This window comes from Protopterus annectens, chromosome 3.part0 (genome assembly GCF_019279795.1).
Source record: "Protopterus annectens isolate FY-2018-M chromosome 3.part0, PAN1.0, whole genome shotgun sequence".
NCBI lineage: Eukaryota > Metazoa > Chordata > Ceratodontiformes > Protopteridae > Protopterus > Protopterus annectens.
The window spans coordinates 1346992643-1347136821 of NC_056731.1; the positions used below are offsets into that span (position 1 = coordinate 1346992643).

Sequence of the window (144179 nt, forward strand, 5' to 3'; positions counted from 1 at the left end):
TTGCTCAGCTGCTCTGAGTTCCAGATGAGTCTTTTCTAGTGCCAGTCTCTGTAATTTCAATTGGGTTTTGAGGTCCTCCAGTGATGGAATAGATATCCTTTATCTGCCTGCTGTGCACCCATAGCACCTGCTAGTTTTTCTCCAGAATTAGTGTGTTGCATTCCAAATGCACAAAAAGCTACCGCCATCTCTTCCGTGGACATAGTGGTATGTGGGATTCCTTTTGCTTTAAGCTCTTTATTTAAAGGGTATACTAATATCTCAGAAGACCTTATTTATACCTGCTCCTGCATAAATTTGACTAAAAAATAACTACTGTGCAAAATTAAATCTTTCTATATTTTACCTTGTGGCTATGAGGGTACATAGACACACCATTGTTGGCAATGCTTTTTTTAGGCTATATACATTCAATTCCAATATTGTCACCACTTGCCACCAATTTGTGGAGGCTAGTCTGTCATTGGTGGGGTTTGAAATCCCTAAATTGCCAACCAAAATGTGATGACTGTGCTTGCACTGGAAGGGTCTGAATCCTTTTACTGCTCTCTAAAGATTATGTCCCCCACATAATCAAAAAAGTGAAACAAATTTTGGAAAAAAATAGAATGAAAAAGTTAAAATTAAAAAAAGATAAATAATGTCAACAGCAGCCAGTCAAATTGGAAAATGTAATTATTTTAAATAGGTAAAATAGATTATATATGTCTTTATCTAGTTAAACTTAATCATAAGACTAACCTTACCGTACATCATTCTCACCGGACTACATGACCATGGATTGAATATAAAAAAGTAAGGGACAAATCTTGGATTCCTAATAGGGTGTGGGAATGGTTATGTGTAGACTTTCTCTATTCACTGCATGTGCATGACGAACCCTGAAGCTCATTAAAAATAAATATGTGGAGAAAAGAGTGTGAAGACAACAGCTTATTAAACATCGTGCTCACAAATACAGGGAAGAGTAGGGAGCAGTGTGGTGCAACCACAGGGAAATGCAAGCACAAGCAATGCTCATTAGTTGTGCTAATGCCTCAGTGGTGGCCTGTGTGATCCCACATGCACAGTAGTGGCAAGATGATATGTGTCAGCCTTATAGGGCAATGAAGCATGTGTGCTAATTTATTTTTTGACCCAATTAAAGTTTTAAAATGAGAAGATATGAAAGTAGTGAAAAGGTAGAAGCAAGAAGAGGGTAGAACACAAAGCAAACAATTACAAAGTGAGCAGGACTGAGGTAAAGAAAGTGGATAATTTGTTTTATTGGATCGGGCAACATTTTATATACATGAAGAGAAGGTAAGTTGGGGAGGTAATGTCCCATGTCTCTTGTATTCAGATGAGACACTGAGGCACTGTAATAGGTTCAAGTTGTTTATTGTACCTAAACACATCAGGAGCTGTAACTGGAACATATGTTTACGCTAACTGACAAACTCATTACTTCAAACACACTCACATGTGTATCTTCATTCATGCCTGCATTCACTCTGACTGACAATGCAAGATGGCACTGATCTTGCATGTGCTCAGTAATTTGTATGCACTTGCTGTCTAGCTACAGTGGCCTTCTAGGTACAGTACATACAATGATCTATATCCTCCCTCTTTGATTTGTTTGACATGCAATAGGAGAACAAGACTTTTTTTTACAAGATAGATATCACATCAACATTTAACAGCAAATGAATTCAAGTCCAAGTCATTGTGCATCTTACAATGGGTCTAGAAATTCTATCCAATCTGGTCACGTAAAAACTTTGACTGGGTTTAGCAACAGGGACAATCTGTGGGGATTCTTTTACAATTGGAACTTTGTGGATTATGTCAGGATTTTCTTGAAGAAGATACATTGTCCTCTGGAATTTGAATGCTGGGAAATAGTCTCCGGCACAGGCAATCTGCTGCCTCACTAGTTCAGAGACTGGTAATATGTGTCTTTGATTCCTTTTGAAATCCATCCCATCAAATTGTACGATGTAAGATCTCAGTTCTTCACAAATATTTTTGACAATTTCCATTTGGTCATATCCTTTAGATGTTTGCATTCTCATGATCTCACCTTGTCTTAATGGTCAGAGGAGTTTGCTAGATTTATCATAGTACAACTTTTGTGACTGGCATTTTTTCAAAAGTTGAGTCTTGACCATTCTGTTGTTCTTTGCATTTGGAATCAATAATTGTTTACTGATCAGAAGAGTTGTTCTAGTCTGTCTGGACATCAATCTATAAATAGGGGAACCAAGCAAATTATCTCGAGGAATGTTTCTGAGATTATAAGTACTTTTCACTTTGAACTGCACACTCAGCTAATCCATTGGACTGTGGATACTCAGGACTACTAGTAACATGGACAACGTCCCAAAATTCTTCAAAGGTCTTGAACTGCTGACTTGTAAACTGTCCACCATTGTCAGATATGACTTTGTGCAGACTACCATGAACAGAAAAATGTCTCTTCAATTTCATAATGACAGTGCTGGATGTTAAGTTAGGAAGAACGTCAATTTCAAACCAATTCGAGTAAGGGTCTACTAACACTAAGTAATGTTGACCATTTCATTCAAAAATATCAGTAACAACTGTCGACTGTGATAGTTCAAGTATCTGGTTTAGCTGAAGTGTTTTTTTTTTTTGTTGGTGGAATGTATTACTGTTGCAAATAGAACATGCTAGAGTTTCCTTCTCTATATCTTTTGACATAAAATGCCAAAATACTATGCCTCTTGCCCTTCTTTTAGTTGAATCAGTACCTGGGTGACTATGATGCAAATTTTTGATATATTCATGTTGTAATGCTGTAGAAAATTACCACTTCAGAACCTTTCATGATGATTCTGTCTTCCATCATGATGAGCTCATCTCTGTAGGGAAAATACTTCTGTATGTTAAGCTGTAAACTAGTTTGTTGTGCTGGCCATCCTTGACTAATAAAATGTTTCAACTTATGGAGAACTGGATCTGAAACTGTAGGATTTCTAAGTTCATCAAGATGTGATGAGGAAAAATTTCTGACTTCAAAGTTTGCTTTCTCGTTGTCATGCTGTTCTGTTGTTTGTCTGGGTGCTCTTGACAAAGCATCGGCAAGGTATAGATATTTGCCTTTTGTTTAAGCAATATTGAAATTGTACTTTTGCAACTTTAAGATCATGCATTGCTGGCATGCTGGGGCTGTATGTACTGGCTTTTTCAGAATTGTCACTAGAAGTTGGTAATCAGTTTCTATTTCAACAGGTTTGCCATAAATATAATCATTGAAATTTGAACATGCAAACACTACTGCCAAAATCTATTTTTCAATTTGTGCATACTACATTTCAGTCTGGGTTAAAGTTCTGGATGCATAGGATGTTCATCGTGTTTCACTGTTGCAGTCATTACAATTGGGTTATCCTGCTGGCAGGCTACCCTCAGTCGGCCCGAATTCCAAAGTCTAGGTCTGGCGTCGGTTGATATCGCCTCTTCCCTGATGTCAGTGTGCCAGGGGTATAAAAGATGCAGCTGACGCCATTTTCTTCAGTCTTTCTTGTCGCACGGTGCCCGAAGCAAAAGCAGTTCGCAAGTGCCTGTCGGCTGACGCCTGAGATTTTCAAATTCGAATTTCAGATCCGAAGTCTTCATTAAAGCTAAGTACCCCATTGGGGAAACTTTTTTCTTGCTCCAGACTGATGTCAGAAAAAGTTAATAATTGTATTTCTTGTGGGAAGCAAATACCTCATAAGGATTTTCATTCTTACTGTATTCCTTGCCTAGGCCCCGACCACGACGTTGCTAGTTGTCGGTTTTGTGCTAGATTTAACCAACGCACTATTAAGCGTCGATACTATTTTGCATTTCATTACTTTGGCCAAAGAATCAATTATATAATGCCGTTGGAACAGCTGACGACCGGAGTTTATAAAAAGTGCAAAGAAAAAGAAAAGGACAGACATCCGAGGTCCAAAACTGACGACGAGGCTTCTGCTAGGCCTGCCGCCGGTTCGCCGGTTCTCAGAGAGGCGCTTTCGCAGCCCCTGACGCCTGCTACCTCAGAGCCACAGGCCGCTTCCAACTCCCACGTGCAGCCAACTATGCCACTGGAAACTCAAGGTATTGGACACTCGGAAACTATTCCCTCAGATGGGTCTGGAGCCGCTGAGCAGGCATCGGCTTCTGAGGGTGTTTTCAGGCCTACACAGTTATATGTAAAACCAACTTCAGCTTTAAAGGCAAAGACTAAAGCAGCTCTAAAGACAAAGAAACAAGTACAGCATTCTCCTGGACAGGCTTCCATGCCTAAAAAACAGATGCTTAAAATGGCCGAAGACCTAATTACTTTGATCAGGGGTTCCCATCCCCCTCCTGATAAAAGGCCTAGGCAAGAGATAGAATATGAATCTTCTGATCAGGTTTCCATTTCCTCTGATTCCTCTTCTGAACATGAATATTCCCTTCCTCCCTATGAGGATTCTGATGCTGAAGAATCTATTCCTTCAGCCTCATCTCCTGAGGATTATTCTTTTGGGGAGACCCTGCATACTATGAGGGAGCATTTCCATTGGGAGAGCCAAGATTACTCTGAATCCAAGAAAAAGCTTAGAGACTTCCTTTTATTACCTCAGCACAGGCCCCTTGCTATTCCTCCTGTTTTAGACATTGTAGATGATATTTTTACAGAGTCCGGTCTATCTCCTGACTCTTTACCACCAGCTCCTGTTAAGCCAGACAGATACTACAGTGTTCCGGATTCTCATAAATTTCTTTACAAAAACCCTGCTGCTGATCCAGAAACTATTTCTCAGGGTCCCAAGGGGGTCAAGGCTTCCACTGCAAAAAAACTATTCCCTCTGATAGGGATTCAAGGGCCCTGGACAGATGGGGGGGGGGGATTTATACTTCTGCTACCTTGGCTGTAAGAGCTTTAAATTGTCAGTTTCATATGCTTAAATATCAGCAATATCTTATGTCACTGCTTAAACAGAAAATGTTGACAAATTCAGGATGTGCAGAAAACAATGAAATGTAGGATTTATTGCATGCAGCTGAACAAGTGGGAAAGCATACTTTGCAATGTGGTTTTGATTCTCTAGAGGCCTCCTGCAGGGACGCAGTTACAGGTTCTGTCATTAGGAGGCATGCTTGGTTAAAAGAACAGAATCTGCCTGATCATGTTAAAGCAAAACTATTAGATGCTCCATTACAACATGATACATTGTTTGGTGTTAAAGCAGAAGAAGTGTTGAAGAAAATGGAGGACAAAGCTAAATCTATGCTAACAGTGATGGATTTCTTACAGGGATAGCCTCCCAGATTTAGCAGGAACTGGCCTACAAAGAATTGGTCCTTTCCAGTGTCAGACAGGCCACAAAGAGGCAGATACAGACACCCAGAGGCAGATCACAGCCCAAAGGCTCATACAGGCCTAAGCAATGGGAGAGAGGAAAATAGAGAGGAAAAATTGCAGCCATACAGGAAACAGTCTCAATGACTTTCCCCTGCCAACACCAAGCACTTATCTTCTGGCAACTCCTTTGGGGGGAAAACTAGCACTTTTTACACAAAATTGGCACATAATCACCCAGTACAAATGGGTCTTAAATATCGTATCTCAAGGCTACAGGTTCCACTTTCACACACTGCCAAGGCCAAACGGTATGCCAGACCAGCCATGCAATCAATGGGCAGAGGCACAAAAACAAGTTTCATTCCTCATGGACATGAGAGCCATTCAACAAGTACCACAGCAAGAGCAGGGACTGGGATTTTACTCAAGGCTATTCTTGGTACCCAGAAAGGACAAAGCCTGGAGACCAATACTGGACCTGTCTATCCTAAACACATTCCTGGATATTCCAAAATTCAAAATGTTAACTCTGCAGCAGCTTCTGCCCATGCTGGGCAAGAAGGCTTGGCTTGTGACTTTAGACCTAAAAGAGGCATACCTGCATGTCCCAGTCAGACAATCATGCAGAAGATACCTCAGATTCAAGGCTGGCTCAATGCACTACCAATTCACTGCTCTGCCCTTTGGCTTATCTACTGTGCCCAGGGTCTTCACAAAATGCCTGGCACCAGTGATTGCATTTTGCAGACAAAGAGGAATACAAATATATCCTTACTTGGACGACTGCCTTATTCAAGCAGAGAACAAGGACACTCTACTACAGTATCTGGTGTTTGTAAAAAGGTTGCTAACAGGTCTAGGGTACACAGTAAACGAAAATAAATCAAAACTCATACCCTCTCAAGAGATAATATTCCTGGGTGCAAGCTTAAATACAACTGCCCAGATGGCTTATCTCATGCCAGACAAACACAGACAACTGACTACGTATTTAAAAATATTGACAACAAAGACCCAGTTATCTGCAAGAAAAATTCTGCAGGCTTTGGGCTTCATGGCATCCTGCATTCTACTAATTCCATATGCAAGACTGCATATGAGGAAACTTCAATGGTATCTAAAAAGTGTTTGGACTCAACATTGCAACAGCCTGGAAACAATAATTACTCTCATTCCCTGCCTGCAACAGGAGTTTTGATGGTGGGCAAAAGCCTGTCACCTCAACATGGGACAGCCATTCACCATACCCACAGCCAGGCAGACATTGACAACAGATGCATCAGATTATGCCTGGGGGGCCCATATGGCAGGTAGATGTATTCAGGGCACATGGTCCACAAGTCAAATGCATCTACATATCAATCAAAAAGGGATGCTAGCTGTACAGAATGCCCTGACAGCCTTCCCAAGGTACTCCTCAAGGTCAGACTAGAAAAGCCAAAAATGATACTGATTGCCCCAGACTGGCCCTGCCAGCACTGGTACCCAATCCTAAAGAGCTTGTCTCAAAGTCCAGCTTGGACATTGCCTCAAATTCCTCACTTATTGAACCAACAAGACAGTCAGATACTGCACAGCCAACTCAGGACCTTAAACCTGGCAGCATGGTGGATAATGTAGCCATTCAAGACACACTTCTCTCAAAAGCAGTGATGGATGTTATTTTGGAGGCCAGGAGGCTTAGCATCAGAAATGCTTATGCAGAAAAATGGAAGAGATTCTGTGCTTGGAACCAGGCACAAGGCATTGACACGATTGCTCCAAATATTCCTCAGATTTTGCAATACTTAACTGAGATGCTGGATAAAGGCCTTTCCTTTTCATCAATTAAAATTCATGCCTCTGCCGTTTCAGCTCATTACAATACAGAACCACCTATTTTTTCGCATCCATTACTAAGGCAGTATCTCAGAGGGGCCAAAAACATAAGACCTCCAAGGAGAGCCCCAATACCTGCATGGGACCTCAACTATGTCTTGGAAAAACTCACACTGCCTCTGTTTGAACCAGCCTCTGCAGCTGATATAAAATTCTTATCCTGGAAAACAGCTCTGCTCCTAGCAATAACCTCCGCTAGAGGAGTCTCAGAGTTACAGGCACTCATGGCTGTGGAACCTTTTATTATTTTCCATCATGACAGGGTTTCTCTGAGGACAAACCCTACATTTATGCCTAAGGTAGTGTCCAGTGTGGCCCTTAACCAAACAATTCATTTGCTTTCCTTTTACCCAAACCCACAAAATAAGGGTGAGAAACTTCTGCATTCTTTGGACATTCACAGGCAGCTGCGTTTCTACTTGGACAGAACCAAAGCTTTCAGAAAGACTGAACAACTTCTAGTGGCATATGCTGCAGGATCACAAGGAAAGCCTATCTCAAAACAGACTATTTCAAAGTGGATAGGCCACTGCATTAGTTTCTGCTATTCTCAGCATGGCAAATCAGTTCCTAAGGGTATTAGGCCACATTCCGCCAGAGCAGCAGCCACTTCAGCAGCCTTCCTTAGAGGAGTACCAAACAAAGACATCTTAGAGGCTGCAACTTGGAGTTCAGTGCATACATTTACGAAGCAGTATCACTTACCTCTCTACTCAAAATCTAGGGCAGGCTTTGCCACTGCAGTTCTGCAGGGCCTGATAGCCTCTCCTAATCCTATTTAGCACCAGCCTCCCAACCTTAGCTTTGGTATTCAACCCAATTGTAATGACTGCAACAGTGAAACACGATGAACATAGTACAGTTGTGTACCTACCATAAATGTAGATGTTCGAGCTGTTGCAGTCCAGGTTACCCTCCCACCATCCCCCTTTTCTTTGCTGGGACTTATCTGTACTTCTCTATTCTATACAACCTATTTGGTGTATTTGCTTGTAGATGAAGGAAAAGTTGTTTTTTCTGTATGCATGCTTATTGGCATAATTTAGCCTACCATTTTAGGGGCACCTGACATCTGGGGCAAGAAAAACTGAAGAAAATGGCGTCGGCTGCATCTTTTATACCCCTGGCGCACTGAAGTCAGGGAAGAGGCGACAGCAACTGACGCCGGACCTAGACTTTGGAAATCGGGCCAACTGAGGGTAGCCTGCCAGCAGGATAACCCAATTGTAATGACTGCAACAGTGAATACACTTGAACATCTACATTTATGGTTGGTACACAACTGTACTTTACTGGTATGCCTTCTTGAAAACATGCTGCACCAAGACCATATTTAGAAGCATCACGTGAAAGAGTTACAGGTTTGTGAACATCATAATATCTCAATGTGGGTTGTCTGTCAATTTTCTGTTTCAGAAGGTCAAATGCTTTTTGGTGTTGTTCCAACCAGGACCAGTTTACATTTTTATGTGTCAACCCACATAACAGTGCTGAAAGTTCATTCAGATCTGGGATGAACTTTCTTAAATAGTTGACTATACCAAGAAAATATTGTAAAGATGTGACATTTTCTGGAACTGGCATCTCAAGAATTGCTTCTTGTTTAGATGAATTTGGTTTAAAACCAGAAATGGTAAACAAATGACCCACATAAGTAACTTCTTTCAGTTTGAATTTACATTTCCGAGGATTCGGTTTAAGGTTTACTTCACGAACATGGTCTAGAACTTTCTTGAGGTTTCTGTCATGTTTGATTTCACCCCTGCCCCCTGCAATAATGTTGTCTACTATAGCGGCGATAACCTGGATAACCTGAAAAATTTGTTCCATTGCATGTTGAAATACTTCACTGGCAGAATGTATCCCAAATGGCATTCTCAAGAATCTGTATCTACCAGATAGTGTACTGAAAATGGTTAACGATGAAGACTTGTGATCCAGTGAAATTTGCCAAAATGAACTTTTTGCACCTGAGGCAGAAAAAACAGTGGCATTTGGCATGACAGTTTTCTACTGTGTGCATTGGATGATGAGGACATTTAAGTGCTTTGTTTAAATCTCTGGGATCAATACATATTCGAATATCATCTGAGCTTTTCTTATGAGCTACGACCATGGAGGATACCCATTCAATCAGTTCTTTTACTGGAGTAAGGACACCTAAATTCACCATTTTGTCAAGTTCTGCTTTTACTTTTCTCTGCATTCTTACTGGACCCTTCCTTGCTTGTCTGACAACTGGACTTACTTCATGGTTTAACTTCATGAAATATGTGACTGGAAGTTTACCAAGCTCATCTTTGAAAATATCAGCATATTCACTAAAAATATTCTGTGTAAAACTATCGCTGTTGTTCAGACTTATATGGTGGACCTCTTTATTAAATGAAATCAGTCCCATTCTCAAACTGTCTTTGAGGCCTAACAATGACTGCATGCATCTTTTGACTATGTAAAACTGCAAGTCATACCTGTTCCCAGCAGAATGGCATGTGAAAACTATGGCATTATCAGTCTGAATCTCTTCACTACCCTGAGTAACTAGTTTTGCACACTTTGCTGAATCAAGTTTCTCACCGGCTTTTACTTTGGCAAATATTTGTGCTGACATAACATTGCACTTGGATCAAATGTCTACTTTAAGCTCTACAGGTTTCTAATTCATCCGAACAGTACAAAATGTTTTACTCTGCTGCCAACTGATAATCTACTGTGTTAACTGTTTCATCAATCACAGAGACACCACCAACATAAAAAAGTTTGCTCACAGCTCTCTATCTGGTCTACCTGCTTCTTCAGATGCTCTCTTTTAATAAAAGTATGTGCCACTTTAGACTTGCAAAGCCTTTGGAAATGATTCCACTTTTTATATTTATGACACTGCTGACTGACCGAAAGCTAAGGACTTTTCTCATTTTGGTTTATGACTGCCTCCGCAATTATCAGCTAACAATAAGGTTGTTTGGTAAACCCTTTGGTTTATATTTCTTTTTCATCTTAGCTTTGTGTTGTACACTATCAACATTCACAGTGGCAGACACTAAATGCAGATTTTTTTCATTCGTAAGCATATTTTTATGCTTTTCTGTAAGTTGATATATTTGACAGATCTCAATGGCTCTGCTCAACATTACATCACTGTCTCGAAGCAAAATCTTTCTCACTGCATCATTAACACCACACACAAGCCTGTATTTTATCAGCTCATCTCTCAGATCACTAAATCTGTGTGTTTTAGCTTTATTTCTTAAGTTGGTGATATATGCTGCTATAGTTTCACCAGGCCTTTGATTTCTTGTGTAAAATATTTGCCTTTCCATTGTAATGTTCATTTGAGGGTTACACATTTCTCTAAATTTACATTTTAAACACTCTGGGTCTTCCCGCAAATCAGGTTGTATCACAATATAGTAGTTCTGCCCCTCCCCTGCATACACGGCAGGTGCATACGCAAATTAATATTCCCTCTCATTGGCTCCCAAGCCAGCTAAATTAAGAAGTATGAATGCCTTTGTATGTGCGTCTTTATCAGAAAATTCAGCCTGTATGAGAATATCATATTCATCATCTAACCATATCATATTCATCATCTAACAATCGCCAACTCTCAGCAATATTATTGTCAAATGCCAACAGTCCAGGTCTATGAAATCCAAGTAGAACAGAGCGACCAAGACCAGTGTTTCAAGAAGCACAAATTTAATAAACTCACAAACTCTCTAGCACTTCAGCAGGCAAGCGTTCCAGGTCTATGAAACCCCTCTGCCATAACAACAAAATTTGTTTAAATATAAGCATAGACCAGGTACTTGTAATTATGCTTAAATGCACAACAATCTCTCTGAAAAGGCTTCGCTTTAACACTGCAAACACTGCAAAGACTCCAGACACTTCGGATACTTTGCAAAGTTTTGGTTAGATGCGAAAAAGTAGTATATTGCAAAAAAATGCAGTCGTTTTAGCCTTTTTGTACGTTTTAACACTTTGGAAATTATTTTGAACACTTTTGTTTTTATTTGAATACTTTTATCATTATGTCACAATTTTGGACATTTTGTTTATCTCGGTAATTATTTTGAACATTTTGAATGCTTTGCATCTTATTCCGCAACTGAAAAATAATTTAAATGAGTTTAAGTATCTTCAAATAACTGCTGACCTGTTTGCGAGTTGGCTCCAGTTTATTCCTCTACTTCTAACTGTGCGCCTCATGGCTTACAAGTTGCTTCAACTTCAGTTCCCATTCTGACACCATGTCACATCTCTTGTATTCAAATGAGACACTGAGGCACTGTGATGGGTTCAACTTGTTTTCTGTATATAAACACATCAGGATCTATACCTGGGACATATATTTAAGCTGACTGACTGACTCATTACTTCAAGCACACTTGCATGTGCATCTACATTCATGCCTGCATTCACTCTTACTGACTATACAAAATGGCACTTATCTTGCACGTGCTCAGTAACTTAAATGCACGTGCTATCTAGCTACAGTGGTTGACTAAGTACAATACACACAATGATCTACTGGTAGTAAGGGAAATTAGAGGAAGGAAAGAGGGTTAGGGTAGGTTGCAGGGGAACACAAACATTGAAGAAAGACAAGACTGACAGAAGAACTGTTGACACAATCAGGGATGAGGTAAATGATGAAGAGGGAGGCATCAGACACACAGAAAAGACAGTGGTGTTGGGGAGGATTGGACAACAATCAGGGCAGACATAGATACAAAAGGAAAGGAAACACTGGGTCGGGATATAGAATGGAGTCGGCATCTGTACTCCCTTCCTGCTGCAACCCAGTTGTAGTTTATTCTCCACTGTGTGTTCCCTCACCACTGGGCCCTGACTCTGATGTTATTACCAGTGTGAGACTGGATTCAACTCCATGAGTCCCTGGGGCAGGGTCTCTAGCCAGCCAATGCAGTCATCCAGCTGTCTAACAAAAATGCCCCCCACCATTTCTTCCAGGTGCCAACAGGTGACATACGTGTCACTTCCACTCTTACTATCTTGGGCAGCTGTCATTGCAACAACTTTTTCAGAAAGGCTGGTGGCAGTGGCCACTGCGGTCACTGACAGGGGTATGATGATGTCACAATAGCAGTTGAGGACATAGCACTCAACTGTCAATATTTTTGCCTCATATTTTTGGTGTGTTCCTCATAAAATTTCTGTTTTTCTGACAAATCACTGGGAAGATCTGAGGATTGACCTCACTAAATAACATACATTTGAGTTTCAGACTTCATATCCTTCACAAAAATGAATGCTAAGACAACTCCTTTTATTCTATCAACTTTCTGAGTTTATAAGAGCAGCATTTAGAATTTGTCCCTTTTTTGGGTCTTTGATCACCTCATTGTGTCAGGCTTTGTTCAGATTTCTTGCACTAAGAGGTTGAGATATATAGCCGGGGACACAGATGATTGTCGTGTTGGTTGCATTGGTGCAGTAGCCACAGGTGGTGGGGCAACAGCCCTGAAGGGTGTCAGCAGTGCTGGTGTGGATGCTGTTGCATATAAATGTAAAAAAAAAATGGAGAGAAACAAAATTAAAAATGTATATAATAGAAAGGAAAGCAAGAAAGAGGGCGAGGAGAGAAAAGTGCAAATACAGTAACAAAATGAAGGCAAAACAAAAGCAGAGTCTGATTATTTTACATGTACTATAATGCAATAATCATGAAACGAGCACTCCACTGTAACAGTGATGTACCATAGGGGCCTTGATCCTGAAGTCTTAAGCACCTGAAAGGCAATGGATTTACATGCCACATCAGCAATCTAAGAATATCCAGCAGTGAACACATGCTATATGTCACATATTTGCAGAATATAAAGTCTTCCAAAAGGGAACTGAATCCGCTGCCAGCATAACAGAAGGACAGCAGCACCTTAACCTGTACAAGTCCATGGAAGTATGTAATCACTGACATACATGTAATCAAGTCCATAATGCTCCCATTCAGTATTAAACATGTGCCATAAGTGTCAATATTGTTTACAGAAGGTCTAATACCTTATCTTCCTTTATAATGAGCACTCACTACAGGGGCAGTTGTATTTTTTCAAATAACCGATAAAATCCAAAATGGCCCAAAGTAGTAGAGCAACAAATATTTCCTAACAAACCTGTTGCACTTGCAGTAAAATTTTAGCTTAGCATGTTAAACCTCATTATGCTATTGGGTTGATCCTTAACAGCTGATGGTGTACAACATAACTTGCTTGTGTGGTAACAGTTTATCTACAGTCTGTGGTAATTATGGCAAATCATATGTATCCAAAAGTAAAGCACTGCTCACTAGTGACATAGAGGGATAAAACTCTGCCTACAGGCTAGCCAATATGGGTTGATTAGTGGCTCGGGTGACTGACAGAGTGGCCTGAGATTTATGGACATTATCCTCCCGGGGAAGGTAGTTTAAAGGGCATTCCCCACGTAATCCATGATGGAGGCCAGAGACATTTAAAGAAGGGGTGTAGTCTTTAGAGGATTAGGATAAGGACACTGACTGAACTGATTCTGAGACAGGGCAATATGTCAGCATGGCTGTTTGCACATTTACCCACCAGACCAAACCAAAGAGACTGCAGGGGAGTGGGGAAAACCGAGTAGGGCGTAAATAAAAACAATCCTGGGAGATGGTGTAACAGCAGACCCCCAAGGATGTCTTTAAACTTTGCACTGGCCCCAGTCCTTATACAAAAACTCTGGGGGTGGGAAAAAGGCTGGTAAACCTGGTGATGGATGTGAGGCACAGGGAAAGGATGCCATAGGATGAAGTAGAGGAAACAAACAAAAAAAGTATTGCTTTGGGCATTTGATAATGTTGCAAACGTGAAAAAGTTCATACATACCCTAGTATGACAACTGACAGAATTTCTAACTTGTAAACCTACACTACCTATAACAGGTATACTCATCTCAGCCTCCTCCTGTTCAACTGTGAGCATTCTCTGCAATTTGTGCAGGGTCATGGAGAAAGAAATTAAGTGCAGCTTGCATGATGTGGGTGGGTAAAGTATGGTTTACTTACAATACCTAGTTCCTGGCTGCTCCCTTATCTCAGCTTTTCATCAACCTAAGAAGTATTGTAGTAGTGGCTGCATTGCACCACATTTCTTGGTATGTCAGTGGCATTTGTCAGCTTTCTACCAGTCTGCTCCAGGCCTCTGCCTTATTTCAAGGCCTTCAAAGTTTTCATCAATGAGCCTTGGCCTGTAATACTGGTGGAAGAAGATTTTGGACTCCTCTGGGCAGTACCTTTTGGCTCTAAACTCTTTGCCTGCATCCATGCTTGCCACTTTAACAGTTTGCAGTGAAACAATTGATGAAATTATGCAGTCATATCCTGCATGTGTCAACTGTCACACACTAGGGGTCATTTCATTTGCCCAACTGGTAGTAGAAAAGGCCAAAATAAGTGGTGTATGACAGTGATTGAGCTTAGTAACTTGAGGTGTGAAATGTGGTAGCACTGCTTCTTGGACTACAGTGGTAGAAAAATGTGCATTAGAGTAACTACATCCTCAGTAAGTGTTAAATGGAAACACAGATATCCCTCTACAGCCATGAACTTATCCCTACATGTGCACTGATGCACAGTTCAGTTCATGGCTGTAGGGGGATTAACTGAACCGCTTGTGCACTGCTGCCTGTAGGTGCCCAGCTGTGTGCACGACACTACGAGGAAGACAGTGGGAAATTTAGCCAGTGTACACAATGCGGAAATTGCCTTAGAGATTTGTGTTTATTGATCTCTCATTTGCATAATTATCTCACCCAGGCACCAAATTAGCATGAGAGAAAGCATTGATCCTAATCTCACTGTGAAATAAGCCGTGAAGCAGTAGTACCGTCAATGAGCTCAATAAATCTTTGACTTACAATGCCTGCTTAACTTCTATGTTGGTAATGCCAAACTTCTATAACTTAACATTTTTATTTATTCATTTACCCTTTGTTAACTGGGCTAGTCCAATTAGGCCAGTGGCCTCTTTTCAGGGGAGAACCAAGATGGTATTTCTACTATACGGGGAAGTTTGGCCAGAGCATCAATAAACCACCCCTTACTTTTTTCAATAGGTGGCGTGGGATCTCTTACATCCACCTAAGCTACCACCAAATCAAGCAGATGAGACCTCCGTTTACTGTTTTATACCCAACTACTGGGCTATAGGTTAATAGGTAAATACTAGGCTAATGATCACCAGAGCTTTGATAAGCCTAGCCATGCAACCCAACCCAACTGTGTCCTTATGTATCATCGCCACTTGTTAGGAGGGGGTATGCTAATTAGGAAGTTTCTAAAGGTTATTAATGTGGGGAAGTAAGTTAGTTTGGGCATAGTAACTGTCTGCTTCTGTTTATCAGTGACATGGGGGCCAGACTGGAGGTGAATTTTCAATTTCCCATCCATTTGTCAAGATTAAGCTTAAATAGGGTTATTGTTAGGGATGAACTCTGTTTCACATGGATGTGGAGCCTGTTCCAGAACTTGAGATCCTCTGAGACACACATCTGTCATACCAACATGTCTTATTTATGTCACAAGCAAAATTTAAATTCCTGGATTTAGTGGTTCTGATGAAGTTTGTTAAAGGTCCATCAGAAGGATGCCTTGTATGCCTTGTAGGAGACTGAGTATAGAGATAGAGCTTTAAGGCAATCCATTTAGGGAAATGTGTTCATACCCTGAATTCTCCTGATAAAGGATTTTTTTCCATCTGTTGCATATGTCTGGTCAGGTAAAGGGGGCATTGTATTAAATTATGGGTCTAATAAGGGCTGACGAAAGTGGCACTATGATAGTTCCCAATTTGTAGTCATCTGCAGACTTGGTCAGCTAAAGGCTCTTGACATTAGAATAACATTTTTTACTATTCCCACTGAGCAATCTCACAGAGGGGTTCCCAGTGGGAGTGGGTGTGCACCAGAGTCCAACTGGGCATTCATAGATTTGCAGAAAGCATATAACAAGGTCCCAAGGAAGATGATTTGGACAGTCCTGTGCTGATTCAGACTCTCAGAAATGTTGGTAGAATTATTGCAGGCTATGGACAAAGACCCAATGACTCAATTACAAACAGTGTTCAGTCTCATAGAAGGGTTCCTAATGGGAGTGGGTGTACACCAGCATTCAGCTCTCAGCTCACTGCTGTTCATGCTGGTGAAGGGCTATATTAGCAAACAGGTCAGAGGGGACAGATCAATAAAGTTGCTGAATGCAGATGATTTGGCATTACAGGCAGACTCTGAGCAAGAACTTTAGCAAAGAATTGGGAAATGGAATGCAAAACTGAAGGCATGTGGGATGAATCTTGGGTACTGATAAGACAGTTGCAATGGCAGCAAATGGTGGAGTTCAGAAAAAGCTGATAATTGAGATAGAAGGGAAAAGAGTGGAACAGGTTAACAGCTTCAAGTATCTGGGAGGGGTGGTTGAAGAGAAGGCAAGTCTGGATGAGGTCAAAGCTACACTCAAAGGGGCTGCAGGTGTAGTATATGACAAAAGAATGCCAAAAAAGCTGAAAAGTAAGTTTTATGAAACAGTGGTGTGATCAGTACAACTGTATGGTACAGAAACGTGGGCAGTAAAGGCAGAGCAGTTTAGGAAGCTAGTAGTGATGGAGATGAAGTGCTTGAGATGGGTGGTAGCATGCATGCTGTGGGACAAATAAAGAAATAAGGACATAAACTCCAATTGCAGAAAGGTCAAAGAGAACTGATTACAGTGGTTTGGGCACATGTGTAAAAAACAGAAGACAATCTGGTGAAGAAGATTTGAGACAGATAGGAAGGAGGCAAGAGAAAACAAGGGCATCCAGCAAATTGGTGGATGGATTGTGTGAGAAAAGACCTCCAGCAGTCAGGCATGAATGTTGAAGAAGGCAGTAGAGTGGCATTGAATAGAGTGAGATGGCGAAAGTTGACACCTTGTACAAAGAAATCAAGGATAACAGAATTACAAAATATATGCCTTATAGAGCTGTCCCCTATCTATAATGGACAGGAGAGAAGATAAAAAGGTCAAGGATTATAGCATTGCATTGTTGTTAAACAATTCTGTAGATGAAACAATTAGCAAAAAGTTGGTTATGAACAACTGGAGGTTCTTGATGAATTTCTCTGATATATCCAAACTGATAGGAGGAATTCCAGCTTTTTTAACTGAAAAGAGAAGACGTCTCAAGGATATTTCCCAGTCAAGGCTGAATTGTTTATCTAAAAATGAAAACAAAAGGCACATTATATGCATAAATGTCTAGCTTGTAATTACTGCAGGTATATTAAAGAAGTAGACATTGGACCTGTAACAAGTAGCAACATCTGTGCTCATATACAGGGCAGCTATAAGTGCAAGTTAAGATTTGTGGTTTATGTTGCAAGATGTGCAGACTGTCAGGCATTTTATGTAGGCAGGGCAACCAGGAAGTTGTACCACAGAATGCACAAATATTTTTATATTGTGGAGTCAGTAGGCTTCGTGCAAAGCTTGCACAATGTTTTCATGTTAGCACGATGAGCAGCAGCACTAATCTCATATGCATGCTGCACGTCACTCTAACACAAATACAAGCACATTTCCATGGCCAGAAACAATGGTAGTTAGGAAATGAGCACACACAGTAAACAAACAGGCATGTCTCTATAGTAAACAAGCAGGCTTGTCTATGGGCAGACTTGTAAACTGTGCTCATGCGAACGGCATGAAGAACTACATAAGGCAAATAATGCATGCTTTGCACAGGCAGGGAAAGTGTACTGAGTGCACTTTGCACATAAATGAAACGTATAAATACAGCAATAAGTAAGAGGGATGTGAAACAGCAAGGGGAACTACAATACATGGGTTACCAGACAGGAAAAGTGTACTGAGTACAGTGTGCATAGAAATCACAGAGATGCATACAGAAAGATGGAAGATGGAAGAGTAAATATTCAAATTCGAGTATGATAATTGATGTGCTTATGTCACAAAGATAACTTTGTAATAATAAAACTTTGCAATATGTATGTTAGAATATTTATTGGCGGTCACAGTTCCTGAGAAATACAGAAAAACAAAAGCAGACATGATATTATAGGATGATATAGTTACAGAAAATCATTAGAATTGCATGACATATGAAGGTTATTGACATGCTGAGCTGAGATAGCAGTTTGCAAGGACAGTACATACAAAATGGAATATCTGCAGAGTATGCAGTATGTCCATATAACATGCTGAAAAATAGGAATAGCACAGAAGCCACAATCTCCTTTTGTACGAATCAAATCCATGCCATCAATGTCAACACTGACCTTTGTATTAACTGTGTATGCCACATAAGTAGGCCTATCAAATGTCTGAGGAGAAGCACCCTTGAAGGGAATTATGCACCTCAATATTATAATAGTTATGCATCTCATATGTAAGTGTGTGTGGTGTTACAAATGTGGGATCATTGTGTGACATATGTAATAACCCTAATTAAGGCACTCCTGCCTGACACAGTTATTGTACTGGTAGATAAGAACAGGTGCAAACCCCACCCCCATGATGCAATCTATTCCCCAGAACTGCATTGTTGACATCTGCCACAGGTGGTAGCAATGGGTATTGTGACAAAGAAATGAAATTAATATGTGAATTAAAAACAGATTCCTGGGAATGAATGTCATATCAGCATGTCAGACTGATGGCAATTAAATGAGTATGCTTATGTGCACACAGATGTGATCAGGTCTAAATCAATGTTCCACGGTCAAGAATAGCTCTGTATGTCTGTACATGCACCTTCCAAGAACTGCAGCATACACACAGAAGTCATTCAATCTGCTGTACTTTATTTGCCCGTAACTTTTGTCTGCAAAAAGTGATGGGGAAGGCCTATATTACTCTATATGTACAAACTATAATTGAGGGGATGTCTTTCATGCAGAGCAGTTAAAGATACAAATGCCTACAGTCAGTCAGTGCTGGTTTGGAACAGTCGCTTAAGTGTTGAGAAAAGCAGCACCATAGTGGGATCAATGAATGTGTCATGGTATAAGTGCATTACCAATTGTCATATGTGAGGTCATAAGAAAGCATTACATCATGTCTGTGAATCAAGAAATATGTTTCCCTGTAATTACTCAGAAAGAATCTTGCTGTATGTCAGACAACATTGTCTTATGCTAGGTATACTCAAGCACACCTGTATCCCCCCTGCTGTTGTTACTGTGACGGTAGAACAATTATATCCAATGTGGATATAGTCCCATATTGGAACGCATACCTTAGTTAGGCAAAAACATACATTACATTGTCTCATGTCCTCAGTATTGAGGAAGTGTTTCACTGCAACTGTGATGGAGCGACAATCTAGTCAAATGACAGCATCAATCTTCAATACAGCCTTTCCAAAGGAAATATAAAATAAACTCTTGTAAAGGGAAACAACACCTGCACATAAATATTGCACATGTTAGTGACTTAACTGTTAACAACATGTACAGTGACTGCAAGCAGTGATGTCAGGAGTTTAACTATATAGCTAACATCACAGGCTAATGACGGTTTGCTGAAACACAAGGGCAACTATGGATGTTTTTGATGACTGTGACACTGCACATTTCAATGGATGACATCACCATAATGCATTACCTTCATATTTCTGCTAAAAAGTGGCTGCATAACACACTGTATAAATATACCTCATATAGGTACTGGTAGCTGTTCTGTACAGTAAGAAGAAGAAACATGCAACCACAGATTACAGTCATTCCTATATTCAAACTCCCTACCTTTGTACTTAACCTACACACAAATGTATTATATGCACATGCAACAAGAGAAATCTGCATGCATGTGAGTCATACTGCATCTTTGAAAGGATGACATCAACTGTGTCATGCAAAGGAGATGTGTGTGAAAAAATGACTTCTACAGCTATTTGGAATTCTAAATTTTGTCAATGCTACAAGGTCTAACACACTGCAGCATCCATTTACATTCACACAATCAGGAGAGCTTCACTGCTGTATTCAAACTCCCAACCTATCAACTAACACAATTCACACACAAGTACATTATATGCACATACCACAGGAGAGGGCTGACTTTAGTGGTGTGAGAGTGCATTATTGAAATGATGACCTCATCAGTGTGTTGAGGACAGTATATGTTTGTGCACAGAGTGAAAAGGGGATGTGGGATTGATCTGACCATGTAAATGTTTCTCATGAGTGGGAGTGAAATGACCACACTTGCTGAATTAATCCTTCAGTGATGCAATGGACCCACTATCACATATACAAGTTGATTATTTTGAAATTAGAACCCCCTACTTATCTATTTGACATGGTCCTTAACTCAAGCTCCATTGCAGAAGACTGACTTTCATAGTGTGAGAGTGCACTTTGTACAGGATGACATCAATATGGTTTTGCAGAGAAGATGATGTTTGCAGAAGGGTCTGACATTAATCTGGACTCACCCTGCTGTGTAAAATTTACTCCAGGCTACTATTTTATTAAGGTCAGAATTCGTTAATGTCATATTTATACAACTCCACACACACACACACACACACACACACACACACACACACACACACACACACACACACACACACACACACACACACACACACACACGTTCGCTACTCTGAGATTAGAACCCCCTATCTAGCTATGCAATCTAGAGTACACAGTGCTTAACACAAGTGCCACCACAGAAATGCGACTTTCACAGTGTGAGAATGCACTTTATACAGGATGACATCAGTGTGGTTTTGTAGAGAAAGCGTTGTTGTGAGAAGGGTCTGACATTGATGTGGACTCACCCTGCAGTTTAAAATTAACTCCAGGCTACTACTGTATTGTGGACATCAGTAGTTAAGGTCATATCTGCACAACTCCATACATGCACACAAGTTAGCTGCTGTGAGATTGGAACCCCCTACCTATCCAGCTATACAGCCTAGAGGACACAGAAGTTAATGCAAGTGCCACTGCAGAAATCTGACTTTATAGTCTGACAGTGTAGTGTAGATAGGATTAGCATCTCATTGTGGGTCAGAAAAAATGTAGTGATGTTAAAGGCTTTGTGAAAATCCATATTTGTTGATATGATGGAGTAAGATTAATGTTATGCTCAAGTAATACATACATACTGCTCACTTATGTCAGCTATGCTGTCATTAATGTAAACTGCAGAACTGAGAGTATCTTGTATACATGAGACACACATTTGTGATAGACATTGCATCATTCATGGATCATCAGGATTTGATGATGGTATGTAAATGAATGTTACTGATATTAGCTATGGTATGTGCTCATGCATGGGCAATAAGGCCTGTCAGTACCAAGCAATACTTAATGCTCCAATGCAGGAAGGATAAAATGTGATGATTTCTGTACATGAAGGATGTATGTGGTTGTACATCATTTGTAAGTGTCAGTGCTACAGTGAATAGCCGACTTTCCATAATGAAGTGGTCAATTAACCAAACAGTTCACTGCAGTACACAGTTTCCAAGTAATGAAGGAATATCATCCAGTAGCATTTTGATTTGTTCCAAATCACTTCTGAAAATGCATTGCTGAGAAATGTATTTGCGTGAAGGCTGGCAAAGTGATGATACTTTGATGTGTTTAGTGGTGCTCAGTGGTGCTCTGCGTGTAGTTTTATACCTTTCCATGTTAGCTCTAAAGCTCAATTCAAAATGGAAATGTTGTGTTCACCTTCCCCATTTGTGTGATGGTACACTGCAAGCAGAGTTCTCTGCAAAAAGAAACAGTGAAACACCACACTTGGTGTACCTTCTGCAATAAGACCTAAAGTGCCATTTAGTATGAAATACTACAGTTGCTCTTTGCCAGACTTCATACAACTGCTGAGTACTACTACTGATAAAACAGAAAGGGCTTAGAGAGTTACATAGGAAACTCATTAACAGGAAAGACACTTATAAAAACAGGCAGTCCAAATGCTGGATATTGTCAAGAAGAATAATTAAGTCTACAAACTTGATCATTATTTCTAAACTCCACCAAGGAGATCCTACTTCACACCTTTGAAGGGACAGTGATACTCTATATAGCCAATGAAAAATGTAGGTTTTATTCTTCAGCAAAGCAATGGCAGACAGAAAATGCCATAGCATTACATTTACAGACATCAGCCTAATGAATAGTCAACAGTCCAAAGGGGTGAGGGAGAAGGGGGTGGAGATAGACACAGATACACAGAATCATATAAAAGGGTACTGTTATGAGCCATTCATGTATATCTTATTGATGTGTCCTCAGTATTAATCATTCAGGCTGTGTATCAGTAAGTGATGGCTGTGGTAGAGAAGAAGCTGTAGGGTAGGCAAAACTGATGCTGACATGGTTGGAGTGATGGTGGTTTAACAGATTGTGCTCATGGGCATGTATGTGTTTGCAAATGCTTTTTTTTGCAACAGTATTCAAAATCTTTTTATGAAAGCTTGTTAATGGATAAAATTAAGATGTATGCCATTAAACATACTGTATCATAGAAGTATTTCTTCACAGTAAGAAATAATGGGACATAGAGTTGGACTTGAACCCTTGATGATAGAGCTAAAAGGCAATATTCAGGCAAGTGAGTTATGTCAACACTCCACAGATGAAATTGCATTTTGTTACATTCGGTAATTAAAGAACTGTTAGAGTAACTGTTGCAATTATTGCCTTTATTCTGCCTTTACTCTGTATTCCGATATCGTGGCACGTTTAAGTACCTTTGCATGAGGACAACTGGACTACGGACAGTGATGGCAACACTATATTCACTTCCACTTGACATTGATGCAAGATGCCACTGTCTGCACAAATGCTGTGGCTAAATAAGTAACGGCTTTCTTATGGGCCATTTCTGGCTATGTGTGCTGTGGGTGATTCTATTTTTTGACCAGATTAAACCTTTTAAAAATGGGTTGATAGGAAAGTGGTGAAATGGGGGGGGGGGCAGAGGGGAGGACACAGGGAAAAAGAAGTAAGGAATTTGCATGAAGGTTGTGGGAGACCACCATAGCTATCCACTTCTTCACAACATAAACATAAAAGTGTAGCCATAATTTGCTGACTGTCACCACACAAAGGGTAGGTGACAACAACAGAATAATGTTGTACATTCATTGTGCCAAATCAAGTGTGTTAAGAACACACACAAGTGGAGATATATGCATGGGTTGTTATTTCTTTGTGGGATAGGTGTTCATTTTATAGATTTTTTTTTTCTTTCAGAGAGAAAGGAATGTTGGGAAAGGTGTTAAGGAAGGTGAAAGTTGCATAGGGAGGTTAGGTGTGGAAGCAGATGCAGACATACAGGGCAAACAAGACATATAAGGGTGTTGATGGACACAAAATGGGGGACACCATGATTGGTGACAGCTAGGGATCATTGGAGGTGCACCCACATCAGGCCTGAGAACAGTGAGAATCTAGTCCACAACATCAGAACTGTCATCACTGTCTTGTGTCTCAGTTTCCTGTCTCAATGCCTGACATGGCATCATCTTTGCAATGTGAGGAAGCACCTTTTAGATACTCCTGACTTGGGTACTGAAGCCCCTTTCCATAATATCCTCCACATGCCCTGTCAGCTCTTGACAGGAGACAAAAATCACCATCTTCACTAATACTACTCCTGGAGTGTACCAGTGCACCAGCTGTTGGGCAGAGTGGATAGGTTAAGTAGGGTAGGCTTGTGGAGGCAGCTGTTATAGCTTAGGACTCTGAAGTGCTGGTTGTTGGTGCTGCAACCTGTGGAGAGATGGCAGGCCAATCAGCAGTGATCTGTCTACCTCTGTGCTGCATGTCAGGTTTTGTAAGCAGCAATGTATGACAGCAGAACATTTGTAGGACATATAAAATATCCCCACCACAAAAATAAATAAATAAATAAATAAATAAATAAATAAATAAATGAGAGAGAAGGGGTCAGGTGAGACAAAAAAGAGAGAGAATTAGAGGCCTGGCATATCACATGACTATAAAATTTCAGAAAATGAACAGCTATGATTATCCAGTCTATACACCTTTGCCACATCCAGGTATAATGGGAAGGTCTTATTCTGTTGTACCATTAATGAACTGCACTGCTATGATATCATAAATACCACAATTTATTACAATATTGCTATGCTGCATACAATTACAATGGTTATTAGGCTTACATTAAGACCTGATGCATATGTACCCCATGCTTCTCTGAGGGGAGTTAACCTGTCTTGGTGCACCTGATGGTTTGCTGCAATGTCTTCAGCATCTGTACAAAGCAAAACAGAAGAAGACAAGAAGAGGCATGAAAGCATATTGAATAACAATCTTGCTTGGGTACTGTATTCGGTATCATTTAACAAAGATAGGTCAGTATACTTACACAACTGTAGGATGTCAGCAGTCCTTATTTCATCCTCCCATTGGCTAGGGAGGTACGTCTTGCACTGTGTGAGGTCATTATAGTGGTGACAACATTTCTCTCCAGTGTGTAGGATGCCACTTGCACTGGAGACAGCCTTGGATACTCTCTTTCAAGCATCAGTCTTATACTGAGACCCATTGCAGTCCCCCTGCAGTAGCCTACAGCTGTAGCACTTCACAAGGAGTGCCATAAAAATCCTGGACTCCACACCTCACCTCTGTGCTCTAAATTTAGCACCATCATCTCCTGCACTAGCCATCCCTGCAGAAGTCAAACAGCAACTCTAAGGATGAGCTGACACCAAATTCCAATCTTGCATTTAACGGTTAGTGTGCAAAAATGCTCAAGCATGCCAACTGCATTTGTGTAATGGTAAGCACATAGAGGCACTTGTAAGCAAGGCAGAAGGCATTTTATCAAAGAGCAATGAAGATGAGATGCATGATAGTGCAATTTGTCATGTGTGGTGTTGAACATATTCCCAGTTTTTCAGATGGTTAATGCTGCCAGCCTTAATGGCTTGTCTTGTTATCCTTGGTATTTTGGTAGTTAAATAGGATGACTCTGTGTATAACTTTCTGGAATTACATCCTATAAAAAGTCAGCTGTACAATGTGGGAATCAAACCTAAGAAATAGATGACGCAGGAGAGCTCCCTTTTGACAATGCTTATTACAAACTGCATTGAATATGGATGGAGATTTACTTCAGATAGCTCTGTATGTGCTGACTTTCACAAGTCTTGTGAAATGCATTCCCATGATAGAGGCATTATTACTGTTTATAAATATATGTTGGATAGATAGAATTTCCATTAACTGACTAATATAGGTTGGGGTATGATGCATACATACTTCACTACACATACTATCCTAAATACAGAATGGGTTATGTGAGGAGAGAAGTTGATTTTAACTTTAGCATTCTGCCCATCATAGATATGCAAATGCATTTTTAATTCATTACCTTAATTATCCTGCTTAAACAACTAGACATGCATTCAACTGTGTTTCATAAGAAAATCATATATGAGATTTGCTACTTAGAAAAATTATCACAGTATTAATGAGACATTTCTTGTAAGAAGCATAATTATGATAGTCATTTGTTTGCAGTGTTACCTTCCTAAAGTGTTGTTAGAAATTGTATTCTGACATCTTACTTCAAAAAAAAACAAAAGTGTTAAATGAATTTGAACCCTGGATAACCTGTGTGATAGTTCTAAAGGCACTGCAGTTATACCCCTAGGATCTGCCACAGAGACAGCTAGGTTGACAGGTGAATTTTCTCCACTAAGTACTGTCCAGAGTTGTGATAGTCGTGCATTGCCACTAAGCCTGTTTGTGCTACAGAAGTCTGTCAAAGTAACATTTTTCACTTTTTTCCTTAAGCAAGTCAGCTTGATTGGGTGATGCTCAGCAGTGGGCAAGTAAGTGTACAAGGCAAGAAACAGTAATAAAAGCATAAAAAGTTATGATGACAGGGATTTATACATATGGAGTCATTATTTCCTCAGTCCCTTCATACTGTCTGGATTTGAACCCCAGAAAAAAACTGTGTCAAGGGGCCAAAGTCACTGCAATTACAGCTTCTTCCACAGAAAGAGGTATACAATGAGTGCACATCACTCACTCAGTAATAGTACCGTGCAGAGGTGACAAAAACTGTTTGTGCTACTGAATATTACAGCAATGAATTATTCAGTTTCATTCAAGTGTGGGTCCTGTTTGTAATCTGTAAGCAGTGCTGATATTACACAGGCAAAAGAACATATGTAACAATTTATATTCCACACAACAGTTTTGTCTTACTGCTGTTCAAAGTGCTGTAGCAAAGAGCACCTATGCAAATGTGAAATGCAACACTGATGGCAAGTCCAGAAACACTTCTCAGTTTATATCTTGGGCAGTAGACTCCTGCCGACTGTCTTGAAATGGTGGTAGTCGACCTGCCAAAAGTGAATCCTCAACTCAGTGCAATAAAAATGCACACACTGAGTTGTGTTTCTTATCCCTCTTTGCCACCAGCACAGGAGAATAATGTGGTACTTTCCCATCTGCTTGAACATGTCTAGATCAATGTTATATTCACCAATTCTTTACAGTAATAATGGTCCACACCATCTTAATGTCAGGTTGCCAACACTGCCAGCTACTTCTCTTTATTTTCTGAACATCTTCCCTTCTTCTCAGTTTTGCAATGTCACGGCCATTTATTTGCATCTTTGTTTCAATGTTTAATACAGCTGATCAGCATTTCAGACAGATTTTAAGCAGAGGTTGCACAGTGTTCTCTTACTACAACATTGTCAATGTTGTTAAGATTGTATTCTCATACCTCTCAAGGTACTTGCACGTTTTTATTTTGTTTACTTTGTGTGATACAAACACTTCAGGGAGAACAGCCACTTCAACATTGCTTGCCATTGTTGTCAGAGCTATCAGTAATACTTGAAATCCATTAGCCGCTAACAATTGTTATTGCTCCTCCCTGCAGTCCTAGGGTGTGTGCATGCAATCATGTAGCTACTTATACCATGTTTACATCCCCTACACCAAGTGATTTTTTTTTGGTATTCAGGAATGCTAATGATTTCTTTCACACCTTATTTGTATCTTCACAGTGCTCACATGACTGAATCTACACTATAGAAATGTAATGGTGTGGTTGTAGAAGTGGAAGGAGGCGAGTCTGGATACAGACAGTGCATTATTGCTAGTTACTTCAAGGAGTTTGTTCTACAAATCACTGCAGTATTTCATAAGTTATGCTTGTCCTCTACACACACTGCTTACAGGTTCATATTTTGAATGTATTTCAATATGCAATGGAAAAACGTTTGCGATGTATACAGTTTTAAAATTTCACTAATACTATAATGCACATATAACAATTCTTGCTGTGCTGACCATGTTATTATGGTTATATCACAGTATTGTGGTATCATTTGCTATTGTGTGACTGCCTCAACTGTGTGGGTGATTCACTGGATAACATGAGTAATACACTGGATCGGGCAGTGTCTGTGATGTCATGTCTGCTGGAGGAGGGCTGGCATCAATGTGTCTTTGGTGTCACCCTTGGCCTACTGCACCCTGCCACCCTGTGAGAATGATGATGACTGTGCCATGAGCTTTCTTCATTTCTGTTTGACTTAAGGTTACATGTGTGATGCATAGAATGGATAGGTACAAGACTGGCAACATGTAGGTAGCTTACCTTTTTACACATTTGTTCATGTACTACAGGTTCCACACTTACCTTGACATTATTCAGTTAGGAGTTATGTGCTTTGGGGCTGCCTCTGTCTGATGTTATCTGTACACAGATATTACAAGGGCAGGTAATGTTTGTGGACATCGGATGGCATCACGTTTTATATTTGTATGTGCTTATGTTATTACGTGTATTCCTTTTGAGTGTGTGTGATATTATTTTCCTCTTACTTGCTGGGTGGGTGTGCTGACCTTTGAGTAATGGTTGTAAGGGTGTGTGCTATACTTTACCTCTTAGCCAGGGCAAGGGCATATTGTGCATGCCTATGTCTGCTGGCTACCTCTGTGGCTGGTTGCTCTGTCCTCGTCTGTATGTGCGGGAGGTGCTGATCCTGCGTGTGGTCCAGGAATGTGTGGTATTGTCCCTTGCTGTCCCTGTTCCAGCTGTCTTTAAGGAATGTGATATTTGTCCAGTAGTTTTGTTTTATTTGACATGTCTATTGTGTTTACCCCAGACTGAAACTGAACTTTATCCAATGGGATTAGTGCCCTACCTCGGTTAACACATTTAAAATAAATAAATAAACACCAGAATGCTCATTTTAATAATATTCATCATTAGAATCTCATAACATGTACAGTGCCCAGCTTTACTGCTTCTCAGTTAAACCTTGCAGTATACTAGTCTCTGAATCACACACACCCTGCTTATGACTGCTCATCATACAAATTCACTTTACAACAATGCAGTAAAGGTTTCTGGTTCTGACCCAAAATCCCCCCTGGAAAAGCACTGTATTTTTTTTTTTTGAAACAATTTGCAACACCCCTACAGAAAGTGACAGTTTATATTTATGATGCCCGTGCCCTGGCCCAGCAATCAAGGAGCCTCAATGGCAATATCATCTAGGTACGCAAGGGCAAACCCTCCAGCTCCTTCTAGGATATGATCTACCAGCCTCTGGAAAGTCGCTGGGGCATCTTTGTGAACTCATACATGCCTAAAGGAGTCACAAAGGCTGACTTCTCTCTAGCACTGGGAGTCAAGGGCACCTGCCAGTAACCCCTGGTAAGATCAATGGTTGTAAGATAATTAGCCCCACATAGCTGCTCTAGGGCCTCATCTGTTCTAGGCATGGGGTAAGCATCCAACTCTGTGTGGCTATTTAATTTCCTTTAGTCTACACAGAACCTGGTGCTGCCATCCTTCTTTGGCACCAGCACCACTGGGGAGGCCCAGGGACTGTTGGACTCTTGAATCATCCCTAGTTCCAACATCTTCTGTACCTCCTCCCTCAGAGTCTGTTTGACTCTCTCAGGCACTCTATAAGGGGCCTGCCTAATAGGCCTTTGGGGTCCTGTATCCACCTGGTGCTGCACTAGGTGGGTGCACCCTGGTTTCCCAGTGAACATGCCCCCAAATATCTGCAACACTGCTCAGATTTCTCGAACCTGGGTAGGAGATAGCTGCTGGGACATTGCTACCCCTTCCACTGAGATGTCAGCCTGAGCCTCACTGAAGAGATCACTCTCCAGATCTCCCTTAGACTCCTCCTGCAATCCACTGCAAATGCTCAGCACAAGGGCCTCCCTATCATGGTAAGGTTTCATCATGTTAACATGGTACAATTTGTGCCTCTGCCTTCTGCCTTGCAGTTCCACCATGTAATCACTTACCTTTCTTACCACCTTGTAGGGTCCCTCCCAAGCTGCTTGATTTTGTTATGTCTGACAAGAATGAGAACCATTACCTGCTGCCCCACAGCATACTCTCTAGCTCAAGAATTCCTGTCATATCACACTTTTTCTGTTGTTGGTCTTCTGCCAGGTTGTCCTGGGCCAATCTCATGAGTTCCCTGAGCCTTGTCCTGAGGTTTAGGATGTATGCCACAACAGACTCCTTGTGAGACTTGCACTCACCTTCCCACTCATCTCGAATTAAATCTAGAGGTCCCCTCACCCTATGCCCATACAGCAACTCAAAAGGTGAAAAATCTGCGGATTCCTGGGGAACTTCTCTGTAAGCAAACAACAGATGGGGAAAATATTTTTCTCACTCCCTCTTAAACTGATCTGCAAATGCCCATAGCATGGACTTGATTGTAGAGTTTAACCTCTCAACAAGACCATTAGTCTGAGGATGGTAGGGGATAGTCTTCATGTGCTTCACCCCACAGGACTTCCACAGACAAGCCAGCAGGTCTGACATGAAATTGGCACCTCTGTCAGTCAGTGTTTCTTTTGGAAAACCTACCCTGCTGAAAATCTCTAACAAAGCATTTGCCACCTTTTCTGCCTCAATGGAGGACAAAGCCACTGCCTCAGGGTATCGTGTAGTATAATCCACTACCACTAGGATATGCTTTTTTCCTGTGGAACTTGGCATACTCAGAGGACTCACAATATCCATAGCTACCCTCTGAAATGGCTCCTCAATCACTGGCAAAGGCATCAAAGGAGCTCTTATCTTGTCTCCTGCCTTGCCTACCTTTTGGCACTGCTCACAGGTCCTGCAGTACCCTGTTACATCTCTGGAAATTCCAGGCCAATAGAAGTTCTGCGTAATATGCCTCTTTGTTCATTTTATGCCCATATGACCTGCAAAGGGAATATCATGGGCTATGGCTAGAAGTGCCAGATGGTAGACTCTAGGCACTACCAACTGCTGTACTCTCTCACCTTCTAGCCCTCCCTCAGAGGTCCACTCTCTGTATAGTAACCCTTTCTCCCAGTATACAGATCCCCTTTCCTTGAGAATCAGGTGCCTCCCTAGCTACCTGCCTCAGACCTTGCAATGTAGGGTCTGAGAGCTGAGCCTGTCTCAACTCTCTCCTTGTAACCCTTCCCATCTCCCCTTCCACAGGACGTTTGGCATCCTCTGACAGTGGTGCCTTACTGTCAGCTTGGGTACTACTACTTGCCTCTACCTTTGCAGTTACTCTGTCCAAGGGCCCATCAGTACCCACAAGCAGCTGTGGCTTACCTTCAGTCTCACTGCTACAGCGTAGCTCACTCCTTGAAGTAACCACCTCACCAGTCCTGGCTGCAAGCATGCAGTCTGTCTTGGTCTCTCTCAGGCTACCAGACCCACATGCTTGTCTCCTAGCCTTACTGCATGTAACTTCATAAGCACATGGTACTGCCTCATCCAAATTCTTCCCTCTCAGGACATCTGCAGGATGGTAGCTTAGTACTCCTGTTGTCTCAAGACAACCTACTATTGGCATTTTATCTTTCCTGCTTACTGGCTCCCTCACCTTTTTTTCCCCACCTTGCCTCCATGGACACCTGTATGCCACATGGCCCCACTGGTTGCATTCAAAACATTTAACCCTAACTCCTGGATGTGTGCCTGGACTATTGGCTTCCCCTGCTACTGGCAGATTCTGTTGTGGCAGTCTGTGCTGCCCACCATGGGTTCCTTTAGACCCATGAGCAGTACTGGGGGTCCACTTTCCCCTTCCTGTGCAGGGCTGCCCTGCTTGCCAGGTATAGGTCTCCCTTCTTCCCCAACTCATCTGAAGTAGCACATTGTCTATCAGCTAACCAGATCCTCATGTCCTCAGGCAAAGTGCTAAGGGCTTGTTCCCTCACCAAAAGGTCTGCCAGCCCTTTAAAAGTGGTGACCTGACATCTACTCACCCACCTATGGAAATAAGTGCTCAGTTCAGCAACATATTCACACACACTTTCAACTGCCTTGCATCTATGCTCACTGAACTCTTTCCGATACATTTCAGGTGTTAGCTTAAAAAACTCTAATAGGCAATTTTTTACAGCAGTATAATCAAAACATGCAATGTCAGACATTTTAGATAATACAGTTACAGCTTTATTATGGAGTAAAGGGGTCAGGAAATGTACCCAGAGCCCTTTGTCAACTTCATACTGTTTACATACCCTCTCAAACATATGAATGAAACTATCAAAATTATCCCCCTCTTTAAACTGCGGAAGAAATTTACTGACATTTTGTGCTTCAGGGGTCCAATTACTCCCTTCCCCATTACCTCCATGACTCTGGCGAAGAGTCAGCATCTCCTTCTCATGCTGTCTCTGCCTCTCTTTTTCCTCAGCTTCTATGCATAGCAGTTTCTCATTCTCCTCACTCTCTAGACGCCTCAGTCTCTCAGCTGCTTCTAATCCCACAGGCCTGGCCTCCAACTCAGTCTCTTTAGCTTCAGCTGGATTTTTAAGTCCACTGCAGAAAGGTTGAGCTGTCCATTCTCTGAGGATATTATATCTCCACTGCCAGTCTGATTGTCTTCCTGGTTGCTGTTTTCTGATGCAGCTGTAACCAAGGCTGCAATCAGGTCTGCCTTAGTCAGGTTTCCATGCACCAGTCCCCTAGTCTGGCAGATCTCTGCCAGCTGGCTTCTTGTCAGCTTTCCATACTCCTCTGCTGACATGCTGCCTGCTCACCCTGACTAACTAAGCTAACAAAATAAATAAAACAATTGTGATCTGAACTCTGAGTATTCACTGCATGGCTATTTTAGAGTACAAAACACCTTCCAAGCTCACTGTACACAAGCTACAGGGATTCACTCTACCCACACCACTACAAGCCAGTTAGTATTTGCCAACTAATTAATATGTGATGTGGATATCCCACCGCTGCCAAACACAAATGTGACGCTTGTGCCCTGGCCCAGCAATCAAGGAGCCTCAATCCTCACCATTAACACCAGAGAGGGCATCTCATATATGAGGAAAGGATAACAAATACACACAGTAAAGTGCAATTTCCCCTAACAGTACACAGAGATCACAGTCAGTCTGGGGCTGGTCACTCCCTTGCTCTCCAGGTCCCCACTAAGACTCCCCACTGGCACAGCTATAGGGTCCAGATCTCAGCCAGCTGGGTAAGCTAAAATATCCAGCACCCTCTCTGTCCAACCAGTGCTTTGTGTCCCTGCCCAAGTAGCTGACACACACACACTGAGATAAGAGTTTATACCCCCACACAGACCCTTCTGGGGAAGGCTGGCACAGGTTCTCCAGCTGTGCCCCTTTAACCTAGACTATATGGTAGAAATCACTGCCACCACCCAGATAATATTTATCCAATACTCAAAGGCCCTTAAAAGGGTGTCCAATTATTACTGTGCAATATTATGATCCAAATTGGTAGTATAACTAAACAGTCAAGGCCTATTAGAGCGACTTGGTACATGATCCTTATATACATGCAATGTACTCTTAGAGCTTAACTTATTTCTGCACAAAAAGCCACGGATTAAAGGTTTTAAAATATTTAATAATAAATAATAAAAACACAAGACAATACTTCTTACTACAGAGTGCTAGTCAAGAGTTCAGAGATCACAGAGAAATACTTAAAATAATTCAGTAGTACAGTTCTGACATCACAGAAAAAACACAGTCTAATCTTTCTAGTTTCTAGCTATTTCTAAAAGAAAACACAAGTCTAAGATAACTTACATATGAGCAAGACAGTGCTGTGAGTTGGATGGTCAAGACAAAAATGCCTTCTGATTCTCTCTGTTTAAATTGCTATTGCAGTCCTTGTTCCCATTGCACCATTTCACACTTTCCTGGTGTTCCCAGGCTAACAGATACTACATAATTGTTATTTTTCACCCACAGGAAACTACAGCCATAAAAGACATTCCACATGTAAACTCTAGTAATTATTCCTTAAGTTAAAACAATAGAAAGAATGTGCTAGCCCAGACGGAATGTCTCTAAATCTTTAACTTCAAAAACAGACATGAAATTCTTGTCTTAGCTTTCTTTACAGCAGAGGGCAATGGTGTTACATTTTTTTGAAGTTCAACATTTCTAAGCATATTCTTTCATTTAAGAAAACAAGTATGTAGTTCAACATTCATATTTACAAATGATAGAATTATCTGCACAATTCTGTCTGGCTAGTCTGGCAGCCTTCACAATATTCAGTACACTTCCAGTGCTATGTAGATATTTCAAGTCCAGGCACAGAGAACTACTGGTGCAGGAACTTCTGTAAATAACAAACATAATTCTGCCTCTGCAGGTTTTAACTCACAGTGATAAGGGATATTATTCTTGATCAATAAATTTACCAAACTTGACTTCCTAAGTGATTCATCAACACCTGATTCATCAGCCTGAAAACAGACAGATTTTTGTATGACTCTTCAGCAACATATTATGCTTAATAACAATACATTTCTGTTTTCATTTTCCATTAGAAGTAGTATAAAACAATAAAAGAAAAACAGAATACTGTTTGAACTTTTCTCTAACCATCAGTAATACACACATATAATATAATTATTTACAGAACAGCTGCCAAACGGTTTTAAGCAAAATTCATGTAATTTAACATTTTCCCTATCCTTCACAATTGGAACTCACCATTTACCACTATGCAAGATCAACTACTCCTCTGTTCTATATGTAACTGTTTGCATAACTTAGTTCTCAGCCCTCTTTTGTCTACATATTGATGTCATGGAAGTCATTTAGCTGAGAGATCACCTACTCTTCCATTCGACATATAACTGTTTATCTAACTTAGTTTTCAACCCTCTTTTAGCTACATGTTGATACCATGGAAGTCATTTAGCTAGCAATATATTCCACTACTGCTTTAGGCATGTCTCCTCCTCATTCATTGCTAAACTTGCTACTAGTCTTACCACTTCCTGTATCACTAGGGATTCTTGTTGCTTCCATCTCCATTTTGACTAGATGTATAATTATCCCCAAGAACTATTAGCTGTATTTTTCTAAACCTTGATGTCTGCCCAATTAATTTATTTCCTTGGTTAATAGAAGTTGAAAGGTACAGTATTTATTTCATTAAGCCCTGCAATTGGTCTCTAAAATCCTGTAGTTCCTTGCGTCGCCAAAGGTATGAATTCAGTCCCCCAAGTGGCCTTTTTTATACCTCCAACACTCTGCCTTCACTCTGGGGAACATATTTGCTAGCATATTAGGTGTGCAATGATATGTGAATTGAAATTTCAATGTGAATATTTTAAACTTCCAGGACTTTATTGCATATCTCATCAATTCACTTATCTGTTTCCATCTTGGAGTTATTGCTATTCCTAGAAACCCTTCCCATGACTCCTTCATCTTTCTTATTGTATCTTAAACAACATCAAAACTTAGTACTCCCTAGACAATGCTCTCCAAGTGCCTTTATCATATTCATTCAGCTTTATTGCCTGTCTAAGTACAGTCTAAAATGGTAACTAGCCATGTCTCTTAGGTGCTATTTATTCTTTGCCTTTCCCTGCTTCTTTACCTTGTTATTGTTTACTAACTGATCCCAAAACCTTACTCCTGTTCCTTGGGATCTCCATTGCCAAAATAAATGTTTATTTAGATAATCTTCTCTTGTCCTTCCTTTCAGTATTATGTCACTCAACCAACCATTCATCTCCCTCCCCCCAAATATCTGATGTAATAATTTTTGTAAGTCTCTTAGCAGTGGTTGCTTCCCACCACCTAGCCTCTTTGCTGAGAGGTCTCTCTACCAGGTCTTTTTCTCACAACGGGCTGGACCTTTGCCAAATCATTTCCTTCCATACAGTCCAGTAGTTTATATTTAAAAATCCCTTAAATAATGACAGTGAAGATGTTCTTGTGCACTCTTTTACATCTAGCATCCCTAGTATTCCCCATTCCATGAGCATTGTTACTAACTTCAAACCTGTTCAGGGTTTGTTGTCTTCTCACAGGAATTTTTCTCATTTCCTGTTTCATCCTTTTTTAATTAATATCACTGATACAATCTACAAAAGGGCTGCCCCATGAATGGCAGCTGTGGCAAAATGTATAATTGTGAAGAATATACCCTTTAGACAGGCTCCAGCCCTGTTCTTTTCATTTCTTATAATTCTCCACTTATCTTACCCTAATCCTATCATGTAATTTTTGTAGAAAGCTCTACTGTCTCTTTTAGTCAGATTCCCAAGTATTTAATTTTCTCTTACCCCCCCCCCCCCAGATTTCAGGATGACCTTCCTTCAATTTCCTTGCCATTTGTATACCTATTGCTGTTATGCCTCCTTAGTTTTTCAAGATTCCCCTTATAGTATGAACACTTCAGAAAATACTGCAGTATCTCTATAGTTTTGGCATGTCTCTATGAAGTTTTGCCATTGTAATCAAGATGTCATCTGCATATAGCATAATTTTAATTCCCAGTAATACCCCTTAATTTCTGAAAGACTTATTAATTTTGTCAGACCATCTAGATACAATGCAAATAAAAGGGGGAGCACCCTGGCCCTTATTACCCTACTCAGGCAAAATTCTTCTGAGAGTCTTGCCTGCATTTTTACTTTATCTATTGACCCCACATAGAGAAAGCTGATTCATTTTATAAACCTGTCCGAGAACCCCCTTCCTCAACATCTAGGCTTAATATTGGTGCTAGTGGTCAACCCTTCCACTGGGCATATAGTGGAAACATCAGTATTCAAAAATATTGTCAGCCATCCACAGGCCTCTCCAAAACTTACTCTAATCACTATGTATCAACATAGGTATTGTAGCCCCCAAGCCTTTTCACCATTATTCACATAAAAAAACACAAAGACCTGATAAATTACAAAAAATGGGTCTGTAGGAGGAGAGAAGACACTCTCTTTTCCCCTTCTTCAGAATAATGGTTATTATAGCAATAACCCATGCCTGGGTGTGGGTAATGCTGGATTTACCCACGGTTGGCATGGTTTGGTTATGAGGGCGAAGCCCGAGGGACAAAACAAAGCCAACCGTGGGTAAATCCAGCATTACCCACACCCAGAAGTGGGTTATTGCTATTATACAATGACATTATTTAAGAAAAAAAAGAATTACTTTTCTTAAATAATGACATTGTATAATGCCTCCTTACTGCCCTTCTGCAGCTGTCTGGTATTCTGTGGCAGTTCTGATGTACTTCACATGCGTATGCCTATGCAGTACATCAGAGCTGTGGGCAAAAGCAACAGAGAAAGCAAGATCTCCGTTGCTTTTTACAAACTGTTTCGCTATGTTAAATGGGTTTAACATAGCGAGACAGCTTTAAAAAAAGCAATGGAGTATCCGTTGCTTTTTTTAAAGCTGTCTCTCCATGTTAAACCCATTTAACATAGCGAGACAGTTTTGAAAAAAGCAACGGAGAAAGCAAGATCTCCGTTGCTTTTTACAAACTGTCTCGCTATGTTAAATGAGTTTAACATAGCGAGACAGCTTTAAAAAAAGCAATGGAGAATCTCCGTTGCTTTTTTTAAAGCTGACTCGCTAGGTTAAACCCATTTAACATAGCGAGACAGTTTTGAAAAAAAGCAACGGAGAAAGCAAGATCTCTGTTGCTTTTTAAAGTGTCTCGCTATGTTAAATGGGTTTAACATAGCGAGACAGCTTTAAAAAAAATCAACTGAGATGCTCCGTTGCTTTTTTTAAAAGCTGTCTTGCTATGTTAAACTCGTTTAACATAGTGAGACAGGTTGTAAACAGCAATGGAGATCTTGCATTCTCCGTTGCTGTAAAAAAAAAAAAGAGTTATACTAATGGAAAAAGTCCGGGAGACCGGACCTTTTTCCATTACTATAACTCTGATTTACAATGTGCACACTGGCCAATCAGCTTGCACGTTTTGGAATATTAATGGGGGGGGTCATGGTATAATAGTGTTTCTTTCCAATATTTGGGAGGTTTGTCCTCTCTAAAGAAAATATAGAAAATGGGTAGTCCCCTGCACTCCCACTTCTAACAAAATGATTAACTCTAAGTTTCCCGAATCTTTAAAAAGTACAGTGACAATAAGTGCTCAGTTCAGCAACATATTCACACACACTTTCAACTGCCTTGCATCTATGCTCACTGAACTCTTTCCGATACATTTCAGGTGTTAGCTTAAAAAACTCTAATAGGCAATTTTTTACAGCAGTATAATCAAAACATGCAATGTCAGACATTTTAGATAATACAGTTACAGCTTTATTATGGAGTAAAGGGGTCAGGAAATGTACCCAGAGCCCTTTGCCAACTTCATACTGTTTACATACCCTCTCAAACATATGAATGAAACTATCAAAATTACCCCCCTCTTTAAACTGCAGAAGAAATTTACTGACATTTTGTGCTTCAGGGGTCCAATTACTCCATTCCCCATTACCTCCATGACTCTGGCGAAGAGTCAGCATCTCCTTCTCATGCTGCCTCTGCCTCTCTTTTTCCTCAGCTTCTATGCATAGCAGTTTCTCATTCTCCTCACTCTCTAGACGCCTCAGTCTCTCAGCTGCTTCTAATCCCACAGGCCTGGCCTCCAACTCAGTCTCTTTAGCTTCAGCTGGATTTTTAAGTCCACTGCAGAAAGGTTGAGCTGTCCATTCTCCGAGGATATTATATCTCCACTGCCAGTCTGATTGTCTTCCTGGTTGCTGTTTTCTGATGCAGCTGTAACCAAGGCTGCAATCAGGTCTGCCTTAGTCAGGTTTCCATGCACCAGTCCCCTAGTCTGGCAGATCTCTGCCAGCTGGCTTCTTGTCAGCTTTCCATACTCCTCTGCTGACATGCTGCCTGCTCACCCTGACTAACTAAACTAACAAAATAAATAAAACAATTGTGATCTGAACTCTGAGTATTCACTGCGTGGCTATTTTAGAGTACAAAACACCTTCCAAGCTCACTGTACACAAGCTACAGGGATTCACTCTACCCACACCACTACAAGCCAGTTAGTATTTGCCAACTAATTAATATGTGATGTGGATATCCCACCGCTGCCAAACACAAATGTGACGCTTGTGCCCTGGCCCAGCAATCAAGGATCCTCAATCCTCACCACTAACACCAGTGAGGAGCATCTCATATAGGAGGAAAGGATAACAAATACACACAGTAAAGTGCAATTTCCCTTAAGAGCACACAGAGATCACAGTCAGTCTGGGGCTGGTCACTCCCTTGCTCTCCAGGTCCCCACTAAGACTCCCCACTGGCGCAGCTATAGGGTCCAGATCTCAGCCAGCTGGGTAAGCTAAAATATCCAGCACCCTCTCTGTCCAACCAGTGCTTTGTGTCCCTGCCCAAGTAGCTGACACACACACACTGAGATAAGAGTTTATACCCCCACACAGACCCTTCTGGGGAAGGCTGGCACAGGTTCTCCAGCTGTGCCCCTTTAACCTAGACTATATGGTAGAAATCACTGCCACCACCCAGATAATATTTATCCAATACTCAAAGGCCCTTAAAAGGGTGTCCAATTATTACTGTGCAATATTATGATCCAAATTGGTAGTATAACTAAACAGTCAAGGCCTATTAGAGCGACTTGGTACATGATCCTTATATACATGCAATGTACTCTTAGAGCTTAACTTATTTCTGCACAAAAAGCCAAGGATTAAATGTTTTAAAATATTTAATAATAAATAATAAAAACACAAGACAATACTTCTTACTACAGAGTGCTAGTCAAGAGTTCAGAGATCACCATTATTCACATAAAAGACCGGACCTTTTTCCATTACTATAACTCTGATTTACAATGTGCACACTGGCCAATCAGCGTGCACGTTTTGGAATATTAATGGGGGGTCATGGTATAATAGTGTTTCTTTCCAATATTTGGGAGGTTTGTCCTCTCTAAAGAAAATATAGAAAATGGGTAGTCCCCTGCACTCCCACTTCTAACAAAATGATTAACTCTAAGTTTCCCGAATCTTTAAAAAAAGTACAGTGACAATTGTTGACAAGTAGAGTGTTAATGAGCTGCAGATAATGAAGATATTTTTGCAGAATGAATGCCAAGAAATTAACTGTTTGCCAGTGGAACAAAAACTATCTGAGATATTCATAAACATTGTACAGAGTGGCATACATGCCTTATGGTTGCTGTAAACTGCATTTGGCCTGCACATTTCCATGATTCATATAGAAAGATTGTCTTAATGTCTGTAATGTACACATGACTCATATGGAAGTACTTGTGAAGCGATTTGTACAAGGAATGCACACATCACTGTGATGTGTATCTTCTTAAGTTAGATGCGGTCATGCTACAGATGTATAAACTAGAAAGCCATTGGGTCTGAGCTTTATACTGTTCTATAAAAGCACCCCTTATCTTTCGGCACAGTCCAGAGTCTTCTCCAGATTTCATTCTTTAATTCCTAGCTAACAGCTGGAGTTGGAGCATTGATATACATGTCCATCCATTGGAGTTTTGCCAAAAGAATCCTGTGTCAATTTTTGTCTAAAGCATGACTTAAACATATGACAGGCATATGTTTGCCAGTGACATCAAAGATGTTTCCCCACTCCCCCAAAAACTTACAGCCAATTTGAATTCACTGATTAATCACGGTATGCCCATAAGTGGATATCTGATGTTTTTTCATTTTTGATTTTCTTAACAGTAAACGCAGAATCAACTTTTCAGTGACATTGCATGGAAATGTACAGAGCTTGGGGGGAGTGTAACACTTGTGAACTGGCTGTATACATGAGATGGAATAATTCATGAAACTGCTTCATTACTCTTGCATGCTGAACAGTTCTGTGTTATAAAACATTAAAGTAAGTGATCCACTGCAGGAAGAAATGGATCTGATGGACAGGAAGCAGCATATGCATCGCCAGCCTGCAGTAGATTTAAGGGGTTGTGGTCAGGTTTGTCATGTGATGGTGGAGCCAGGGTGCTAGGAATATGCTGGGTCATAGTTCTTTTTTCCCTTAGATTATGTTGGGATTTGAATTATGTTGTTGCTCAGCCATGTGATGCTGAGAAACATGCCACATTTACAGTATGACTGATTGCTTCTTTCTAGTATTATGTGCTAGTCCACAGCTGTATGCACATACACAGGCTCTAGGGAAGCACTTACTTCTAACTCTAAGGCTTTGTCATGTATATTTGTTGTTGGCCACACTTATTTACATACCTTCTCTGTACAGGACCTATTGCAGGAACATAGTGAAACAGAGATGTTCTGAGATGTTTGGGAACTGCGATGGTGGTGCTGCGGTAGCATTGTCGCCTCACAGTAAGACATTGTCCTGTTTGATTCTCAGCTAAAGCGTCTTCTGTGTGGAGACATGCGTGAATGGGCATACCTTCGTTGAAGGTTGTGCGTCAGGGCTGGCAACTCGGCACGTAAAAATTTACTGCCAGTCATTAGCGGACCAGAGTTCCGCTGTGGTGACCCCTAACCAGGAAAAGCCGAAAGACACAACAAGTGAAACAGAGATGTTCATTAGTGGAATTTGAAGGGCAATTTTAGATAGTGATGTTGTGCTATAGCATGTGATTCCTACTGTGTAGCAGCCCTGTGCATTTTATAAAACTGGTTTATGAATACTTCAAAATCCTGCTGCTAGTAAGTAACACAAAACAGCCATCAGACTTCAAATTAAAAAAATGTATGTTGACTGAATTTTCTCTTTGTTGTTTTCAGGATAGCAACGTTAATGAAGAAGTTCATTTACAAGATGCAATTTTCCAATCTTTTCAGGACAGCCAAGTTGATGAAAATGTTCATTTATAAGATGAAATACTTTGTCTTTTCAATCAAACAGGATGAGACACTAAAATGAACTGATATTCTGAAATTAAATCTTTCATGAAGAAAATTGTAGTTTTTACTTTTACTTCTTTAAAGTGTCAAGGTTTGTTGATGATTCAGTGTGATAGATTACCTGCTCTATTGAGCTATTCTACTGCCTTTTTTCCTTGTTTAAATAAGGTGTTTTAACATGATGCTGCACTGCAATGTGTCCTGTACAGATGCAGGTGACCTGCCCTACATCTGTGCTCGTATTTTCAACTGCTCCCCAGTCTGTAGAAACTACAAGAACTCACAGCTGCTCATAGCTGTATAACATACCACAATATAATACAACTACTGGCTACAAACCAGCTTGCAGATGCATCTTGCTATTTATATCTTTGTAGATGCTGTTTGTAGCCAATAAGTGCCCTTAGTTTGCACAAAGCCGTGTTGCCATTACCCTCTGCACAATTTACACTTCTGTGTACTTACTGTTACCAATAGGGTAACCCGTGTATTCCTCCATAATTCATCTTTTCATTTCATATTGTTCATTGTACTAAATAGAGCTGTTTGTTACCCCATTTACTTAAATGTAGTTTTTTTGGTGTTAATCAATGGGTCACCTCATTAACTGACTCAGTTGGTTACATCCTGCCACAAACCAATTAATTCAGCCTGTATTCTCATAATTAACTTCCAAGTTACTGAACAACAATGGAAGATCAGCCTGCTTGTGTCCCTTCTGTTGCCAGCCTCTTAGCAATTGGTATACTCAATGCGGTCTTGGAACTGTCTTATACTCACAGATAATCTCATACTCAGTACAAATAACTTTTGTTTGTAAGAGGTGCAAATGTTTACTTACCTGGAAGCTTCCCTCTCACTAAAAACATAGCCTGTGAGCAACATTAACCTCTACCACAACCTAAGTAAAATCACATTAAAATGTCATATGCCGAGGCTGTAACAAATCTTTACCAAAACTTCCTAGAACACATTATCTCTTTCATGGACATCTACAGCACAGTCACCAAGAGTCAAATTACCTCAAATTTATAACTCCTAACCACTGTAAAAACAAAACTGTCTTAGTAATAGGTGACTCTGTAGTCAGCCACACAGATTCTGTACTTACAAGGCTGGACAAAGATAGGGTCATGGTAAGTTGTCTTTCAGATGATAGGAGCTTAGATGTCACAAGCTCTCTAAAGAACCTTTCTCCAGACAGATATGATCTTCACATGGTGATGGTTCATGTTAGAGGGAATAACTTATGATGCAAAACTCTAAGGGGCGTGCATGGAGACATGACAGAACTCTTCATGCATGTAACAAATGTAACCAGGACTCTGGTTTTGGGTGGAATCCTTCCATCTCAAATAATGATGCTTAGGTACAAAGAAAAGTTAATTGACATCAACAGCTGATTAAATAGTGTAATTCCAGGAGGATACGATGTGCAGTAGTCCAACTTGCTTCACCAAGGATGGCTTGCACCTCTTATTTCATGAATTCTGCACACTGGCTAAAGCCGTTGCTGCCCAACGGTGCTTTTTTTTAAGACAGAGGGCAACTAATGGACATTCAAACATAATAACTATATCTAATTCAAAATGGAATTACATTCTATTGTCTCGTCGCAATTACAGAAGTCTCACCAACCAGTTGTCAAATCTTGAGGGAGTCCTACATTTGGAATGCATCCACATTTGTGTAATTACTGAGACATGGTTTAAAAGTAAAGAAATACACTCTGTCCATATCTGGGATCTGCACTTACTATGTCTTCAGGACAATGGTCACTGTGACAGTGTCTCCATATATGCCATTCACCTTCATATTCCCACAAACTGAAGTCACAGAACTCCAGCATTCCTTAAATTATACAAACTATCAACTTAGAGGTGGTGGTGCTGCGGTAGCATTGTCGCCTCACAGTAAGACATTGTCCTGTTCGATTCTCAGCTAGACCATCTTCTGTGTGGAGACATGCGTGAATGGGTGTACCTTCACTGAAGGTTGTGCGTCAGAGCCGGCAACTCGGTACGTAAAAATCTTAATGCCAATCATTAGCGGACCGGAGTTCCGCTGTGGCGACCCCTAACTGGGAAAAGCCGAAAGACACAACAACATCAACTTAGAGGCTGCTACAAAATACTCAATGTCCCATGAGGATCATGTAATATTCCTAAACATAAAGTCCCTATTAACAAGAATGCCATTGTATTGTATGACTAGCTACCCATCAATAAAATACAGCATCCTTGTTTCCAGTGTAGGGCATTCCCAGAAGTTCTTGCACTTTAAATAAAGTCTCTCTAGAACAAATAGTTACCACCCAGTATAGTGTGTAACATCCTAGATTTGGTCCTTAGAAATATAGCCTCTTCATACTCTGTGCCCCTAGTGTCCCCTCCCCAAGCTAAGCTGGATCATAAACATGTGGCTTTCACTTTTTTAAATCCCTAAAGCCCTTACAGCAAATATCTCTGAATTCATCCTATTCCATGACAAGCATTCTAAATTCACTTATGGTAACAAAAGCTCCAGTGCTGATACAGCTACAAATTTCATCAAGGAGCTCTTTACCCATCCAGACAAATGCATAGAACTGGCAATCCTTACCAAATCTAAATATAATAGGGAATTAAAAAAAAAGAAAACTAACCACCCTGGTGGTCTACAAACATAAATAAACTTTACAAGAAATTAAAGAAACTCCTCAAACTGTACTGCAGATTCAAACCCACACATATTCGAGAAATGAGTCCACAGCTCTCAAGTGTCCAGATTTTTGCAGAATATCCAGATTTTTGCCTCATATTTTTGGTCGGATCCTTATAAAATTTCTGATTTTCTGACAAGTCATTGGGAAGATCTGAGGATTGAACTTACTAAATAACGACAGAAAAATGAATGCTAAGACAAATCCTTTTATTTTATCAACTTTCTGAGTTTATAAGAGCAATATTTAAAATCTTTCCCTATTTTTGGGCATTTGTCCCCCCATTATGTCAGGCTTTGTCCAGATTTCTTGCACTAAGAGTTTGAAATGTATATTGAGAATAGTATAAAAATAATATTAACAGTTTGAAAATTTGAAAATTATTGTTATGTCTACTAAAGCTGCACATAAACTTAGGTTAGCATCTGAAGCCAAGGACAACTATAAATCCTTCTTTAGTTACATCTGGAAATTAAAGAATTATACCCAACATTTTTCTGAACTTATTTAAAATTACACCCTCCCATTCAGACCCAAATGACATTGCTTACATTCTTACAAACAAATTTAGTGCTAACTTTACCCCAAGATGTCCTTCCAAACTCTACATAATCCAGAGTCTCTTACTCCCCCTTAATATCATAAAAGAACATGTCTAAGTACAGAATACTACTTCCATGGGGCCTGCAATATGCTTGCTTGCAGAAGTGCCCCTCAAACTCTTTAGTCTAGCTATAGGCTTTGCCCTGATGTTTGGTACACCATAGTATTAATGCCCCTCTACAGGAGTGGCCCTAAAACTTAGGTGGGTAATAATAGACTCATCAGCCTGATGAGGCACTTCTATAAAGCCATAGAATGTATTATAAGTTAACTCATAAACCACAATATCAAAATTCATATTAAACTTGTCCCCCAGCAGTTTGGCTTTATCAGGGGAAGATCCTGACTAAAGAATCTAGAAAAAAAAATTGACAGGGTCACTTAGGCTGCTGAAAGTGACACGCTATTTATTCACACAACATATTTTGACCTGGCCAAGGCATTCAATAATGTTCCATATATTGACATTGTAGGTAAGTTAAATGCCTTAAAATGGACCTCTATATGATTAGATGGATAGTAAATTGGCTAAAAGACAGAATCCACACAGTGAGATTTGTGGGTACCTCATCAGACAATATGAAAATAACACGTGGAATCTCTCAAGGCTCAGTGTTGGGAACAATCCTTTTTGGCAATAACTTTTCCAGTTTCCAGACCAGGAACTAATACCTTTGGCTAACTAAATTTGCAGATGACTGCAAACCATGAATTATTGTCAAGTCCCCCTCAGATACCATACCAACCCAGCAAGAACTCAAACTTTTAAATATTTGGTGTTCTGAAAATGGGCTGAGATTAAATATAAAAAGTGCAATATTGTCTCATTTTTGTAAGCAGCCTCTCTCTCCAATATACAGTATCATCAATACCCCTGTTAAAAATGAAAATGTAGTTAGGAGCCTTGGAACTTGATTTGATAGTACCCTCTCTTTCAATTCTCAAGTAACAACAGTAGCCCGAAAATCTTCTATTTAGCGCAGCTAACTGAAAAGGGACCATCATCTGTATCTAAAGAGGTCATCATTCTCTTATATAGGGCGTGAGTGAGGCCTGTTGTTGAGCACAACACCTCCTATGTGATATATCTCACAAGAAATATGAAACAACCAGAAAGGGCTCAGATGTTCCTGACAAGGAAGATCACTGGAATGAATATCCTCAGCTTCCAAGAGAGTTTGGAAATATTGTTTCTGTATTTGATGTCTTTACAGACTCTTGAGAGATGATCTATGCCTAGCTTTCTGTGCCATTAGAGACCCTGTATCTCTACAAGTCAAATAATTCCACTAATACCAGAACCAGGGACCTAAATCATCACCAGCAGATGAATAAAATACATTAGAGAGACAGATTCATCGTGTAACACCTCCTGCACCTCTGGAATAAACTGCTCTGCAGGTCAAATAGTGCAGTATATTATCAGCCTCCAGATGGAGTCAGGGTGATTACATAGGTACCCAAAAATTTACTCCATTGTTGACTGGCCTACTCCTGCTGCAGAAAGAAGGTATGGCTTGAGTGTTGGTACTGGCAAAGGGTATATGATCAGAAGAGTGAATTGCCTTGAAATTCCTATGGCTAGTAGGGAGTACCTCTTGACAGTACAAATGATGAGGTTTACTTTTCCATTCTAGAGCAGAATTGCAACATTTTGGTATAGAACATGCATTTGTTTTGACTAACATAATTAGAGTTGGCAATTAAGGTTTTAATTTCACGTAGCATGTGATAAAACATTGCATTTACAATAATCATATCTGCTTTCAGGGACTCAAAGTTATACACCCTATGTTATTCATCAGCAGTACCTTAGATTTGTACTTTGACTTTCTTTTACATTGTTACATTAAAAATGTGAATGCATTGTTTTCCAATTGGATATATTATGTATAGCCTAGTGCCATTTTAAAGTGATGTATAATATAACAATTTAAGCTGATAGTATTGTACAAGCTCTTCCATTAAAATGATATAATTTGTGTCATTAAACTTATAAATAAAAACAAATGTTAAACATGTTTCAGTGATTTTTCCATGTGCGTAGCCATATTACTGTTGATGATGATGGTGATGGAAGCACACTGTTCAAGAGGTGGATGATCATGCAAGAGGTGTGATAAGCCTACAGTGAAGTCAATGCATTACATCTGTCCATATACTGATACCAGGAAGAGTATAAATACTTCAGTGGGGAGCTCATTATGTCAGACAAGCATGTGTAATTGTGGTGTCTTAATGAGTCATTACAGAAAGCACACACAGGTGTGCTAGTGTTCATAGCAGAATGATATACAGTATTACATTACAGGGCATTCCTGTTTCAGCTGAATGTTTAGCCAAACACTCACAGGGCAGCTAGTAGCTGCAACCAAATGCAAGTGGAAAATAATTCTTTGAGCTTGGAAAGAGAAGCGTTAATAAAAATAATGAAAGAAGCTGTGCTCAGGGTGACCAGGATATGCATGCTATACAGAGTAATGGTTTGGAGAACTATTTTTGCATGATCTTGTCACAGCTGAGACAGCAGCATAGCTGGTGAGCAGCCCTAGTGAGTGAGCCTTGAGGAATGTGTATATTGCATAATAGGAAGTCTTATTACAGTGCTCTCATGTATGGTAAATGGAGAAGGGTTTGCAGATAAACGAGATTAGACATTTAAAATGCCTTTCGTTATCTCTGTCTCTTCACATTACAGTGGCTATATATTTTCCTTCGGAATCTCTGATGGTGCTTGTGTGTGTTGTCCATTTCATTTACTTTTGCTGTGCTAGCAGTGTGATATAGACAAGCTGGTTTCTTGATATCACAGTCATAATCAGGTATCATTGAAAATAAAATTCAAAGCATGATGAAGACTTCACGTAAACTTTAAATAAGACAAAATGTGCATTTGTTGGTAATAGTTATTGTCCAAAGTCAAACACTGTTGGTGTTTCTGGTCAGGAAGTTTTTTAATAACTTTGAATGCTGGGTTACTCCTCCCAGGCCAGTAAAACTGGTGCAGGACATTTCATGGGAAATAATGGAGCAGATGGCAGCATTTAGGGGATGAGAACCCTGTGTTGTGGGAACAATATATCAAGATTTTCAGGTATCAAGAAGCAAAAAAATCCAAGGCAGGCAAGACTGGCAGTTCCAATAGAAAACAGATATGTGCTGCACTTGTAAAAATAACTTCTGTAAAACCATGGAACGGATACCGTTACATACCTCCAAAATGCTGCTTGTTAAAGCAAGGTCTTCGTATAAAACTCCAAAAGATGCTTTAATGCTGCAAAAAAAGATAAGCGCGTTCACGATGGACAAAATCCCATCGCTTCATCAGATCTTATCTTTTTTTGCTGCATTAAAGCATCTCTTGGAGTTTTATATGAAGAGCTTGCTTTATACATTCTTTTGCAGTGTTTCCAGTGTGTATTGGATTGTGCTGAATAGTTTTATAATTACTTTCCTGTGTATTTCCTGTGTATTATTCATGTGCTTAAAGTACATTTTAATAAAGTTGATGACACTATCAACAAACCTGTAAATATAATATTTTCTGATCAATTAACCCATCTTGTTAGAGTTGACCCTATATCAGTGACAAGAGGGGGAACTGAGAGATATTGTGTAAAGTAAATGCTTCCCTTGTTAGTATTTTGTAATCATATTATGATAACCTGCACCATACTAGATAAGCTTAATTTCTGTGTACAAGCTTGAGTTTCATTTCTTGTCAAGTGAGGCATTTCTTGTAAATGACACTGGTAGTACTATACATAGAGTACCACAGCAACGTGAGTGTCTATGTTTGACTGATGCCCTTATTAGGACTTGGTTACCAAGAAGCTGAACTGTTCTAGGATGTTTGTCGATGGTGGTATAAAAGATGGGACTTTCTAGGCTGGCTTTAGGAGGTTACGTTCCATCTGGAATTCAAGAGAAAAAACAGCTCAGTTGGAGCTGTGATATGAACTGAATTGAGAGCAAAATAATGAAGAGTTTCTGTTTTGTACTTCAATAAAGTTTATTCAGTTTATATCACCTAAGGTGAATTCTTTCAAATAGATTTCACAAAAGGGGGAAAAGCCCTGGGCTGAATGGCCTCTGTGCAGGATTATACTAGTCACTGAAACCCCAGCTAGCTCCAGCTTTAAGCTGCGTACTTCATGATATCAAAACATCTGACTTATTTTTCCTCCTTTTGGGAGAATCTAGAATCAAAATAACACCTAAACCATGGTAAAAACACCCTCCCTTAGGGAGGTGAACTACTGCCTCACCTCACTGATTAATATGGAGACTAAACTGTATGCAGAATATTGGCCAGTGGATTATATTCTCAACTTCCTCATCTAGTCCATCTCAGATAGGCGGGGTTCATTAAATGATGGCCAAGCCCTGATCCCTTATATTCATTACTCATACATTTCCAAGTCCAAAAGAACTTTGAAGGTCCAGCAGTGGCACTGCTTGTGAATTTTGAAAAGGCTTTTGATTCCAAACAATGGAGTTTCTTAAGGATGGTCATGGACTCCACAGGATTCCCTTTGTTATTAAGCAGTGCGTGCCCTATATCATGCCTCATTTGTTAGAATATTTATTGGGGAGCTGCTATCCATTTCCTTTTCCTTCTATAAGGGAACCTTACAGGGCTGTCCATTGTTCCGTGTTTTCTTTATCAAGAGATAGAACCTAGCAGCATTTTGCCTGCCATCTGGAAAGCCTCCTTTGTCCAATCCATTCCCAAAGGATCCAAACCCACTTGTTGCAATCACTTCTTCCCCATCTCTATCCCTTTGATGTTGGGAAAAATACTAGAAAACTGTATCTACAACCAATGTATCTCCTATTTAAAAATGCATCACTTACCTTCCAGAAAACAACATGCCTTCTGAGGTAGCAGAAGTGAGCACATTGTACTATGGACCCTGACTGATGGCATACTAACCAATATGGATAAAGCTAATCAAATTGGAGCTAGTTTGATTGATTCAATCCATTCCTTTGATAATGATAACCACTTTTTACTGCTTCATCTTCAGCATGTTGGAATTGGCTACACTACCACCCAATGGTTTAAAGAACCTTCAGAGTTAAGATAAGGACTATCTCTGACTCCATGTTAAACTTTTCAGGTACTTCACAAGACTCTAAACCTGCCCCAAACCCCACCCCCCCATCTTCATCTGTAAACTCCCCCTTCACCTTTGCCATCATCCTGTAGTTTTCTGTGCAGATATGGTCATTTACATGATCAATTTCTCATAAAATTTGTTTTTTGAAAGTGAGTACTAATGAGATCTCCATGACCTGTGTAACTGGCTGAACTCCAAACTCTTCCTGCTCAATCCTTAAAAAACAAGTCCATGCTATTTGCGACCCACCAAAGACTAAACAAAACCCACCAATCACTAAATCTAGCTTACTGCAACAATAACTCCATTCAGTTCACTAAATCCTTTAGATGCCTGTTCATTTGGTTGAACAAATACCTTATTTACTTACCAAGCGCACATATATAAGCTACTTGCCAAAGTTAAACTACTTATTCTTCTGGGCCAATAAAATATCTTTCCCTGCCAGGGGTACAGTAGGCAATGGTATCCTCCTTGTACAGCCTCTCCTACTTTGCCTCAGCCTAAAACACTTCAAGCCTTCAAATACTCTCTAATAAAATCATCTGATTCATTACTAAATCCCACAGACTGAATACCACTACCTCACTCTATCAAAAGCCAAGTGGTTACCAGTTCCAGCCTCCTTCCTTGGTTCCCCTGTATTTAAGGGGTCTATATTATTACAACAAAAGTTTAGCTTGTCGAACACTGAAATGTCGATAGCTAAACAGCAAAACTTAAAACTGAGAATGGCCACTTCTTCGAATTTTTCATAGGGAAAAAAATTTGCTTGCCCATTATCAGGAATTTGCCCTTTTCCTCAATTTAGAGCCATCTTGGAGTTGGTATATTTAGTTAAGGGCAGTGTGGGGGCCTTGGCCTCCCACATTGGGGGGTGTGGGGGGTGAAGCCCTCCCACTTAATTAGGGTTTCAAAGTTTTTTTTCATGTCCGACTGCCCAGCAACGTTTTTCCCCTATGAAAAACGTCACGGAAGTGGCCGTTCACTGTTTTAAGCTTTTGCTGATTAGCTGTTGACGTTTGGGTGTTAGACAAGCTAAGCGGTCAGTTTTATAATATAGACCCTATTTAAGCTACTCCATCAAGACACGTCCTTTCCTCTTGCAATGAAACCCTCAGAAGCCAATCCAGTAGTGGCCCCATCCTTCAATGGCCATATAAACAAACTACATTCCTCTGACAACAGCTCCTCAGTTCTTGACCCTAAATTATAGTAATCCCTTCTTCAAGAGTTATTTGAATTCTCAGACTACTCATTCTTCAGGCATCAATTCAAACAATTTCTACTAAAACAGTATGACTGGAACTGCCTAGCACTAGGGCATATTACATAACTCTTCACCTTACACTAGATACTCCTCACTCCCTCCTTTACTTACACATTATTAACTTACCATTTTGCCTCTAAGTGCTTATCACTATCTTTATTTATCACCCTAACTACTATAACTACCTTCTCAGAATTCAAGATTCACTTAATCTCAAATTACCGTTTACTCTACTTTATTTTCAAGTTAATTCTACACTCATCTCTTCATTCACCACATTTTGTCCCATCTTATGAACCCTTTTCTTCTCCTTTTAACTGTTTATTTTATTCTCTCCTATAAATATGTACAAGCAAACACACACACACACACACACACACATATATATATATATTTATACACATACACAGTTAATGATATCCAATGTTTGTATTTTGTCACTTGTTAATTTCAGTGTAACTAAATGCTGTTTGTTACCTTTGTAATTGGGCTGAGATTGCAATTCATCATTTGTTGACATCAGCTCTACCCCAGTAAACAAATACAAATAAATAAAGAGACCCTTAGCTCAGCTGTTAAGAGCCTGACAGGATTTGCATGGCTGGAAGTTTATGAGGAAGAAGGCCAGACTTTACATATTCTCTAAAGACCCTACAGCTGAGGTTCCCCAGATCTTAGATATCTCAGAGTCCATTCATAGGGTTTCTGAACTTAAGCATAACCTATCCAAAACAGAATTATTCCCTCTTAATGACCCAAACTAAGGTTCTTTTTGTTCTACAAGCTAGGCCAGCATATCTTGCTTCTACTTCAAAGCATAGTTCAGTGAGGCATGAACCAAGGGTTCCATGACCTTTCCATCAGTCTTGACAAATAGTTGCTCTTTAACCAGAACTTTACTTCCAGCTTCAGGTTTGACTTTATCTGGAATCATGAACCTACTAATCTTTTCAGACCTTGTGAAGTGCCCCTTCTTCGTGGCTCACTGGCACATTGGGTTATAAGCTCTACACACTGTTGAGTATTCGATCTCTGATACTGTAAATGTGGGTTCATCAGTGTGGCAGGTTAGCAAGATATGTGGTGTCAGAAAAAGCATACATGGAAATCTCTGCAGTTATTTTGGAGGATTATAAAGGCAAATGGCCATATGATTGCATCTGTTCTGCAATCAGTTATCGGTTTTAAACACTGGGCATGTGAGTATCAATTCTGCACTCAAAGACTTTGGCTAGGGTACTGGGCATATGGCTTTATGAACTCTGCCTTTAGTCAAAGGCTCTCAGTCAGACCTTGTTCATACAAGGTTATCGCTGCACTTAGTGGTGGCATCTGTAACTCATTTTCAGTGGATTTCGGAGGAGGAAAAATTGAGTGACCAAAAAAAAAAAAGTACCCCAGAAAACTAAATAGTTAGAACATAGGAAACAATGAAATGAACAAGCAGAAATATGTAAGGCATTGTAATAAATTGGAGCTATACAATGGGTTGGATTCCAAAAGATTCACTGTAATCATTACAGTATGCCAAGTTCAGATCAAACTTTGTGGGAAACCAAGTAATATGCTAATATAATGCAGTTGGAATAATCAGTCAGTAATGCTGGCACAATAGTTTGATCTGGAACCACATGTCTAACAAGCAAAGTTGTTGTTGTTGAGTCTTTTGGCTTTTCCCGGTTAGGGGTCGCCACAGCGGAACTCCATTCCGCTAATGATTGGCAGTAGATTTTTATGTGTGAGTTGCCGGCCCTGGCGCACAGCCTTCAATGAAGGTACGCCCATTCATTCCACACAGAAGACGCTCTAGTTGAAAATCAAACAGGACAACGTCTTACTGTGAGGCAACAATGCTACCACAGCACCACCACTGCATTATGTCTAACAAGCAAAGTCCATAAGTAAATATGGTCTCCTTCTGAAGGCATGTGTATGAAATGTACACAAAACCAACCATACTTGTCTTTCAATATACAGCAAAGGAATGACAAGACATAAAAGAACATCAGTGATATCCCCAGTATACTATGAACATTTGCAATAAATTGTAGGTTCTGTCATAAAATGGAGGTGAAAACATAACATATTTCAACATATATATTTACAGAATCCATTGCAACCATTCCCTATAGTTAACAAAGGAAGAGTGAAAGGTATGTCTAGGAGCAGAAGTAAAGCACACACCACAGGAAATAGGGTGATAGAAAAAACAGTGGAGGGTGAGGGTTTACAAAAGGGGCACACAAGAGATATAAGTGATTAAGAAGATCAGAGGAAGAGTCAGAGAGGTATGGGTCATTTTTTTATAGGAATTGGCCCCTTTTTCATTTTTGGTAAAAAGAAGGATCAGAAAAGGCTTGGAAAATGAAGAGAGGGAAAGGTGTGGGTAAAAAATTTATAACAAATAGCAGATCACAGGACATACAAAAGCAGGTAATATACAAAAAGGGCAGGTATGGTACACAGACAACAAACATATGGACTTCACAATATGGGTCAGTGGAAGAGAATGAACAGGGTAGGGATGCATCACAATAATACAGTATGCAGCAATGCACAAAGTAGTGCTATGATATCACAAACCTTATGTCAGTCATTCAAAAAGGAGTATGACTTATGGTAGGCATGTGGCAGGGAGCACTAGGAAATGATGACATTGCAGAACACAACAAACAACAAACATCACCACTAAGAAGGTTGTTGGCAGTGCAAATGGAATCCACTCAACAGTAAAGCAGATTGTATCCACAAATGCACATGCAAGATAACAAAAGCAGAGATCAGATTAGAACCCTAACACCACATTCAAAAGGCAAATATCTATGCACAAAGCCAAGCAACAGCACTGCAGCAAACATGACAAGTGGTTGTGTAATAGCCAAATAAATGTAATAAATCCACAGTTGGTCAGGAGACCTGTTGTCCCACAGGGTGTTACACGTCAATGACAAGAGAGAGGATGGTCAGTTATGCAATGGGGATATGCGCTATACATTTATATCATACAAATGGAACATCCAAAATGCTCAGCAAACACACATCAAATAATGGCATGCAATGCTATGTGGCCATGCATGATGGTCATGGTGATGTGGATACAATGAGCAAAAGCAATGAAGCATGCCAGATGCAACAGCAAGGATGTTTAGTAACAGATAGGCAGGGATAATGACAATAATGTCACAAGAATATGTCACACCAGTTCAGATAGCACACAGCTGGAAGCTTCACAAGTTCCAAGACAGTACAGCAGTGTGGTCCAAATGAGCAAAAGTTATCATGATGGCTGAAGTTTCCTACCAGCACATTACACTTACAGGCCAACAATGCTACTGCATACAAAGATGCAAGGAAATCTGCACACACTGTTATACACATATGATATGCAGATGTGTACCAAGTAATCAAAAACTATAAGAGGAATGTTATGTGATCACGTTATGACCCAAGTAGTAATGAACAACCTTGCTGAAAAAGCTGTCTCATACATACTCAGGAGAGGCACGTCTGATTCAAAACAAACATGCATGTGCCCCTAGCCCAATATGGAGTGCGGCCACTACATAAAAGCAGTTGCAAGGTGCATGCAACAAGCTGAAGAGGTTTGGGATGTGTGAAACATGCACACAGGAGAGGATGTAAGGTCACTGTGTGCAAATGAGACAAACAAATGTAAGGTCTGCACATGCAAATGACACAAACAACACAGGTAATATATAATATGAAACCTGCATGTCATATAGGTACACACAAAACTCAGTGACTAATATGATATACCCATATGTACTGGCATGCACTCCTATGACAACAGGTGTCACACTCACAAAAAGGATGTAATTGTAAAAAATAACTGTGTATGACTTGAAGAAAGGTTAGTCAGATGTACACACCTGTATCACACCATGAGGTAGAGTAATACACATAAGCATTTCAAGCTAACAGAGGTCCATGGGGGACACAAAATAATTTAGCTATGCAAAACACCACTTGCATGCTACTCAGAATATGCAGTGCTAATGAATGTAAACAGGTGTCAATGGCACCAAAAATGTACACATAGTGTAAAATATGAGCAAAATGCATAATACAGTGGTTTTGCATGATAAAAATGATGCTGTGCATGACTGTAACACAGTGCAACTACTATGACATATGAAAGTGTGACAACATTACATGCAAAGCACTATGTATAACATACGTACCTATATAACATTACATTACACTGTGACTAAGTTACCAACGAATATACATGCCTAAGTTTATGTACTGAACAAACATATGAGCTGATTAATACATGGGACACAAAGGCATAAGACACAGTAGTCAGACAGACAGAAGGCACATGGGAGGGGGTTACACGATGTTGTTTAAGATTGTGATGCCCATCTGTTGTGGCAAATGCTGCACAAACATCCACACTGCCAGCACTGCACAAAAGATGTATGCAAAATAGGCAATAATGTTATCCATTTGAAGATGCCATAACAGGAGAATGGTATCACAGCAGGATGCATTGGTAATGTTAGTAACGTAAGCAGTTGTAACAGGCCATGCATGCCATACACCATCACTATTGAATGTTAATTGAACACTCTGTCAATATGACCAATTTGAAGTCAATGGCAGACTACAATCTACAGTGCTCCTAACCATGACAGTCAGAGTTCAACAGGCACATACATGCAAAAGTAATAGGCCACATTAAGCAGATAAGGCAGGCCACATGCAGAGTTCAAGGCTACCTGAGACATCTGTATGTATCAATCCCATCATTAAAAACAGTAGTGTATGTCCCTGTAGCAGGATGGTTATAATTTAATCTCCATGACTGACAATGTAATGTAATACAGAAATATGACATGGCCACATAAGAATCAGAATGTGAAGTATACATCACAAAGTACATAGTGAAAGCATGACTGCAGTATGGTTAAATGTGCATAAATATGTGCATATAAGTGATGCAACCCTAAATTACACTGACAGCATGGTGGCAGCGTGACATGAGTGGGACACACAGACAATACTTCTGGTCCAGAGGCTTCATCTTTATTGGGTAGAACATCACAAATGATCTCCAGTGCTATTTCCTGGAAGGAGTCACCCATGGCCCATCACATGTCCTTGAATAAGTTGTTCATCACATCCTGCATCTGTGTCCATAACACATCACTGATGACATTATGGATCTGGTCGCTCAGGTCATCTGGTAGAGGTTATTGTTGTTGTCACTCAGCTGGAATGGTTGTCCTAGATGGTCCTTCAACATCACGCTGTTCTCTTCCTTCCTTTAAGTCAAAATCTGGTGGCTGAGGTTGAAATTGATAATGTCATCAGTGGACAGGAAGGCTGACTTTGGTTCTGGACTCTAGCATGACAGTAACATAAATTGTTCACATTGAATGACACTGCCAGATAATATTACATTCTATGGTAATGCACCAGGTTTCACTTATGTACATTATGGAGTTGCCCTTGCATGGGTTGTGCATGTATTTTGAGTAATATTTCATCTTTAACTATGATATAACAATGTTAAATATATGCAACCCTAAGACAATACACATTTTACTGTTCTTTTTGTTAAGGTGATAATGACAAAATATGTTCAAGACAGCTGCGTTAGCAATACAGCAGACATAAAAAGTCATGAACAGGTCCAGGACAATCACAGACCAGATATCAGGATAACATACGTAATGTATTGCAGTTAAAACTGTATATTTTGACAACAGTACAGCTGTGTAAGACACCCATTCAGTATTATGTGTACCATACATGTAAAAGGACAGTGCAATGAAAAATCATGCAACATGTCAGCACAACACCTACAGTGGCATGCATACACCCACATACAGCAAGATCTAATATGGTGCAATATTTATGCAAAAGTCGAAAACACATTAATCAATACAAAAAAGGCAGCATCAAAGAAATTCAAATAGAAATATAGACAAAGGCATCCAGATATGGAAAATTTCACAATAAAAAATAATATCACAAAGAGGGAATGCAGAAAAGAATATTAGTAGTGGTCTGAATGGAGAGATGATAAATCATCAGGAAAAGGAGAGTAGGACTGGTGAAATTGATTCATCCTCAAGTCTTGGTGAGTATCATGAGGTGGCCCCTGTTTTTTCACAAAATCCCACCAAGACGACACTGATATAGTAGACTGCATTTTATATAGCATATATCATGGACAAAAGCAGGTCAAAAATTAGAAAAGATACCTGGGTGCAAAAGACCCAGGATAAAAAAGTGCCCAATCCTGGAAAGCACACTGGTGCCAGGACAGGAAAAATGACAGAGTAGAATCCTCAAAATATGGAAACATTCCTACAATGGTGCCAGGCTAGGCCCAGGGGAAGGATGGCCTCCCTGCTGTAGAAGGAAGTAGCAGTCCACAAAAATTACAAAAATTGATATGCCAAAGAAGCACTATAAAGACTATAGAGTGGATTATTGAGGATAAGAAAAATGATGTATTGTTACTATTATGCAAAAAGCCCAAAATTTCCAGACACAAGATATACAAAAAGATTAAGAGAGAAATTAGAGGAAAGAAAAATACTTCTACAACAAAACTGTCAGAAGCTTCAAAAAAAAAGTTGTGTTCACTAATACAACAGATTTGTGAAAAACATTATATAGACCAAGGAATTTTGAGCTGTTTGGAAAAAGAAGCATCTGAAGAAGTGCAAAAATATAAACAACAAAACTTAGAGATTTTTGAAAAGTATAAAAAAGAAATATGGACATGGGAAAGAAAGAGAGATCTGATATGGTGCAAAGTCAAAATCCAAATTAATCAATACAAAAAAGGCAGCCTCAAAGATATTCAAAGAGAAATACAGGCAAAGGCATCCAGATGTGGAAAATTTCACAATAAAAAATAATATCACAAAGAGGAAATGTAGTAAAGAAGATTATTAAAGAAGTTAAAAAAATAGAAGTTGAAGTTATGGAGTGCCTGCGAAGTGAAGAATTTGGTATAGAATATCTAACACAGGTTTCATCACAGCATGATGGAACGAGTCCCCAAAGTAAGGAGAAACAGGAAGATCAGGAGACATCTGAAGCAGAAATATGGACACGGGAAAGAAAAAGAGATTTAATATGGTGTAATATTTGTGCAAAGGAGAAAGCCAAACTAATCAATACAAAAAGAGCAGCACCAAAGATATTTGAAGAGAAATGCAGGCAAAGGAATCTGGACATGGAAAACGTTACATTACAAAATCTAAGAAGACAAAGAGGAAAAGTAGAAAAGAAGATTAGTAACTGAGAAGTTAAAGAAATAGAATCTGAGGTTATGGAGTACTTGCGAAGTGAAGTACTCTATAACGTCCATGAAATACAGTGTAGATAATCTAACTCAGAAAGCAGGACAACAGGATAGAGCAATGGACTTCCAAATTAAGGAGAAGTCAGTGGAACAGAAAGCAACTGGTCAGTTACCATATGAAGATATTTTGGAGCCTTCCACAGGAAACCAGTATAAATGTTCAACTGAAGCTGGACAGCAAGGGAAGGAACAGGAAACTGTGGAAATTCTGATGCAGTCAATGTTGAGGAGTGATAGCCAGTGAGTTCCCATATGACAGAGCAACAAATGACACAGGATGAAATTGAAGAGAATGTGCCACAGGAAGATGCTCTAGAACTTTCCATAGAATGCATGCAGAAAATGGAGAACAGAAAAATGTGCCTTCAGTTTAGAAGAAAATGAGCTAACAGAAGAATTGCTTGATTTAATACAGATAGATAGACATATCAAGATAAATGAAAGAAATAAACTACAGAAGGTCAATAAAACCCAAAAAGTCAGAAGTTTGATAAAACAAATGAACATAATAATTACGACTGTGCATAGAGATCCATGCGATATAACAGAAGTAAACAGGATATATTACTGTGCAGCTAAATTAATAACAGATAAAATTCTACCACAAGAACACAGGGTAGTGAGGTAAAGGAAGGGGAAAAATCGAATACCGTTATGGAAGTATCGAATTGAGAAAATTATAAAGTAATTAAGACAAGAAGTGTCGCTGTAAGAAGAGTATAGAAGAGGTAACAGATCAACAAAAATACTCAGAAAGGTAGAAGTGATAAAAGCAATGCACAGTATTATAAGGATCTGGATTTATCATGCATTATTGCAGATAATAAACTAAAAATAGCACAGGCAGAAAAACTTAGACGATATGCAGATAAAGGAAAAGTACAAAATAAGCAATTTATTGATGACCCAAAAAAGTTTTACAGAGAATTGGGAAACAAGATAAAAGGAATTGAAAGATCACCAAAGAAAGAAGAAATAGATACATTTTGAAGAAGTATTTATGAAGATCCTGTGGAGCATAACAAAGATGCTAAATGGATAGAAGCAGTAAAAGAAAGTATAAGAAGTTCAAATGTACAGGATATGAAATAGAATGAAGAAAATAGCCAGAGAGATTGAAACAAAGTTAGGAAAAGCCTCTAACTGGATAATCCTAGGCACAGATGCAGTACCTAACTTCTGGTTAAAACTAGTAACATCTTTGCATGAAGATTTAGCCACGAGTAAGAACTATATGCGCACACTGAACACACCAACCTGGCTAACAACAGGAAAAACAATGCTCATATTTAAGAGTGAACCTGCAAGCTACCCTAAAAATTGTAGACGAATAACTTGCCTTCTGACGACGTATAAACTATATGCTGGAATTGATGCTGACAGAGTTTATAGTCATTTAGAAGAAAATTCAATTATGGCAGTAGAACAAAAGGGCAATAAAAGAAAGTCATATGGAACAAAGGATCATTTGTTGCTAAATAAAGTCATAGTGGAGAACTGTAAAAAGAAGAAAAATCTAAGTATGTCATGGATTGACTACAAAAAAGCATTTTACAGTATCCCACATTCATGGATAAAAGAGTGCTTAAAAATGTATACGATACACCCTACACTGATAAACTACATCACAGCGACCATGAAACAGTGATAAACCACTTTGTAGCTAAGACATGATAAAGGGCAAATTATTATTTCAGGGATAAAAATCCAAAGGGGGATATTCCAGGGTGACTCTCTGTCACCGCTGCTCTTTTGTCTTGTCCTTAACCCATTAAGCTCTCTGCTTAACAGATTAGGTCATGGCTATAATTTGGCTCCCAGAAAGCAACAAAAGTGTAAAGACTTCTTATCTTGTCTTTGTTGATGATTATAGCTCATCAGATGAGGAACTGAAAGCACGACTGCAAGTTGTCAGAACTCAGATGATGTAAGAATGTCATTTAGTCTTGATAAATGTGCAAAGGCAACCTTTAAGTCACACTCACTACAATTCCAGTCTCACATAGACCTACCACGACAGCAAAGCAAACACATAAACACACAAAAACATACTCGGAGGCTCTAAATAAAAATATGCCTAAGCAGCAGAGATCTCCAAAGCAGACACCCAAGCAACCGCTACCACAAAACAAAACACGTGCAACACATAGCTCACAAAGCCAGTGTGCTGAACAGTCACAGCCATTAAAGCTAAACAACACACCTGATACACTTGTAATAGCTGACTCTATCATCAGGCACACTGACGTCCCGCTCACCAGGCTGAACAAGGAGAAGGTCACAGTGAGCTGCCTGTCGGGAGCTAGGATCCATCACATAACACAAGCACTCAGGTCACTCCAAGGCAAGTACAAATATGACACAGTCATTGTCCATGCTGGTGTGAATGACCTGAGACGTACCTCCCTGGACTACATGAAAAGAGACATAAAGGAGCTCTCTGAGCATGTAGCCCAGGCCAGTATGACCCTGACCTTGAGTAGCATCTTACCCTCACCAAGAATGATGCCACAATATGAAGACAAGATGATCAATTTCAACAATTGGCTTAAGTATTGGTGTCATTCAAAGGGGATCCAATGCCTGTCAGCCTGGGATGATATGCTCGGCAAGCCATGATGCTTCGCTAGGGACGGCTTGCACCTGTCACCCCTGGGCTTTTGGATATTGGCAAAGGCTCTTGCTACCCCCATAGTGCCTTTTTAGGCAAGGCTCAAAAGACAAACCCACCTCCATAGGTATCACAAGGGATAAGAAACTAAGAGTAATGCTACTCAACGCCAGAAGTCTAAACCTCAAGATGCACACACTCGAAACTCTCCTTAGCATGGAGAACATTGATATCTGTGCAGTAACAGAAACCTGGTTCAAGGCTCCCGAGAGCACCCCAGCATTACTAGGTTATACATCATACCATGCTTTTTGGCCCCAAAACTTGGACCGAACCACAAAAGGAGGGGGAGTATCAATATTAGTCAAAGATACCCACACTTCCAGGTTGGTGGCACAGCACAAAGCATCAGAGACTATCCATGTGCAACTAACAGTGGGTAAAACTGCCTTCCAGTTTATAGCCTGCTACAGACCACCCTCCCAAACCCAGGAACCCCACTCGGCCTTCCTAAGAACACTGGAAAATATGAAGGTCTCTCCAAACACCATTATATTGGGCAACTTCAACTACCCAAACATAGACTGGGAGCATTACTCTAGCTCCAACACCCTAGCCCAAAGGTTCCTAGAATTTATAAACTCAAATGCTATGGAACAACTTGTTACCACTCCCACAAGAGGGGAAAACATACTGGACCTGATCATCACCAACATGGGGACTCTATGCTCCAGACCAGAAGTGTATCCCTCACTGGTAAGATCAGACCATAAACTAATCTCACTAGATATTCACATCCCGACTCCAGCCCCTGCCCTGAAAACCACAGTGAAAAACTTCTCTAAAGCAAATTTCACACTCCTCAAAACTGAGGTGGAATCCTTCAAAGCCCCCGGGCCTGTGGAAAATACAGCCCAGACTGCAGAATCCTTTATAAATGCATTCTATGAACACCTTCAGGAATGCATGGATCATGCAATCCCAAATAAAACCAAGACCCAATCCTCCAAAAGCAGAAGTCCTGTCTGGTGGACCCCGGCCATAAACAAACTATACAATAGAAGGAGGAAGCTACTACATGATAGAGCAAAATCCCAAAAAGGGAAGGCATCTCTGATCAGTATTAGAAAAAAAACTACGGGCACTCATAAAATCGTCTAAGGCCAGCTTCGAGAAAAAAAAACTGCACAGGACATTAAGGATAATCACAAGGCTTTCTTTAGTTATGTTAGGAACCTGGGTGGGAATTCCTGATATGCTCAGAATTAGTCCGAAATGACAAAAAATACACCGAACCCACAGACATTGCCAGCATCCTAGCTGACAGGTTCAGCGCAAACTTCTCCCCCCCCCCACCAAAAGGGCAAATATCTATCCCAGCAGAGTGCTGTCTCCCTGACATCTCAGATGCTCAGGTAAGAGCTGCCCTCTCCAAAGCAAAAAACACAGCATCAATGGGACCAGATGGTGTCCTGGGCTGCGTCCTACATGAACTCCAAGAAGAGCTAAATCCAAACATAAAACTACTGTTCAATCTTAGCCTTACTACAGGATATGTACCCAAAGAGTGGCATACAGCAACAGTGGTCCCTCTCCACAAAGGTGGTGCCTCAACGGATCCTGGAAACTATCGCTCCATAAGCCTGACTAGCTTGGTCTGCAAAGCTATGGAAAGGATCATCATAGACCTCATAAATAAAGATATTGGGGACCTACAGACACTGGATCCTACTCAGTTTGGCTTTAAGGGCAGATCCTGCCTCTTAAACCTGGCTGATTTCTTTGAAACAGTCACCAAGGCCATTGACGAGGGGAAGGTGGTCCACACAGCTTACCTAGACCTCGCAAAAGTCTTCGATACAATACCCCACTTGGGCATTATAGATAAGCTCACCAGCTTAAATATAAACCTCTATGTCACTAGATGGGTTGCAAACTGGCTCAAGGACAGAACCCACATGGTTAGAATTGCTGGAGCCATGTCAGACTCCAAACCAGTTACAAGTGGCATCCCACAAGGCTCAGTCTTGGACCTCTCCTGTTCGGTATATATTTCTCGGAGGTACAGGCCAACACGGAAGGACTGTGGCTGACCAAGTGCACAGATGACTGCAAACTGGGCGCTATAATCGACTCTCCAGCCGACACAAGCATCCTCCAAAAGGGCCTCATAGAAACAGACAACTGGTGCCAGAGCCATGGCCTCAAGCTAAATGCCAAAAAGTATATAGTCATCCCCTTTGGCAAAAACAAAGTGCCCACAAATTACCACATAGGTGGTAATCCATTAAGTACAGAAGAAGTAATTAGGGACCTGGGGACCCAAGTTGATCGCAATTTCTCATTTGACAATCACGTGGCCAAAGTGGTTAGAAAAACATTTTATATAACCCAACTAATCATGAAGGGATTCACATCTAGATCAGGGGAGGTCATCGTGCCTCTTTACTCATCCCTCATCAGGCCCACAATTGAGTACAATGCCCCTTTTGGGATGTACCTTACCAGACACCTGCAGTAACTGGAAAGACCCCAAAAGTACCTCACCAAGAGGATCAAAGGGCTCAAACAGATGCCATATGCTGCCCGGTTAAAGAAACTCCAGCTCTACTCAGTGGAATACCGCCTGCTCAGAGGCGATCTGTGCCTGATGTATAAAGCCATGTCCAACCCGGAATTAATGGACATGCTGCACCTCAGAAAATCCAAATCCCATCGAGCTACACGCTCGAGAGACTTGAACCTCAGCACTGAAATAAATAGGACATGCTGGAGGGACAGATTCATAACACAGAGGCTCCCTTCACTCTGGAATAAAATCCCAGTCCAGGTTAGGCAGAGTCCCTCATTGACTCTCTTCAAGAGGAATCTTGATGAGTGGATGGGAGATCGTAGGTTTACCCCGGGTATCACTTCTGTGTCACTGTTAGACAGAGGCACAGTATACTAACCTCGAAAAAGAGCATAGTAAAATTAATTTAAAATGGGTGGCGAAAGCCAAACACACTCTGGCTAGGCTTATAAATGCCCTAGGGCAGATAGCCTAGTATGAACCTATGAACCTATAAAGCAGGAATGGTGCAGCAGCAAGAAAACATCAGTTTAGGACAAGAATGTGATATAAAAGAACTTGAGTAAGAGGGAGTGTATAAATATTTGGCAACTGATGAAGGATCAACAATCAAACATGAACAAATGGGAATAAAACTTAGTAAGGTATATTTTAGAAGACTTAAATTAATTCTGAAAACAGCACTGACATCTAGGAACAAAATTCACGCCATAAACCAGTTTGCTCTTCCAGTCCTAACTTACAGTTTTGGAGTGACTGACTGGCCCCAAAATGTGTTGGATAGATTAGACAAGAAAACAAGAAGGATGCTTTATGCTCATCAAATGATTTATAACAATCAGTGCATACCAAGATTATATATTCCCCATTCCAAAGGAGGTATGGGTCTCCTTGAAATTGATTACATGTATAGATCTGCATACATATTAACCTCACAAGACCCAAACATAGTGAAAGTTTTGAAACAGGGGGGGGGAATAAATCCAAGATGACTTCCCTTCTTAGACTAGCAGAAGCATATTGGCATAAAGCGAGAATGGAAATCAGACCAGAAGTAGATACAAATCAGGCAGCAAATGAATGTGCCAAAAAACAAAAAAAAAAAGAATATAAGGTGAAGGATCAGATGAGAAGGCAAGCAATATGGAAAATGCATAAATATAGTTGCAAGTATAGAAAACACCTGAACGAACCTCATGTTGATCAAGATCGAATGCAGGAATAGTTAAGGAGAGGCAAATTCAAACCAAAAGATGAAAGGTTAATATTGGCGGCCCAAGACAGTGGGCGATGTACACTTTGGTTTACAAAGTCCATTGAACGTGGGAGAAACAGACAAATGTAGGTTTTGTAGAACAGAATTGGAAACAGTTGCACACCTTGCTGCTGGTTGTGATATACTAATGGCAGAAGGACTTTATACTGAAAGGCATAATAATGTGGCCAGACTGTTTCACTGGGGATTGTGCAAATCTTATAATATTGAAGTAGCTGAAAAACACTGGAAACATGAGCCACAAAAGCATCATAAAAAGTGATGGTCTACATCACATGGGATCACCCATTATCAACAGTTCAAAGGATAGATGTGAGAAAACTAGATATAGTGGTCCATGAAAAAAAAACAAAAGTAGCATTAATCATTGAAATCACTACACCCATTGACTACAATGTCTTGAATACAGAGAGACACAAAGTCATAAAATATCAGGATTTGCAGGCAGAAATGAGAGCAATGTGGAAGAAAGATACCCAGACATTTCCAATAGTAGTAGGAGCAACGGGTCTTATAAAAAAGAATCTACAATCATATTTAGATATGTTACCAATACATGTAACTCCATACAAGTTGCAGAAAGAGTCATTAGTGGGCACATTGCGGGTGCTGCAATGAGCACTTCTGGCTGACATAAAAGATCAAAGAATACTAATTTTATGAACATTAATCATACTTTGACTTAGAAATGGAGTCCATTCCTGTCATGGTATTAACCCAAAAGATTTGGAGAAATTAAAAAAGCAAGACATTACAAGCTGTGGTTTATCTAAGCAAGCCCGAAACAGTATATAAAGTTATATTACATGTGTGTTATCTGTAGTCAGAAAAGGTGTTAACCAAAGTAGGTAACATTATAGAACAATGGCAGCTGCCACATGTCATTTATATAATGACATGACACATGCAGACATATCAGTATAATCATACACACACACACACACACACACACACACACACACACACACACATATATATATATATATATATATATATATATATATATATATATATATGATGTGTACTGTACATGTACAATGATATGTATACATGTGGTATATTCTTGTTAACATAAAAATATTGGGTCATATGGATATGTAACACAATAAAATTATAATGGAGGTTATCATGTTTGCACTACTGTCATTAAACAAGGAAGTGTGCTTGGCCAACTCCTTATGTATGGCTTACATGGATGGTATCTTTATAAATGTATATATATGCCTACTCAGTGACTGTGCTCCCACAATGGAACACAATGATGTCCACTGACATCACAGTATGAAATATTCTGTGGGACTGCAGGAGTAATAATAAGCTGTCATATATGGACCTCAACGACATGCCTGTTCATGCAAGACACAGATGACTGCTTTCCAAAGAAGGAAAATATTACCACAACTGACATAGAAATTAAGACAAGCTGTGCATGTTGTAAGAAACTCAGCAAAAAAGTTAGCATTGCCACTTGAATGATACATTCCCCCATAAAACATGTTGTGTTAATATTACAACATCATAATATAATGTGGCAATGACATGTAAAACACATCGATAAACCCCAACTTGGATGTGTGTTATTACGCCAATTTCCATGTGTATGCATCTTATGGCAATACAACAATGAGTATGGAAACTAGCAAAGCATTGCAGTATGGGTAATATAAATCCTGAAGCCATCTTAACATGACCTTGGTGTAGAATGTAATGTTTATAGCTTTGCACATTGTACTTAGAATATAAAAAAATAATATGTTCAGCTATTCATACATAACATATGTAAATAAATATTGTTGCAACCTCAACATGGCAATAACTGTCACCCAGCACATGCAGGTAGCACATTTTATATATATATATATATATATATATATATATATATATATATATATATATATCTGCATAACACAATATATGCTCATGTTGGGCTTTGTATAGTATACTGCATTGTATAGACTCATACAGTAAGTACACATTGATATGGTTATTTGCAAATACAAATGTAATGTTGGTAAGTGTAGTAAAACACATACAACTGCACCTAAGTCTGTTTTCAATAACTGTAGAACCCAAGCACAACACAACGATACCTCTCCATCACCACCGCTGACAAGGTGAGATGCCAGACAACAAAAATACATGGCTGATAAAAGCCAAGAAAAAAAACATACCAAAATAGTTAAGCCCTTTCATCTTTGCACTCTCCAAAGACTTCATCAGAACACAGACTGAATGACACCAATTACTTTTATAACATCCAGGTCATTCCTTTCCTTTCATTTAAAAAGACATCATACATACAAGGACTGTAACCTTAAAAGAGATGCAGTAGTAATCATTTAATTTAGTCCAGGTGGACTATAAGCATACAGTTTAAGCTGCCAACACACTTCTTTCATTTATATTAGTTCATTGTGTGCGCCACCTCTAAAGTCAGTTTGCATCTTTTCTATACCAAAAAACAGTAATTTATAATCTTTGTTGCCATTTATGTCCCAAGGGCGGCCACGGTGGTGCAGCTGTTAGGATTGCTACCTCACAGCAAGAGGTTCTCTGGTTCGATTCTTGGCTGGGGTGCCTTCTGTCAGGAGTCTGCATGTCCTCCCTGTGGTCGCGTGGGTTTCCTACTGGTGCTCCGGTTTCCTCCCAAAGACATGCTGTAGGTGGATTGGACACTCTAAATTGGCCCTAGGCATGAGTGTTTGTGTGTGTGTGTGTGCGTGTACCTTCTGTGGAAGGTTGGGCATTGGGCAGGCAACATGACACCGTAAAACTCTGCTGCTAATCATGAGTGGATAGGTGATCCGCTGTGTTGACCCCTAACCGGGAAAAGCCAGAAGAAGAAGTTGCCATTTATGTCCCTAAATAATGAATTTGCAACATCTTTCCTTTTAATGTTATAGAATAGTTCATATATTCTGTCCTTAAAAGGCCTTTCAGTTTTTCCAACATAAAAGGCAGGACACAATTTACAAAGTGCAACATAAATCACCCCCTTTCTTTCCTAATCAATGTATCAGTTATATTTCACAATACCATAAGAAGAAATATATACCTGAGTTACTTCTTGAAAATGGGGGCACTGTCTGAACTTTGACATTAATATGTCCCCACCTGTTTGGTAGAAACTCCAACATTGTTAAAACACATCTCTAGAAAATTCTTAACATTTTTCCTTTTTCGTAAACTACATTGGATTCTTTGCCCAAGATTTTTACAAATGTCATTGTCTAATGTAAATATATGCATTGAAACTCATAATAAATGCCTGCATGTAAGTCATATCTCTTCTAATGTCTATCACACTGGGTCAGCAATAACATCTCCAGTACCAATCAAGGGAATATATGTACCGTCACGTCTTTTGGTAATAAGATTTATAAATATAGGCTCCAAAAAGTGTTTTTTGTAACCCCTATTTAATATCATTTTTTCTAGTGTCTCCATTTGTGTATAAAATAATAAATCATCAGAAACAATTCACACCAAATGAACCAGTTGGCCTTTCACCAGAGGTTTTTTTTTTTCGTCTAGTGTATAGGGTGGCAACTACTATAAGGTAACAAAACATTTGAATAGGGAGATTTCCTATATAAATTAGAAATGTATTGCTTGTTGTTACGGTCATCCATAATTTGAATATCCAAATAATTCAATGTATCAAAACTGACTTCACTTGTAAATTGTAAAAAATTTGTAGTGCCACTAATATATTCTAAAATCTCTTGTAGTGTACTACCATCTGCCGTCTAAAAATACATATGTCATCTAAAAATCTGGTATATAAATTCCAGCAGAAGGTAAGCTTAGAATTCAAATATATAACTCCTTTCCCATTCGACAATTACAGTATTAGCAAAAACAGGGGCACAATAAGTGCCCATGGCCACTCCTGTTTTTTTTTATTAAAGAACATTCCTTCAAAAAACAAGTAATTATTATTTAAAACACTGCATTAATTTAATGATCACATTTAAATCAACAGCTGATATATTACTTTCATCTACTAATTAATTATAGGACTGTTCTAGCCCTAACTTTTGTGGAATCACATTAAATAAGTCTTTCACGTCTACAGTGACAAATAAAATATTGTCATCATACTTATCTACTTTCAGTTTTTCAAAAAGTCCAATGCGTCTTTTAAAATATAACTATGTAACTCAAAAACATTCTTTAATTTTATGCCAATGTGTTTGCCCAGAGTGTAAGTTTTTTGTTGTGGTTGCATTAACTATGGGACAGAAAGGAGGATCTTCTATGTTGTGTATTTTGGATATTCCAAATATTGATGGTACCCCTGGTTTTAATACCCATAAAGATCTATAAGTTGAACAATCAATTTGTCCTTGAGAAAGCATGTCTAATAACATTTGTTTCATTTTGTAATAAGCAATATTTATCATGTTAAGGGAAACCTATACATATGTATCACTGTACAAGTGTTCTACCGTTTTTGTGCACATAGTTACAATGATTCACCACTACAAGTCCTCCACCTTTATTGGACTTCATTGTCTGAATTTCAGAATTATTACAAATTTCTTTAACAGTATTATCATTCATCTTGGTTAACATTATGCCAAGAATGGTTGTTCTTGTTTGTGTTGCTCAGATGGTTTCGGAATGTCCTGATCACATGCTTTCAAGATGTGTACAAGTGGGTCTGATGGCAGATTAAATGTACTATGCCTAATTAACGTGTCTCCAGAAGTTTCTACATTAATTTCATTTGTTTCATACTTTGAATGTCAAACAGCTATATTTAATTTATGGGTAAGCTATCTTAAGTTAGTTAATACATTTGCTTTCTTAGCTATTGTTGCTGGAACAAAAGTACTTCCTTTTTGAAATAAATGAACATACCTAAAATCAGTAACAACATCACTGTGATTATAATTTTAAAGTCACATTGCTCATTGGCAACAATGGTGTAATTTATGACCTCTTGTTTCCAATCTCCATGCTTACAATATGGTTATTGATTGTAAGAATGTTCATTTATTTCAAAGAGGAACTACTTTTGTTTCAGTAACAAGAGCTAAGGTAACAAATGCGTTAATTGACTTAAAGATTGTTTACCCATATACAAATTCAGTACAACAAGCAAAGGTGGCTGTATAGGGAAATTATATCCATGTTTTAAGTGTATTTTTTTACTGTTTTTGCCTTATCTTTTCAAAAAAACAAACAAAAAAAATTCCTTGTTTCCTGCCTTTCTAAGCTAGTATGGTCCAGTTTTCAGGCTAGTGCTGAATTCAGGGCTATGATACTAGTTTCTGAGTTGCCCATATCTTACTTGGATAGAAAGAAGTTTCTCTGTTCACCTGTGAGAGAGGGGAGCTTTGAGCAACCTATCTGTCCCTGGAGGAGTGGTTCCAGCCCAGAAGTTAGTAGTTTATTGGCCATTTTGGGCTAATTTCTATCTCTTTCATTTCCCTACTATAAAAAAACTCATTTGCACGGTTTTGCACACCGGGCAGTGCCGGTTAGCTATGGCTAAATTATTCCCGGCACCACTAAGTCTCCTCTTCAGTTTTTCCCTTGAAACTAGTCTAACTCTCAACCTAAGCACTCAAAAAGCATCTTACAGCCCAGCACTTGCTCAGACCTAATAGCAAGCACTAATATACCCTGACACTGATTGCCCAGCAGGACAAGGCTCTTTATTCACCCCTAACCAACCAAGCAAATAAGCAGCTTACCCTACTATTCAGGCATGACCAAAGGGCAACTTCAGGTGCACTCTCCAGTCCAGCTGGTGAATCTGGGTATCCTGAGGCAATGTTACAACTGCCTCATGTACACAGACAACCCTCTCCTCCTACCACAAAACACTAACTTATGCGAGAGATGCAATTATAAAGCCAAACTGGAAGCTAAGCTGTCTCCACCCAAGACTGGAACAGACAGTCAAGAGGAGAAGGTTACCACTTGCACCACACCTCCAGTCACACATAGACCTACTAAAACAGCACTGGCAAAAAATAAACATACATACACAAAATCATACTCAGAGGCTCTAAATAAAAACCTGCAAAAGCATCAGAGAACTCCAAAGCAGACACCCAAATAACCTGCACTTCCCATCACAAACCAGACAACACATAAAACACAAAATCAGTGTGCCACACAATCACAGCTCTTAAGGCAAAATAACATACCTAACACACTAGTAATAGGAGGCTCTATAGTCAGGCACACTGATGTCCCACTCACTAGGTTGGACAAGCAGAAGGTTACTGTTAGCTGCCTGTCGGAAGCCAGAATCCGCCACATAACACAAGCACTCAGGTCACTCCAGAACAAGTACAAATATGACTCTGTCATTGTTCATGTTGGTGTGAATGATCTGAGATGTACCTCCCTGGACTACATGAAAAGAAACATGGAAGAGCTCTCTGATTGTGCAGCCCAGGCTGGTATGACCCTGACCCTGAGTAGCATCCTGCCCTCACCAAGAATGATACCTCAGTATAAAGAAAAAAATATCAATTTCAACAATTGGCTAAGCTTCTGGTGTCATTCAAAGGGGATCCAGTGTCTGTCAGCATGGGATAACATGCTCAACAAGCTGCATTGCTTCGCAAGAGACGGCTTGCACCTGTCACCCCTAGGCTTTCAAATACTGGCCAAGGCTCTTGCTGCCCCCATAGTGCCTTTTTAGGCAAGGCTCAAAAGTCAAATCCACCTTTGTAAACAGCACAATTAACAAAAAACTGAGGGTTATGCTACTCAACGCCAGGAGTTTAAATCTCAAAATGCACGTGCTCAAAGCATTCCTCAGTATGGAGTACATTGACATCTGTGCAGTAACTGAAACCTGGTTCAAGGCTCCAGAGAGCACCCCAGCACTACCGGGCTACAACTCATAACACACGTTTCGGCCACAGACCATGGACCAAAACACAAAAGGAGGGGGTGTATCCATATTCATCAGGGATACCTACACCTCCAGGTTAGTGGCGCAGCATGATACCTCTGAGATCATCCATGTGCAACTAACATCGGGCAAATCTGCAATGCAAATTGTGGCCTGCTACAGATCACCCTCCATGACCCAGGACCACCACTCCACCTTTCTGAAGACACTGGAAAACATGAAGGTCATACCGAACACCCTGATATTGGGCAATTTCAATTACCCTACCATTCACTGGGAAAACTACTCGAGTACAAATTCCCAGGCCCAGCACTTCCTGGAATTCACCAACTCAAATGCCCTAGATCAGCTAGTAAACTCCCCTACCAGAGGTGAAAACATTGGACCTGGTCGTCACCAACATGGGCGAAAGGTGTTCCACATCGGAGGTCAACCCATCACTGGTTAGATCAGACCATAAACTAATCATGCTGGATGTCCACACCCCACCACCACCCCCAACTAAGGAAACCACAGTAAAAAACTTTTCTAAAGCAAACTTCACATTACTTAAGACAGGGGTGGTAAGTTTCACAGCCCCCATGCTAAAGGATAACACTGCCCAAGATGCAGAAACCTTTACAAATGCACTCTATGAGCACCTACAAGGATGCATGGATCATGCCATCCCTAACAAAACCAAGAATCACTCCTCTAAGAAAAGGAAACCAGTTTGATGGACCCCTGCAATAAACAGGCTATACAATAGAAGGAGGAAAATAGTTCAGAAAAAAAGCAAATCCCAAGTAGGAAAGACATCCCTGATCAGTATCAGTAAGAAACTAAGGTCCCTCATGAAATCATCCAAGGCTAACTTCGAAAGAAAAATAGCCAAGGATTCAAAAGATAACCACAAAGCTTTCTTTAGCTATGTTAAGAATCTAAGTGGCAACTCACAGATATGCAGTGAACTAGTGCAAAATAGCACAAAATATACTGAACCTACTGAAATTGCCAACATCCTGGCAGATAGATTCAGTGCAAACTTCACCCCTCTCTCACCTCCAAAAGGGTCCACAACAATACCAGAAAAGTGTAGTGTCCCAAAAATCACAGACGTACAGGTGAAAGCAGCCCTTTCAAAAGCCAAAAACACAGCATCAATGGGACCAGATGGTGTCCCAGGCTGCGTCTTGCACGAACTACAGAACGAACTAACCCCCACCTAAACACGCTGTTCAACCTCAGCCTCTCCACAGGCTACGTGCCCATAGAATGGTGCACAGCAATGGTTATTCCTCTCCACAAAGGAGGGGCCACAACTGACCCTGGTAACTATCGCCTCATAAGCCTGACTAGCCTGGTCTGCAAGGCTATGGAGCGCATCATCATGGAACTCATTAACAAAGACATTGGGAACCTCCAAACACTTGACCTGACCCAGTTCAGCTTTGTTAAGGGCAGATCATGCCTACTAAACCCAGTTGACTTCTTCGAGACAGTCACCAAAGCCATAGACAAAGGAAAGGTGGTTTACACAGCCTACCTTGACCTTGCCAAGGCTTTTGACACCATTTCCAACTCGGGTATTACAGAAAAACTCACCAGCCTGAACATAAACCCCTACATGATGAGATGGATTGCCAACTGGCTTACAGACAGAACTCACACGGTAAGAATAGTGGGCTCCAGGTCTGACTCTAAACCAGTCACAAGTGGTGTCCTGCAAGGCTCGGTCCTGGGACCCCTACTATTTGGCATATACTTCTCAGACGTACAGGCAAACACAGGAGGACTATGGTTAACCAAGTTCGCTGATGACTGCAAACTGGGAGCCATAAATGACTCTCCGGCTGACATGGACATCCTTCAAAAGGGCCTTACTGAGACGGACACCTGGTGTCAAAGTCATGGTCTCAAGCTAAATGCCAAAAAATGCATAGTTATCCCATATAGGAAAAACAAAGCACCCATGAATTACCACATGGATGGCAGCCCCCTTAATACAGAAAAGGTAATAAGAGATCTGGGGACCCAGGTAGATAGTAATATTTCCTTTGACAATATAGCCTAGTACCTACCTATGAACCTATGAACCTATGTGCCGTTAAGACAAGTGTAACTGCATTAACCAGGCAGTTTACCTGCCTACCAACCTGCAATCCTCACTCATCTGTAATGCATAAATAAGTTTGTGCATGTCCACATCAGAATGACATTAAGCGTGTATATAAAGAGCTGAAGGGCAACTGTATTCTTCATATTACACTGAATAACATGGAGTAATTTTGACTCTTGCAGAGAAAGCAGACATGCCTACTCATTTGTAGCCTACTTGCACTGTGAAATATATGCCTACACATTAGAGAATTTATGCATTTGTACATCATACAATATTATATCAGATAAAGTGCTTCAAAATGTGTTAGACATGCAAGAGAATACAAAAAACTTATGCAGATTTTTGAAGCCACAGTCTCACATCTTTGCACACTACTTTTCTGGTGATTAATGTGTTGAGCTACACTATATAAAATCCCTTTTCGGTCCTAGTAGATGTTCCAAGTACATGCTCATATGTTAAAGTAGTATATGTTAAAGTAGTAACATGCCCAGACATTTCAAGGTAGAGGATTATTATGTTACAAAACAATGCATACCAACAACCAAGCTTTTGTTCAGCTATGAATAACCAAGAACCGCACACCCATAGATCCAGTAATGTTGTAATGATGAAGCTTATTCTGCAGTGCAACACACTTATTGATGGTAACACAGCCAAAAAATCAAAATGCTAAAAATACAGCCAGAGCATTATAAATATGTGTGCTTGACAATTCACAACATATGCATACATCATTATATTTACTTAAATGTAAAAGACATATTGTGGAAGCACACATCATTAATGCACAATATTATTTTAACACATGGAAAGTAAAGAGTAAAGGTACTAGGGTGTGAAATGTTTCACTTACTAAAGGGATCCAGTGGGTATTTGGAGACATTGCCAATCCACTCCAGCAGTCATTCCTGATCCTTGAGATGGAGAATGTCATAAAGGTATGGACCTGTATGCTAATCCCAAAGATCCTGGTTTGTCCTTGAAGCTCTCTGGCAATTCAGTTCCAAACATTGGTCACAATGAATTTCCTCTGGTGTGCTCACATCCTCACCTCATGTTGGACATTCACGGTCAGCAGTCGACATCTCCCTTGAAATTATTGATAAGTAGTTGTAGAATGCTTTCAGAAAAATGATCACTGAGGTTCCACTCAGTTTGCAGGTAGCAAGCAATGTGGTTGGCAGCAACTACCCATTGATAGACTTCAAGCATGTACTGTACATGTAATTAAACATTGGCAACTATTGGGCTTTTGCACCGAGCACTGTACAGTTATACTGAGCTATTGCTTAATGCACTGAGATTCAGGAACTTACATAGACTTCTACAGACATGATTACAAAACACTGTATGCTGATGAAGCTAATTAATTATGTATGGAACAAATAGCACTTCATAGCTGTGTGCACACTGAGGTGCTCATACTATAAGGAATACTTGCCTGACTCTGAACACACAAGAGGCATGGGTGTAGTATGTGAGTTGTCTGTATTTCACCATTCACAAATGGAAACTATTCATTTTCAGAGACTGTAATATTGTCCAATGTATTCCATTTTATGTCATAATACACAAAGATTACATTGATAATTTGAAAGTTAATCCACATGTTTTGAAATAAAAGGCGGGTACCTGACAAATCTTCGAATGCTCAAAATTTCGAACGTTACATGGTCGAGACAAACGTTCGAAATTTTGAGTGTTCAATGATAGACTTTCAACGGCGACGTACAATGCAGATAGGGAGAATTTCCCTTTTCTGTACTGAAGTGCATTCTCAGAGTTGGGATATTTATGTAGGGGGGTGTGGGGGGTGCAGCCCTCCCATGTGGGGGGTGCTGGGGGGCATGCCCCCCCTGCCCACGCTGTTAATGCGTTTTTTTTCTTTTTTCACTTTTTTTAATTTGATGTTCGAACATCCAAATGTCGAACATTTGGTCTCGACCATGTAATGTTCGACATTTTGGATGTTTGAACATTTAACATAAACCCTAAAAGGCACAGTTTGCCTTCCTGCCATATGTAGGTGTATTGAATCATAGTTACCATTCATCAATCTACTGTGAATATGGACAGATTCTGACCTAATCTGTCAGGACTTCTGATCCATCTGTTAGTACGTAGCACAATTTGTGGATACTGATAGATTAAGAAAGTGTTCACAGTGTTGCACATATGAAGTGTGACTTGATGATACAGAGTGACACTACAGCACATTATTGGATAGTCCCATGGTTTTCAATGTGGACTTTTTATTCTTTTATTTGGTTTTAAAACAATAGATAAACAAATCAATTATAAAACAAGCTAATGGCTATTTACATAGGCCCACAGCTGATCAATACATCAAAGTTATACATATTAACAATTAATATTTTTTCAAGCAAGTCTGTAAGTTTAAGCCAAGATTTATATAAATGTGTAGCATTAGAAGTTTTCATCTTTATAGTATGCAAGTCACTACTACAAACAATGTTTGCCATAGTAATAAATTCCACACTAGAGGGGGTAACTGTACGTTTCCAGTTTTTAGTAATTACTTTTCTGACTATAGCCAGAATAGACTAGAGAAGAGGCACTTGGATGTTTGGAATTATCTCAGGGATTGGGGCATTAAATAAAATTAAAGATTTAGAAATATTACATCTATTTGACCATAGAGTTTGAATGAAGTTATTAATTTCTTTCCAAAAAGGGAAGATGACTTTACATTCATATACCATATGCATCTAATCAGCTATTATTTCAGAATCACATCTCCAGCATTTAATTCTATTTGACTTATACATAATTATAATTTTTTTTAGGAATGACAAAAGATGTGGTTATCTGTAGATTTTAATATTATTTTCTTGTAGTATTCAAAAAAGTCTTCATTATGAATTTTTGAGGAATAATTCCACAGGAGTTGTCTAAGTATGTGAAATCCAAATTAAGAATTTTATAAATTTGTGACATATATGATTTATTTTTCATTGCATTATTATTGATATTTATTAAGAATTCCAATAATTTGGGGAACAATTTCTTATCTAGGTTAAATATCTTATTTATCGCTGTGTTCACAAAGTCTCCAAATATTTGTAAAATTAACCAGTTCTCAGGATCAGGATTGTATTTCGACCCTAAATTTCCAACATTATATATATATATATATATATATATATATATATATATATATATATATATATATATATATATATCAGTGCCATTTAAGAAATGATTCCAATAAATTAAGTTACTTTGCTGTTTCAATACTAACATTTTGTTGAAGTTATGAGTTTCTAAGCAGTCATTTGTATAAGCAATTAAAAACATAGAAAATATTAAGTCTTTAATACAATGGTTAAAATATGAATGTTTTTGGAAAGAGGAACTGGTGTTATTTAAATAGGTAATTTGAGAAGAGAGTGTAATTCCATTTATGCAAAAATCTTGGTACTTCTTGTTTATGACTAGTTGTGATATATTTATTTTTATTAATAATATTTCTTGATGTATTTGTTTCCATTTTGAATCATAAGGTGAATTTATCCACAAAGCTATAAGTTTTACAATTGTTGAAGTAGCATTCAATTGAATATCAGAGAATCCTATTCCACCATTATCCAAACATTTTCTGTGCCAGTCAAAAAAAAACTCTTATTTTATTAGGAGCCAAAAAAAAAAAACAGAATATTGTTTATCTTCATCATCATTTTTTTACAGTGAAGATAGAACTAAGGATTGTAAGACATACAATATTTTAGGGAGAATTACCATCTTAATAAGCATTAATTGTTATTTTATGGTAAAGAAGAATTTGTTCCAATTTGTGACTGAACTTAAAATTTTATTAAAAACCTGTTGGAAGTTTGTTTGTATCATTTCTTTACTATTAGACATAATGGTTATACCAAAGCATTTCATTTGATGGCTATTCCAGTTGAAGTAACATTTTTTGTATGATTTTTTTTACATTTTTTATTAATTAATAATGAGGGTGGCCATGGTGGTGCAGCGGTTATTGTTGGCACCTCACAGTAAGAGGTTCTCTGGTTTGGTCCTTGGCTGGGGTGCCTTCAGTGTGGAGTCTGCATGTCCTCCCTGTGGTCATGTGGGTTTCCTCCTGGTGCTTCGGTTTCCTCCCACATCCCAAAGGCATGCTGTAGGTGGATTGGACACTCTAAATTGGCCCTAGGCATGAGTCTGTGCATGTGTGTGACTTCCATGGAAGGTTGGGTGCTGAGCTGGCAACTTGACACTGATCTAAGAGCAAATTTATGCAAGTTTAAAGAGTTTATGAATATGCCCGAAGTTTAAGTTTTTCCAGGTTTATTGAAACTTTATGATTTAGAATTTCAACATATTTTGTATTTAAGTTTTTAAGTTCAGACTGACTGATGGGGTCATTTGTTTTGGATTTAACTTCAGTGTGTCTATTTTGGCCTGTACTGTGTTCAGTTCTTTGTCCCATTCTCTTGTTTTACTAATATACCAGGATGTAACTTTTCTTTTTAAGAAAGCTTTTAGTAAATCCCACAGAACAATGTCAGTTACTTTACCATTCATGTTCATTTCTAGGAAATTTTTGATTTGTTTAACATGCAAATCCTTGAATTCTTTTATTTTACTAATGTATGCTGGTAATTTCCTGTGATGTATTAAGTTGTCAGTTTTTTAAAGTATTATTAAAGATTATAGCATTATGGTCTGATATGGACATGCAAGTATTGAAGTTTCCCTGATATATGATAACAGATTGTTTGGGACAAAAAATTATCAGTATTTGTTTGTGTTCCATATCTATATGAACAATGGATAAATTGAAGTGAGTTTGTTTTCCTTAGCTCATATATATCCTTTAAAATCATTAGAGTTACAAAATTAATTAAGTGTTTGGTTGAAGATATGATTCTCAGCTTTCTATCTGCACTGGAATCTTTGTCTGATAAAATGCTATTAAAATTACCAGCCATTATGACTTCAACTTCCTTTCATGTAATAGGCTATAGTGTCTACGTAATTTTATGCATCTTTAGCTCCAACCCTTGGAATTGAATAAAAGTTCATCAATGTATATAGTTGTCTGTCCCACTCAATTATAACAATGCTTAACATACCATTTTTTATCAATATAGGTATATTTTACTTTAGGCTTCACTTGTAAGCTCTTCCATAAAATGAGGGTGCCTCTTATTTTAGCTTGAAAGCCGGAACCTGCTAAAACCAAATAATTCTTTAATGAAAGTTTATTTAAATCTCTATGAAGTAAATGTGTTTCCTCTATAAATACTATATGAGCTTTATGTAACTGCAAGTATTTGAACCAACCCCCCCCTTTACTGGATTATTCAATCCATTAATATTAATAGATATGCATTTAAAATCAGACATTTATATAAGAGAGAAAAAAAACACAGGTATGATGAAATTGCATTTATGTACAGAACTTATTATATATGTTATAAAAAATATGAAATCTTCAGCTATGAACTAAACTTTAGAAACAAATAAAACAGTGCCTAATTATATAACCTTAAAACATTCTACCATGGAATAATGTATTCCTCATTTGTTGAAAAAGACAAACAAACTACCTTACAAACCCTCCATAAGACTAAGCAAGCTTAGCTCACGTTTCTGATTCATATTAATGTGCCTCGTTTTTTAGTATGCATCATCTTAAAAAAGCCCATCCGTGAGTTATTATGAATAAGAAGAGTTAAACAGATGTTCAGAATCTTTATTATAAATTGACCAAACTGAATATCTCTACTATCATCTTTCCTTGTACTTCACATTATCTCCCTGATTTACTATAGGGAGGAAATCAGTTATTTTTATATTTATTAATTTGTAGGTCAGATGATTTTCTATTTTATTTCCTATCTAATACTAGTACTACTGTTAGAATCAGTCCTATTTTTTCCTTCAATGTTATGCCTAACAGTACCCGAACAAACATCTGAAAAATCTTCCCTTTTAAGATTGAAACTTTCCATAATAAATTGTTATGAGATATTAAGCTTTGTTATCATTAAAAAGAGACAGCAACAGAGAAATACAATCCTACATTTTTTATCAGAAGTGTCATTCTATAGGCTAGTATATAAACAATCTTTCTGGTATATTGCAAGCATTCAGAACTATTTAAAAACTGACAGTGGTTTAGAACGCAATTCACTGTCCTTTGCTTATTATTTAACTGGTATTTATTGACCTTTTAGCACATGATTCAAAATATTATGAATATTTACTTTTAGACAGGAAGAAGTAACCTGGACAGTTCTTAGAAGTTCAGACCTCTCGCAGAGTAACCTGGACAGTTCTTAGAAGTTCAGACCTCTCGCAGCATCACAAAAGTGCTCATGATTTAATTAAGCTGCTATAAGCTGGTTCTCATGACAAGAACTTGCAAATGAACAGTTCATAAGCTACAACCCATACAAAAACTTCCATGAGTGAATCCAAGCCACCTCCACACCACACATCAATTCCCCAAACACTTCCAATCCACTAAAAATAATAAAAAACATTTCAAAGTATGTTAACCACTAAAAGGCTGTTGTATTTAAAGAAATAATATTTAATAATTCAGTAAGCACTATTTGTATGGGATGTTTAATATAAAAAGACTGTCATTTTTTTAAAGGAGACATAGAATATTAACTTGCATTAAAAGAATGACAGTTATGTGTTAACCAGGTTTTACTTGTAAAAGTGTAAATGGTACTCTAATTATTTGATAACATTCCAATAATAACTTTTATATATGTAAGAAACTATATTTTTTAAACTTTATTTATAGCATAATATAACTTTCCTGGGTGCTATTGCATGTCAAGTATACTAACAGTAACAAACATGCAGAACTATCTAATAACTGACAAGTAGTTTAGAATACAATTCACTGTCTTTTGCTTATTATTTAACTTCTATTAATTGACATCTTAGTATATAATTCAAAATGTTATGATTATTTACTTTTACACAGGAAGAAGTAACCTGGACAGTTCTTAAAATTTTAGAACTATCGCAGCATCACAAAAGTGTTGATGATTCTAAGTTGTTTCAAGCTGGTTTTCATGATAAAGGCTTGAAAATGAACAGTCCATCAGTTTCAGTTCACACAAAAATGCCCACAAGTGAATCCAAGCCACCTCCACATTACACACCAATCCCTCAGACCCCTCTAAAGCATCAAAATATGACAAAAAAAATCTCAAAGTATCCCAACCACCAAAAAGACATTGCACTCAAAGAAATAACATTTAATGATTCAACAAGCACTATTTGTATGAGATGTCTAATATAAAGCAGAAAGTCATTTTTCAAAGGAGACACAGCATATAAACTTGGATTAAAAGAATGACTGTTATGTGTGATCCAGGTTTAAGTGTGACTGTTACTCTAATTATTTGATATCAGTTCAAGAGTAACTTTTATATATGCAAAAATCTATATGTTTTATACTTTATTTATAATATAGCATATCTTTCCTGGGTGGTGTTGCATGTCAAGTATACCATCAGTAGCATACTACTGGACAATTCAAAGAACCCAGAATATAACTTAGCAAGCCTCTAGTGTCATTTGGTGCATCTTGTATTATAGTTAATAATACATTACTGAACTATGCCAAGATATCAGAAAGTGTGCCACCTAACACAAGTTTCATCATAATAATGATTAACGTTTAATAAGATGAATAGTTTAATCTTTTAAAGTCTAGGGGAAAGTAAGTAAGTGGCTTTAGTTTCATAGATAACTAAATGATCAAACTTTAACATTTTAAAAAGGGCACTAGTAACCTCTTGAAGAAGGGAAATAAATAAATGACTTACCTGTAAAAAGTAATATGCAATACCTTTTCATAAGCATTTAAGCACTTATTTAAATTAATAGGAATTCATAACCATGAAATACATTGGTTTTCATGTGTCCTTCAGTTTTTTTACAGTTTTTGTTTTTTGTTAACCAACAATCCCTTGTTGCATTTCTCTTTAAAGAAGTTGATAGATTCCAGTCTATTTCTTCTGTTTTTTCTAGGATTTTATTTTTCTGTATAAAGTCCATTGCATCTTCCAAGGTGTTATTTTTTTTTTATTTTTGCTGGAAACAAGATTTATGCTTTAATATTGTTTTTCTTTAAGCTTTTACCAAGTGGCACACATGCTTTTCTCTTGGACATCACTTATGTAGAATAGTCATGGTCAAATCTTATAGTATTTCCTTTCATTTTAACTGGATAATTAATCCTTGCAGCTTTTAAGATTAAATTTTTATTTTGACTTTAGAAAAATCTTACAGTCACTGACCTTGGTGAATGTGTTTTTTAAAGATGAGTTAGAGAGTGATCTATGTGACCTTTTAATGCCAAAGGAAAAAGCTTCAGACAGGTTCAATGTTTTAGGCAGCCAGATATTAAGGAATTAAATCATACTGTCTCCCTCTTCTTTTTCAGGAATCCCATAAATCCTGATGTTATTCTTTCTAGATCTGTTCTCTAAGCCTTCTATTTTCATGGAATAAGTTGTTTTGTCTCAGAAGAAATTCAGTGTTATTGTCATTTTCAATCTTCCAACAAAATCAGACATTGCCTCTTCTAGACCCGAGATTTGTGATGACTGTTGTTTAAGAGATTCACTCAGCACTTTAACTTGTTTTTTAAATTTCTCTTTAAAATTGAACATTTTGCTTTTTAAATGTATGTATCTTTACAGATAACTCACTGATGGTACTTAGTACAGCCTGTATATATTTTTTTCATAATACTGTCTTGTATACTGGGCTTAGAGTGGCTCATTCTTTCTAGTTTTTTTGACAGGAAAAGCAGTTAAAAAGTTTAAAACTTGTTATTTTTTGTAGTAAATCTTTCATCATATGTTCATCTATCAATCCATCAAGTTTTGAAACATTCTACTTGAGTTTTTTAGTTAAAAAATCCTGTCAAAGATGTTAAAATGAAGCAGAGCTAAAAAACTATTTTGTTGACTGCTCACTATTTTGGCCACACCCCTTTGTGATTTTTTTCTCATGGAAGTTGACTTAAAATCTCTTTGAATTGTATGATTACTTATTTTGATTATTCTTTTCTTTTAGAATTCTTCATTCATTTCCAGCTGAATATGGATTCCTTAAATGAATATGCCATTAATGATTTGGTAAAGTGTAAGTATCTTGCAGACTGTATTAAATGTTATGTGTATTTAAAGGTTTACTATTAAAATTACAAAATTAAGAAAACATATGAACCTATAAATTCATAATTAAATGTCGAGATGTATTGTCAAATCTGCAGATTTTTGACTGTTCAGAAAGTCGAAAATCTGTAGTAATTGCTGAAAAGGTAGAATTCGACATTTTATGGCAATTAACGACAATGCCACCCTTGCCGTAAATCCCTAACTCCTACAAATAACATCCCGTTTCTGCAGGGGGGAAAGCCCCCCTACACCCCCACACCCCCTAACTATATATTCCAACTCTGAGATCACACTACAGTGAGGAAAGGGATGTATTTCCCTAAGTGCACTGTACCACGATCTCTGTACATCCCTTCGAATTTATTTTAGCAAATGCACAGGACATTCGCTAATATAAATGTTCAAACATTTAGAATGTACTCAGATAAACTATTCAAACATCTGTAGTTCGAATTGTTCATATGCATACATTCTGATGTCGAGATTTTAATGATAAACCATATTTAAAGGTAACACCCAATAACACTGGTGATGTGTTCAAAGGTTCATAAGTAGGTACTAGGCTATTGGACCTAGGGCCTATATAAGCCTAGCCAAAAAGGTACCCTGGCTTTCGCCACCCAAAAAAATTATTTTCATGTGCCGCTGTTGAGCTGAGCCACAGAGGTGATCCCTGGGGTGAATTTCCTATTTCTCATCCAGTCATCAAGATTTTTCTTGCAGAGTGCTAATGAGGAGCTTTGTTTGATATAGATAGGTAGTTTCTTCCAGAGTATGGGAAGTCTCTGGGACAGGAATCTATCCCTCCAGCATGTTCTGTTTATTGTGGTGACAAGGTTTAGGTCCCTAGAGCATGTAGCTCAGAGGGATTGGGATTTCTTTAAGTGGAGCATGTCCAACAGCTCTGAGTTTGACATAGCTTTGTATGTTAGGCAGAGATCGCCTCTGAGTAAGCGATATGTGAAGGAGTAAAGCTGGAGTTTTTTTAGATGGTCTGTGTAGGGCATCTGTTTGAGACCGGTAATCCTCTTTGTGAGGTATTTCTGCGGCCTTTCCAGTTGTTGTAGATGTCTTGTGAGGTACATACCAAAAGGGGCATTGTACTCTATAATGGGTTTAATGAGTGATGAGTAGAGGGGAGCAATTACCTCATTTTTCCTGGATGAGAAACCTTTTGTGATGAGGTGTGCCATGTAGAAGGATTTCCTGACTACTGTGGTGATGTGATTATCAAAGAAGAGACTACTTTCCACCTGTGTCCCAAGGTCTCTTATCACACTTTGGGTGTTAAGTAGACTACCACCTATGTGGTAGCTCATGGGTACAGAGTTTTTACCAAAGGGGATGACAATGCACTTTTTGGCATTGAGCTTGAGGCCATGGCTTTGACACCAGGCATCTGTCTCAGTGAGGCCCTTTTTTGTAGGATGCCCACATTGTTAGGAGTTTCAATTATGGCTCCTAGTTTGCAGTCATCTGTGAACTTCATTAGCCAAAGACCTTTTTTGTTAGTCAGTACTTCAGAAAAGTAGATATCAAACAGGAGAGGACCCAGGACTGAACCCTGTGGTGCTCCACTTGTCACTAGTCTGAAGTTGGATTTGGAGTCTGCTACTTTCACAGTGAGGGTTCTATCAGTGAGCCAGTTGGCAACACATTTTGTGACATAGGGATTTATACCTAATTTACTGAGTTTATCTATAATTCCAGAGTGGGGGATGGTGTGAAAAGCCTTGGCGAGATCTAGATAGGCTGTGTGAACCATCTTACCCTCGTCTATGGCTTTGGTAACTGCTTCAAAAAAGTCTATCAGATTTAGGAGACATAATCTGCTTTTACAAACCCAAATTGGGTGGGGTCCAGAGTTTGGAGATTACCAATATCTTTGTTTATAAGTTCTATGATGATACATTCCATGGCCTTGCAGACCAGGCTCGTTAGGTTAATGGGACGGTAGTTCCCGGGGTCCGTGGTTGCTTCCCCTTTGTGGAGTGGGATAACCATCGCTGTGCACCATTCAGTGGGCACAAAGCCTGAGGTGAGGCTATGATTGAACATGGTGCTTAGGTGGAGTGCCAGCTCATTCTGTAGTTCATGTAGAACGCAGCCAGGGATGTTGTCAGGACCCATGGATGCTGTGTTCTTGGCTTTGGAGAGTGTGGTTTTCACCTGTGCAGCCATGATTACAGGAACTTTGTATTCTTCCGGTATAGAGATGTGCCCTTTAGGGGGTGAGAGGGGGGTAAAGTTAGCACTGAACCTATCTGCCAGGATGTTGGCAATATCAGTTGGTTCTGCATACTTAGTGCCATTGTGCTGTAACTCAGAGCAGATCTGAGTGTTGCCATTGAGATTCTTGACATAGCTATAGAATGCTTTGTGGTTGTCTTCAGAATCAGTGGTGATTTTCCCAGTTAATGGTGGGGTAGTTGAAATCGCTCATTATTGGGGTGTTGGGTTGTACCCTAATATTTTCTAGTGTATCAAGAAATGAGGAGTGAGAATCCTGGGGCATGGTGGGGGATCTGTAGCAAGTTACAATTTGGATTGTGGTCTTGCCCAGAGTTAGTTGCACTTGGATAGTCTTGGATGCATTATGCTGAGCAACTAGCCTGGAGGTGTGGATATCCTTAATGAATATGGACACACCTCCGCCTTTAGTGTTTCGGTCCAGGTTAAGTGGCCGAAAGGTGTGGTATTAATTATAGCCTGGTAATGCAGGGGTGCTCTCTGGAGCCTTGAACTAGGTCTCTGTCACTGCAGAGATGTCAATGTTCTCCATTTTAAGGAGTGCCTCATGTGTGTTCCTCATGTCAAAAGTTGGAGGATTTGCTTACCATTAGTAGTAGTAAATCCAGACTTACTGATTATGATTGCACTTGTGCAGTAGGTGCAGCTTGGAGAACTGTTGTTTCAGTGGCAGATTTAGGCACTGGTGCAGGGGCACATACTACCCACTTTTTAAAGCTGTCAAGTTTAAGGCTGCCACCCATCCAATTATCAGTGGGACACTAATGGGTTGAGCTACCTTATTCCATTGCCTGCTGTGCACAGCAGTTCAACTTGAAAAGAGACTGTTTTTGTTTGCACTTAATCACTGTGGAAAAGCTGCAATTACTTCCAGCTTTTTCACAGCAATTCAGTTATGTCACCAATCTGGACCTGCAGGCAGAGCTATACACTGTTAGGTCTGGGTATTGTGAATTGTGCAGCAATTGACTGCAATTCATGAAAGGGGTGGGATTAGGGCAGGAAGAGCCCTACAAATATTGCAGCTGTAGAGCAGTTTGTTATTAGCGCTTGTACGACTGCTAACAAAACAAAAACTAAGATTTGTCTTTTTTTTTCTTCTAACATCCTAGCTAGCCAGAGAATTAGCCAGCCAGCTAACCATTCATCTCACCAGCTAGCCAGCCAACCATCCATCCATGCAGCCAGTCAGCCAGTCATCTAGTCAGCCAGACAGCAACCATCTATCCATCTAGTCAGCCAGCCAGCCATGTATCCAGACAAACAGCCATCCATCCATCCATCCATCCATCCATCCATCCATCCATCCATCCATCCATCCATCCATCCATCCATCCATCCATTCATCCATCTAGCCATCTATCCTTCCATCCAGCCATTCATCCAGCCAGCTAGCCAGTCATCCATCCATCCATCCATCCATCCATCCATCCATCCATCCATCCATCCATCCATCCATCCATCCATCCAGCCACTCCAGAAGCCATCCAACTAGCCACTCCAGCAGCCATCCATTCAGCTAGCCACTCTAGCATCCAGCCAACCAGCTAGCCACTGCAGCAGCCAGCCAGCTAGTTAGCCACTCCAGCAACCGGCTAGCCAATCCAGAAGCCAGATAGACACTCCAGCAGCCATCCATCCATCTAGCCACTTTAGCAGCCATCCAGCCAGCCAGCCACTCCAGCAGCCAACCAGCCAACCAGTCACTCTAGCAGTCAGCCAGCCAGCTAGCCACTCGAGCCAGGCAGCCAGCTAGCCAGCTACTCCAGCAGGAAGGCCAGCCAGCCCAGCAAAGACTGTGATTGTAGGGCAAGTAAGTATAAATAGTATTTTATGGCTCTAGCTTTTTAAAAAATGGGAATATTGTGTTTTATTTCAATTTTTAACTTTTTAATGTTTAAAGGTAAATGGGTTCATTGTATGGTATTTAAATCTGTATAGTGGTTATTTTGAGATTTACAAGTAGTAGTTTCTAAGTATATGTGTGTGTGTGTGTGTGTGTGTGTGTGTGTGTGTGTGTGTGTGTAAAATATCTATCTGTCTTTATATATATATATATATATATATATATATATATATATATATATATATAAATCACTACTAAATACCGAATGCCCAAAATCCCGATGCATAAAACACTGAGACTACATGCCTGAAACCCCACAATACCGAATATGTAAAACTGCAAAATTCAAAATCGCGAAAGTTACACAACCAAACAACACACACACACACCTTCCCCCCACAACCCAACAATGCATCCTACACTAGACATAGGCAGGGAGGCAAGCCCCTCTGCACCCCCCATGTGGGGGGTTGCACCCCCACACCCCCTTACTTTATTATTCTAACTCCGAGATCGCACAAGCAGACACACAAGGCAAACTCACACCCACACATTACAGTCCCTCACACACACACACCACAGTCACAACACACACTTACTCACACACACTACACCCCTCACAAACACACTTACACACACACATACTTACTTGAACCACAACACAAGAAGTGCTAACGCAAAATCCCTTAACATCGTGATTATGCATTTCGCGCTCCTGGTCTTTCGGTAATGTGGGGTTTCGGTCATCTGGTCTCTGTATCTTCAGCGTCGGGATTTTGAGCATTCGGTAATCCGTAGTGATCCCATATATATATATATATATATATATATATATATATATATATATATATATATATATATATATATATATAGATATATATAGATATATATAGATATATAGACATATATGGGTCTACTTCAAAGGATTGAAATTTCACAACATCAAAGAGCTGATCAATTAATGTATATGCAAATCAAAACTGAGTTAAAAAAGTGTAAACTTTAAATATATAAAAATAAATACACTGAATACATATTCATGACAGAATTGGAGAGCACATTTATAGTATTAATAATTCTATATGCACTAATGCCCTAGCCAAACATGTCAACACACATAGTGTTGAACATAATTTTAAATTTATTATCCTTGAAGTAATATATGATGATGTTCATGGAGGGACATTGAGAAAAAGGTAGAAACTTCAGAAATGAAATGAATAAGGATGAGGGGTAATAAAGGCAAAGGCTTAAACGATAAAATATGTATAAAAACAGTTTTAAAGAACAGAGTTTTTAGATAGACAGGAAATGTTTTTATGTGCATTCATATGTGCATATTAATGTTTTTAAATATGTATTCAGTATATTTATTTTTATATATTTATACTTTACACTTTTTAACTCAGTTCTGATTTGCATATACATTAATTGTTTAATTGATTTATTGTATTTACATTTTCATTGGCTGATATTTGTTTAAATTGAATGAATGTTAACATGATTTAATGTCTGAAGAAGCAGCACTGGTAGCCGTGAAAGCGCTTACACAATAAACGTTTATTTATGCTTTTATTTTGCCTTGGTTTGCTCTACCAGTATATTTGGATTTATATTACTGCTGCTGTTTTTGTGGTGCTACAAACTGGTGGTGCATTTGTTCCCCTGGTGGGACTTTGTTGCTTTTTCCCATTTACCTTTTAGAAACCAGAGGTTACCATGGCTGAAGGAACTGATAATAATATTGAACTACCGTATGTACCTGAAGGGGAAAGGGTGGGCTCTGTGACTGCAACTGCCAGGCTTTCTCAGCTTCTGAATATTAGCGAGAACCCTCTATTAGGTTATAAAGCTTCTAATTATGCAGAACCTGAGCAAAGTAATGTTTTTGATATAACCTCCATGCATAAAGATTTATTTCAACTTGAGGACTGCCTTTACAAATTAAAATGCCTCCAGCTTCAATACCACTTTGAGGCTTGTCTTGAGCTCCGTGTCGTACCTAGGGGCTTAAGAATCTTAAAAATGCCTACTTATGGTGAAATGCATAAAGAACTCTTGATTAAATGGCAAAAACATAACCTAGGGGTAAGCTACAATTACATGAGATTACTTAATGACTTTTTTAAGCCGGAAGACGAGGGATTAGTAAGGCTTGTTTCAACTATGCAGAGCGAGTTGTATGGGAAATATTTATCTGACTTACTTGATCTCAAACTATGCTACATTCTTGACTCAGTTGTAGCTTTTGAACGTAAACTTCTATTACAGAAGCAAAGGAAACTAGACAGGGATTCAGCTGATTTTGCTGCAGGGCGTGTATTTGCTTGGCCGAAACCAGTTGCCAAGCATCAAGTAAAAACCAGGAAACTCAGAGAAGCTGTACGTATGTCAACCGTCACTATTGAAGCAAATGAGCGAACAGCGGCAGTTGAAACTCCTGCTGTACAAGTCTCTGTGAAGTCTTCCGTCATTACTACAGTGCAGAATGCTATGTAAATGAATGCTGGGGCCAGGAATAAAACTACTTTAACCAATGCAACTACAAGTGGGTCCGGTTTTCAACTTTAACAACATTTTGGGTTCTGAATTGCAATATGAAACCACAGTCCTGAGCAGGAGTGTTTTTTCTTTTCCCTTGCCAATAAACTCACCTGCCAACAGACGTTTGAACAGCAGAGGTAGGACCAAGAGAAAATTGAACATGGATACAACAGACAACCAAACACTGAAGAAAATGTGGCAGAAGCCACCAACTCCCTAGTATGGAATATCTCTTCCTATATTTTAACTGCTAAAGAGATTTCTTTGCTGAATAAAAGTATGAGTTTTATACCAACACAGTTGACTGACATTTCAGACTACATGATAGATTTGAAGATTTTTACATGTAATGTTATGTTGAAAGTTCATTTTAAACCAAGTGCTAATGAGCAATGTGATACTTGCATGACTTTCACCAATCCCCATAATAATTTTGTATATAATTTTAATACGGGGACCAATTGCTTGAGTAAGAATGTTATATATTTAGCTAGATGCCAGGCCTGCACCTCTTATTATATAGGAAAAACTAACAGGATGCTTAAAGAAAGAATAAGGGAGCATCTGTATCATATTAGAATTGGCTCTGACACCAATGCCCTGGCTAAGCATGTTAAATGTTCTGGACCTAACCATACCTTTTTGTTTTCAGTGATACAGGAGGTATTTGAGAGCAACAGGGGAGGTGATTTGCCCAATTACACATTAGAACGTGAGATGAGGTGGATAATTAGATGCAAGGCAGACCGGCCCCCCGGCCTTAATGACAGGGTTAATATAAAACCCATTTTGAGGAAAAGGAAGTGTCAGAGGCCGAAGAAGTAATCTGAGGGAGTCACAATAATGGTATACATCTTATGTTGGTGCCTGCCTTGTGATCTATAGACCTCACCCTTTGATATTTATTTGGGTTTAACCTCACATTAGCTTTTTTCATCACTTTTTTCATCATCTTTGATCCATCCAATTCTTCATATATATTATATTTTGTTTGTTCATAGTCCCTTAGGATGTTTTGTCGTGAGATTTTAGTTTATATGTGTATTGTTGAGATTTATGAGTACAATATAAGTTTGTCCTTTTATATATATATTTGTGTTTACCACATATATTACTTCCTAGTGCAGTGCTTGTGTGTCCTTCTTCCCTGCTCTAGTTAACCTACATAATTTTATTAATTTTACAACCATTCATATAAAATGCATTGTTGTGTCCTGGGTGTTGTTTTATACATGCACAGTCATTATGTGTATTGATTTTAAGCTTTGTAATTTATTATTATTTTTTGGAAATAAGCTCTATGATCTATGATTACATAGGTATGCTTGTTTTTTTAAAAATGTCTACGTAGTGATGCCATCCAATCAGATTATGGTTGTCAGTATATATACTATTGCTTTTTAAATGTGTTTGAACGTCTGATGAAGCCTCTTGGGTGAAAGCGCTAACGTATATGCAATAAATATTCTGTTCTGTTACGCAGTGTCCATTATTACTACTAAGAAGTTGTTTCTACAATTGCTTGTGGAGGAACTGTTTTGTTTGAACTTCAGTTGAATATCGTGGGTATTCCGCTCTTTAACCCTGTATTTTTTGGTTTATATTATCCCTTTCTAAAAATTTACTCTAATTTATTCAACAGATTCTATACATTTTTTAGATGTAGCAGTTTTTAGAACACAGAAACATTCTTTCTCCACTAAAACAGAAATAATTACCTACATAGAAAGAGTATGCACCCCCACACATTCACCATAATATAGTTAGGAGTCAAGGACTACGAGCTTCCAGACTCAATGTCAGTGATTTGGATTTCACTAGAGAAACCAATACTTTACAGACTAGGTTTCAGGAGAGAGGTTATAGTAAGCATGAGGTTGACGCAGCTTTACATAATGCAGTAAGCTTGCATGGAAAGGAAGGTAAACCTTACTATTCTGAAGGTCCAGGGAACAGGCAAATAATAAAGAATAAGAAAAAAGAAAATTATTTGAGGGTCCCAGTAACTCATTCTAGCAATATAAGGCAGATTGAGAATGTTATAAAAAATAACTGGCAGATATTAACTACAGATAAATATGTCACCTCTGTTGTTGGGAATAAACCTAGGTTTGTATATAAAAATAAGAGAAATTTAAAGAGACTATTATGCTATCCTAAAACTTTTGTTGGAAATGTTGAGTCGAATATCCTTTATGGTACTTTTCCATGTCTTAAATGCAATTCGTGTAGATTTGTAGATACTTCTAATGAGTTCTTGCATCCAGACACTGGAAACCTTTTGGAGTTTTATGTAGAGCTAATTATGATACTATGCATATAGTTTATTTAGCTGTATGTCAAGTATGCCACAGTTTCTACATTGGTAAGACTGACCTCAGACTTCGTGACAGAATTAGAGAGCACATTTGTAGTATTAATAATTCTATATGCACTAATGCCCAAGCTAAACATGTCAACATAGTGTTGAACATAATTTTAAGTTTATGGTCCTTGAAGTAATATATGATGATGTTCGTGGGGGGGGGGGGCATTGAGAATAAGGTAGAAACTTTAGAACTGAAATGGATAATAAGGATGAGGCATAATAAAGCAAAGGCATAAATGATAAAATATGTATAAAACCAGTTTTAAAGAACAGGGTTTTTAGATAGATAGGAAATGTTTTTATGTGTAGTCATATGTGCATATTAATGTTTTTAAATATGTATTCAGTATGTTATTTATTTTTATATATTTATACTTTACACTTTTTAACTCAGTTCTGATTTGCATATACGTTAATTGTTTAATTGATTTATTGTATTTGCATTTTCATTGGCTATTTGTTTAAATTGAATGAATTTTAACATGATTTAATGTCTGAAGAAGCGGCGATGGTAGCCGTGAAAGCGCTTACACAATAAACGTTTATTTATGCTTTTATTTTGCCTTGGTTTGCTCTACCAGTATTTTTGGATTTATATATATATATATATATATATATATATATATATATATATATATAGCAATAACCCACGCCTCCTGGGTGTGGGTAATGCTGGATTTACTCACGGTTGGTGTGGTTTGGTTATGAGGGCGAAGCCCAAGTGGCCAAACAAAGACAACCGTGGGTAAATCCAGCATTACCCACATCCAGGTGTGGGTTATTGCTATTATACAATGACATTATTTAAGAAAAAAAAATTACTTTTCTTAAATAATGGCATTGTATAATGAATGCCTCCTTGCTGCCCTTCCGCAGCTGTCTGGTATTCTGCGGCAGTTCTGATGTACTATGCATGCGTATGCTTACGCAGTACCTCAGAGAAATGGGCGGAAGCAATGGAGAAAGCAAGTTCTCCGTTGCTTTTTACAAAGTGTCTCGCTATGTTAAAGGAGTTTAACATTGAGACAGCTTTAAAAAAAGCAACAGAGAATCTCTGTTGCTTTTTTTAAAGCTGTCTTGTTATGTTAAACCCATTTAACACAGCGAGACACCTTTAAAAAAAAGCAACAGAGATAGGAAGATCTCTGTTACTTTTTTTTAAAGCTGTCTCACTATGTTAAACTCATTTAACATAGCGAGACAGTGTGTAAACAGCAACGGAGATCTTGCGTTCTCCGTTGCTGTGAAAAAAGAGTTATACTAATGGAAAATGTCCGGGTGACCGGAACTTTTTCCATTAGTATAACTCTGATTTACAACATGCATGCTGACCAATCAGCGTTCACGTTTTGGAATATTAATAGGGGGTCATTGTATAATATATATACATACATATATATATATATATATATATATATACACACACACACACACACACACACACACACACACACACACACACACACACACACACACACACACACACACACACACACACACACACACACATACACACGCACACACACACACACACACATATATATATATATATATATATATATATATATATATATATATATATGGGTCTACTTTGTTTCACTGAAAACTCATTTCATTAAATTTCAGTTCACCCTCACCAAATCACTGACAGCTCAAATTACCGAAAACTCATTTCACATAATCTCATTTCACTGAAGTACTGGCACTGTGTAGAGTACTGTAAGGCAAGTAAAAGGTATATGCCCTTTTCCCCACTGTAGTGCGATCCTGGAGTTAGTATATATAGTTAGGGAGGTATGGGGGGTGTAGCCCCCCCACCTAGTTTGATTTCATATTATATTTCACCGAATGTTTACAGTGCTGAATTTCAAAACATTACATTTTAAACCATAGACATGCACACTTACAAAACCAATGACTAATTCTTTCCAGAAGACAATATAAACCCAAACTAGATGGGGGGGGGGCTATACCCCCTTCCCCACCTCCAACTATAGATACCAACTCTAGAATTGCACTACAGTGGGGAAAAGGGCATATACCTTTTACTTGCCTTACAGTACTCTACACAGTGCCAGTACTTCACTTTAGTAAAATGAGTTTTGATGAAATGAGTTTTCAGTAATTTCAGCTTTCAGTGATTTGGTGAGGGTGAACTAAAATTCATTGATAGGAGATTTCAATGAAACAACGTAGACCCATATATATATATATATATATATATATATATATATATATATATATATATATATATAAATTTAATCTGAAGTTGTGGGTGTTTTAAGATGATTTGGAAGCAGTAGTTTTTAAAGTTTAAAATGCGTATATAGACTAAAGACAGATAAAGGTCGGGCAATAGTGTTATGGGAGTCTAATGAATACAATAAAGAAGTAATGAGACAGCTTAGTGACCCTATTTCATATATGAGACTACCTTTTGATCCAAACAGGGGATTTAAAGCTATTATTGATGCATTTCTAGAAGATGCTGTCATTAAGGGGATGTTAACAAAAGAAATTTGCGAACAGCTGAGGGTTGTTGAAATGGATCCTTCCACTTTCTACATACTACCTAAAATACATAAGACAATTTTAAATCCTCCAGGGAGACCAATAATGTCAAGTCGGGGGTCATTGATTGAACCACTGTCTATTTTTCTAGAAGGCAAATTAAAAATACTATTGCCATTGATTAGAGCTAGTATTAAAGACAGTACTGAATTTTTGAGACTCATGAGTGATATTGAAATCCCTATACATGCATATCTGTGTACTTTAGATGTCCAGTCATTGTATACCAGTATTCCTCATAAAATGGGCCTGGCTGCAGTCAACTATTGGGTTGAATATTCTGGGTTATATACTAGAGCCCAAATTGACTTTGTGCTTAAAATGTTAAGCATAGTTTTGGATCATAATGCATTTATGTATAAAACTGATTGTTTTTTACAGATGAGAGGCATTGCTATGGGTACAAATTTTGCACCCATTTATGCAGACCTCTTTATGGGCTATTTAGAGGCTAGAATGATATACAATGGTACAAATGAATTTAAACAATATATGGACATGTGGCGAAGATATCTAGACGATTGTTGGTGTGTCTGGGTGGGGACCATTGAAAAATGGTATGAATTTATCAATTATTTGAATAATAATACTTTTGGGATACAATTTACTAGTAAAATAGAACAATTCAATACTGATTTTTTAGATGTCAATGTTACCAAACTGATTGATGGAAAAGTAGTAACTAGTATGTTTAGAAAACCTTTTACAAAAAATTCAATATTGGAAGCCAAAAGTTGCCACCCTAGACATATAGCTAAAAATATACCAAAAGCACAATTTGTTAGATTAAAGCACCTTTGTAGTAGACAGCAAGATTTTGAAAAAGAGGCAGCAGATATGCATGATAGATTCATTCATAGGGGATATGATAGTAGAATAGTCTCCAGTGCCCTTGAACAGGGTAGAATACAGGATAGAAGTAAGTTAAGTACAGTTAATGTAAAGGACGTTAAGACAGAGGATAAACTGAGATTCATCACTACCTATGGTACTAATACATTTAAAATAAAATAGATTATAGGAAAACATTGGTCTATTTTAAAAAATGATCCCTTTTTTGAACAGATAGTGGATGACCATTGTAATTTTGGTTACCGCAGGGGGAAGAATTTAGGAGAATATTTTAATAAACATAAAAAAACTTCCTTTATGAATAAAACAACACAAAGAGAATGTATGAGAGGAAGCACGTTCTGTTGGAATTGTATATACTGTAAGGTAGTGTCTAAAACCAAGTCCTTCACATCTGTCAACACCACTAGAGTCTATGATATTAGGGTCTCAATAACATGTAATACTGATTGGATCATCTATATGGTAGTATGTAAGTGTGGTGCTTTTTATATTGGACAGACTTCCAGACCTTTTAAACATAGGATTGTCCTTCATGTTAGTGATATAAACTGCAAAAGAACTTGTAGTGCTTTGTATAAGCACCAGATAGATAATAGAGGTGCACATTTCATTTTTGTGGGGATAGATAAGGTGCCAGGTGATAATATTACTACAATAAAGAAACATAAAATATTAGATTCAAAAAAAAAGATGTGGATACTAAAATTGGGAGTTCTTTATAAACCAGGATTAAATGAGAATCTTTAATATACTGTGCTTTTAATAAGTTATTTGTGTCTTGTGTTTCTATAAATATGCCTAGTAGGCAAATATTTTCAATAAGCATAGGACGACTTTAATTATTATTTTTCAATAATGTGCTAAGTTTATTAAGTTTATTAATTTAATTAGGCTCTAAAAACAGAGGTGCATGTATGCATGTATTTTGTTGTAAAAGGATCTGTCACTTTAAAACAGTTTTGAAAAAACATGTATGAATGTATTGCAAGTGAATCCGGGCATTTGAGCACTGAGGATGCCTATTGGGTGAAACCAGTTTGCTTGTTGTGAAGTCGTGGCTGTCCGAAGCCATTGTAATGGTGGATTAATAAATCAGTCAAAGAAATATGGGTCGAACCTTATTTTGCACAATATAACTATTATTTACAACACGGTAAACTAGTGCTGGGTTCTGTTTGATATATATATATATATATATATATATATATATATATATATATATATATAAAATTTAATCTGAAGTTGTTGTGGGTGTTTTGAGATGATTTGTAAGCAGTAGTTTTTAAAGTTTAAAATGCATATATAGACTTTTCTTATTTCTGGCAGGGGTAATCTTCATAGATAAATGTAATGTACTTTATATGTTTCTACTGTTATTGTGGCTGTTTTAATGTACTTTGCGTTTACAGCTGGAAATGTTTTGGGGCAGTTTGCACTGTTTGGGTGGAAATACGTGTAATTTATTTTTTAATGCTGTCTTCAAGAAGTTAAGATAGGGTGTATATTATATGTTCGAAGTCTGAAAACTTTGAATCTCATATGATTGACTCCATATGAGTAAAGTTTTCAGACATCGAACATAAAATATAAACAAACCAAAAATAAAAAAAAAATCTACCTGAACGCTCTATGCAGGGGGGCAAGCCCCCTGCACCCCCACACCCCCTGCTACTTAAATATACCAACTCCGAGATCACACTACATTGAAGTGAAGGGAAATATTCCATACAGCGATCTCCGTTGAGACATTCAATGTATGAAAACTTCACTCATATGATGTTGATCATATGGGATTCTAAGTTTTCAAACTTCGAACTTATAATATAGACTTGTTAAAATATACTGCTATGGGTATTTTTATAGTGATTGTTTAGTGATGACTTGCAAGAACTACTTTAAAAAGTGAAAATGTGTGTGTGTCTGTGTGTGTGTGTGTGTGTGTGTGTGTGTGTGTGTGTGTGTGTGTGTGTGTGTGTGTGTGTGTGTGTGTGTGTGTGTGTGTGTGTGTGTGTGTGTGAACAACTATTTTTTGAGGGAATATGTTCATAGGTAAAAGTGCATTTGGTATTCTACTAGGTACATGTTACTGTGGCTGTTTTAAGATAGTTTGCTTTTATAAGTGGAAATGGGTGTATTTTATTTTTAAACCTCTTTAATAAGTTTAAAATGTACTACTTCGAGTATAGTGCAAATATGGCCATGCTGCTGTTGGGCTTGTTCTTTATTGCATCGTTGTGCTGGGTAAATTAGTGCTACAGGTTTATTGCTAGCAGAATAGTTAGGGTTAGTGTAATATGTACAATTTTAAGAGTTTTTTTTTTTACTTTTTTAAATAAATATAATTGTTTAATATGAGTAGTGTTTTTTTTTCAGTAAAGTTTACTTACTGTTACAACTGGTAATGCTTCACTTTTACTGTTAAAGCTGCATAATTTAAATGGTTTGTGAGATTTCAGTATGGTAAAATGACTTCACACTGTTGTAAAAATCACCAAATAGACCAGCAAGGCAGAATGGAGTTCAATATTCATTTATTTTGTACTAAAACAAACTAGTTTCGGCAAGAATTGCCTTCTTCAGTGTAGGACGTACAGTCAAGTTCCTTGTCCTCATCCATTTAAATACACAAAATCAGCCTTTATAAGCAGAAAAGCTCATCAATATTAAAATATTAAAAAAATAAAAATATTATCACAATATAAATAAATATTTACTGCAGTGAAAAACAATAATAAGACATAATAACCAAAATAAAAGGTATGAAATAAAACTTAAAATAATGTGATGTAATATATATTAACAAAACAAATATGGTGGCATTTATATAATAAAAGCAAATAATATTTTCCAAATATTTCTCCAGTAAATACATGATAATTACATATATCGACTGCCAATTATCAGCATTATCAACCAATCAAGATCCAACATAATAACATTCTATGGTAATAATAAAATTATGGTGTAAATAAAGATGCAATATATAACACCTCTTAGTGTAAATATCCATAAATAGCCTGACAGCCATAAATAACAACTGGAATAATAGTAAGTGACAACATAAACTGATGTGAAAGTACATATATGGTTATATATTTATACACAACATCCAGCTAAACAAATATTTGTCCATTTGAACAATAACAGTTTCACATGTCAGCCACCTACCCCCTATTACATCCTTACTAGTGCCCCAATACCAATATTGTTGCTAGTTAAAACTAACATATGGTGGCCAAACTAATTTACATATGTCTAAGCTAAACTAGATTACATATGTATAATTCAATGCTCAGTAATAGTACTACTTGAGATCAAAATAATCCCAACCTGGATAACAAACATAAGTGAGCAGCCGTGTTGGATTATAGACATAATAATATATAGGTATAATGTTAGACCTACTAATCCACCTGATCCCAAGTTTGTAATCAATACTTTCTTTTGATCAATAAACCATGCCAACCCACATTGTTAGTTCTGTCTCTGAAAATCACGATCAATGTATTTTGTACTGAATTTGGATATAAAATGTGATCATGTATATGTTGATATAGTCTGGGCATCTCATATCATTCCTGATCTTTGTGCGATGTTCATTCATTCACCCTGTTAATATGTAGAGTTTGGGTATAATGGAAATGCCCCACAATAACAGAGGCAGGTACACACTATGTCGCTACTGCTGAAACCAAAGATCATAATGAACAAATCCTGCTGCCCCAATGGAGCTGGAGAACTCCTTAGATCTAGGCATGAATGGGAAAGAATACAGTGACCTGGTGTCACCATGCAGGAAAGTTCACCATGCAGTGTGAGTTGTTTATAAATAATACCCCCTTGCCGTATGTTTTATAATAGGACAGGTCCCCGCTAGGGTTTCCGCTGCATCGTGTTGTCGTGGTGCATCGCCCAATTAAGCAGCCTGTCATTTGTTACATGTTTATTCAATGTTTAATATTAATGTTTAATATTTATTACATAAGTTCCACAAGTTGTAATGAAGGTAACACAGCCATTCTGATATTATTGATTTTTATCTCTATTTTGGTATTGTATATTAAGATCCCTCTCCCTCTTTAAAGCTCTGCCCACAATAGACCAATATCATATATCCTATATATCCTCTATTATTGAACAAGATCCTACTTATTAGCTGGCTAGTTGGTATTCCTCTTCAAATATCTTAAGGCGAATAATGCTGAGATAATTGAAGACTTCCTGCTGTAAGGACGGGATGTAAGATGGAAGCTGGAAGCAAGTAACAAGGTATTGTGTTGTGTGGGTAACTTTAGAAAACTTTATTAGACAAGGTATGGTCTGGATTCCTGTAAACAGTGACATCAAAAGTAGATTAGTATTTTATCATATTTCACAGAAAATTCCAAGTCCCCATACATTGTATTCTGATAGGTCACCAAATTCACAAGTAGCCCCAATCCACAAGACACCACAGTTGTCCAGTCAGATCCAGTCTCCCATGTCCATCTCCTTGCCATATATGTTTATAATGTGACAGGTAAGAGCCTAGGGTTTTTTTCCTTATTATTTATGGCATGGTGGTGTTATCAGGGTATCAGGATGGTGAGGGATCCTATGAAAGGGAAAAACCTAATAGGAAGAAAACAAACAGACAAACCCTTTAGAGGGTAAAAGGACACCAGAGGGGGCAAGCACAGCAGAAAGACAAACCACACAGGTCTCCTTACAGGGACTAGACTGACACTTCCTGAAATAGGGGTTATGCCAGAGTATAATCAGTTGTGTTTGAATTTGTCCAAGAAGCTATACTAACAAGTGAACAGGTGCACTTTTGAATAAGGGTTACCTCCGTCCTTCTTCCTTCTTTAGTCAGGATTATCACATTATTTACATGCTTTAATTGTCAGATTAAAAAAAAAAGATTTTTGATGATGATAAGTCCTAGCCTTGGTTTTTGTTTTGGCAGATTCCTCATTTCAACCACCCATGAATAAACATGTTTCTATATTCATGGATACCAGGATGAGGGATATACATTATGGGGAACAGGACACATGTGTATGTTAAGTAAGCAATGACACTCTGGATGAAGGACAGCTGGACAATTTATGTAAGAATAAAGATATGTGCATTGTCCCTAGGTGCAAAGGGAGGTGGTAGTGTTTGTGGAATATACACAGATATATACAGGAGGACCCCAACTGCTAAGGATTATATGTAAGTGTTATATGTATATGTCCATAGACCCATGCTGTTTTCAAGGTCGATTCTTTTCTTTTTGCACGTAGAGAGTGAGGTAATCATAAAGTGTTCTTTTGTTTGGCGCACCGTATGGTTCCTAGACCCTCCAATATTCTGTGTATCTCTTACCCAAAATTCATAAGTCTTTAACAAAACCACCTGGTAAGACCAATTGTCTCTGGAATAGGCTCCTTGACAGCCTTTATATCTGCCTTCCTGACAAAATATCTTAGAAGCCATTATTCCTTATAGATTGATCTAGATTGGGAATTTTACAGCCAATCAGCTAATCCAATTGGAACAATTGATTGTATGATTGGTATTTATGCACAAACCATGGTAAATCATTATATCCCACATTGGGCAGGGGGCAGGGTTGCAATCTATCAATATTAGTTCAGAAAATATAAACTCTCCAGGGTTTAATAATACCCTACTAATCTGTAATCTGAAACATGTCACAAATAAGAATTTTTTTGTACTTCCAATGTTATTGGCAATTACAAGGACAAGAGTTATGGGCAATTCATTTCATGGTTCCATATATACCTTTCTTTTCATGGCCTATGTTGAACAACACATGATATATGATATCACACACAACATCTTTCAGGTTGAGATGGACATCTGGGGCGTTATCTGGACGACTGTTGGCTGTGGTGCGGTGGATGTGGGCTACTGCAGGGGGAAATGTGAATATATCTCAATGACAATGTATGGGGACTTGAATTTTCTGTGACCTATGATAAAATACTATCAACTTTTGGATGTCACTGTTTACAGGAATCCAGACCATACCTTGTCTACTAAGAAGTTTCGCAAGTACCCACAATAATATACCTTGTTACATGCTTCCAGCTTACATCCAGCTATACCATCAAAAGTATTCCGATATCTCAATTTATACGTATTAAACGTCTTAGTTCCAACGAGGAATACCAACTAGCCAGCAGGGATCTTAGTCTGAGGTTTGCTAATAGAGGATATGATCGATATGATATTGGTCTGCCCAAAGCAGAGCTAATTGCATAAAGAGGGAAGAGTTGTTACAATACCAAAATAGAGATAAAAATCAATCATCTCAGAATACCTGTGTAAGGTTCATTTAACTTATGGGAGAAATATTAATATGGTCAGGAACATTATTAACAAACATTGGAATATCTTACTGGCCAATGACAGGGCTGCGAACCATTTTGGGACCCACGATGCCATATTTCTTTTCATATAAGGAAAAACCTGCTCCAAACACCTGTGCATTTGCCGAGCATATGGCGGTGGGGTACTAACTAGCGTAACTCACACTACATGGTGATGAGCTTTGAGTCATTCCTATTGGTCACTGTGGTCCTGTCCATTCATGCCTAGATCTAAGGAGTTCTCCAGTCGCATTACACGCAGGATTTTCAACATTAAGATCTTTGGTAATTGCAGAAGCCAGTGGTGGTGCCTTACCTCTTGTTATTGTGGGGCATTTTATGTGGGCCAAACTTCCAGAGCATTAAGATACAGAATGAATGAACATCGCAGTGATGTCAGGAACCATAAGGAGACCAGTGCCCTATATCAACATACATGCAAACATCCACAGGCCAAATTCAGTTTCATGGTCATTGATCGTTTCAGGAGGACAGAACTATCAAACAAGGTTGGCAAAACAATCAAAAAGAAAAGTATTGATTACAACCCTAGTCATTCCATCCAGGTTCTCAAATGATCACCTATAGGATATTATGCCTGTCTTAAACAATCCTGCTGGACCGATTTTGTTATCCAGGCGTTTTGTATTTTGATCTCAAGTAGTACTATATATGAGCATCTAATTTGACATGATGTAATTGGCCTTAGCCAGCTTGATTCCTATTTTTGACTATTTTTGACACCCACTCATGGGTTAAACAACTCCAGTATGGGGGGCCTTGGGTTGCTGAATTAATATAATAATATATAGGTGGTTGACATTTCAGGAGACAACTAACAACAAGGTTGGCATAGTTGTGGATCAAAAAGAAAGTATTGATTACAACCCTGAAGGCCATCCCATCCGGGTATCACAAATGATGCTATAAGGATGTTAACAATGTCTGCTGTCCCTGCCCCGACCATTTACCGATTATCCGAGTTGAGATACGATCTCGAAACATAATTACTATATATGAGCATCGAACTGACATATGTAATCTGGTTTAGCCAGCGATTTCTATTTTGACACTTCACTCGCGCTGAGTTTGTTAACAGCAACGGCTTATTGTTATGAGGGCTTTGAGTGCTAGACAATATATTAGCAGGTGATTTGACATGTGAGCTTTGTTTGTTTAGGGATGTTGTGTATGGTACCTAAACCATATATGTACTCACATCACGTTATTCCAGTTTACACTATTCCCTTACATTTATTTATGGTTGTCAGGCTATCTATTTATATTGTGTTTCAAGAGATTATTACTTGCATCTTTATGATTACCATAATTTTGTTAATCAATAGTAATTTATTATATTTGGATCCTGATTTGCTGAATTACTATATGGCAAATCGATATATGTAATTATCATGGTCCATAGAAATATTTGTGCAATAGATATTGCTTATGGCTAAAAAAAAAACATATTTGTTATATACCCACATCACATTACATTATTTTATTTTTAAGTTTTTTTAACCTTTTTTTCACATTATTATGTCTTATTATTGTTTTCACTGTAGTTTCACACTCTGTATATTGTGATAAAGAAAAAATATTTTATCTCATTAATATTTGTGAGCTTTTCTGGCCTTCTTTTATGATGATGTTATTGAAATGGATGAGGACAAGGAACTTGACTGTACGTCCTACACTGAAGAAGGCAATTCTTGCGAAAACTAGTTTGTTTTAGTACAAAATAAATGAATATTGAACTCCGTTCTGCCTTGCTGGTCTATTTGGTGATTTTGACATTTGGTTTGGACCGTGCATTTCCCCTTGCACAGGATTTGGTTTGCTCTAGCTTCACACTGTTGTACCCATAACTGCATCTCCTTCACCACTCCTGTGGTGATGTCATGGAAGAGGGTGTGGCCAGTGTCATCTTGTCCCACTTTGGCCCACTTAAAAGGAGGCAACACTACTGTTGATCTTAGTATCTGTCCTATCACTGAAAATGTTGAGCTGATTTTAGAAAAGAAAATGGACTAAGTCAGTGCATTTTCTTTTCCATGATTAACAGCTCAAACTGTGATTGCACCATCTTGAAAAGGGAAAATGTGCCACCAACACAGTACATTTTTCGGTTTCAACTTACATTTTCAGTGAAACATGCATCAGAGATGGAATCAGGTGATCTATATGATGATCACAAATTGCTCCTCCAACTGCATCTCCTTTGTAGTTGAGTTAGATGCGTTATGGTGAATAGAGAATTTCTTCATTGAAACAAGGCTTGTGAGAAAAAAAGAAGACTATTAGATGGGCAATCTGGACTTCTTCAGTGCCAAACATTTTTTCCTGAGTCAAGGTTATCATTTGTAAAACTGCTGTGATCTAATACTGTGCTGACTGGGCAATTTTTTTTCTGAAGTTGTAGGGCTTAAAGGTGCCAAAGCAGTACAATTGTGAGGCTCACTTGTTAGACTAACAATATTGCTTTGGCACCTTCAAGCCCTACAACTGATGTGGTTAATAACCAGCTATATCGTAGATAAGCAGATTTTCTCCTTCTTCAGTCATGCTATGTAATTTAACTAGATAAAACACAACGAGCCAAGGGAGAACTGTCAGTGAGGATACTGTTAACTTCAGTAATGTCTTTAAAAGGGATGGAGGGAGACGGAGACATGAAGTCTGAGTCAGTACATTAAAAGAATGAGAGAGTGTTTGGCAATGTAGCTGAGATGGTCAGAAGGAAATTTATGCTTAATGAACTTATGCTGCATAAAGCATGGAGTTTACAAGTTTTCAGTAGATCTGCACCCCCACCCCAAAGGATGGGTTATACGTGAAGCCACTCCTCTTAGCCCTGAGAACCCCTCCCTATCTCTCACCTTTAGAGTTCTTTCACAGCAATGCCACCACCCATTTTACACTTTTGGTAGTCTTCAATGTGCTTCTGAGTCAAAGATGTTACTACTCAGATCTGAAATGCATGTCTCAAGTTTCCAGATGCACTTTAGTTTGTTCATATCTGAACTGCTAACATTCCATAAGGCTGCCATACCTGCATTTCCTGTTTTCCCTGTTGAAACTGGAATTGTGAAAAGACCTAATGCTGATACAATCTTGCCTGACCTTATTTAGTTAATATTTTAAAGTAAATAATGCCACCTAAAGCTTAGAAAGGGACTCAGGTTTGGTCAGGTTATGTTAGTAGTTCTGAGACAAGCAAATGTACCCTGAGAAGTGAATATTCTATATTAGAAAAGCGTTCACAATAGGTCTGAAGCCTTTTGCATCATAGAGTTAAAAACTTTATATCTGGAAAAAGAAAGCAGGGCTAGTGTGTGTGTGTGTGTGTGTGTGTGTGTGTGTGTGTGTGTGTGTGTGTGTGTGTGTGTGTGTGTTGGGGTCTGTTAATTAGGTTATGTTATAATAGAAAAGTACATAGCTGGGAAAGGGGAAATATGTTGTTAGCAGTTTGTTGATGTAACATTTATTGTTCCACATGGCCTTTATATCATTTAAGTGAGGAAGTGGGCACCTTGTGTAGGCATGGACTAAATTATTTTAAAAACAGTAAAGCTATAGTCTTTGCCATTAATTTAGCTGACACAGAAAAGAAAAACGTACTCTGTTCCTCCACCCCATATTCAAGTACTTTTTATCATTATCACCAACACCAGTTTATTCTCTGTGGTGTTTAAGGCTTCATTAAAATGTCCATAAATCAGTGTGTCTCTGTGTATTAGGAGATGAGAGCACACAACCCAAAATATATGGGAAAGCAATCTTGTTTTCAGACCAAGGCCAATATTATGCTAAAACTGATAAAACAGTCCTCACTTCACAGCAAAACTAATTTATTTGCTTCTTAAAAGGTATAAATCCCCTATTTTCTTTCTTGGTGAGGGGGTTGTTCATGGAAGATGGTATACAAGTTTAATTGTGATTGCAGGATAGCACATAATAGCACAAACATGGATACTGTCCTGCCTAGACCTCTACTCATCACTGACTTAGGAGCATTTTGGGCAGTTTGTGTTAGAGGTCCTTCCTTCAGTTAGTAGTTATAAAGTAGGAGATCCTAGTGAAAAAGACATCTTGGTAACTGGAAGTTAGTTGAATTTTGTGAAAGGATGCAGGATCAGTCTCTTTCTACAAAGTAACCCCTTAATGGTACTGTTAAATGAGAAATTCTTAATGCAGTCAGTGACTGAAACTCTGTGCTACTCATAGCCGACCTTAGGCATAGGCCAACTAGGCGGCCGCCTAGGGCGCCGCTCTAGCAGGGGCACTTTTCCAGTATTTATTTGGTGTAGGTAAACCAGGATGGGGGCAAGGGTGGTGTGGTGGGGGGGCACCATGGAGCCCTTTTGCCTAGGTCACCAGTTGACCTAAGGCCGCTCCTGGTGCTACTATATGCTTTCTCTTTCAAATTAATCATTACAAATGTGCCTGTTCTTTTACTGTATGGAGTATATTTGTTCTGTAGGTGTGCTACGATGATAGTCCAGAGAGCAAGAGGAAAATAGGGATACATACAGTACACTATCATATGCAGTATACTTACCCTTCCCATTTGTACATGGCAGCAATGCATGACAGGGCTTCCTCCCTCTGACTCTAACAAGTGAAGTCCTTTTTTGCCTACTGGCATTTTAGATTCATAGATTAGTACTAGGCTAGCAGTCCTCGGGGGCCATTTTATGGCTAGTTAATTACCTCATGTGAGAATCAAACCATGTACCTTGTGTTTCTAAGGTAAGCACCTTAACCATTATGCCAACCTCCCACCCCTGGTGTGATGTAACCCTGACACTCTTTCCTAGTGAATCTTAAGGAAGTTATTTTAATGTTTTCTTTCTTTAGACAGGTTTATGTACTAGTAGCTTTCCACAAATATGTTTATCTTTTATAATCTAACGGTGATGGTAGTATCACTGTTGAAAGAAATGAGAATTGAACTTAGCTGCCCATTTTCATCCTAAATTGAGCACTATATGCCTTCTTAATGTGATCTTTCCACAACCATCAAACCCAGTGTCCCACTTTCCCACTCCCAACTTGGTAGTCAGCCAACCAGAATGTGCCCTCCCATTTGCAAATTCCTCGATCTGACATTGGTTGTTACATATATTAATGACTGGATTGATGAAATAAATTATACCAAACAGAAAACATTTAGGAAAGGAAATTTCTATTGTTTGTAAATATCACTCAACCCTTTTTGAACAAGATAATACCCCTGACAACTTTGGAATTCTGGATACAAGTATTCAGAAATCTGAAGTTTCAGAGTATATAGCAGAAAAAAAAAGAAAGAAAGGAAGAAATTCACAACAAATAAGGAAGAAAAATAAACTGATAGATGTCTATAAAGTGAAGGGAATGCATACTAAAAAGGACATTACTTTGTTATGTAACACAGAAAAATGCTATCATTCAGTGTAATCTTGCAGAAAACCTTAAGTCTACAGAAAAAGGCATTGCATCAATTTTACAAAAGAAAAGGCAGAAAAGAAGAGGTAATGGGCAGGTGAAAAAGAAGAAATCAAAACTGAATGTGGAAGGATTGAAGTACATTACTGTATCAAAAAAGAGAACTACGTATGTTGAGAGCATGGCTCAAGCAATGGATGTACAAAGCTAGCTGGATGACAATTGTATGCTTGGAAATGTAATATGCAATGAAAACAGTGAGATTAATAATATTAATGGTAATTAAAATGATATCTTTGCAACAATTTGTAATTCAGATATTACTGAATTAGAAGTTGAAGATTCTTCAGATCCGGCGAGAAGAGATATTCTTGTAATCAGAGATTCAGTTATTAGAGGAAATGGTACTTACATTTACAGAGAAGATAATGAACATTGAATAGCGTTATAGTTGCCAGGAGCACAAATAGAGGATGTAAGACAGGCTTTAAAATGCCTTCATGTAAGGAAGTACAGATCTGTTTTTATTCATGTCAGTACAAATTATATAATTTGCAAGTACTCTCTGACTGGTAGTAGGGAACTTACAGCCCTCTTAGATAGTATAACATATATGTGTTAGGACATATTTTTCACAAATCACATATAGGAAGGAAAGTCAGGTCACTGTGAACATTTTTTTTGGGTAAATACCTACATGAAACAACATTCTGTTTTAAAAAGTAGAAATGTGTAGAGCATCTGAGTCTAATTTTGGACACACATGTTCAGACAGGATGGCGCGCACTTGTCAAGATCAGGGAATATAATTTTTGCAGCAGATATTCTACAATATTTGACAAACATAGGGCATGATTTTTTGCCAGGTTGAATGTTTAACTGTTCACAGATAGCAAAATTTGATGCATCTATGATGCTTATTAATGCTAGGATCATTAATAATATTTTTTTCTTTTTGGAAAATTTGCTATGTTGCCACATGATTGATGTTATTGTTTGTGAAACATTGTTAAAGAACAATGACTGGAAACCAGTTCTGTCAAAGTATAAATGTTTTTTACTCTAACATTCTAGCAAAAAATCATGTGGAGCTGTTATGATATGGATTAAAGATAGCTAGGAGACCTGTGATTATTGCATGTTCAGCGATAGCAGCAGTACTATAGATTGTGTAACTGTGATAGTAAAGACACCCCTGGAACATATAACAATTGTTAGAGTGTATAGAGCACCACAGGCAGCTCATGCTATAGGACTGCAAGACTGCAGCCACCCCCCCACCTGTAGAATAAAAAAAAATTAAACAATAAAATTGAAAAATAAAATAAATAAAAAAAAAATTCACAGACTCCACGCATGAGTGCATGGTTCCTGACTGCTGTGTTAGGATTTTGTGGAGGACTTAGCTGCAAACAGGAGGATTCATGGATTGGCCGGGGCTGTTTTATGGAGGACAGGTAGGGTGTGTGTGTAAAATGTCCTAGATGCTACATGGTGGTAGATAGAGAATAAGGCTTAAACCCTGTACCTTGAGCCCAGGTGGCAGGAGCCTGAATTCCCTACCCACCACCATTTGTAAAAACATTGCAGATTTTTCCCTCATACTTGTTCTATTGCTCATAAAATCTGTGGTTTCTGTATTTTTGCATCACTGCAAAGCTAATAGTGCATTGGTGCAGTGGTAGCATTGCTGCCAAACAGCTACAGGCTCCCTAGTTTGATTCTTGGCAGGGGTGCCTTACCTTGTCTGTATGTCTTCCCATCTTACAAAAACATTTGTCTGTCTGGAGTGTTTCTCCTTGGGCCTCTGCTAAAAATTAGCTTTTGTTCCAAGTCAGACTTTCCTGGTTAACAAATGTTAAAAATGACATGCATTTGAATATCAGACTTCATATTCTTCAGAAAGTGCATGGTAACACAAAAGCTTTTATTCTAGCAATTTTCTAAGTGTATAAGATGGATATTTGAAATTTGTCCCTATTTTTGGGACTGTATTCCCCCATTATTGGCTTCATCCAGTTTTTTTGCGCTGAGGTTGAGAGCTATGGTAAGAACTGAATTCACTGAATATGTTTGGGGGCTATATTCCCCCATTACTGGCTTTGTCCGGGTGTTTTGTGCTAAGAGATTGAGAACTATGGTGAGAACTGAATTCACTGAATGTTTGGGGGCGATATTCACCCATTATTGGCTTTGTTCAGGTGTTTTGTGCTAAGAGGTTGACAGCTGTGCTATGGTGAGAACTGAATTCACTAAATGGTAGCCATTTTAGTTTCCGTCTTCCTCTTTCACAAAACAGCTGATTTGGCATAGTGATATGTTGTTCTGACTGTTTTACACAGGGTCCTGGGTTTAAGGCTTGGCAGTGAAATGTATGGTGGTAATACAGCATTTTATTCTAGCAACTTTCCAACATTATACAAGCAATGTTTAAAATGTGTCCCTGGTTTTTGGGCTTTTGTCCCCCCCACAATAAACTTTGGCTTTTTCCAGATTTCTTTGTGCTGCAAAGTTCAGAGATACATCTGAGTGAGTAGATTTTACAAGGAGCTGAGAGCTGCAGGGGAGCAAAAGTTTAGTGCTGCTTATGCAAAGTCTGCTCTTCTTGTTAATAGCACAACAGGTAGTATACTTGCCTTTGATGCAGAAGGCTGTGGGTTCTACTCCCACAGTAGATAGATGCGTTGCTGATACTGTACTCCTTTCTGGCAAAGATACCTAGTAACTATGAACCTGTTATCAGTTTGCCATCCATTCCCTATTGCAATATTGCTAGCTTATCATTTTTTTAGTGTAAGATAGGCAATTTATTCCTCAAGGGTAACAGGCACTTTATTTGTAGATGAAACAATGAAATACAAAGTTGTTTGCTAGCAGCAACCTCTTCATTAGTTACAGATCTCTTTTTAATGTGGAATTATTTAGATGACTTTTACTTCTTCAGAGATTGTGCATATGTACTGATACTGGTGGACTGTAGACGTTTGAGTAGACTTTTATGATGGAAATGTTCTGAATTGGGAAGTTTTGTCATTACTGGTGCATGCATTTTGTTTCATTTTTTACTGGAATATTTTCAAAACAATAAATTTTAAACACCCTCTAAAACTGTACTGTCTTGTACAAGGAATATAATTTAATATAGTCAGGAAGGTGTATGAAAGAGCATGTGTATGTTTCGTGTGCAAGGGGCCTGTGATTTGAAAACAGCCCAAACCCAAAGTTAATTTGCCACTGGCAAAATGTATTTTCTTTGAATGTGGGTTTCAATGCTGTTTCAGTGAATGTGAGTTTTCAAGGGCAGAGAAGTTTTAATGCTAAGTCTGTTTTCATTGCGAGACTGCATTACTTTGTTTAGCAGATATGATATCTATTAGTGTTTATGCTGTAAAATGCAAAATAAAACTTTCAAATGAAGTCCAAATCATCGTAGAAGTAAAGCAGTATGCTCATTAGTGTTTATGGTTTTTGTTTTTCGGCTTTTCCCGGTTAGTGTTTATGGTAAATGGGGTGAAATAGCCAAGCAATGGTTCAGTGGAATGGCTGTAGGTGGGGAAGCTCCATTCGACCATGATTTTGTGAGGGGGGAAGGGCAGCAAACTCAGACAGCCCCGGCTGAACTATACCTCTCAACTGTCCAGATTTTTGCAGAATGAAGAGATTTTTGCTTCTTATTTTTGGTTTGTTCCTCATAAAATTTGTGGTTTTCTGTCAAATCATTTAGGAATGAAGTCACTAAATAATGACAGACACTGAGTTTCAGACTTCATAACCTTCAGAAAAATGCATGCTAAATCAAGACCTGTTATCTTATCAACTGTCTCAGTTTATACAAGAGCAATTTTTAGTACTGTTTATATGTTCCCCCCATATATTTGGTCTTGTCCAGATTTCCTGCATTAACAGGTTGAGAAGTACATACAAATAAATTGCTTTATAGAATTAGGCATACCAAACCTCTCAACTGTCCCCGATTTTGGCTCAAAATGGTGCTCTTCTCCTAATAATCCCTCTGCAAAATGTCAATTTTGGAAGAAAACATGGAGGGTTTACAATTAATAAATAACTGTAATAATCAGTTATAGATTGCTTTTATTTCAGAAATGCATGTAGATTCTTTTATTTTGTCAGCTGCTCAAGTTAGCATTACTAATATTAAAACATGTCCCTTTTTGACAGGTTCCCAGCTGTATTGTGTGGCTATTTTATATTTTTAAATCACATTTTTGTTCCATTTTTCATAAATTGTGTTTTTTTGGCAAATTAGTGGCAAATCATTAAAGATTGAAGTTAGAAAATAATGACAAACATTTGTGTTTCAGATTTCATACCCTTCAGAAATTTCATACTAATGCAAGACCTACTATTCTATTATCTTTCTAAGTTTATAAGGGCAATATTTAAAAATTGTCCTTATTTTTGGGCCTTTGTCCCACTTCTGTGTATGGCTTTGTCTAGATTTCTTGCTCTGAGGTTGAGAGGTATGATAAATGTGTCAGGGCCATCGCAGTCAGCCAGAGACATTTCAAATTGTGACATACTTGTTGCACCCCACTCCCCCATGTACTGACTATGGATGTGTCCAAGCAAGGCAAGGAGCAGTTATGCAGTGTAAATGTGCAGGGTATCCCCCCATCCAAGGTAAACACAAGTACTACAGTGGCTTTTCATCTGTTCTTGATTTTGCAGAATGTTCTGGTTTCTGTCATATTTTTATACTGTTGATTTATGCTTATTATTATTCAGAAAGTGCATGTTGCTCTGTGTTTAAGTAGCAATGCTTTAACGACCATCTGGTAAGCTTGTCTGAGATTGTAAGAAGCAAGTAAGTTTTAATAAGCATACTGTTAATGAATTGCCAACATTGAAAGCCTTTCTGTTGTTGCCATGCAGAGAATACTTACATAACTAGATAACATATAAGCCTTGGGTATTGAAATGCATATGACAGTATTTGTAATAAAGGACAGGATTAATTATTTTAAGAGCTCATTACAGGCTTTACCTGCAAACTAAACAGAATGCCAATCTATCATGTGTGGTCCATATCCTGTGCAGTAATCCTTTAAGCAGTGTATGTTGAGCTTGTTTCCTGTTTGCTTTTAATTTTTTACTTTGATCATGTTTCCCCCATGAAATAAGTGGATAGTTGTTGTCAGGCAGCACGTCTTTTTTGGATAAGAAACATTTTTACAAGTGGGGGTATCACAGAGATTGCTACTTTCAGCATGTTACTTGGTACTTTAATAAAGCTGAATATAAATTATAATTAGAACTGGAGTGCAAGGAGAAGTGGTTTGAGTTGAGTGCTGCATATTTTTCTTATACTTGATTTTGACTAGCATTCCAGTAATGTATTTAAAAAGTAATTTATTTTTTCATGCCTCACAATCTTTTTGTTTCCATCTAGATATTAAGTAAGCTGCCATGCAGCCAATGGAGTGAAATATTTTTTTTCTTCTACACTTTCCTTTTTTCTTGATTGGACTCTCATAATGATGGTTTGGCACCCAGGGCAGCGTATTTAATTAAAGTTACAGTCTTTGTGGTTTTGAGCATATATCCTCCCCTTTCTAGTTGGCCACACCCATTCCCATTGAACCCACCCATTCACCTGTCTCCTGCAGCCCCCCTTTGATTTGAAGTCACCAGCTGCCACTGTAAAGCACTGAAGTCAAGTTCAGATGACCTAGAGGAATCCATACATTCCTTTCATGAAACACAGGAGGAAAGAATAATAGTGGCTGGGAACTTAAATTTACTAGAAATGGACCGGAATAATATTGATTCAACAACATTAGTAAGGAAATTATTCACAGCATATTTTCAGGAACAAGAATGGCTTCAGATTGTTAAAAAGCTTAACAAGGAACAGAACATACACATAGCCTACAGAGACTGTAAACAAAAATGCTTATTATAAATATGTACAGTATGTTTTTCTTTTTTATGTGTCTTTTTGTTACTTTTTTCCTTTTTTGCTCTTATCCTACTTATTAAACCTAATTAGGTTATGTAAATACATGCAGGGTAATCTGAATGGCGTGTAAGAGGTAATACAAAATGCAAAACACAAGTAACCCACAATGCTTGAGCTGGGTCTGGTATCCAACCTGTAACCTAGAGGGTTTAGGACAAAAGTAGAAGAGTACCAAAGTTAAGCCTAGAAAATATCACCTTAGCTCTTATTCTGCAAGAATGCTTCTAATCCCTTCCCAACAGGAGGAGAAAGAAAACTTGTAGAACTTGTTTTTAAAGTTTTTTATTTTTTTTTTACGTTTATTCAAGCCAGTTAAGTGAGCTTGTTCTAACTTTAACACAGTTCAGAACAAGAACACTTGTTCATCAGCTCACTTAACTGTGCTGAATAAACTTAAAAAAAAAACTTCTAGAAGGCGTTTTATTCCTTCTACTGGGAATGGATTAGAAGCATTCTTGTGGATTAAGAGCTAAGGTGGTATCTTCTGGGCTTAACCTTAGTACTCTTTTAGGTAATGCAAAATGAAGATATTACAGACAGGGCCACATGGATATACAGTAACTGGGGGTGAAACTATGGTAATGGAAAAAATGAGAAATAACTGAGTCAGGGACACATAGTAAAGGTAGTGCACCCGAAAGATGGATGACCTTATAGTTCTAAAAATATCCATTTGCTTGTCAGGGGTGGTATTAAGTTATTCGATTGCTAAGGAATATAGCTGATCTATGTAAAAACATATTATAAGTACTATTGGAATGCTGGAATTGTTATTAATAAATGATTAAATGGAGTACTTAAAAATAATTGCTAACTGACAACATATAAAGAAGATAATTTAGAACCTAGGATTAAGAAAGTTAAAAGTGGAAAGACAGCGAGGTCATTTAACAGGCTTCAATTGCAGGGTGGAGAAGAAGGCCCACAGACCGATGCAAAAAATGATAGGTTACCGAGGGCAGGGGTGGGCTAGTGATTACAGTGGCTGTGTAAAAAAGAGAACAATAGATGCAAACCATAAAAATGATGTAGTGGGAAAATGCTTAGGAGGATGCCAAAGGAAAGTTAGGGAAAAGCAACAACCTGCTCTAGGGTATAGAAAACAATCACCCTAGGTTCAGCAGACCCAACATGTTAACAAAAAATGGTAAAAACAGGTTATGAGGGTTGAGAGGTAATGGGGAGATAAAGGGGCAGACAAAAACAAATGAACAACATAGTAATACATAGGAAAATAGTAACAATTAGCAATAGGAGTGAGAGGGCTTGATAAAACAGGGCAGAAAAGGAGTCAGAAAAAGGAAAGGTAGTAGAAATCATGAAAGTACTTAATGAAAAGTTAGCAGATGGAGGATGTCACTCATCTTGTTACACAAGTAAAGATGAACAGGAAGGGTAGTTCATTTATCTGCTTTACTATGTAGAAACACATCAGGATGCATAGCAGCAGTACAAAATATAAACAAACTGATTAACTGACAGACTACACAGACATGCATGCTTACATCTCAACAGCTTACTACAAAATGGCAGTCAGGCTTGCACATGCTCAGTATTTATATACTTGTGCAAGCACCTAGAAAGCTTCTTAAAGGTATGCATACATCTTGATCTACATCCTCCCTCTTTAATAAATTTCCCACAATATAGAGACATGCAATTGTACAGACAATAAGAAATAAATACAACACATATGTCCTTATGTTTCATGTCTTTATGTCCAAGTTGCCGTGTATCTGGAACATGGTCTAGAAATGCGACCTGATCTAGTGATATAGCAATCAGAAATGGGTTTAGCAACAGGGACAGTCATTGGTGAACAAATAGAGTTTGGAACTTTGGGATTCTTTGCTGGAACATCCTCTGGTACTGGAGTGCTGGATAACTCACTCTGAGATATAGCTTCTTTCATGCAGTAATGATACTACACCACAGTCTCAGACACCAGGATCAAATGTTCCCAATTCTGCAAAAATTCTTCTCCTTATGATTCCACAGTGTGCAATCCTAGCTCTGGAGATATGTTCTTCACAACTCGATACGATCAAAACCTTTGGACGTCTGCATTCTCACTATCTGTCCTTCACGTAATGGATTGAGCGGTTTGCTGGTCTTATCTAAACAGGACTTCTGGGATAGGTGATTCTTCAACCGATTGACTTTCACTGATCCATTGTTCTTAACACATGGAACCAACAGTTTGTTACTGATTGGTAATGTAGTTCTGGTTAGTCACAAGTCTTTGTGCAGTTGAACGAAGATGTTTATCATGAGGAACATTTCTGAGATTCAAGAGATTCAAGAAAACATCACTATTGTCTTATTTTGACTTCTCTAGTAATTGTTTTGCACTTTGAACTGCACATTCTGCCAAACCATTTGACTAGGGGTACTCAGGGATACTCGTGACATGAGTAAAGTCCCACTCTTCAGCAAATCTTTTGAACTGTTGGCTTGTAAATTATGTACCATTGTCAGAAATAACTTTGTGCGGACTCCCATGGACTGCAAAATGACTGTTCGTCTTAGTAATGACAGTACTGGATGCTAGATGAGGAAGTAGGTCAGTCTCGAACCAATTTAAGTAAGAGTCTACTAACACCAAGTAATGTTGACCATTCCACTTGAAAATGTCTGTAGCTACTGTCAACAAAGGTAGTTCAAGAATCTGGTTTAGTTGAAGTGGTTCTTTCTGTTGATGTGGCTTAGTACTATTACATACAGAAGAAGATGAAAGTTGTTTGTCTTTTTGGCTTTTCCCGGTTAGGGGTTGCCACAGCAGAACTCCGGTCCGCTAATGATTGGCAGTCGATTTTTATGGTGCCGAGTTGCCAGCCCAAAGCCCAACCTTCAGCGAAGGCATGTCCATTTTATGCATGTCTTTCAGAGGCCACTCGACCGCGAGGAGGACATGCAGACACCACACAGAAGGCACTCCAGCCAAGAATCGAACAGGAGAACCTCTTGCTGTGAGGCAACAATGCTACCACTGTATTCTCTCAATATCCTGTGACATAGAAGGCCAAAATACTAATCATCTCCCCCTTCTTTTGGTGGTCTGCTCCTGGGTGGCCATGATACAGAATAGTAATATACTCTTGTTCCAAAGACTTTGGAACAATCATTTTTGGACCTTTCATGATGATACATTTGGCAAACAAATCTCTGTATGGAAAATATGGTTGCAGGTCTATTGGTAAGCAAAATTGGTTAGATGGCCATCCTTGACTGATAAAACGGTTGAGCTTCTGAAGAACTGGATCTGTGGTTGTATGACTTTTAAGCTCATCAAGATGTGTGGAAGAAAAGTTTCTCACTTTCATGATTTCAAAATCAAGTTGCTCATTTTCATGCTGTTCAGTGGTACTTCTGGGTGATCTGGATAAAGAATCAGCAAGATAAAGAAGTTTGCCTTTTGTGTAGACAAGATTGAAATTATACTTTTGCAGCTTCAACATCATGCATTGCAATCTGGCAGGAGCTGTATGCATAGGCTTTCTCAAAATAGTGACTAGAGGTTGGTGATCTGTTTCAATTTGGATAGGTCGGCCATAAATATAATCATGGAACTTTGAACATACAAACACAATTGACAAGAGTTCTTTCTCTATCTGAGCATATTGCATTTCAGTTTGGTTTAGAGTTCTGGATGCATAGGCTACTGGTCTACCCTCTTGAAGAATGACTGCACCAAGACCAAATTTCGAAGCATCACAAGAAAGAGTAACTGGTTTGTGAACATCATAATATCTGAGAGTTGGTGGATTCGCAATTTTCTGTTTCAGAACATCAAATGCTCTCTGGTGTTGTTCTAACCATGACCAAGATACATCTTTGCATGTTAACTACTCTTAGCGGTACTGAACATTGGCTCAAGTCTGGAATGAACTCGCCTAGGTAGTTAACCATGACAAGAAAACATTGTAGGGCTTGAACATTGTCTGGAGCTGGCATCTCGAGAACAGCAGTTTGCTTGGAAGGATTTGGCTGTAAGCCTGAACTGATAAACAAATGACCAACATAAGTGACTTCTCATAGCCCAAATTTGCACTTCTGGGGATTCAGCTTAAAATTCACTTCACATGCTCTTTCCAGATCTTTCTTGAAGTTTCTGTCATGCGCAGCTTCACCATTACCTCCTACTAGAATATCATCTACTATAATAGCACACAGATACCCAGAAAAAAATTTGCACCATTGCATGTTGGAAGACTTCACTGGCAGAATTTATCCCAAATGGCATTCTCAAAAATTTGTACCTGACAAAAGGAGTACTGAAAGTAGTTAGCAATGAGGATTTTCAGTCAAGTAAAATTTGCCAAAATGAACTCTTTCCATCGAAGACAGAAAAAAACAGTGGCATTTGGCATAAGAGCAGCGACTTCTTTGACTTTACATTGGATGATGAGGTCTTTTCAGTTCTTTGTTCAAGTCTCATGGATCAAAACATATTCTGATATCATCTGAGCTTTTCTTATGAGCTACAACTATGGAGGATAACCATTCAGTTGGTTCATCTACTGGACAAATCACACCTTGTTGCACCATTTTATCAAGCTCAGCTTTGATTCTGTTCTGCATAGCTAATGGAACTTTCTGTGCTGGTCTGACAACTGGACTGACCTCTGGGTCTAACTTCACGGGGTACACAACTGGTAGTTTGCCTAGCTTGTCTTCAAAAAGATCAGCATAGGTAGTGAAAATAGATTGGACAAAATTAGAACAGTGTTCTTTTAAGCTTACATGATGGACTTCCTTGTTAAATGAAAGCAGCCCTATTTTCAAACTGTCTCTGAGACCTAATAATGACTGTACGTGCCATTTGGCCACATAAACATGCAAGTCATAGCAGTTTCCAGCAGAGTAACATGAAAGCACTACTGAACCTTCAGTTTGAATTTCTTCACCACCATAAGCAACAAGCTTCGCACACTTTTCCTTTTTTTTACAAAATCTTTTAAAATGATTCCACTTATTGCATTTGTGGCATTGCTGACCAAAAGCTAAGCACTTTTCTCTTTTAGGTTTGTGATTTCCACCACAATTACAACAGTTAGCAATAAAACTGGGTGGGGGCCCATTCTTTGAATTTGCTGACTCACTCTTGTGCTTCACTGAGACTGTGCACACTGTGGAATTTGTTAGAAAGGTATGGGGTTCCCCAGTGACTTTCGCAGGGTTCACAGTTCTTGTCATGTGCTTGGGCCTGTTTATTTTAACTACATGCTGAATACTATCAACATTAGCTTTAGAAGTTACTGGAAGCATGCATTTCTTATTTATAAGCATATCTGTGTGCTTTTCTGTAAGCTTGTATATCTGACAAATCACAATGGCCTTATTCAAAGTTACATCACTGTTACGAAGCAAAATCTTTCTCACAGCATCATTTTTAATACCACACATGTCTGTCACAGCCAGTACTTGTAATAACATTCAAATGCACAATAAACTCTTTGAAATATTGTACTTTGTGAAATATGCTTTGAAATGGCTGCATCTTGTGAAATAACTGTACTGTAATACTACACAAACATGCGAACACTTCGTACAGCTCAGATATCTTGAATAGCTTTAATTAATGTGAAAAAGTAGTACATAGTGAAAAAATGCGGTTGTTTTCTTTATTTTATACATTTTATGCAATTCGGACTTTATTTCAAACATTTTCCATAGTTATGTGAATATTTTCATCAATATGTTGCAGTTTCAGGCATTTCGTTTAACTAGGAATTCATTTAGAGTATTCTGAGTGCTACATTTTATATTCTGTGAATAAGAAATCATTTAAGTAAGCTTTGATACCTGAAATTCATTTCTGACCTGTTTTTGCAAGTTATACGTGCAGTAGGGATGATTCACTCCTCTATATTCCTCCACCTGTAGCTGAGTGCCTTCGGTCCTGTATCTGGATCTGAATCTGGATCCCATTCTGACACCATGTTGCTCATCTTGTAAAGATGAACAGGCAGGATAGTTAGTTTATCTGCTTTATTATGTAGAAACACATCAGGATGGATAGCAGCAGTACAAAATATAAACAAACTGATTAACTGACAGATTACACAGATACGCATGCTTACATCTCAACAGCTTGCTACAATGGCAGTCAGGCTCACACGTGCTTAGTATTTATACACTTGTGCAAGCCCCTGGAAAGCTTCTTAAAGGTATACATACATATTGATATACAGTGGAGACAGAAAGAAGGAACCAAACATATTGATAAGATAGTTAATGGGGAAAAAGAATCAGGAAAAGAAAAGAACCAGATAAATAGCAGAGACTGCAAAGGACACTAATGCACTAACTGCATAGTTATAGTGATGACAGGACAGGGGGCCAGCAGGTAGGCAAAGCTGCATAGAGGTAAATACACTCTAACAAAGGAAGTAGCTGGTATAAATCTGTACATAGTTCTGGGGAAGGTGGGGGAGGGGTGACAATAAACTGGAATGATAAAATTAAGAGGCAGAAAGAAGAACAGGAACAAAACAGAGGAAAACATTTATCAGGAATGCAGAGGTGATATGAAAGGAAGGTGGGGAGGAGGGTGTCAGAGGGGAAGAAGGTAGGTGAAATAAGAAAAGACAAAGGGAAAGATGGAGGATGAGATGTGCACAATTAAATCTTGGAGCGTTAATAGACTGAAGGGAGGAGTAAAGAGAAAGAATATTAGCACATATAAGAAGCACTTTGTGGAAGTGGTAGCACTTCAAGAGACCCATCTGAGTAATGAAGATCATAAAAAGTTAAGAGAAGAAGAATACAGTTTAGTTGCAAGCTCTGCATTGCAGAAGGCTAAGAAATGAGGGAGGGTTGTAATTCTAAAAAGGAGAAGATGGCTATTGGAGACAGAGGATAAGAAAGAAAGATTTGTGGGAATGAAGGGAAGACGTAATGACCTTAAGATCACTATAGTAGCTGTGCACCTTCCCTCAGACACTAAAATAAAAACACTAAAGAGAATACTGGTTGAGGTCATGAGTTTTTAAAAAGGATTTTGCATTTATGTCCGGGACAGGAATGTCACAACAGGAAGGGATGAAGTAGATAAAAGGCTGAGAAGGAGGAGGAGAGTAACTAAAGAGGGCACATTCCCATGGCACTACCCGAAGGCAGTAGGGATGATAGATGCATGGAGACTGGGACATACGATGGGTAAGTACACATTTCATTCCTACAGACATAACTTCTGGGCTGGGACAGATAAGTCTAATATCTCACTGGAGTATAATAAGCAGATACTCTGAAATTATCACACTACATAATGATAGCAATACATTTCATAGGTTCATAGATTAGTAGTAGGCTAACAACCCTTGTGGGTTATTTTAAGCTTAGCCAATTACCACATGTGAGAATCAAACCCTGCACCTTGTATCTGTAAGGTAAACACCATAACCATTATGCCAACAAAAGGGAAAAGAGTGAGGATACTGGACCATCACTGGATATTCTCCTTATACACGCTGGAAGGGAAAGAAGAAGGAAAAAGACTGGGCACATTGTAACAACAGAATGACTAAACTAAAGAACTGAGAGGAGGTGGGCTTGGATAAGGCAAAACAAAAAATATGGAAGAGAATTCAAAGATTATATAAGGCAACAACAGTAAAGAGAAAAGTGTATATGGATAAACCATTGAAGGAACTAGCCTCCATACAAAAAGAGAGTAGAGAAAGGAAAAAAGGATACAATACAAAGGAGTCAGGAGGTAAAACAAGAGATACAAATAAGAAGATGAGAAAGTGTGACAAAGGGGAAAGCAGTAGAAAACCTATATAGGATGGATAATCCCAATGCAGCTAAAGCATTGGCAGTGTTACTGACAGAAGGCGGCAAAAAGGGTATCTGCAAATTAAAGACAAAAGAGGGGGTTACAGTTGGAGAGCTGTTGAAAGATATGTTGAAAGGATTTAGGGGATATTACCAGAAGCTATGTAAGAGTAAGAGCACAGTGGGAAAGCAGGAGGATGACCATTATAGTGGATGGCAAATCAAAATATTGAACCAAATTCAGGAGGAGGATGCAAGGGGTCTAATAGCCCTCATAGCTAGAGAGGAGATGATGAACACATTTGAAAAAATTGTGAAAGGGAACTCACAATGAAGTGATAGAATTCCAGTAGAGGGATGGGAAATAAAAATGCACATGTGATAGAAATATAGCTACAGATAGTTGAAAGAATACTGAAAGGGGAACCCACACCATACTCCTGGAAATAAGCAATAGTAGTAGTAATTCCAGAAGATGGAAAATATCCATTAGTCCCATCATCATATACACCCATCTTGGGTTTTGAATCATGATTATAATTTCTGTACTAATTCAGGCAGATTAATTGGGTTGATTTCTACCAAAACTAATAAATAACCAAACAGAATTTGTTGGGGAGAGGGGGGAGAGGAATTACAGGTATCTTGATTAAACACTAATTATGGTAAATGATACACAAGAGGAAGAAAATGAGGTTGATTTAGTCTTCTTGAATGAGTAGAAAGCATTTGACAGAGTGATATGGCAATATTTGAAGTAACAGGTACATGGGAGGGGGTGCCAGGGAAATGGGAGATGATGCTAAAAAAATTTACAAAGGCCAGAATGCAAGAGTGAAAGTCAAAGCTACACTAGCAAAAGAATAAGGGCAGAGAGACAGAAAAGGCAGTTCTGCCTGTTGTACCCACTGATATTCAATCTCTATACAGAACCACTGGCAGAAACAGTCAGGAATTCAGACTTTAAAGGAAATGAGTGGGGAAGATTAGAAAAACTGACACTATATGTAGATGCTATTTTGCTGACCTTGACCAATCACAAGGAAGATCTAAGGAAGGTATGAAGGATGTTGGAGGACTTTGGGAAACTCACAAGATATAAGGTTAATAGGGATAAAACCAAAGCAGTGATGGTTGCAGGAAAGGAGAGAGATAAATAAGGTGTAGGGACTGAACAGAGTTGGGAGAAGCAGATAAAATATGTAGGCATTTGGATGGCAAGTGTATTTGAAGAATCCCTTAAAGTGGCATGTATGAAAAAAATGTACTCTACAGTAAGGGAACAGATGATGAGGTGGAAGGCTATAAAATTAGATATAGATTGCAGAATAAATGTACTACAGATGATTATTATACCTCAGTTTGACTATACAGGACAGGCATGCTGAACAGTCCTAAATACAGAAATGACAAAGATGAAACAAATATGTTTAGAATTCATCTGGGAGGGAGAAAGGCCCAGGGTGGCATACAAACATTGGTAAAAACAACTAAGAATGAGGATTGGATGTCTTGGAACTACAGACTAACCTGCAGGCAAGATTAGTGGTGAATATTGTTAGGCTCATAGATGTGGGGTATAGTGCAGACTGGAAACAAATGATAATAGGGAGGGAGGGAGGAGAGTTGTAGGAAAAGAGAAGTTATTGTAGGGATATTATTAGAAACATTGGTAATACAAATACAATTAGATTGGACAAGAGAATCACAGAACATATTTGCTCAGAGATGGAAGGACCCAGAATGGTTAGAATGGAGAGAGAAAATCATTGTAATTGAGTGTCAAATGTTGATCAAGCTCAGAAAAATGTGACATGAAGTTGGCATGCAAAGTAAAACAGAGTTAGATGTTGGCCCTGAGTAATACCTGGAAATAGAATGAAAACATAGGAGGAGATAAAATTGGAGTTTCCACTAGAAGATGGGTGGGAATAGGAATATTAAGGGGTAAAGAGTACATGGAATAGGATGGGAAGAGAGATGGACATAGATACAGAAAAAGCAGGATTCCTCCAAGAGATAAAGATGATTAAAAAAGGGAAGAAGGACAACAGAGCTGCTGAGAGCTACCAAGAACTGCTTAAGAAGGGAAAATAAGAGGGCAAAAAAAAAAAAGCTAAAAAGTCAGTTGAGGAAACAGAGTGGAAGGAGATAACAAAACTCCCAAGATATGCCACCACAGCCAGAAGGTTTAGAATCTTCACATGGAAATGTCTACATAGATATTTTTACACTTCCATATAATTATAAAGATACATGTAGGGATACATGAAGTGTGTTGGTGTTGCAGAGAAGGAATGGGAACATGGCAATACATATTCTAGAGTTGAAAAATTGTAGAAGGGCTCAGAAGTAAATTAATGGGGCTAGTCAAAGAGAGATGGCCAAAGACAGGGGAAGTCACATCACAATTATTCATATTAGGATATGGAAGTACAGACCTAAACGAAGAGATGGAAATAATAGGGTTAGTTATGACATTAGGAAAGAATGCGATCAAGAAAAGATGGAAGAGCAGAGAGCCCCCAGTGGGACAAGAGGTAGAGGATGATGAACATTATGCAAGAAGAAGAAGAAAGAACCTTAAGAGGTGAGTGGAAAGGAAAAAAAAAACATAAGAAAAAATGTCATGAATGGATACAGAAAAATGAATTCCAAGATGGGATAAGTGGAGAAGGGAATTAAAGAAAAGAAGTAGGTCAGTCTGGCAGTCTACATGGGAGAAGGTGAGAGGAATAAAGAATGAGGAGGAGAATCAGGATATGGAAGACTGGTAGGCAGATGAAAAGTGAAGGGATAAGTTCAGTAGAGAAGATAAAAGTGAAAATAATGTAAATAGTTCTTAAAGGGGGCAACAGCATTAAAAAGTGGAAGAAGAAAAAGGTTAGGAAATAACTAGATACATGCTGTATAAAGAGATCATTAAGGAACAATTTTTGAAAAATGCATCAAAACAACATAATGAATGTATATCATACACCAGAAAGGGGCTGTGTCTAAGGTATAAGGGAAGTAATTAAAAAAGGTTAAATTTAAAAAAAACAGTGCTTAAGATTAGCTGTATAATGCACTAAAACCGCTATTAATAAAACTGCTGGTACAAATGGGGAGGGGGGAGGGACGGATGTTTGGATTGTATATACTTTGAAACTGTATATTATAAAAATACTTTTTCTAAAAAAACAAATGTTACTATAGTAGCAATAGAAAAAGTGATATATAATGTACAGAGTAGGAATATGATATAAAAATAGAAGACTGTATTGAATATTACACAGATGCTGTTAAATGAGTGGAGAGTAATGATAAAATCACGCTACTTCTTACTGTTTAATAACTCACCCATACCTGCCTACTACTCATACTACTCATAGTACTCATACTATCACTTTCTCCCACCCACTACCTCCTCTACTCTCTCACTTCCACTCCATCTCCACCTCCCTTATCCCAATTAAACTACTACACCTCTTCCATCTCAAAATACTCTCCTCCTCTACAAAAAGCCTCTCTCTTACATTTCCTCCAACCCCAAACAACTTCCTACTCTCCAGACTTAAAAGACTTAAAGTTATCTCGCATAATTTCCTAGCCTTATCTGGAGACATTCACCCTAACCATAGCCCCTGCCTCAGTACAAACAACTCCTTCCCTCCTTCCCCCTCCTCCCCCATTTCAAATACGCCTCTCCCTCCTACTCCCTCTACTCCTAATTCCTCTCCTAGCACCCTTAAGGTCTTCACTATCAATGCCCAGAGCCTTAACAACAAAATTCACCATGTTCACGCCTGGATTAATCACAACCAACCTGACATCTTAGCCATCTCTGAAACCTGGCTAAAACCCCATATCTCTGATTCTGAAAACTTACCTCCAGTTTTCAACATCCTCAGGAGTGACCGAATAAACAAAAAAGGTGGAGGCTCTGCCCTAATCTACTCTAACCTTCTCTCCATAATCCCCCTGCAAATCCCAACCCCTCTATTCAAAAATACTGAAATAACTGCTTGTCTGCTCCAACTCAATAAACATAAAAATATCTGCTTCATTTCTTTATACATCTCCCCAGGCGACAATATCTCTACCCTGGAGAATATTCTCCACTGGGCCTCATCTGAAATAAAATATGAAACATTTATTCTAGGCGACGTAAGCATTGATTGGAACAAAATCAACACACCTTCCCCCTCCCTAGTTATCAACCTTTTCAACTTCTCCCAAGTAATCCATTCTACAACCAGGCCTAACAAAAACCACCCCCCAGGTTCCATCATAGATTGGATTTTAGTCTCCCATCCAAACAAAATCTCTCTATCAGGAACTATTCCCGACTCCTTTAGTGACCATCTCCCTGCCTTCATTCATGGCTCAGCTAACCCCTCTCAATTCCAACATCATTACATCCAAACTCGTAACCTTAGCAACTTCAACCCCACAATTTTCTCTAACATATTCAAACAAATCAACTGGCAAATCCTTTACACTCTCTCCCTCGACAGTGCCGTAGAACATTTTAACTCCATCTTCCTAAATACTCTTAACTCCCTAGCCCCCCTTAGAAACAAAAGAATCACAGCCAAATCTGCTCCTTGGCTGACCAAAGAGGCTAAACATACCATGCAGCTCAGAGACAAATCTTGGAAGCTTTATCAGAAAAGTAAACAGTCTTCTGCCTTGCTCCAATATACCCAACTCCGCAACCAAGTAAAAAAACTAATCAACAGGGACAAAAAAAACTACTACAATAAAAATCAGTCTACTAATCATAACAACCTAAAATAATTCTGGAAATCTGTTAACTCTCTTCTCCATCCTGGGTCACGAAATAACCCCTGCCCTGACCCTAGTTTAACTGACAATGAACTGAGCTCTCTCTTCAACTCTTTCTTTACAGATTCTATAGCCAAGCTAACCAAAACATTCCCTAACAACAACCCTTCCAACTTCCTAAACTCTACTAATGAAAGTCATCTTATGTTTCAGCTCAAACCAGTTTCCACAACATTCATAAAGAAGCTCTTAACCAAACTAAAACCTTGTTCCAATGCCCCCGACAACATTCCCCCCTCCTTTCTCAAATTCGCAGCCGAAGGAATTGCTCTTCCATTTAGCATCCTGATTAACCGATCCTTACAAGAGTCATACGTTCCCAAACCCTGGCATTCAGCCTACATTCTACCACTTCATAAAGGAGGTAAAAACAACTCCATTTCTAACTTCTGCCCTATAGACCTACTCTCTCCAATATCTAAAGTTCTAGAGAAATGTGTCCACTACCAACTTTTACCCTACTTAATGGAGAATCAGTTACTTACACCCACCCAACATGGTTTCCGTCCAGGCCACAGCACCATAACTGCCCTACTTTCCTTCTTAGAAACAGTTAATCAAGCCCAAGATTCTGGACTTCTTGTAGCCACTGTTCTGCTAGACCTATCTAAAGCCTTTGACACCATCTCCCATACACACCTACTCTAACACCTCTCCAGCCTTAATCTTTCCACTAATACTCTTTCCTGGTTCTCCAGTTACCTCTCTGACAGATCTCAGGCTGTCAGATGGAAGAACTCTACCTCCTCCTTCTTACCTACTCCTACCGGCGTTCCTCAGGGATCCATCCTCGGTCCCATATTTTTCAACATCTTCATAAACAACCTTCACACTGCTCTCCCTGACTCAACAGTCATCCAATATGCTGATGACTCTACCATAGTCTGTGCCGCCCCCAATTTTTCTGAACTTCTCTCCAAAACACAAACAGCTTTTTCCACTACAGAAAACTGGATGCACCAAAACCACCAAAATACAAATTTTCCTCCCTACCAAGGCTTCCTCCTTTGACAAAAACACTTTCAACATCCTCAGCCAAACCAACACCCCTATAGAAGTAGTACCCTTCGCTAAACTCCTTGGCATAACCATTGACGAATGCCTTAAATTAGACCTCCACATTCAACAAAACATAAAAAAACCCCACCAAAAGTTAGGTATGCTCTACAGGAATAATCTATTTCTTTCAAAATCCTCTAGGCAAACCTTAGCTACCTCTTACCTCCTTCCCTCTCTACTTTATGGGGCCCCTCTTCTAACTAATCTGTCTGCCTCCCTCTCCTCTAAACTTGAAGCTTGCTATAATAAAATCTCTAAATTCGCCACTAAATCCAAAAACTCAACCCACCACTGCCTCTCCCTTCAATCTCTAAACTGGCTAGAACTCCCAAACCACCTTGACTATCTCCAACTAACAACCACTCATAAATTAATATTCTACCCAGAAAAATGCTCTGCTCTATCCAACATCCTTCCCCCTTACATCCCCAACCGATCATTAAGATCTGAACACCAAAATCTAATCTCCATCCCCAGACCTAAACATCCCACCGGCCAGCAACTACTATCCTTCTCTCTAGGTAGGAAATGGAACTCTCTCCCTCCTTCTCTTAGAACCATACCTAACACAGAATACTTTAAAACCCAACTTTTCTTACACCTATCTTCAAAATGGAAATGTTCTTGCTTTCACCCTACATAATTCCAAGGTTCCTGTAGACTAAGCCCCTGTACTCCTGCATCTTTATGCACTCTAATTCTAGCTAAATGTTTTTAGCTGACTCTAACTTCACTGTAAGGATGAAAATATTGAAAATTTTGCGAATTATTTGTACACACAAAAAAAAAAAAAATGTTGTTTTTTTATTTTTTGTTGTTGTTTTTTTCTTTAGCATTTGCTGTGTTCTTCTTTGTATTCTTGCTGGGTGTACATTCTATTGTAAATTTGCGTTTGCAGTGTTCTTACTATGTATTGTTGCTGTGTGTACATTCTTTTGTATTCTTCTCATACATTGTATTGTTTGTACTGCCTTTGGAGCTTTTCTCCCCGGGCCTCCACTGAAAATGGGTTCTTCTTGGCCCAGTGGACTTCCCCGGTAATCAAACTGAAATAAAAAATAATAAAAAAATAAATATGCCATGCATGTGGATTGCACAGTAATAACTGCAGGTTGTTATTAAAAAAAGGTTGAAACATGAATGTCTACAGCTAGTGGGGTCTGACTTTATTGGCCTGAATGTACTAATAAAGGCTTACAATAAAAAAAAATAATGGGCATTCAGAAATCATGTAGCTGAAACACTGGTATATCCTTAAGGCATCATTTGCATATATCCCATGGGCCCTCCACTACAGGAGGTTTAAGATATTACAGTGAAGACTCTATCCTGACTGGGGCTTTCTTGCAGTTTTACTGAATGGTTTGCCTGTGTGACCTTTTTACCCTTTGTGCTGGATATTATTTGGGATATTTTGCAGGTAACTAATGTTTATGGACATCAGGTTTGAGTTTAAGTTCTGTGTTTCTAAATTAGAGCTGAGCACACCACGTATGCAGCACTGATGAAGTTTATTAAAAAAGCTGAGACATATATGTTTACAGTTTAGTGGGTTTGACTTTATTGACTTGAATGTACCCATGCAGATTTAAAAAGTAAAATGTACAAACATTCTGAAGCCATATGGTTGAAACTCTAGTATGTTTTGAAGGGGTCCTTTGCATATATTCCCTGGGCCTCCACTACAGGAAGTTTCTTGGCCTACATCTCTACCATTTCTAGACATCTTACAAAATTAAGGATTTCTCTTCTATTAAATCTGGTTCTGGCAGTGTTTTTCTCCTCACTCTCCTTATGCTTCATGTCTTCTTACTTGGATTTTATGTACTTTTCAATGTTTTAGACATCAGAGTCTTGTCAGGACCTTTGATATTTTGTAGCACAAGTTTATGGTTTCATTTATTCCTGCATAGCAGTTCTGATCGATTTAAACTGTTTATATTCAACTGAACGTGCTCATTTCTTTTTTTTTTTCATATCAGCAACCTTTTCATGAAGGTCTGAATTCATCCCGTATATCTGATACACATTCTCCCTGCCTTCTGTCAGTGCTAATATTTAAGGCACTGTTATAGGTTTAAAATTTGGCCAGCCATGTTTGTGCTGTGACCCTATATTTTGAGTGTTACAATCACAGCCAAATAGTGGCTGCCTGGATATATACCTAGAAACATTTCTTTTATAAGCTCTTCCCTTGATGAAGACTGGCTGTGCTGTTGATTATATGTACAATGACACTACTGTTTGTGCTTTATTAAATGCTGCTTAACTTCAGCAAAAAAGGTGTTTATCTCTCCAATACTGCCTTGAAGTCCATGTGCATGGTTGTATGCATCCTCTTTACAACTGCTTCATTTTAAAAGCAACAAACCAAACTTAACACACACTTTACACTCCTTGCAATAGATACATTTTTTATTCTCATTAGTATTTTTGATTCCATTATGTATGCAACTGTATTTTTAAAATGCATCATGGCGGGCCTGTATTCTGCATTAGACACATTTTATTTATTTTCACATTTGTTTACCAGGAAAGTCCAACTTGGAACAAAGCCAATTTTTAGCTGAGTCCCTGGGAGAAACACTCCAAATGTATGTCTTTGTGATATGAAAGAAAACCCACATGAATGTAGGGGGGGCATGCAGACTCCACACAGAATGCTCCCCAGCCAAGAATTGAACTGGAGAACTTCTTGCTGTGAGATAACAATGCTACTGCTGCACCACTGCACCTTCTAATCAAAACAATGCAGTAAACAACTGCAAGAGAGAGAGAGAGAGAGAGAGAGAGAGAGAGAGAGAGACTAATTTAAAAGGTAGGTATAAGGTTATGGCTGGGTGAAAAAGAATATTATTTATATTTATTAATGTTGCCTCAGAGTTATTCAACTGGCTTGAATGAGTGAAAAAGACAAATAGTCAAAAATGAGAGTAAACACTTCGAAGTAGGGTTTTAAATTCCAGGCATAGAGCATCATAAGACTATATAACCATTGACTCACTGTGTACTAAGAAAGCTTATGCATAATTTATTAGTCTTGAAGAAGTACTTCATTTCCTAGAACCTGTTGGACTAATTCCTTGCTTTTACCTTTCGCAAATGGTTAATCACATCACTGCAATTCAGTCCAATGAGGATTAGCAGCATTTCAAAAATAATAGTGAGAAACCCTTCAACTAGCAGCCACATCTGAATGTTTATCTTCAAGGGAAGTGACAGTATTTAACCAATCATGCTTGGCATAACTGGGCTATTTATTTATTTATTGACTGACATTTGGTGACTGTGAAAGTCCAACTGAATCACAGACCACTTTTCAACAGAGGCCCAGGGAGAAAAGCTCCACAATACAAAGTTTAAGTAATAAAAAGTTTAAGTAGACAATCAAAATTATTGAAAATTATACATTTGTGTCACATTGTCTTAGATATAATAATTTACAAGAAGATATTATCCATTCACAGCAACTGAAACATAAATGACAATTTGTAGAGATGGATAGCTATAATTGTGTTTAGAAAATAGGTAGTGTTAGATCTTTCATTGGATGGGATTTAAGGTTAGTAGAAATGCAGATATGGGTAATGAGTTGGTAGGAAGAGGGAGAAGGATAGAATGAAGGTTGTAGATTAAGGCAGAAGAAAGGTGAGTTAATGGTATACGTGTATTAGTATGATTTATCCTGGTCAATAGGGAGGTCAGAAGAAGGTTAAGAGAAGAGGAGTTTGAGGTGGAATACAGTTACAAGGTAATGGTTAAATAGAGGACCAGTCAGTATATTTTATTGACTGGGATAACAGGATAACTTCTGAGAAGGGCAGAAAAGAGTTAAGAGGAATTGAAGGAGGATGGAGATAATTATGGAAATTATAGTACATGCATTTGGATTTAAGGACATATGTGACTTTTGAGAAAGTGCTTTTTCAATGTTAGTTTGAAAGTCTTGAGGGATTCAGTGCTACAAATTTTAGATGGCAAAGCATTCCATAATTTAGCAATAACATGAGAGTAGGTACTTTGACCGGCTCTTTTTGTGGGCTTATACACTTGCAGGAGAATGTTGTTAGCAGAGAGAAGGTTTCTAGATAGGGTGTAAGGTAACAAGATAGATTTTAAAGCAGGGCAGCTATCTGGGTTGTATATTATTTTATGAGCCAGAGAGAGTTGTACTAGGTTTGGGTAGTGAGGAAATTCTAACTAGGTGAGTTAATGTAGGGCATCACAATGGTGGGTATGATAAGATATCCCAGTGGAAAATTTGGCAATTGTATGATAGAATGATTGAAGCATGTTCAGGAGTGTTATATGAAGATTAGTGAGAACAAGGGCTGCATAAAGAAAGGTAGGAAGTAGGAGGATGTTAGCAAGGGTTATTCTAGTGGAAGTATCCATAAATTGTTTGTACCTGTAAAGTTTACCTAGTTTGATATGTGTTTTTTATTACAACAGATATGTTGTCTATGGTTATTCCTAGGAGGTCTGCATGGCTGACAATTCTGATTTGTATATTATTTTGAGAGTGTATTTTAAAGTCAAGTGTAAGAAGCTTTGGTGAGACAGTAAAAGCTTAGTTTTGTTTGGATTAAGTAGTAGTTGTGAATTGTTTAGCCAGGTTTCGACAGAAGTAAAGACATTTTCAGTAGTGGTTAACAAGTGAATGGGGTTACTCGAGGTGGAGATAATGGTGGCCTCATCAGCATATTGGATAATGGTGCTTTGAGGTGAGGCAGTGTGAAGATTGTTAAGAAATGTATTAAAAAGCAAATGTCTCAGAATGGATCCCTGAGGAACTCCTGTGCTGTTTACTTGGTATTTGGATAAGCTAGTTTGCCATTTGAAACATTGTTGACTTTCTGTTTGGTAACTAGAACACCATTTTACAGCAGTAGGGGAGCAACCTAGAGTGGAAAGTTGTGATAGTAATTTGGAGTGAGACACTGTATCAAAAGCTTTTGTCAAGTAATAGTACAGATGTATGTTGACTTTGGTCCAAAGCTTTGTAGATGGTGTCTGTGAAGGTTAATAATTCTGTTGTGGTACTATGTGCAGGACAAAAGCAATGTTGTGTAGGTGTGAGGAGATTATCTAGTAGAAATGTTATTAGCTGTTTGTGAATACATTTTTCAAGTATCTTGGATAGAGGGGAGAGGCTTGAGATAGGTCAGAAGTTAGATAGTGCTTGATTTTTTCCACCCTTGTGTAGAGGGGTGATAATGGATTTTTTTCAGAGTTTGGGGACATAGGATTCAGAGACAGACCTGTTAATTAAGATGCTAACTGGAAAGACTATAGCACTGGCAGGAAGTTTTAAGTATTTGGATGGAAGGTTATCAGCAGACAAGGAACAAGGCTTTAGTTTAGAAAGAAGTCTATGAACTAGAGAGGTAGGTACAGCTTGTAAGGAGAAAGTATTTTCTGTGGGGGAAGAATTTGGGCTAGGATGGTTGTCTACAGTGTTAGTGTTGGATGGTATCTCTGTAAGGTTAGAGATATTATTATGTGCATAGGAATTTATAAGTTTTAGAATACTGTCAATGAAATGGGAGTTAAACATATCAACAATTTCAGTATGTTCTTTCTCTGGAGCAGGAGAAGGGTTTTGGGATGTCCCTGGTGAAAGAAGTTTTGATATCGATTTCCAGAATTGTTGTGGATTGTTTGATTTGAAATTTAGTTGTTGTGAAGAGTAGGTTCTTTTATCAGAAATGATTAGTTTTTTTGCTTTGTTTTGGAGTTATTTAAATTTTAGGTGATCATGTTCATTTTTGTTTTTCACCAGGTTTTCCAAGCTTTGTCTCTAGCTAGAAGTGCTAGTTTGGTGGACTTAGTAAGCCTCTGTCTCTTGACCAAGCTTGTTTTAGATAGCTACTTTTGAAATTATGATTCTCAAAGAATTTCAGCTTTTATGAATCCTAGCTTCTGTGTCACTATGTCATTAAAGTCACATTCAATTAATTTGTTTTGCTTAGCCATACTGAAATTACAGAATGCAACTAAAATTAAGAAAAAAATGAAGTGCTAAAGTATGAATCAAATAATCACAGACCCAAATTTCATATCAAACACATTCGTACAAAGTAACTGATACAATTAAGACGTTAAAACATATTTATTTTTATTCATATACTAGATAGTCTTACATAGCTGGGATATACATGTAACAAGAAGGGAATGATTATGCTTTAATAAATTTATACTTATATTTTGTTAAGCTGGACTGAGAAGAAATTCACAACCTCTTCACGGACTGAATACTCCAAAGTAGCTCCTAGACAAAAAATACAAAATTAGCATTAGTATGAATGATACTTAACCTAATGATAAAGCAACAGATAAGACTCTCGAGAACACACTTGTTTTTGGATATAGTAATCTTTGTATTCAGAATGACAGCAAGCTTTGCAAACATCTCCTTGCAGTAAGTGACATAAAATGTAAACATTTACTATCATTTTAAAAACAGCAGTAAAAAATGTAATTCAGTGATCTGAAAATATGTTTGTTTTTACTAATATGGAGCAGGATTGCATCAGTTATCTTTTATATACCATAAACTCTGGCCAGCTATGAGCTTCACACAGGCCTTCACTTTTTTAGAAACAAATAGGAAAAATATTATGTGGCATGGGCTAACAACAATAATAAGATTAAAACTGAATTAAATTAACATTTTAAAATTCTTAAAGTAGTTCTATAATGTGTGTTTCAATGACATCTATTTATATATGTATGCATATCTGCATGCATAAGAAAGAACGAACATTTAAAATGTGCATTTGGAGTGCATACATTTCTTTTATTTTTCATAAAAAAGAACCAGCTCTAACCTAATAACAAAGCTAAGAAACTTTTCAATTCATTAAATGAAGACATGAAAATAATTATAAAGAACAATACATGTTTACTTTAGTACCATTCAAAATAGCGAAGGAAAAAAAAACATGACCATACTAAGCAAATTGGAATGATAACTTAATGATCTCTGCAGTGGGTCAGATGTGCTGCAGCTTTACTTATAACAGTTACTGCATTCCTTCAGAACTGTGATTTTATATTTGGCCCTACAAATCAATGGTTTCTAATTATCAGATCATTATGTTGCACGGATGCAATTATTTGTATCCATCTGGTGGCACCTACTCTAATCATAAATTTAATGGCTTGTGGGAACCTACCCATGAAAAACTTAAATGGCAATACAGGAATGGTAAACATATTTTGCATTTAGTGCCTTTAACATCAAATTACTTTAATCACTATTGTCATCTTTGGCTGAAGATGTTGAAAAGAAAGTCTCTTGATCTTTCTTCATTGTGGAACTTGTGTTAAGATAAGAATATTTTAATAAGTGCCTACTTGGACAAATAATATTTATATTATATGGTTTATTCTCCACTACTGCACACATTTACACTTCTCCACTAATTATGCAAAACAAATGAATCATTGTTCATTACAAAACTGATCATTGCATCTAACTGTATAATGTTACAGGTGGCATGCACTATTATGAGAGTTTGGATTTGTCACTTACTAGATGCATCATATTTAGGCTTCTAAAACCTGCAATAAAAAGCCTCCTGACTACAGCTATTGTGCCAGCTGATATATACATCAGATTTAAGCATTTAGGATCTTTACTATAATGGCCAGCGCTAACACCCAAAGCTCAGGTTCTGTTAATTCTGCAAGGCCAGTTTTGCTGAAGTGGCATGCAAATCTAGGCTGCTGCTGTGTGATCTAAGATGTTATCCAGTGTGTATTTCTCTGAAATCAAGTAAAATGAAGTGATATTTTGATAAAGTATCTTTAAACAATTTATGCTTTGTTTGAATGCACAATGAACTAGAAATAATAAAACTAGCTTGAGAGGGTTTTAATCTGTCCACTATACCTATTATTATGCTGACTGAACTCAAACACAATCAGTCAATAAATTCTGTACAGCCTACAGGTTATTTTAACACTTCTCATCTTTAAAGCATTTGTCCAATTTTTGGTTGTGTGTACTTTCAACAAGCAACTTTTCTCTGAATTTTCAGTGGTTCACTGAAAGCTAGTCTTTTTTACTGCTTTTAATATCTCACTGTTTGTGCAAGACTCCTGTGAACTGTTAGTGGCTTTTTATTTTTTTCTCCCATTGTTGTGCAGCTGTGGAGTTGGGGTACACACACACACACACACACACACACACACACACACATATATATATATATATATATATATATATATATATATATATATATATATATATATATATATATTTGGGGGTGGAGGGCTTCTCTCCATATGGATGGGTACGTGTGGACCCTGTTTTGTGTTTTTTTTTTTTGTCATTTGCAGTGTCAGTTGCACAAGTATCACACTTTCCTTTAGTGCTGAAAGATAAGATGATTGTGTGCTCTATTTCCACACCTATTTGGGACCCAAACCCAGGATTCAAAGTCTATTCATCCAGATGTTATTGTTTGGACCAGTAGCAGTACCACCAGCATGATATGATGGCTGTCTAGCCTTTGAGTTCCAAATTAAAGCTAATATTATCCTTTCGCTTAAGCAGAGGGTTTCACGTGTGTGTTTGTAATTTGATCTTGATCAACAAACTGGTGGGCTCTTAATTGAAAGGATGGGGCTCTTAAAGAAAGAAAGATCGCACTTTACAACTAAAAAATCTATTTTTTCCATTAGCTCTGTTTTCTGAGTTATTTTAACATCCCCAAATCACTCTAACTGCTTCTTATAGAATTTTAATATGTTTTCTGCAAAATGGCTGTCAATGGGATTGACATATCAATGTGATCTTAGTTTTCTTCAAGCCTTTCTCTTTCCCATAATCCATTTCAAGTCTGCTTTATATGAGTCATGCTAGACATAAGAAAGTAGTGTATTCTCATTCCACTGGCATATAATGAGATTAGTTTCAGTCTCTGTCATGTTATATACTGTCCATAACAGGACAGCTTATTTTATTTATTGACTGGTCCTCATCTGTGTGTATCTCATGACTTGTTTTTGTGTATACTAAGGAATTATACAGCTACAACCAAAACAATTGCTAAATTGCAGCCCTTTGTTCAAAGTATCTTTTTGTAGTTCAAGATGAATTGGCAGCACCTCCTTCTACACTTTGGTAAATGTACTGATACTTTACTAGAATTACAAGAAAAATATTTTCTGACTTTTCTCTAAATGCCAAGGACATCTTTGATACTACATTCAAGTTATCTTAAAATGTAAAGTATTAAAAATAACAAACATTTACCCCAGGATTCAATAAACTCCATGTAGGGTTCATGTAGAGCCTACATGAAGTGTTATCATGTACACAAAGTTGTGCCTGTGGAAGTGGCCAGCAATGAATGTTAATGAAGAGAGGCACACTTAAACAAGATTTTGGTGCATGCACCAATGCATCTGGCCGCAAAACCTCTTTGTGAATGCAGATAGCATTTCTGGATAAGGTTGCTGTCTGTGAAAGGTTGATTGTCCTCAATATTTGAGTGACAGCATGGCAATTTCTTTTCCCTTGTTTGATATATCCAAAAAACAAAAAGCCAGCACAAAGGTGTGTAAAGTGTAACTTTATTATAAAGTTATCACATGCAGACAGACCGGTTTCAGCATAAATTTTAAGCCTTCCTCAGACACTGAGATTATCTCGCCTTCATGCTGGCCACTTCCACAGGCACAACTTTGTGTTGTGATATAACACTTCATAGGCTCTACATGAACCCATATTTGGGCACTGCTTGTGCAAACAGCTACGCCAACCTAGCACTGTTGCAGTGTGTTTTACACAACAACAGATTTACGGATGTTTAACTCTGGTATGTTAGGTTTGTGGATGATATTTTTTTTTCTGGAATGGTTCAGAAGAAATGCTCTTTGAATTTGTTGAATATCTAGGTAACACTACTTCTTTCCTTAGATTTACATTTAAATTTTCTAGAGAGCAGATTGATTTCCTGGATGTGACAGTAAAGAAAACAGATGAGGGACATCTGAGAACAAGTATTTATAGAAAACCAACTAGGAAGAATTCATTGCTTTATAAAAGTAGTATGCACCCCAGGCATGCGCCTAGAAATGTTTTGAAAGGGGAGATATTATGGGTTATGAGGTTACATAATGAAGAGCATGCCTTGATGGAAGCATTCAATGATCTTAGGAGTGAATTTTTAGATAGGCTACTCCAAAACAAGAGATAGATAGCTGTATCTCTCAGCTTTTACATGAAGGCGAGATAAAGGGTCGACCTTATTTCCCAGAATGATATGAAGATGAGCAAGTGCGTCCCACTGTAAGTAATGAAAGGCATGTCAGAGTCCCTATGACCTTTTCTAGCAATGTGAATGCGTATTGTGAAATCATTAAGAGGAACTGGAGCATACTAAAGGCTTCAGAAGTGATAAGCGGAATAGTTAGTGATTCTCCTTTAAGAATAGTCTGTCATTAAAGAGACGGCTTTGTTGTAGAGTAGAAGTGAGCAAACCATTGGTTATTTCACAGAGACAAGGAACGTATCATTGCAGGAACTGCAGTGCTTTGTAGCACCATATAAGCAGGACCTTTGTTTGCACATATACATAAAGGGATGGTTTTGAGACATAATGTTTACGCAGGCTGTTCTACAAGGAACATTGTCTGTTACAGTGTCTGCATGGAATGCAAAGCTTTCTATACAGGTAAGATGAATAGGTCCTTAAGGGAGCGTATTATGGAGCACTTAAGAGATATTAGGAGTAACAAGGACACTTATGCATTGGCTAAACATATTATGAAGTTTGGCACACATCATACCTTTAAATTTCTAGTACTTGGGGTTGTTAAAGAGAGTTTTAGGAAAGGAGACATTAAAAATAAAACAGAGCTAGTTGAATTAAGATAGATTATATATTTTAATACAGACAAGGTACCAGGCATTAATTATGTGGTGTCCATTAAACCAGTACTACATGAACGCAAACTCCACCACTGATTATCTGTGCCCAAATGAGTATAATAAGTCTGTGTGTGTGTATATATATATATATATATATATATATATATATATATATATATATATATGTGTGTGTGTGTGTGTGTGTGTGTGTGTGTGTGTGTGTGATCTTTTTCTGTATGTGAGAAATTGTTCTTAAGAATTTTAATGAGTATGCCTTTAAATAGATTAATGAGTTAATTGTTTTTTGAATGATTACTGCTTTAACACTGTTTTAATTGTATTTGAGTCTGAGGAAGCGGCTGTGTAGGCCATGAAAGTGCATACTCTTTGCCTTTTGCAGGGTGACTATACAGGCTCTCAGTATATATAGACTAGTGCGGCAGGAATCCCATGCACTGGAGAACAATGCCATCATCACTTTGATGATCTCTGTAAGAGGAAGCAGGATACCCTTGATCAGTGGATCAGGGAATGTCGAGCAGGGAGCACCCCACGGATGTGTAAGTATAAATAGTATTGATTAATTGTAAAAGTTAAAGCTGAATATAGTGAAGACTGGTTTTCATAATAACATTTTTTTTTTCTTTTTTCACAGCTGCTGAAGAACAGGCCTCAAATCTGAGGTCCCAAGGAGTGCAGTTGACAAGGATGAGAGAAGCCTGTGGTGTACACATAAAATATAAAAATTACTGTTACTGTGGCTTTAACAGTTAACGATGGCTTACTTGTATTTTCATACAGTTGCATAAAACTGAGCATGCCTATCTCAACTGTAAAAGAAAGTATGTATGCATTAGTCTGTAGTCTGCTCAACTGCCCAGATTTTTGTTGAATGTCCAGATGTTTATCTCACTTGTTTGGTCTGTTCCTCATAACATTTGTGGTTTTCTGGTAAATCATTGAGGATTGAAGTCACTAAATAAGGAGTGCCAAAATGTATGTTAACACAAGTAATATGCAACTTCCCATGTTTGTAAGAGCAATATTTAAAATCTGTCCCTATTTTTGGGTCATTGTCCCCTCAGTATTTTATGATCTGTCCAGATTTCTTGCTCTAAGAGGTTGACAGGTATGGTCTGTAGCACAAACTAATAGTTCCACATTCTCAAGTAACAGTGAGCATGACTCTATAAAGTATAAAAGGAAAGTGTGCATGCATTATTCTGCAGTCCAAAGAAAAATACAGTATTATAGTAGTCAGTGACTGAGGGTTCAAATACCACACTTCCCAAATATAAAATTTACTGTTTACAATACTGTTTGGCTTTTATCATTACATATACAATAATGTTACTTTTTCAGCATTATAGCATTTTTAAGTTTAGACCTTTACATCTGTGGCTTTAATGTCCTGCTGTCAAGTGTAATCAGTATAAATGGAACATGAATATATGCACACATTTTTTTAATTTTCTTAATTTTTTTATAATTATTTATAATATTGATTTCTTTTTTTATAATTTTATTATTTCCATTTTTTGGTTATGTTTTATTTTATTATTGTATTTTAATGTTTTTTTTTTTATTTTATTACTGCAGCACAGCAGGGTAGGCAGGTTCCTTGTGATCACCCTACGCTCACTCCACTGGTTACAGTACCAAGGCCAAGCACTTCTGGACTGCATCCTGGCTGCACCACCCCTGCTGACCCTGTAATACCTGGACCCTCAAGTAAGTCTGCTCCAGAGGCTAGGCCTGTGGTCCCATCTGAGAGCAGAGATGGAGGGGATGTATTTATCACACAAGCTGATTTGCCAAGTATGGTGCATGGAATTGTGCCCCGCACCATGGGCATACACCTATGCCTGATGGAACATCACTCTGTGGCTGGATGGGTTAATACATTGTTGGTGGAGGCAGATGGTACTGGGTTCAAAATGGGGTGTAGGCATCATTTTTACAAGTGTGTATGATACTTTTACATACATTTACTGACACTAGTGCCTTTACCATTGCTTAGTGATGCTGCTCATTGCCCACCATTGTACACAGATTCTTTAAAGAAAAGAAAAGAGGAAGATAGGCAAGTGATGAAAGGGGGAGCAAGCAAGAGGAAAAATCAAAGTGAAAGGAGGGTGGGGATGTGCAGGAAGGGTCTAGGAAAGAACCATAGCTATCCATTTCTTTAACAGCAACAGCTGATCACATTTACAGAATCTTAGCTGAATTTAGACTGTCACCTCTAGAGAGAGAAGTGACAACAACATAATCAATACCAATTTACAATGAAGTTTTACCACCAAGTCCTGTTCTTGAAGATACTGAGAGCACGCACTTTTGGATTTTGCAACATTTGAAAATGGTGAGAGATGCTTACCATTGCGCAAACACAGACAATGTGTTTGCACAATGGTAAGCAATACAGACATGAATACATAAGTACATAACTGACACAATATTAGTGTGTCAGCATTCAGGAACATAAATATTACGTAAGATACACTACGTCAACTGCTATAATTGAGAGTGACTATAACGTGAAGTGGAACACCATTAAAACAGAATGAAGTATACTAATTGGAACCCTGAACCTTATGTATGGCAGTCCTACATTTACAGATGGTGTCACAGGAAGACCAAGAAATGTTGAGATATGTTTAATTTCATTGCTATATAGTGCAAGCTCACAACAGTAAAATAAAGGCTGCAAACCTTGTAGACAAAACAGGACCATCTAGACTTCAGTCTGAGACGTAACATCTATATCTACAGGATAAGATACATGGCCATTTCCTAGAGTATTATCCATTTTGAAGTTTACGCTGTTAAACACAGCGCAACAGTGCTAGTGGGTTTACACCAGGCACAATTACATTAATAGAATGCATCTGATGTCTATTTTTAGATGTTTGGGTCCTGTCTGCTATGTGGGTGGTCCAATTTGTGTACTGCCACTGTGCATGCAAACCAGCTGAGCATAGTCAAACCCGTTTTTGCTAAGCACAGCACCATCTGAACAGTGGCCTAGAAATTAAGAGAAAAAAGTAAAAACAGGCAGAAACACAAATCAATGTATGCCATACACAGTAGAATATGTTAGTACACATGAGAAATGCTTACATAGATCTGGATTCCAAATCACCATACAATGCACATTCAGAACACAGGATGGGTGCCTTAACCCTGGTTTTCACACAAACACCTTTGCAGCAAGCACAACACTCATTCAGCACACAAAGACATTAAACAGAATGTGCAGTTATATTAAAACATGTTAGTTGTACATTTAGTGAAATATTTATCATTGTACAAGATGATTCCCTTGCCATTACACATCACTTGGCAGTTGATCGAGTAGTAGACCTTTACACTTAATGTAGATCCTACCCTATTCTCCAGGGGTTGTTTTCATGTGTACATGACTGTGATGTATGGTGCACATTACCTCAGGGTAGTGCACTACATGGTACAGTTGTAGCATTCTTGTGGCCCTCTCCTCAGAACTAGTGGTAAAAAAATATGTGCTCTCTGCTATGTTGTAGCATAGAATGCAGGAATTTTTGGAAGATCCTGGATGCTGATGCCTATGAGACACCATGAATGTCCCCTGGTAGTCTGTTAATGGTACCTGTGGCTAAGATTCTAAGTTCCCTAGCCTGCAAAGTCTTCAACTTCTCTGCCTATGCCTATTCACAGCAGCAGCAGCATTGGCATCAGCACAGACAAATATAGTAAAAAAGCAGCAGCTACTAACAATCTGTCTGTGTTTTCTTTGTGTCTGTACTCTACTAAGTTTGCAGACTGCATAAAAAACAGCATGGAGTCTTCAAGGATGCTTTATATCTCTTTGACTAGCTCCATAAGATTGGTTGAGTAACATGCAATTCTGCTGCTTAGGCTTTAATTAGCATCTCTGAAGTACAGACTAAGACAGATGCAATCCATTACTAACGTACTCCATTATAAAAAGGCAAATGTGTAGCTAGGCAGACTGAAGTTGATGAGCGTTATTGCATTGTTTAACTCAGTGAGACATTTATTTAAAACAGTATAGCTCTACAGAGGAGTATTGAACTCCAGGACGTATGTATACATTTTATCTACATAATGCATATGCTGGAATGTAGTTCACAATAATGTGAAGTAAATTGTATGCCTTTATTAGAAGTGTAATCATGGCATGGCCTTGTTTGTCAAGCTTCAGAAGTTCCAAGGCTGTAGACTAGCTGAAAATCTAATGCTGTTTGATAGCTATGCACACGTTTCATGGAAAGGTCCTTTGATAATACTTTTAGCATTTCAACGTTGTTTGGTTAACAAAATTGGTCCTTAGCCTGTTATTTTGTTTGGGAGGGGTAGGGACAAAGATGAGTTCTTGCTATGACACAAAGTAGAATGGACTGTTATTTTGGGGGGGGGGTGAGCATAGATGAGTATCTGCCATGGCTCAAACAAGGATATGTTTCTCTTGTTACTCTCCTTGTTTTGTATCCTCCCTTGTTAGTTTTGGACCCATGCTGAATCTTTAATGTTTATCCAGGGTGGAATACCAACAGGCTTCCTTTGCTGCTTTATCTGTAAACAGTTTATTTCTACTTATTTGATCCTTATATGTATTATCATTTTTTTTGTCTTTCAAGACACAACATTTGTGCTCAACATAGACCCCCATTTACTGAGGCTGAGAATGACCTCATCATAGAGGGCTTACGTCAGCATCCTGCAGTACTGCTGTCCAGGGGGTGGGCCAATAGTCAGTAACATAAATTCAGTTGGGCAACACAGTCACACCTATGAGCATGTGCATCACAGAGCCACAGGAATGATTACCGCTGCAAGGAGGCTTGCTGCTGCAGTGGCACAAGATCGCCAGATCACCGATGGTGGGCCTGCTGAAGAACCTCCTCTCACTGCTGCATAGGAATTGTTGGTGAACATTGCCACCCAGGACAGCTCCCAGCAATCAATGACTCAGTATGTTCTGGACATGGGCACCACTTCTGTGTCTCAAGAGGAGCTTCCAGGAATACTTTGTTAGATCATCATTAGAATACTGTGGCATTCTGAAATATTTTCAGTAGTTTCTATGTCTGTGTCAGTTGTTTTTTGGGTGGGGGAATTTAAGATAGTTGCAGTTTTAAGCTTATTTTGAAGTTGTCGGCCACATTCTTGTTGAGATTTGAGTTAAAGTACTGCAGATATAGATGAGTAAATATATTACCCCTGGTTTTACTGTTAAATGTGGTGCTGTTGCTATTACCTCTTCCTTTACGTATTTCAGAACCGTCAGGGAGTCTGAGACCCAGGGCTCCTGTAGCTGGTAAGCATAATAAATGTATGTCATTACTATAGATAAATACCAATATATCTACTAATGTGTCATCACAGACCTGCTGTATGTATTGCTGCACTGTCAGCATACCTGTCAACTGTACAGATTTTTGCAGAATGTCCATATTTTTGCCTCATATTTTCAACCCATATTTCATAAAATTTTAATTTTCTGGAAAATTATTGACAAGTCATTAAAGACTGTAGACAGAAAATAATGACAAAGATTTTAGTTTCAGACTTCATACCCTTCAGAAATATCAAGCTAAAGCAAAACCTGTTATTCTATTAACTTTCTGAGTGTGTAAGAGCAATATTTAAAAACTGTCACTGTTTTTGGTCCTTTGCCCCCCTCCCCATTATTTATGGCTTTGTCCAGATTTCTTGCTCTAAGACGTTGGGATGTATGACTGTTTGTAATAATGACAGCAGTGTAGATTGTTTATCATATATTGCAGCATAGTAGTGCAGGTATTAATGTATTCCTGTGTTTCTTCCTTTTATTACAACTGACCATGGAAGTGGTTCTGTGGCCCCTGCACCATCTGATGTCAGTGTCTCATCAAATTATGATGATGATGGTGGTCAAAGTGAGGCATAGCTGGGGGGTGCAGAGGCTAAATCTGACACAGAGTTGACACTCAAAGACCCACCCCTAATTTTCCCTGTACACAGACTATATGCCTATGCATCCCCAGTCCACTGAGGCCACAGATACTGGAAAGTTGGAAGGTGAGGACATTGATTAGGTAAGTGTAGATACTGCTGTTTCAGAGCCTGTTGACTCTGGCCGTAGCCAAACTGTTGGCAAGGTGCTACACAGGAGGCACGATAGGGGTGAACAGAGAAGGCCTGATATTCCTTCTCCATGTGGTACATGTTTAGGGCCATCATGGATCGACAGGCATGTTTAGAAAAGAAGTCCAGACAAATCCATAGGGTTTTAAATGTGGCATAGTCTGACATCTGTGACTGCTTCCACCATGTTGTTGATTCCATGGATTGGATGAAAAACACTTTGGAGT

The 144179-nt window shown here is 38.3% G+C and overlaps 1 protein-coding gene across 1 annotated transcript in view; it reads right to left on the bottom strand.

The window, feature by feature from the left end:
* Window positions 1-140746: 140746 nt before the first annotated feature.
* Window positions 140747-144179, bottom strand: part of LOC122797071 (meprin A subunit beta-like) — a 275902-nt gene continuing 272469 nt past the window's right edge. Inside the window, exon 9 of the mRNA XM_044065846.1 lies at window positions 140747-140847. Coding sequence (XP_043921781.1) covers window positions 140747-140847 — 101 coding nt within the window. The remainder of the gene's footprint in view (window positions 140848-144179) is intronic.